Source organism: Antechinus flavipes, chromosome 2, assembly GCF_016432865.1.
Source record: "Antechinus flavipes isolate AdamAnt ecotype Samford, QLD, Australia chromosome 2, AdamAnt_v2, whole genome shotgun sequence".
In the NCBI taxonomy this organism is placed as follows: domain Eukaryota; kingdom Metazoa; phylum Chordata; class Mammalia; order Dasyuromorphia; family Dasyuridae; genus Antechinus; species Antechinus flavipes.
This window is the reverse complement of record NC_067399.1, coordinates 257,208,279-257,352,457: the sequence shown is the minus strand read 5'-3', so window position 1 is coordinate 257,352,457 and position 144,179 is coordinate 257,208,279. Positions and strand designations below refer to the sequence as shown.

The 144,179-nt window shown below is 37.9% G+C and overlaps 2 protein-coding genes and 1 pseudogene across 2 annotated transcripts; 2 read left to right on the top strand and 1 right to left on the bottom strand.

Annotated features, from left to right (window-relative positions):
- The first annotated feature begins 91,265 nt into the window (after positions 1–91,265).
- On the top strand, positions 91,266–96,507 carry LOC127546579 (60S ribosomal protein L17-like; annotated as a pseudogene).
- A 6,003-nt stretch (positions 96,508–102,510) lies between these two features.
- Positions 102,511–103,894, top strand: NPBWR2 (neuropeptides B and W receptor 2). Its single transcript, XM_051982982.1, has one exon. The coding sequence runs from the start codon at positions 102,673–102,675 to the stop codon at positions 103,741–103,743; it is 1,071 nt and encodes a 356-aa protein (XP_051838942.1). The 5' UTR covers positions 102,511–102,672; the 3' UTR covers positions 103,744–103,894.
- Positions 103,895–125,333: 21,439 nt separating this feature from the next.
- OPRL1 (opioid related nociceptin receptor 1) lies at positions 125,334–131,766 on the bottom strand. The gene is made up of 4 exons (XM_051976831.1): positions 131,315–131,766; positions 130,272–130,538; positions 127,346–127,701; positions 125,334–126,236 (listed from the first exon to the last, which is right to left on the bottom strand). The coding sequence occupies exons 2-4, from the start codon at positions 130,496–130,498 to the stop codon at positions 125,713–125,715; spliced, it is 1,107 nt and encodes a 368-aa protein (XP_051832791.1). The 5' UTR covers positions 130,499–130,538; positions 131,315–131,766; the 3' UTR covers positions 125,334–125,712.
- Positions 131,767–144,179: the final 12,413 nt, after the last annotated feature.

Below are 144,179 nucleotides of genomic sequence, written 5' to 3'. Positions count from 1 at the left end.
TAGACATGATTGGACCTGTACTTTAGGAAAATCACTTTTAGTAACTGAAAAAAGGGTGGATTAGAGTGGGGAGGGAGTTGAGGCAGGCCAACCCACGAGCAAACTATTATAAAAATCCTTCACTGTAATAATGACCATGGTATTGCCAAGGTGAACTTGACAGACATTGATAACAGATTGGATATGGGGGGAGGAGGAAAAGGATGAGAGATAGTAAGGAATCCAAGACAACTCCTAGACTGGACGTCTTAAGTCCTCTACAGTTATAGACAAGATTAGGAGGCTTAGAGAGAAAGATAATGAGTATCCTTTTGGACTTGGGGAATTTAAAATGTCTATTGGACATCCAGTTTGAGATGTCTGAAAGGCAGTTGAAAATGTGATATTGGAGACATCAGGAAGTTTAGGGCAGATAGGTACATATGAGAATCATCAATATAAAGATGGTAATTAAATCCATGGGAGTTGAGAAGATCCACAAGTGAAGTAGTATAGACAGAGAAGAAAAGAGGACCTAGACAGAACCCTGTGGGATACCTCTACATAGAGGATGCGATGAAGATTTAGCAAAAAAGACCAAGAAGGAACATCTTTTTTAATGTGCACCTACCTGTAAGAACCTTTTGGGTTGAGCATTTCTTCTTTTTTATCATTTTTCTGTCCAGATCTGCAATTATATCAGTGTTGGAAAATCTCAGTGTAAGTTGTCTCCATCCAAGTGATATGAAAAGGTTTAAAACCATACACTTAGACTAGAGAGTTACGTGGGGCACTAGTGTTAAGTGATTTACTCACAGTCGTGCATCTAGCCTGGATCAGGAACAAGACTTGAAATAGGTCAGCCTGACTTCAAGATTGTCCCCTTTGCTCCTTACTAGGTTCACTGTTTCTAATCTTATACACGATGAATATAAAACCATCATTGGGATTATCATTGGGACATATATATGTGTGTGTGTGTGTATGTGTGTGTGTTTATACATACACATGTACATATATATACCTCAAGTGTGTGTGTGTGTGTGTGTGTGTGTGTGTGTGTGTGGAGAGAGACAGAGATAGAGATAGATACAGAGACAGAAACAGAGAGTGGATAGTACCAGAGGAAGAGAGAGAAAGATGGAGGGAAGAAAAAAGCAGGGAGATACAAAGAGAATAAAACTCTATTTTACATGTGCTATAAAACATAATAATTTGGACAGAAAAATGGACAGACAAAAAGAGAAAGATTAAAAAGAAAGACATATGTAGACATTCAGAAAAACAGAAAGACAGACAGATATAGATATATATACATCTAGATATATAGAACTATATGCATTTAATGGTTGCTTAGACAATTAACAGTATAAGGAGCACTGCCAGGTGAACTATTTTCCAAATCTTTCTTGTAGCATGGCAAGAATTTTCATGAGAGAAAAAAGGCATCACATTGCAAAAGATAGAGTGCTAAACCTGAAGTCAGAAAGACTTAAGTCCCTTAGTTTCTCCAAAAAGTGAATTGGCCTTAATGGTTTCTAAGATCCCTTCCAGCTTTGTTCTATTCTATGATTCTATTTAGAAAACATCCTGGAGATACACACAAACAGACATTTCCAAGCAGAGCCCACCCTGCATCTGTATCATCAGTTGCTATGCCCATTAATATTCAATTTAACTGATAGAGAAAACTTACTCAGGCATCACCTCCCCCCCCCCACTTAGTTACCTGAGACCTATTACTGAAAGGTCTCCCCCTGACTGACTAGAATTGCCATCAGTAAGTCTATTCTTCAAGCTTGGTACATAGAAGAAGTTGTTGTTTGTCCTTCATTCTCAAAGAGGGAGATATCATGACATGCAAGTGACTTAAATTTAAGTGAGGGAGGGCTATGCAAGGTCACTTGCTTTACTTCTCCCTCCAGAGCCATTTGGGTCCAATGCCCAGATATAGATCAGGATGCCTGGAGATGGCCCTGGATGAAATGGATGAACTTGGCTTTTTTAAGCTAAGGTCAACAGGTCTCAATTTGATTGAGATTGCAGTCATTCAGTGATTAAGGCTAGCTAGCAACTGAAGCAAAGAATTTCTTCTTTCACTTAGTCCAAAAAAATATTCTAAATAAATAAGGGAAAGAAAGATCCTCAGGGTTTCTGGCCTAAGCAGAGATGATTGTTAATTACATTCAATCTGAGTGGATCAGAACCCAAACAAAGACAAAATGGGGCTTAAACTAGGACCTTTGGTGGCCAATAAGAATCAGATTGATTTTGGTTTAAGGTGTGGTCCCTAAGAAAGATATTTAGTCAGTAAATCCCAAGATATCTGGGGAAGGTTCCAAGGTGCAAGAGCAAAGCTTTTTCTTGCTTTTAAGAGCATCTATAGGTAAGGGTGTGGTACCCAATGTGGCTAGAAAGAGGAAAGGGAAAGAGAGAGAAAGGAAAGGAAGGGAAAGAAGGAAGAGAGGGGAAAAAAGGAGGGATGGAGAGAGGGAGGGAGGGAGAGAGGAAGGAAGGAAGGAAGGAAGGAAGGAAGGAAGGAAGGAAGGAAGGAAGGAAGGAAGGAAGGAAGGGAGGGAGGGAGGGAGGGAGGGAGGGAGGAAGGGAGGGGGAAAGAAGGAAGGAAGGAAGGAAGGAAGGAAGGAAGGAAGGAGAGAGGGAGGGAGGGAGGGAGGAAGGAGGGAGGAAAGAAGGAAGGAAGGAAGGAAGGAAGAAGGAAGGAAGGAAGGAAGGAAGGAAGGAAGGAAGGAAGGGAGAGAGAGAGGGAGGAGGAAGGAGGAAGGGAGGGAGGAAAGAAGGAAGGAAGGAAGGAAGGAAGGAAGGGAGGAGGAGGGAGGAGGAAGGAGGGAGGAAAGAAGGAAGGAAGGGAGAGAGGAAGGAGGGAGGGAGGGAGGGAGGAAGGAAGGAAGGAAGGAGGAAGGAAGGAAGGAAGGAAGGAAGGAGGAAGGAAGGAAGGAAGGAGGAGGGAGGGAGGGAGGGAGAGAGGGAGGGAGGAAAGAAGGAAGGAAGGAAGAAGGAAGGAAGGAGAGAGGGAGGGAGGGAGGGAGAGAGGAAGGGAGGGAGGGAGGAAGGGAGGGAGGGAGGAGGGAGAGAGGAAGGGAGGGAGGGAGGAAGGGAGGGAGGGAGGGAGGGAGGGAGGGAGGGAGGGAGGAGGAAAGACGGGTGTTTTCCAAAAGGAGGGAGGAAGGGAGGGAGGGAGGGAGGGAGGGAGAAAGAGAGGAAAGAAGGGTTTTTTCCAACTGATCAATTATATAGAGTACACAGAGAAATGGCGAAGGAAGCTGGATTTGGAGTCAGAAGATAGAGGATCAAGTATTGTCTCTGATAATTACTGCTAATTAAGAAAGGCACTCAATTTTCACGTCTGTAAAATGAGCAGACTAAAAGCACTACTTTTCATCTATATTTCTAAAACAATATAGCATGAATTATATAAATCAATAGTTTATAGTGAATCAAAAGTTCAATGTTTAAAAGACCAAGTGGTTAGAAGCACTTGTCTAATAAGTTCATCACCTACTTGGCCAGGTGTATCTTTAAGGGTTATATTCTAACTACATTCTTTTGGGCTCAGTTTATCACTGCCTTAATCAGAGCTCTAAGATCTTTCGAAGATGTTTTCATCTGTTATCATTGTATAAATTGTTTTCTTAATTTTGTTTACTTCCTCTGTATCACTTCATAAAAGTCTTTGCTGTTTCCTCCAAAATTGTCCATTTCATAATTTCATAATACAAAATAATATTCATTTACATTCTTATGCCCTAATAAAAAGACACCTCCTTAGTTTCTAATTCTTGGTTATCTTGAAAAGAACTATCAATATTTTTTCATCTCTTATAATTTAGTCATAGTATAGGAGCCTCCAAAATTATGTATAGTTTTGTAAACTCTGAGCACAGTACATAGCCTTTAATGGGCAATATTGAAAAAAATCACATCCTGCACCCTCTCTGGTCTTTAATTTTGAAAATTCATAATTGTTGATAATAACTTTAGTTTCCTTCCAGCAATATTATTTGTGCCCATGAGAATCACCAAAAGTAGACAGTCTCATTTACTTTAATAAACAAATTTTTATGGTATTACCTTTGTTTAAATAAAACCTTTTCAATTTTATGTAATAAAAATTGTCCATTTTATCTCCTGGAAGCCTCTTTATACTCTGATCAAGAATGCTTTCAGTATTTATGACACAAATATGGTACTGATATTTAAACCAGGAAGAGCCACAACAGAGAAAGAAAATTATAGCTCACTTTCCCTAATGAATAGTGATATAAGCATTTAAAATAAACTATTAGCAAAGAAATTACAGCAATTTATGATGAGAATAATATAGTATGACTAGGTGGGATTTATACCAGGAATGCAGTGCAATATTAGAAAAATGATTAACATAATTGACCATATCAATAACAAAATAAACAGAAATTATATGATTATCTCAATATATGCAGAAAAGGCTTTTGACAAAATACAGCACATTTTCTTATTAAAAGCAATAGAGAATAGAGGAATAAATGGAGCTTTCCTTTAAATTGTTATGCCACAGTTCTCTTTAACTATCCTAACTCAGTTTCCCTGCACTAGTTTCCCTTGTCTCAGTTTCCTTAACTGTTCTGTTTCAATCCCCTAAGCTGTAAAACTCCCCCTCTGGTCCATTAAGATTGAGGACTGTTTGCTCTAAGGTTATAAATTAGTAAGATAAACAAGAGAGTAGACCTCCTGACTCTTTTCTGTCCTCAAGAATTTACAATATCCCTCTAAAATATTCCAAGATACCTCACTGACATCTTTATCTCTGTGTATTCAGACATCCTGTCTCTGGGTTTTTAGGACTTATGGCATCCCCTATTCCTGACAGAAGGCACTTCTTACTCCTTCCTTTGTTTAGAGAAAAGGTATTTAAGAAGTTGGGGTTCCTCCATTCATTTTTGGAGGCTGGCGGCTGGATGCTGGATTCTGGATGCTGGATTCTTTGAGATGATAGTCTCCTCCAGCCCTGGGACCAACATGGGTATATCTTTATCTCTGTCTGACTGGATAATTTGAGACAAGAGTCTTGTCCAGTCAATTTTACTCTCCCATTAATAAAATATTAAAAACTCTCTAATCTCTTTCCTGCCTCAGTTTCTCCAGCATTACAAAATGATGAGCGGCTAAAACCATTAACAAGAATTATCTGTAATGGGAATAAACTAGAAGTATTTTAAATAAGATTAGGAGTGATGCAAATATGTCCATTATCACCACTATTATTCAATATAATACTAGAAGTGTTAGTTTTAGCAATAAGAGAAGAAAAAAATCAAAGTAATTAGAATAGACAATGAAGAAACAAAACTATCACTCTTTGCAGTTAATATAATGGTATACTTAGAAAATCCTAATGGATTTACTACTAGAAAAACTACTTGAAATAACTAATAACTTTATTAGAGTTTCAGGATATAAAATAAATCCATATAAATATTCAACATTTCTATATATTACCAACAAAGCTCAGCATAGAAGAAACATTACACTTAAAACAAATGCAGGCAGCATAAAATATTTGGGAGTCTACTTGCCAAGACAAATCCAGGAACTATATGAATATAATTATAAAACACTTTTTACTCAAAGTGATTAAACTTTAGTCAGTAAACAACTGGGAAAACATTAATTGATCATGGGTAGGCTGAACTTATGTAATAAAAATGACAATTCTATGTAAATTAGTTTAAATTGGGACTCTAGTGCATTATTGGTGGATTTGTGAACTGATTCTGGAAATAATTTGGAATTATGCACAAAGGGCAATCATACTATGTATAGCTTTTTACCAAACAATACCTCTGCTAAGCCTGTATCCCAAAGAGCTCATAGCAACAGAAAATTACCTACATTTACAAAAATATTTATAGCATTTCTTTTTTGTGGTGGCAGAGAATTGGACATTGAAGGAATATCTATCCATTAGGGAATGGCTATTATTTATTAGTAGATAAATGTAATGGAATACTATTGTGCCATAAGAAATGATGAGCAGACAGATTTTAGAAAAACCTGGAAAAATTTACATAAACCATTGAAGTAAGCAGACCTAGATGAACCTTTTACACAGTAGCAACAACATTATGTAATGATCAATTGTGAATGAATTAGCTCTTCTCAGCAATACAATGTTCCAATTCAGTTTCAAAAGACTCACAATGGAAAATGCTATCCACAACCAGAGAAAGATCTAAATGCAGATTAAAGCATCCTATTTTCATAATTTTTTTTTGGTTTTGTGGCTTTTCCCTTTTGTTCTGTTTTTTCTTTGACAATATCACATGTAAAAATAGGTTTACAAGATTATATATATATATATATAATCTGTTTCAGATTGCTTGCCATTTTGGGGAGGGGGATTGGGAAAGAGAAAGGGGAGAAAGGAGGGAGAAAGGGAGAAAAAACTGAAACTCAAAATCTTATAAAAAATGAATGTGTTGAAAACTATCTTTATATGTAATTGGAAAAATAAAATACTATTTGCCAAAATGAAAAAAAAAAGTGCTTCTACTATCCATAGCTGTAAAGGACATTTTTCCAATTTTTGTCTAATTTATGTTTATTTGATTTTTTTATATGTAGGTCATGTATCTATTTTGAGGTCATTGTGGTAAATGGTATGAGATGTTGATCTAAGTCTAATTGTTTTCCCAACCACTTTCCAATTTTCTCAGCAGTTTTTATCAAATGGTGAGTCATTACCCCTCTAGTTTATGTCCTTTGACTTTGCAAACACCATGCTACTGTTTCATTGTTTCTATCTTATGTATCTAATCTCTTCCAATGATCAGCTTAACTTTTTTTTATGAGAATCAAGCTGCTTTAAAGGTTTATATATTTCTACCAATCAACCAAAGGACACATTAATTCAAAGTCAAAAACAAAACAAAACAAAAAACAATTGAACATTAAAGCAGAAAAAGTGACAAGAAAATATTTACACACATACACATATGCTTTCCTACACATTATCACATCACAAATAAAATAGGACAGACATGCAGGAAACACACCAGAGAATACACATACATGAATATGGAATACATGTATCAATCATCACAAAACAATGTGAATGGGACACATACAGGGAGCCCACATATATGTATTTGATGACATGAAAATGAACTAGGTTATTGAAGGACCTAATGTAGAAAGAGAAACAGAGCACACAAATAGGGAAATTAATAGCTAGATATATTGGAATGGATTGCTTCCAAACTCATTCCCTTCTCCTTCAGTTGTCAGATTTAATTGGTGATTCCTGAAATTTTCCTTATACATCTCTACATTCTAAAGAGCATTGCCTGTGTACCAAATGTTGTTAATTTCTTATCCATATGCTCACTTTTTTAAAGCTATTTAAATTGCATTGTGCTGTTTACCCTTTATTTTTGAAAAGGACCAATGACACCATGAGGCTGATGACTTGCACATGAATTGGATTTAAGTGAGACAGAGCTCACTTTCTCCTTCACTTTCTCCTTCAGAGCTATTTAAATACAACAAATGTGGTTAAACATTGCATTAATGACTTATGTGTATCAAAGCATAAATATAGTGGAGAGAATATGGCACAGTGCTCAGAATGGGAGAGAAATAGAATGTATAGCTATTGTATAATTTTCCAGGAACATTTCATGGGTTGGGAGGTAATAATTGAAGAAATGGAATTATTGATTCTTTTGATAACTTTTCAAAGCAAAGAATAAAAAGACAATCTTAGACTTTCAGAAATGAGAAAATACTGAGTAAAAGAAGCTATGACTAGCCAGCTACTCTCCTTCCATTGTTTTCTGAACCCCAGTTTGGAAAGGAAACTTTCCTTAGAAGGAAAGATCTAAGGGAATGTCTAGGGAAAAAAAAATCACATCTAAGAGGTAGAGCTATAGAAGTAGTTGGAAAAGAGTAACCTGACTCCCACAAGATTGAGAATGGACAAAAAGGACTGATAACCCTGCTCAGTCAGCACTTCATAGACCACATCACCACATCACCCCACCACCAATAGACATGTATAAAATAAAGAAACCCTGAGAAGCAGAGGAGACACATACCCTACCAAATATATTTATTTGTGTGTGTATGTAATAATGTGATATTATTTATGGATAATGTGATGTATGTATGTATGCATCAATATGGGAGACCTACCATGGATGCAGGCCAGCCTCCTTTTCACTCCTTAACTAATTGTGATTTCCAAAACAAAATTTTCTTAAAGTAAACAGGGGAGAAAGCACCCCAAAAAACAGAATCCCCTTCAATTATATAGTAAGGGAATAAAAGGATTATTCATCTCCTTGCACTCCTTCCCACCAACTTTCACAGAAAGCATTCTCACTTCCCTACCATCTCCAAGTCAACTTTCCCCCTGAAATATCAGAATCCTTAGCTTCCCTTATTTGTTGTGTTTCTAAAAAGTCTAACATTATTGCAAATATTTTTGAGTAAACTCGGTTACACACATAAATTAACCAGGGAGAAATGCATTCCTTGAGGTCATCTCTAGGCAGAACATTTGTTCAAAAAACACAGAACTTATTCCTAGAATGTTCCAATCATTATTTGATTACTGTGCCCCACAAACTAAATCTTCATCAATCTACTGATTTGTACCTCCATTTTGCAAAATGGTGGTATCTTCCATTTGTCTCAAATTTGTACCACCATCAATCACTTGAAAGGCTATAAATTGATCAGTAACATTAAACTTGGACAAAGAATGAGACTATGACAAAGTTGTTTATTTATTGGGACCATAAAACTATAATCCCAATTCAATCAATAAACATATATTAAGCACCTACTACATTTCAGGCACTATGTTAGATATTGGGGATACAAAAAGAGACAAAAAGCAATCCAAAGCCTTCTGGAGCTCACCATTTTACCCTTGTATAAAAAATAAAATACTTTGGCTAAATTAGAAAGCAGAGGTATCAAACTTATGATCAACCTGGCAAAAGAGTAAGGAGGGGACCAGTTTGAAATGTAATTGGGAAATGTTAACTAAATCAATATAAGTTCAGTACAATATAGAAGATGGTGATTTGTAGTTTTCTGAGTTGAGGCAGTCCTCCAGGATCTGTTTCTGTTTTAGTTTGACATCACTGATGCAGAGTACTGAGTCTTTGACACACCCCAATCCTTATTAAACCATCATTTGACAGAAAACCATAAAGCATAGACCAGAGTTTCTGAATAAAAGTGAGGAGGCATCAGTGCCCCCCCCCCGGTATAAAAATTTGGGACAAAGCCCCAGCTGCTCTGCCCTAGCTAAAGCTCTGCTGACTAACTTCTCATCTGCCTGCCTCCTGAATCCCAAGTGTTTTGGGTCATGAAATGCCCCCCTCTACTCCTAATCCCAGACAAATCCCTTTCTACACAAATCTACCCACACACACGTTCCCCAATGAGTCAGAGTGCTTCTGTCCCTGGGTCCCTGTGGCAAGAACTCTTGCTCCAGAAGGGGTGAAGCAAATGAAATACAACAAACTTTTGCTATGTTAATGTTTATGCTATTGTAAGGAGATGTAAATTCCTGGAAATGTCTATTCTATGGGGCAGAAGAGGGAAAAGCAGTAAGGGTAAAACTTGGGACTAAAACTGAATTTTAAAATACTGAGACGCTAAAGATCTGAGTATAAGAGGAGATAATCAGTTGACATCATGAGGCATCTGGTTTTAGAGTAACTGAGAAGTGGAGAAGAGACTTAGATTCTGAAAAAGTCCTTGTTTGGACAAGTTCAGGGGACAGAATCTAGGGAGCTGAAAAATTGGCCCAACTAAGAGAGAAGTAACCCTAACTGGGGGTACCAAGGACGCAATGCAGGGATTCCACATTTCTCAAAGTCAACTTATGAGACTTGTGATGATGGTTCCAAATTTTTAACCTTTTCCATTCGGTAAACTTCCCTAATCAGTGAACTTCAACTTCAACATCAAGTCTGTTGACTTTTGTCCTGGAATCTCTGTAGCACAGTAGATGGAGCTCTGAGCCTGAAGCCAGAACGTTCCTGTTCAGTCATATCAGTCCTGGCTGATTCTTCTTGACTCTATTTGGAGTTTTCTTGACAAAGATACTTGAATGATTTGCCATTTTCATCTAATTTTCCCTCTCTAATTAATTAATTTAACTAATTTCTCTAATTAATTGGTTAATTTAAAAGTGAACCAAATAGGATTAAATGACTTGCCCAGGATCACATAGCTACTAAGTGCCTGAGGTCAGAGTTGAACTCATGAAGATGAATCTTCCTGGCTCTAGGCCCAAGCACAAACTCATAAGCTGGTACAATAGTATCTGCTTCCCAGTATTGGGAGTTGTGAGTATCAAATGAGATAATATTTGTGAAGCACTAAGTACAGTGCCTGATACATCCTAAATACTTAATAAATAAGTGCTTGTGTTCTTTCTTCCTGTTACCCTAGATTCAGAGGAACCTTCCAATCTGGACCATGATTACTATCTCCTAAATATTTTCTCTCTCATATCCTGGTTCCAACTTCATAAGAGATCTTAAAATTCAGCAAAATGAGTTTCAACTATTAAGATATAAAACCTATCTTTTCTAGTCCCCATATTCACTGCCATCTACCTCAACTTCTGTTTTTCTACCTTCTCCACACCTCCCCCTTTTCTGCTACCATGTTGCCTTCTTTACTATTACTCTCTAAGCTGCCTATGAGCTATTAACTAGAAATTTTGGCTCCCAGGGGAAACAGCATGAAATGTATTCTAAAATCAACTTTGTAATTAAGCAATTAAGATGAATTCAGTTGAGTGGAAGAAGAAATTACTACAGTGACTCACAGATGAATGTTATTACCTACTCACAACCATCTGCTAGCTTCACATTTTAAATCAATCAATCAACACACATTTTTTAAAAGTATTTACTATGTTCCAGTCACCATACTAAACAACTTGGAATATAAAAAAGTACTGCCCTTAAGAAGCTTATATTCTTCTGGGGACCTATAATGGATCCACAGGCAATTAATACAAGAGAATAACTAAGTGATTTGGGAGGGAGGAGGGGTATTAATTGTGGGAAAGAAAAAAAAAAAAAAAAAAAAAACAACTTCCTGAAGGAGTTAACACTTGGACTGAGCCTTGAGGTTTTTTATGTCCACTAGGCATTAAACTCAATTGTATCTATGCTGCTGGTACATCTGCTCTCAACCTGTAAAGGTAATAAAATTTAGAATTTCACAATCTTTTAAAAATATTATTTTCAATTTTATGCTCACTAAATTTGGGCTCCTAGGGAACAATTTCAACTCTCCCTATCCTAATTATTCATCTATAGCTACTAACTTTACTGAGGCTCCCTCTGCTACCTCTACTAGTTGTCAGCAACCAACTTCCCCATCTGCTGCCTAACTGCCTAGAAAAATGTCATTTTTCTACCCCCTCTTGAAACTAAGAAAGTGAAAAAAAATGACTAATATTCAAATAAATATTATGTTTCTACTAGGAGGGGCTTAAATTTTATTGTTCAGTCAATTCTGTCATGTCTTAATCTTTGTGACTCCATTTCAGCTTTTCTTGGAAGAATATTAAAGTGGTTTGGAGTTTCCTCTCTAGCTCAATTTACAAATGAAGAACTAAGCAGAGTTAAATGACCTGTCCAAGTTCACACAGCTAGTAAGTGTCTGAAGCCAGATTTGAACCTATAAAGATAAGTCAGTGTCTGAGACTGGACTTGAATTTAAATATTCCTGATTCCAGAGCCAACAGTTTTACACTACTCCACTCACCTGCTCCATAGGGCTTGTGTCACTTCTTGATTTGATTCATCTTTTTTTTCTAAAAAAAATCTTTACTCTTTCTTACATTTTTAGTACCTTGCACTGTCTTTTCTAATGGCTATTAAATCTTAACTTCACCTCATAAGAAATCATAAAGGACACTATTGTTCAGATATTTTTCCATAAATATCCTTTCAAAATCCTGGCTTGCTTGTTCAGAATTTTCTTTGGTAACATGATATCAGGTGAGACTTTATTGCCCCAGAGGATCTAAGCACCTAACATTAAAAGATAATGTTATCTAAAATAGTAAAGATAACAAACATAATGTAAGAATAAAGAGTAGAATTCAACTGGAAAAGCATAAAACAACTTTCTTCCAGGTCAACCAGAGGTGAATTGCCTTATCCTGAGCAGACTTAGGCAACATAGACCCAAGTTAGTAATACAAGCAGAGTGACTGAATTGAATCTGGCCATACATATGTATTGAAAAGGGCACTGGACTTGAGAGCAGAAGACTATAGTTATGGTTCCATCCTTACTTCTTGGTAACTTAAGGGGATAAATAATCTGAGGTTTGTTTTTGTTTTTTTTTTTTTTTTTAATTTAATACAGTTTAGTTCACAAGTTGAAGGTGAGTCAGCTTTATGATATGGTTGCCAACAGAGCTTTAATGCAATACTGGAAAAAACAGAAAGAGGCATCAATTCCAGGAATAAGGAGGTGACAGTTTCTGCCCTCATTAGACTACATTTAGGATCAGTGTTCAATTCTCAGAATGCAGAAAAGAAAGGAGTGAAAACGGGTGACACCTACAAGTAATGATGGTAATTATAGGAGAACAAATGCCAATGGGGAACAACATGGGCATGTGGCCCCCATTCTCCCTGCTTCCAAGGATAGACTGGTGACTCAGATATTTATGTCAAACTCATCCCCAACCACTCTGAGATCAAATTTATATGGAGTTTTAAGATAAAGAATAGATTGGCATTAATAGTCGATTCTCCTGTCACTAGTGAGGCAAGGCAGTAGAAGTAATCTGAGACATTGAAATGAAGATATTCTCTGAATAAGCTAATAAGTAATGAAGGGAAGTGAATCACAAAACAACTTTAACTGGGCCTAAAAACTAAATGAAGTTTTTTTTTAATTAATTTTGTTATTCTGAACTTGACAAACATCATCAAATTCGAGCACTTCTATTTATACAGACTAAAAAAAAGGAGTATATATACATGAAGCTCAAATCTATGATATACAGCTTGCAATTTTAAAAATTCAACAGTTTCAAATCTGTCTTATGTGTCTCCTGAATCTTTTCTTCTGTGAAATTTTTTAAAATGCACTTTTTTCTCCTTTATTTTGGCATTACATCATTAATCTCCCTATCTCTCCCAAATTCTCCTTTTCCCAATTAAGAAAAAAAAAACAAAACTTTGCAACAAGCTGTCAAGCAAAAAAAAAAAAAAAAAAGGAACACATTGGTCGTATCCAAAAATACATATCTCAATTATAAAATCTGTTCCAAATATATTATTTGAGAAGCCAAAAAGACAACCAGGTAGAGATGAACATTAGACAGTTGGTACAGAGCTTGACGTGGAGAGGATAGAGCTATATACATGGATTTGAGAGACACATGCAGATTATTGATTGGCTGCTGTGCTTTATGCTCAAAGAGGACCAAAATATCATCACTATGTTGGGGTCAAAGTGTGTCCAACTATGGCTGATCAGGCTCATATGGATCACAGTTGGATACACTGTTATCTTGACCCCAACATAGTGATATCATTTTGGTGCTCTTTGAGCATAAAGAACAACCTCTTTCTGCACCATCTGCACCTCTCTCTTAAATCTATATATCTAGCTCTATTCTCTTGAAGTCAAGCTCGAAGTCAACTGCTTAATGGTTGTCTTGTTGGTTTCTCAAATAATATATTTGGAATAGATCTCATAATTCCAATATGGAAGATATTGGCATGGGACCACCCAACATGGTGTGTCCACATATGCAAATCATCAAAAGAAACTAAAGAAAGAAGACCACACTCTCAGAAAAGAGTATTAAGGCTCACCCATGCTTAAAATACAGGAAATGGAATATGACCTAGCAAAGGAGATTGAAATGGTCTACTCTGGTCAAACAAGAAGAGAAACAGGGAAAAACAATGTTACAGAAGCCAAAAGAAGAATGAGAATTTCAGAGAAGAAGGGGCCTGCTCATGTCAAAAATCACAGAGAAATCAAATGATGGAAAATTAGGAAAAGTCATCAGATTTAGCAATTAAAAGATGTTTGTTATCCTTTAATAAATCTATTTCAGTTATTATGTGAATTCAGAAGTCAGTCTATAAGAGGCTGAGAAGTGAGAAGTGAGGAATAGAAGTAAAAATGTAAAATATTTTCTTTGAGTTTTGCTGTGAAAGAGAAGAGAAATATAGGACGATAGCTTTAGGAGACAAGAAATTCTTCTGAAGACTTACTTCACTACCTCCACATCCTCTTGTCAACTTTTTAAGGTGGGTTGTTTCACAAGACTCTGCCCTTGATCTTCTTCCCTTATCTCTATGTATCCTCTCTCTAGACATTCTCATTTCAATACCATGCTTTCAATTACCATCTCTATTCCTAAATCTACATCTCTAGTTCTAATCTTCCTTTTGATCATAAGATCTGCTTGTACAGTGGTTTCTTGGAAAGCTTGGATTGAGAATCAGAATTGGATTTGAAGTCAGAAAGTCCAGGTCTTTTTTCCAGTTGTGCAAACTTGGGCAAATTACTTAAGCTTTCTGAGACATATTCTCCTCATCTATATATAAAGCACTACCCCTTTCAGATGTGAACAATTTGCTTTGTGAAAAGATTCAAAAACACAGAGAGTTCTGAGAAGAAGAAAATCCTTAGAGAAAAGTATTTGGGAAGAAATAGATAGGTCTTAAAACCTGAAAGAAAATAGACTTCAGAGAAAAGTATTTGCTAAAGGCAAAGATGGCCACAATATTTTATTTGCTGCAGCTAATTTATGATTATAAGATTTTTGAAGTCAACAGCTGAGAAATACTGATGACTGTAACATTTTGATGACTGGGAAAATTTGTGGCTGAAATGATAAGGATGTGAATTTTGGTTTCTCATTCTAAGATAAAGGAGAGTTACTAACAAAAGGAATATCTGCTTTCAGACAAGAGAGACAGAGGAAGCCAAAGTAAAGCATATATCCCAGAGCAGATATTGACCATATCCTCTCCCATGCTTCTGAAAGAGAGTTAAGCTCAGTTGAAAAAAACTAAGTTAAGGGGTTAGGACTAAAACTGTTCCTGTTACTTGAAAATGAAGAGGGGACCCCAAAACTCCAAAAATCCTTAAAGGAGAAAATCTCCTTCAACTCTTCCTCAGTGAGGGACCCTGTCCTGAGGGACAGTTTCATACTTGTTATCTAGGTAGGGTTGGCTCAGTCCTGAAACTCACTGAATTCAATTCAAATTCCAACTAAAGCTGAAACCCAGAGATGAGCCAATTTGGGACTCCACCCACAATTCCCTTCAGCTAAGCTCCCATTATAAAACAGCCAAAGTAAAACTTCTCTTGATAGAGGTTCCAAACATGCCATGCTATGGCAAAGGGCCTCTGTCCACTGGAATACTCTTTCCAGTGCCATCCTCTCTTTAGCCTCACCTATTTCCTAACCGGACTTTATGCTTCTCTATCAGGATTTCTAATCTTACTTCTAAACCCCCTAATAAAACTCTTTTATCAATCTAGGTTTTCAGGTCTGTAAATTCTTTTACAGAGAACCTCCGTGCCACCAGAAAGGAGTCACCAAAACTCGCTATCCTTGCGCTGAATCCCAAGGGGCTGTAAGGGAGCCAACCTCTCCATTTGGTTCCCTGAACCCCAAATCTGCCACTAGACCTTATCATTTAACTCTCTGACCACCAGAAACCCTAATTTCATTTTGGTTCCCTAAATCTAAACCTTATCAAAAAGAGCCAAATCCAGATAAACTCATCTGAGTTTATAAGAAATCAACAGGAGCAGCTAGATAGGAGCAGCTAGATAGTGATGAAGTACCAGTCCAGGAAGCAGGGGAATCCGAATTCAAATTTAGCCTCAAACACTTCACATTTAGTAGCTATGTGACCCTGCACAAGTCACTTAACTCTGATTATGTAGGGGGGGGGGAAAGAAAGGAAGGAAGGAAAGAAAAAATAATCGATTGAACTGAAGGCTAAGAAAACTTAGAGCTTGCATTACTCCCATGCTGAACTTACTAGAGGAAGAAAGATTTTGCATCTATTTCATAGGAACTGAGATGATTGGAAGAAAGATTTTGTTGTAAGGTGTTGATCAGAAGAAGAATCTTCTGCAGTGTAATTGAGCTAATTAGAGAAAGAAGTTTTATCTATATTGCCTTTACTACTATCTACAACTTGAGAGAAAGTCTTCAGTGTCTAATCTGATTTAGCCTTTGCTGTCATCTACATCTTGAGAGGAAGAAACCCCATAGAATCCAGCTAAGAATCCAGGTCTGAATATCTCTGCAAATTACAAACTTAGAGGAATTTCCTTTTCTAAGAGAGCTTAATATTGCCTTAGATCCCTGACACAGAAAAGAGTAACGCAGCTGAATCCAACAGATGACTTTTGATTAATACTGTTCTCTACAGAGATCAAGGATATCAATGTCTATAGTTCACATCATGAAGTGCCCTGGTCACATAGACTTTTCTATTTATGTGCATCTCTGCTAGGCATCTATAATTCTTTCCCACATACATGATGTGCATTGATGGGAAAGAGAAACCCAAGTTTGTGGGTTGACCATTATTATTATTCTTGCTTTGCATTCTGTTTAATAAGTGGTTTATGAGTAAGAGTATTATAAATAGAACACAAAATGATCCCTAGGCACTGATGATATAATGATTGGGCTTAGAAAATCCTAAGTAATTGAGACTATTACTAACATCAGCAAAGTGGCAAATATAAAATAAACCCACAAAATCAATATTTCTACATAATAATAGCAAAATGCAGAAGGCTTACTACATGAAAGAGTTAATTACAAAATATTCCTTAAATAAAAAGCAATTTAAATACCAGTGGAGCTAACCAGAGCTAATGGCTTGGCCATGCCAATATAATAAAAAGGACAATAATACCAAATTTACTTTATAGATTTAATGCTACCAAAGAAATATTTTATAGAACTAGACAAAATGATAAAATTCATTTAAAAAAAAACAAGATATAGAGAATATTAAAGGAAATAATAAAAAGATAGCAATTAAAGAGGAATATCATTTCCAGACCTCAAATATTTTATAAAGTAATAATAATCAAATTCATTTGCTATGAATTAAAACATAGAAAAGGAGGTCAATGAGGCAGACTAGAGAAAATAAGACTCAGAAATCATTAAATTCAATAATCCAGTGTTCAATAAAACATAAATTACCTAGAAAATAACTCTCTGTTTAATAAGAATTTCTGGGGAATTGAAGAGAAATATGATATATAAATGTATGTGTGTATGTGTACATAATTAGAAGATTTTATTCCATATTCCACAATGAATTAAAAATAAGTGACCTGTATACTAAAAATTATGCCATAGAAAAATTAGAAGAAAAGGCAGATGATATATCTTTTACAGTTATGGCTGGGGATGGATTTTTAACAAATCAAAGAATAAAGGCAAGAAAGGAAGGAAGGAAGGAAGGAAGGAAGGAAGGAAGGAAGGAAGGAAGGAAGAAAGGAAAGTAGGAAGGAAGGAAGGTAGGTAGGAAAGGAGGGAGGGAGGGAGGAAAGTAGGGAAGAAAGGAGGAACAGAGGGAGGGAGAGAGAAACGGAGGGAGGGAGGAAGAAAGGTAATATGGATTTCACATACATCAAAATATTTATAATAAAACCTTTTGTTGTAGCAAAAAATTGGAAACAAAGTAAATGTCCATCAATTGAGGAAGGGCTAAATTAATTGGGGGTGCATAAGTATAATAGAATATCACTACACTATAAGAAACAATTATCAACATGAATACAGGGAAACATAGAAAGACATATGAACTGATGCAAAATTAAGTTGGCACATCTAGTCAAACAATATATCCAACAATTTAAACTGTAAAATGGAAGGAACAATTACAGAGCAATTAAGACTGAATCCTGAAAAATTATAAAAGACCAAATTAGGCTTATAAGGAGAGACATGAGATGACATTTTCCTCAATACTTTTGCAAATGTGGGTGTCCATGGGTATAAACCATCTAAATATTTCAATGTCTTAATTGGGTTTTGCTGAATGTCCTGCTCTTTTAAATTTTTATTGTTACTTTTGTTAACAAAGAATGTCTCTCTGAGAAGGGGAAGAAAAAGGGATATAAGGAAAATAATATAAAGTTATGTAAAAATGAAATATATCAATAAAAATCTATTATAAAAAGATAGTTGATGGTATCATATTGACTGATTTGTTTAAGTAGGAAGCACACTGGTGGAGGCTCAAGAACTACCGTTGTAAAAAGTAGACATATAACTTCCCTTCAGCAAAATTACAAGGTAGTAAGTGGAACAAGGAGGACTTCACTTAGACTCCTCAATCCACAGCCAGAGTTTTTTCCATTATACCATTCTATGACACTCTTTCCTCTCTGACTAGCAAAGGACTCAGCATATTTGGGAAATAGACATCAGAAAATTCTCCCAGGTCAGATGCCATAGAGAGGTGACTTCAATCCAAGCTTCCCTTTCTCCCACTCTCTGGCAGGACTCCTCTCCAACTTCTCACTTAATTAATCAGGATCAAAGGTAGATTATTAACTGTTGCCCTATTTCCATGGCAACCTGAGACTTATCATACAGAATATGGAAGAAAAGAGAGGCTGGATTAGCAGTCATTCCTTTTCCAAAGCCTACAGAAGGATAACTTGGCTTGGATGAGCTAGAGGACATAAAGTAACCTGAAGAGAGATCTATACCCAGCATGTTATTCTCTTCACAGGGGCTCCAACCCCATTCTGACCAGCAAGCTTAAAACCTGGAAACAAAAAGCAGTTCAGGAACTCAAAGTCAAACCTCCCCTTAGGAGGAATCAGACACTTGTGAAGTTCCATGATCAAAATTAGGCCCCCTGTTGGATCCACCATCCCACTGCTCTTTATTCGGCACTTTCCCCTCTGTCTGTCTACTGAATCTTTTGCTCTGACAATGGGCACCTCCCATTTCCCTATAGTCTCCACTTCTACCCACTGTTTGCCAAGGGAAGCACAGACTTCCCAAAGCTCACTATTTGAATCCTATGAAATAAAAATGACTTTGGAATGGCTACAATGAAAATGGTAAGGGGCAGGTGAGTTCCATGGAGATCACCATTTTGCTTCTCTCTAATCACCTTCACAAAAGTCCATGCTACTTTCTCATCTCTTGTTCCAACCTCTGCCTCCAACATCTACAACTTCTCTTATCATTCCTGTGTCATTCCCAGCTACATCTAACCTTTGATCAAGAAAGGAGGAGTGTTAGTCATGAATAGTGCAGGACTGAAATGGGAAATAATCCGGGTATCCTGATCAGAGGCAATAACCATAGAGGCAAGGGCTGTGGAACCAGAAAGTTCTTTCAGACAAGAAAAGAGAACCAGGATAAAATAAAAATGAGCCATCTTGGTTGTGATCACCAAATTGGCATCGTGAACCAGAGGCAGTGACAGGGCCATGACAATTCCTAGTATTATCAATGCTGTGGAGAAGAAGGGAACAGAGATTCAGAAGTATGAATACATAGCTCATAATATAAATCTGCCATACAATAGATGTCATATCAAATATATAGCTGCCAAAAATCCTACGACTATATATATAAAGTTTGACAAGGTCTCAACTCTTGTCACACTCACATCTGTCTGCCCTTTTCTCTAGACCACGCTATCACTTCCTGTATCTAAATGCCCTTGCTACTATATGGGACCTTCATTACTCCCTTCTTACTCTTCTTAAGGCTCTTTGTTATATATCCCTAGCCCTCAAATACCCTGTCACTATTCCATAATGCTCTGAGGAAACGTGTTAATTCCTTAGTAACAGTCCCAATCAATACCTAGAGCCCTTTCACAAACCCTTGGCCAGGTGGGCCCTCTATAATCCCCTCATGTTCCTTAGAACCTCTATAACTTCCGTCCTTCAAACCTCAAGGATAATTAAGATATATATCATGACCCTAAGTTTCCTTAACTCTCCTGGTTCTATTTTTTTTTTTTTTTCATTTCAGGGCCCTAAGACCACTTGTTCACTGAGAGCTAAGTATCCACAATCAGATATCTCTCTTCCTCATAATTAATGATAAAAAAAAAAAACTCTACCAAATTCCTGATCTAGGATTTTAAGAAGTAAATATACCTATCCAACATGTCTAAGCCAACCAAATCCTATTCTCCTACTCAGTCCAAATGGGGCTATGAATCTGTCTAAACAGTTTTTTAGAGAACATTTCTAGCTTTCTGAACCTCAAATTCCCCTCTATACTGGCAGACCAAGGAATTCCAAACCCCTGAAGGTATCCCCTGAGACTGAGGTTTTCCCATTCTAAGGATTCAAATCTCAAGGCCCAGTTAGCTTCTCTATTTGAAAGACTCATCAGGACTGACTCCCTGTCCTTTTAGTCCAATTAGATTCTAACTGGGAGAAAGAAGTGAATTTATTCTGGAATCAACTGGTTGAGACATTTTCTTGAAGGGCAGACTTTTTTGTTGGGGAAAGAAAGAACAATGGTTAGAGTAATCTGGGTAATCCCTCCCTCCCCCCCCCTCCCCGCCCCGAAGCTATGTCTCTAGCTTTGACTGACAACAAAAGTTTAGAGACAGTGTTCCTAGTAAGCACTATATTTCTCTCACATTTCAATACACCCTTCCAAACTCACTACATTCTTACACATTTCACTCTCCCAAATCCACCTACACATGCCTATTCTCACTCACTCATTCACACATACATTTATACTTTGTACACAGATACAGGAAGGCTTTGTGGCTACTTAACTGCCTGTCAGTTAAAAGCATGGCTTCCTGTTTACTGAAAAAAAAAAAAAAAAAAGTGCTGTACCTCCTCCCTCCCATCACCATTTTCACCTTTTTTTTTTTTTTTTTTTTTAAATATATTGTCTTCCCCTGTTAGAATGTAAGCTCCTTGAGTGGAGAGATGATCTTTCTTTTTACTTGTATTTGAATTCCCAGCATTTAGGACTATCTGATTAATAAATGCCAGTTGCCTAACTGAGAGTATTTGTCACTACCCCTCCCCTTCTAACCTCCTGTCCTTTGTGTCTGGTCAAGAGCCAGTAAATATGACCCAGCCCAAGCCAAATCCTTCCCAAATGGGATAAGTGTGGAGATAGATAGTTAAAAATGGAGAGCTAAAGAAAGGAAGGCTAAGAATGGTAATTGGGCAGGGGGGAGTGGGGAGAAACTGGGACTAAGGTTGAAGAGCTGTAGATGGAAGGATGAGAGATAAGGTTGAGAATAAAACTTGAGAATAGAGCTGAGGGCCTTAACACAGAGAGCTTAAGCTGGGGAGTTAAGGGTAGAGAGGTAAGGCTGAGAATTGCCATGGCTATGGGGCCAACAGGTAAATATAAGATGGTAGCTGCGACTGGGAGAACAGGGTATATAAAGTTAAGAGGGTTAAAAATAGAAAGCAGAAACAACAAAGGCTGAAAATAAGGGGACGAGATTGATGATAAATATGTGGAACTGAAGCAGGAAGATTGAGGATGAAAATGAAGGATGCTGAGGAGAGAGGGAATGGGAATGGGAGAATGCAAATAGGACAGGTGATTGGAATCTAAGAATGGGCTGGGAAGAATAAGGACAGGGAAAGGACTAAAGATGAAAAATTGGAGCTAAAGATAGAAGAGTTAAGAATAAGAGGAAATATAATTGAGAGGTGGTGCTTAGAGCTTAGAATGAAGGTGGTTTGAAAATGAAGGTCATTGAGAATAGGAATCTGTTCTGCTAGAAGCCCAAAAGGTCTCTTAGATTTAATTCTACTTTTCATAAAGCTTGGGGAAAGGACTTGGGAGACAAATTTGCCTTCACTTTGGAACATATAAGAGCTGCTACCAATATCCTTCTCAGTCTGATCTCCCATGCTTCTCTCCAGATATCAGCCAGAGGTCCAGATAACAGAAACTCTCCTCTTCTGGGTCTTCAGCCTTATGGACTAAAAAAACTCCTTGAGTCTTAATTCTTCTAAGAGATACCAAAGGGATCTTTACCTTTGGTCTCAGAACTTTCCATTTAATTTTTTGTTTTTTCTTAGTGAGGCAATCAGGTTAAGAGACTTGCCCAGGATCATATAGTAGATATCAAATGTCTGAGGTTAAACTTGAATCCAGGTCCTACTGACTCCAGAGACAATATTCTATCTACAATGCCTCCTAGCTACCCCTGAACTTTCCATTTTAGTCATTTTTAAATCTTCACTGATTCCCCAGACATTCATCCCTCAACTAACTTGGCTCCCTGCACTCTGTGGTCTGAACCAGGTGGTTTCTATTCACCCTTATTTCCCTCCTCCTAAATTCTCAAGTATTCTATCCACTCATCCCCTATCTTCTGCACCCCAGATCACAAAATTTAATCACATAGATGCAGAATACACATATTTAAAAATGATGCTCCCGTGGAAGGTGATTAGCTGTGTTTCAAAGTACTGTAAAAATGTGTCATTAAAAGAAAACTACCAAATTCTAGGCTGTTTTGTACCTGAGATTTCTATTATCGCTATTATCATTAGGCTAATGATTCCCTCTAGGGCAGAAGCCCCATCAATGCCCCTGCTCTTTTAATAGCAGCCCCAAAATATGCCTAGCACTCTAACTAGGGCAGGGTGATAAAGGTTTTGCTCCAAAGAATTGAAACTTAGAGCCTAGCATGTAGAATAATTTAGTTAAAATAGGAAACTACCAGATGGTTTCTGCTTCCTACCCCCCGGCTGTTATACTCCACATCATGGTCTCTGAAGAATAATTCAGATACTTTAGTCCAGTTCAGTTTCAAATCTCTGGGGACTCCAAGGGGCTATGTAGGGTATCCTTAGACTTCCTGGCCATCTGGTTATATTTACAGGTTTCTGCAAGAGATAGTCAAGTCTCCTGTGGTAACACCAAAATTCATCCCCTAGATTTTGGACAGAAATGCTTTCATTTCTCTGATCTAGATTACATTCTATTATTGTTCTAAAATTTGGTTTATCTTCCACCTTTGTGACCAACATCACACCTACACCCATTCCTGGAAGGATCTCTATCTTCCTACTTCTTGTCCCCATGCCACAACCTAGCACAAAACTTTGAATGTACCTCCCATCCCTCTGTTGCCAATACCTGGAGACTTTCAAGAGTTGAATTAAATCACATATGAATACCTTTTCCCCTACACTCTTCCCACACATAACCTCCCCCAGAACAATCACTGCTTAAAAGTTTCTTGGGAAAAAATTCTCTCTGTCTTCACAGCTAGGAATACCAGAATGTAAACCTTTCCAAAGCTAGGGCCATACACAATTAATTATGCAAGCCATTCTGATTTCCTATGAGACAGAAGCAGTCTCTGTGCTAGGCTGGAAAAGATATCTGAAAGAAAATAAGTGAACACTATGATGGAGGAGAAGATGCAGAGGGAGAACATGAAGGGGAAATGATGAAGGAAGATCAATAGGGATCTGAACAAGAAGTTTCTTTTATATGCTCCTCCTTGTATCTAGCAACACTTCCTGTCAGGTCACTTCAGAGTGTGCCCATCAGATTTATAATTGGACTTGTTCGGAACTAGGGACTGTGGGTGGATGTTACAAAGAGGCAAATTTAGGCTTTATAGAAGGAAGAACACCAACAATTTGAGCTATCCCCAAAGGAAATAGGCTCCCTTCCAAAGGTAACAGTCGCATCTGCATTGGAGGTATGTAATCAAAGGCTGGATAACAGTTAGATAGTATGTTTTTATTCAGGTTCAGGTTCCCTTCCAAAGCTGAGATCCTGTGATTCAGACCCACCCTGACAGATTCCGACCATTAGCCATGAGTCACAAATACTCAAATTTTTTCTAATTTTCAACTCCAACCCTTCAAGACCCAAGCTCTTTCCTTCATGGCTATGGGAGTCAGTAGGGAGGAGGAGCCTCCAAGTCTTTATATCTTCTGAAGTCACTAAATAAGTTTGCTGTCTTTGTCTCTATGACCCTGAAATCTACTACCTCTGTGATGTATATGGTCTCTCTGTCTCCATACTCTAACATTTCACCTGCCATCACTGTTCCTGTAGTCATTCCCTTACTGAAGTGTTCCAGATTGCCTCAGTCTTCCTGATGTAGCCAGGATAGTAACAGCATAATGGAGAAGTTTCACTGGACAGTATACTTGACTATCATTGTGTGTGTGTGTGTGTGTGTGTGTAGGGTGTGACTGCAGAGTACCGTGGAACTACAGGTAACAAAAGAGGGGTTCCTCCTTATAGGAAAATAGCCTGGAAGAAAGTTTAAGTGACATTTGGAATTTGATCAGTTCAAAGACTTTAAATTTAGAAAGGATCTGAGAAGTCACTTCATCCAATACATTTATTTCATATATGAATACACTGAAATCCAGAGAGGGGTAGAATCATATACATAGTAAGTAATTGCAAAAGAATCTGAAAACAGGCCTTTTGATTGAAAATTAAGTATAGAATTCATTTGTAAATGAAGAAACTATTCACCTCCAGTCTTGGGGATTCACCTTGGGGAGGTAGGAATCCAGGATCCTAGAAGGATCAAACCAAAATCTCAAACAAGCTTGATTCCATCACCCATCACACACATATACATTCATGTGTGCACACATGCACATGCACACACACACACTCACACACACATTTCTAGGGCCATAGAACTCTCCCAGATGTCTCAGATTTCACAACAGAAGCCAGATAGGTGGTTCAGGTGGCCAAGTATGAAGGAGAGGAGAGAAGGGGTTCACATATACTCCCCCCTCACCTGCAGCTATCATAAGCTTTCCCTGGTCTAGGGAGTTTCCCACATTCTCTCTCTGATCTGGAGGGGTAGAACTTCACTTAACCTTCCTTGCACTACAATTGGGGGCAATTCCCCATTCTCTCCCCTTGCTGTTGGTTTGTCAAGTTCCTGCCTGTAGCTTTCCTGTCACTGCATAAGTGACAGCCTTATGCACATTCTGTCCCTGACCTGCTCTCTCTGAACCTCTGCTCTAGTAGCAGCCACAGAACCTTGATACAATGCTCATCCAGGCAAAACCTGGGCTGGCAGAAGGAGTGCCCTTCAATGCCCAATGACAGAGTGACTGTAGTCTTTCATGAAAAACTTGTTCATAGATGCATCTTGCTGACAGTGCTGACATTTTGGTTAAAGTGGATGGCTTCCTACATCTCTTCTTGGCTGTATCCACTAAAGAGTTCAGGATTAGTCCTGATGAGTAGCTCAGCCAAGCCAGAAATCTCAGGTGCTGCATCCACTGCTATCGCATGTGCACCCCTCAGAGTATTCTTCTCCAGCTTCTCCAGCTGCACGCTAAACAAACACATGGGCAAGGGACCCTCAATTGTGATCCAGGCTATGTGAATGAAGGAAGTAATTCCAAACTAGAAGAATATTGGACCTCTGTGAGGTCTGGAAATAATTAAGGTAACTAATGTTAGTTGTTTAAGGAAGATTTGATCCAGGCTGATGGTACTTCAAGGGACTGAAAAACAAATGTGCTGACTGAGCAGTCAAGTCAATTAGAAAAGGACTGAGCTCCCCAGAAGGGAGTTTGTTCAGACAAACAGAGATCTGAAAACAAAAAACCAGAGAATTAGAAAGAATGAACTGCTAGGACCAAACCTTCACCAAGGGCTGAAAAAGTATTTGGGGAGATTTAAGATCTCAGGAAATCACAGAGCTTAAAGTGTCATAGGTCTACAATGGCAACAGCTCAGGGGTAGAGACAAAACCAGACCTGGGAATTTCCCCATCCCAGTCAGAAAAGCTGGGGACAGGGGAGGAAAGGAAGTGTAGAATTCACTTGTAAATCCATCTGGCCCTGGCGATTGTTTTTAGGGAGTTCATTAATAGTTTGTACAATTTCTTTTTCTAAAATGGGACTGATTGGGTAATTTATTTCTTCCTCAACCTGGGGAATCTGTATTTTGATAATTTTGATGGTTTGATAATTATCGCTTTAATTTCCTCTTCATTTGGTGGAAGTTCACCCTTTTCATTTTTGATACTGATAATGACTACTACATGCAACAAGAGTGGAACTCTGAGGAATGATTCCTTCACAGAGCAGTAAAGGAGTAGACTCTATGAAACTCTGAGGGAAAGTCAGGGACCACTCCAAAGACTTGGTCTTTGCTGAGGAGACTATAGAGACATTGTGGGGTTACCACATACAAACACACCCAAAAAGATTTCTCTCCAAGATGCTTGGTTTGGTGATATAACCAGAAAGTTTCCTGTTCCCTGGGCAGCACCAGCTCACCATGATGATTCAGGCAATCAAATGTCACTCCTACATGGCCTCTTTCCAAAGCCAGTATATATAACATAAGGAGAAAAAGAAGGGATTTCCAGAAAAGTTCCTGTTTAGAATTTTAATGGATATTTAGACCAACCATATAATTAGAGAAATTGAGCCCTTTGAACCTGAAGACAAGTCCCTGAAATTTCAACTCTGAATGGACAGATTGGAGTGTTCCTGAGATCCATCATTAATCCTTAAAATGGCCCAGAAGATTATTATGCCCAACTCCAATTCTTACTCACTTTTTTGCTCCAAGGAATGTTTCTCCTCATGAATTTTTTTCTAGTATGTTCTTATACTCTGTAAGAAGGCGAAAACCTGCTGTATATCAATCATAAAAAATGAAAAAGGACCACATAGACAAAAATATTTATAGCAGCTTTCTTTGTAGTCACAAAAAAATTGGAAACTGAGGGGACGCTTATCAATGGGGGGATGGCTAAACAAACTGTGGTATATTAATTTAATGGAATACTATTGTTCTATAAGAAATGATGAACAAGTTGACTTCAGAAAAACCTGGAAAGACATACATGAACTGATGCTAAGTGAAGTGAGCAGAATCAGGTGAACATTGTACACAGTAACAGCAACATTGTGTGGATGACAAACTTTGATAGACTTTGATCTTCTCAGAAATACAATGATCTAAGACAATTCCAAAAGACTCATGATGAAAAATGCTATTCACATCCAGAGTAAGAACTATGGAGTCTGAATGCAGATTAAAGTACACACTATTTTCACTTTTTAATTGTTTTTTTCTTTCTTGTGATTTTCTCTTTTGTTCTGATTCTTCTTTCATAGCTAAAGTGGAAATATGTTTAATATGTTTATACATGTGTATCACCTATATCAGACTGTTTGCTGTGTTGGGGAGGAAAAAAGAAAGGAGAGGGAGAAAAAATGGAAATCAAAATATTGTAAAAATTGAAAACTAATAAATATATTTTTGAAAAAAATAAAAACCTGAAACCTGAATCTTCCATCTCCTTCCTGTCCCCAAGTGGATCACCACTAATTCCTTCTTCAAGAGGCCAGAAGTGGAAAACAAAGTCAACATGCTAAGTGAGCAAAGTTCCCCTACATCATACAGTAGCTACAGCTTCTATGGCACCTCAGTGCTCTAAACATGGATGATATGGCCAATGAAAGGGCTAAAATAAACAGTTTTATGAGATATGAATTAGTTTGGAGGAAGAATAGGGGAAAACTACCCAAGAAGGACCACTAAGACAGAAACCTTAGGGAGAGAGAACCTCAAACCAAAAATAAGGGAGATCCAAAGGAGACATGGGTATTATATGGTGGGTATAGGAATAACATTTCATTTAACCTTAAGGGAAAGGAAACCAACACAATATGGAAAAAGATTGGGTAGAGGGAGCAGCCCCACATTCATGTATATAAATGTAAGAGAAAATGTATGTGACTGTCTATCTGTTAGGATTTTGTATGAGGAAGGCTTTTTGCAGGGGATGGTATCTTCAACTGTGATTTCATCAAGATGGGGAACTCTCAATGAGCAAACTCCCCATACCAATACATATTGTTAACTATCCTGCATTATCTTAGAGCTAGGAGCACTACCTGGAGCACTGAGATTAAATGACTTGCAAAGTCATACAACCAATATGTACCAAAAGCAGAGAAAGAATAGCAGCTTTTTGGGGGATCAGTTCCCCAAGATCAATAGTGGAGTCACTGATTTGACTTGTCTCAGTGTACAAGTCTGTGGTGGTTCATAGGAACTGGAAGGAACCTTATAATTTATGTCATCTATATATCTCCATTTTATAGCTGAGAAAACTAAAACCCAGAGGTCAATTGACTTATTCAAGATCACAGAGGTAGCAGACAACAGTATGAGAATTTGAACTTTAATGTGACTTTAGCCCTTTGTATTGTCTTGCCCCGGTTTCTACCTAGCTCCTTACTTATCCCCCTTGGGACAGTTCTTCCTGGATCCAGCTTGCTTTTCTTTATGCAGTGAAGAACAACTTCCCTTTATACTTTCTCTCCTCAAGTAAATGGAAAGTAAGAAAACTATTGAACTAATAAACAAAGCTAAGAGTTGGTTTTATGAAAAAAACAACAAAGTAGATAAATCTTTAATTTCATTAGAAAAAGGAAAGAAGAAAAATCAAATTACCAGTATCAAAAATGAAAACAGTGAACTTAGTACCAAATGAGGAAATTAAAGGATAAGATGCTTTATATGTGTTTATGTATCTGTAAACTGTAGACTGTGTACATAATATCTCACATTTTTATAGTGCTATACTGAAAAACATTCTCTGAGATAACGATTGAAACTATCATCTTCATTTAACAGATAAAGTAACAGATTCTCAGAGACTAATGGATTTAATGTGACTCACTAAGTAAGTGATAGAACAGGGACTTGAACTCAGGCCTTCTGAATTCTAATCCAGTGCCCTTTGGAGGGTAAATCCTTGGAATATGTTTAACTCACACCAAAAAAGTGAAACATATTCTTCTCCAAACTATTCAAGAATATGTTGCTATCTCACATCCGCTCTTACATACTTAACGTTAAACTAGCTATGTGATCTTGGGCAAGTCACTTAACCCTAATTGCCTTGCGTTCCCCTCCCAAAATATAAAAAAAATGTATGTATGTATATACATATGTACATATATATGTACACACACACAGTGCCATCTACATAGGCTCAGAGTTACTTGCTCCCAAATTTGATGGAACTAATGATCCACAATCTTGCTTGATTTTCATAGAACTGTGTATAGCTATTGGGGAACATATACCCCACCAGGCCTCAAAATTAAGGACTATCTGAGAATTGTGAGACCAGCAGAGTGGTAGAAGCTGAAAAGGGCATACCCCAATTGGCCATAGTATAAAACTTGTTATATAAAAATATTAGGAAAATCCCAACTGAATTTTTATGTAGTATGGGTAAGGCCACAAGGGAAAATCACAAATTTAAAAAATTACAATATTGACAAGTCCTTAAATTCTGCAAGAAGGATATTCCTAGAATTGAGGGAGAGGGGGGAAAGTGTCTCATTGTTAGAGACTGTCACTGTCCCTTCTCAGCTTTGATTGAGCTTTGATTTAAATGACCATTATACTTTAGCAGGACATCCAGGACAAGTTTCTCAAACCTCTAAGTCCTCCACAATGTTGGTCCTTCCCCTCTGCCTCCATCTCCACCTTATATTAAGGTCCCTTTCCTTGGACATGAAAAGGAAACTTTATACCCCTACTTCCACCATATATAATGTCAATCTTGGCTCACTCACTAGTCCATCTTCTGAGAGAACCAAATCCAGTTCTGGATTTTGCTCTTTTCCATGAGAAGGGAGATAGTTATGGCAAATAAAAAGAAAAAAAATCACATAACTATAACAGTTAATTTTCAAATAACTTGGCTTTCAAGCTCAGTGCCTGTCACTGAAAAGGGGAAGGATTTAATAATCCATAGCTCTCTTCTGCTCTGGAATCAAAAGATGAATGAATAAAAACCCAAACATACAGACCAGTGTGCCCACGTGATCCTTGCCTGGCTAGCTCAATTCCAGCAGCCTAGAATGTCTTGGTTTCTATCTCAGATAGAAGATGAGGAGCACCAGGTTCAACTCTGGTAGTGTCACAATCCCACCAATTTTCTTTTGTCAAGAAAAAGCTTCCTCTAAAACCAAATATAAGAAAGCCCAAATATATATATTAAAAAAAAAAACAAACCCTGCCTCTTCAGTTGGTAACAGAAACAGTTTCTACAAAGAAAAAAAAAAGCCCTGCGCTTCCCAGATCATGAATAAACTTGGTATTTCCATTAGTTTTTCATGAATAATTCATGAAACACATGATTAATTTAGATTCATGAATTATTTAAGAATAATTCTGGAACATTCCTGGTCAATTCATTTTCAAGCAGCCGAGTTGGTGACTCACATTCAGGAGGTCACATAGAGTGTTCTTTCCTCCTAGACACTGGAGAAGAGACATCTCATTCATACATTCTCCTATTAATACAGAGTCTCAGGAACACACAAAAATACCTACTCACGATATATCCGTACTGGCCCAGATACAGAGACACAGCATATCTTCATACAAGTGAACACTCACCGGCACAAACTCATTGATACCTACAAAGAGATACAAGTTCACACTCAGACATATATAACTCCCTCATTCATTTTTTTTTCTACATGGTACAGGCTCCAAACAAACAGACCCCAAATACATAATTTCCCATAAGCGTGGAGGTTATTTCTCTCAGATCTGGGCCCAGCTCTGTAGGCCCAAGAAAGCATGATGTTCATATTTATTCACTCATTAGAAGATTTGCCAGGGCAATATGTCTCCTGTTATTCTCTTTCCTCTAAGGTACATTCATGTTCTGACATTTATAAATACAGGACATATTCGCAAGAGACTAAGTAAAAACCGCTTTATTTCTACTTTAAAGCTCTGCTCAGTTTTAAATTCTATTCTGATTTGACTTGGATTTATAATTCCAAGCTCTTAAAGAAACAGATATACAAAAAACCGTAAAGATGGTGGTTGCTAAGTGACCATTCAATAGAAATATGGAGATAGAGAAAGAAAGAGATAGAGAGGTACATATATTATACACATAGATACATGTATTATCTTTATAATATGCTATGTATACAAAATATTTTTATAATATATACAAAATATATTTATATGCTATATATATTTATATTTTAAAGCTCTTCATACTCTAGCTTCCTCTTACCTTTACAGAATTCTTATACTTTGTTGCAACATAGTTCTGATACAGTGATATGGACTCCCTTTCTATTCTATGAAGAAGAAACTCTATCTCTAGGCTCTGGACATTTTCTCTGATTGATGCCCAAGACTAGAGTGCTCTCCCTCCTCATCTCCACCTACTAGCTTCCCTGAGTTCCTTTAAATCTCAATTAAATTTCCATATTTTACTGTTAATTATTTCCTATTTGTCCTATAAATAATTTATTATTGATTTGTTTGTTTGTTTTCTCCCCCATTACATAGTGAACTCCTTGTAAACAGGGATTTTTAAATATATGTTATATATTATATATGTACATATTTCTTGTGTTGTTTCAGTTATGTCCAACTTCTTGTGACCTCATTTAAGGTTTCTTGGCAAGGGTTCTGAAGTGGTTTGCCATTTCCTTCTCCAGCCCATTTTATAGATAAGGAACTAAAACAAACAAGGTTAAGTGACTTATCCAAAGTCACACAATTAAAGGTCACATTTGAACTCAAGAAGATGAATGAATCTGCCTGACGTCAGGGCCAGCATTCTATCTACCGTGCCCATGTAAATATATACAAATACACTAATTAGGAAACATAAGCTTTGGCATCAGTAGCTAATAACCTCATAACAAAATAACCACCTGAAAAGAAATCTCATTTTAGTTGGAGAAAAGAATTATGGAATTCATTGTGATGGTGAGGCATCATTTATGTGTCACAGACATATTACTCTTTTAACAATCTTTGAACAGAAAAGATGAAAATCAAAGTACGATGCAAAAAGTCAGGATTAGTAAGGATATTGCTTTAATTAGTTCTTTTACATAAACAAAATATATGGATCTTATGACTGCTAAAGAAGAAAGCTCATAGTAAAAAGTAAAAGTTGTGTGCAAGAACTATCAACTGATTTGTGCGATTCAATCAGGTTCGGCTTTGCCCATGCTCAGATTCCCTTAGACAGAAGGACTTGCTTTTGGGAAAAAACAAATTCTGTGTTAGGTTGCATCTTTTAAATGTACCTTAGAGAGGAGGAAGGTGTTCACATAGAGCACAGGGACCAAGAACTGAATAAAGTAAGGGAGAACTACTTCACACACATCCCCACCCATTTACGTCTTGCGACCTAACTGGACCACATTATTTGGGATATGTGGTCATTTCTGCCATAGAATCCCAATACTAAAAGGAGCTCAAAGCTTTCCAAACATCTCTTTCCTGGGTAAACTGAAGAGATAGACAAGATTTCTATTTTGTCAATGACCATTTCCCAGAAGTGGAAAATTGGAATATTAGTACTAAGTGCCAAGATGTGCAGGAACTGGTCTGATCATGTGCTTCTAGACTGATACTTGGTATAAATTATTTGGGCTTAGTCCTTTCCTTAAATCTATATGGATGGAGGTGGGAAAGGGTTGCATCTGTATAATACTTAGCTATGATTAGTCAATATACTGGGTTGGACCATCATGATTAATCAATATACTGGGTGGGACTACCATTATTTTCTATATTCAGGCAGATAAGAATTCCACCACCCCAGACTGGTATTGTCAGTTCTATACCAAACTCTCTGTTTACCCCACAAGACACACTGCATTCTATGCCATTTGGAGTTGGGTTTTTTGCTAGAATAGTGTCAATTTTCTAGGAGATTTTACCAATGGGGCCTCATTTGCCTGGGTTGACTGAACAGGTATCAGTAAGGCAAAGCAAAACACCTCTTCTTGTATGCTTTTTGTATGAGTGAATATGTTTGCATAGTTTATAGATATATAAAATGGTTACATGCATACTAGCAGTTAGGGGCAAGGGGAGAAGGTGAGGATTGGGGCTTGACAAACTCCACAGAGCACAATATATGGACAAGACACCAAGGAGATAATCTAAACATGAGCTGCTGTATCAAGTCACTTTCACCATGTATGAATGAATAGGACCTAGAGATACCCCAAGCCCTGAGCCCCTAGCTCAGTTACTCTATAAAAGTATAAATAGCCTCAAACCCTTTAACCAATCATCAAACAACATTTATTAAGCACCTACTAGGTGCTTCAATAAACATTTACTAAGCACCAACTGAGAGCCAGGTACTGTGCTAAGTGAACAATTAGACAATTATCTCCAGTGTTCAGTAAAGTCTAGATAAATGCACTAATTTCTGCATAATTCAAAATTAGCTTGGCTCATTTCACCATCATCCCATTTGGCTCCTACTCTTGTTTTCTCTTTTCTTCATTCTCCCAAGAACTACTCAATCATATACAAATTAAATGAAAGTTTTAGAAAGCAAAAACAAAGGTAACACAATTGGCTTTAAACTCTCAGCCTCTTAATTTTCAGTAAAGTTAAAACTTCAATTCCTTAAATCTTTTCTTCTGTGATTATTTTCCATCCTACACTTCATGCGTATAACCAAAAGCCTTATTGAGGAAGTGTTTCTAACATTCTGATTTCAGTAATAAAGGGGAAGAAGGGTAAGAGAGATCATTTCACTGTGTTCCAGTTCTCCTGTCCCCACAATAGCCCTTGGGAAATTATTTCCATCTCTTGATGTGCAAGCTGAGCCAATGATTTCCTCTTCCTGATCAACAGCACGAACAGTTAGATCTCTTTTCCAGTCACCTCCCCATGTGTGACTTTGAAAAGAAAAGGGCAAGGGTGAGTCACTCAGGATTTTAGAGTTGGTTGGGGGAGGTCCCCACCTTGAAGTCTCTGCCATGTTATAGTAATGCCCCAGAGTTCCCAGTCCAACTAAATGGGAAAAGACAGAAAAGAGGCCCCTATTGCAAGCTCTAATCCCTGGACATCCAGGGAAATATCAGTTCCTCAGTTGCTTGACCTCTTATTTGACCTTTTTTACGCCATTCACTTTAATCCCCTAACACTATTCAGCACCACACTTCCAATTTCTTAAGCTTCTTAAGGCAAGAACAGCAAAGGAGAAACGTGTTCCAGCTGTACCTCCTGAAGATGTCACAACAAATGTCACATATATTACTCAATAAACCCGGTTTATTGAGGCAGGTGGGGTATGACATATGGATCAGCTTAATGATGATTGTTTTTTAGACCTTCTATCCAGCAAATAACCCTTATCCCTTGTATGAATGAATTTATGCATTTAGTGAGCAAGAAGCATGAGCTTTACCAGAATACATCTAAGCTTAGAAGGTATTTAGTTGATCTTCTTTATCATTAATAACATAATAGATGCAGTGCTGGATTTATAGTCAAGTAGGTTTGAGTTTGAAATTTTGTCTCAGACACTTATTAGTTATGTAATTTTGGGATCATCTCTTTCAGCCTCAGTTTCCTCTTCTGTTAATTAAGGAATATAACAGTTACTACTTCACAGGGTTGTCATAAAGATTAAATGAGATAATATGTATAAAGTGTTTTTCAAACCTCAAAACCATATATACATTTTTGATACAATTGTATTATTATTCTTTTATTGTTGTTGCCAAGAAGGGAGGCAGAGTATGCCCTACACTGACTCCTGTTCCCTAGGTGAGATTATCATCTAACACTAATTCCTTTGATCTCAGATATTATGGTTGCCTAAAGTTAGGGAATGTGCCCATTAGAACTTTGAACTTGCCTTTTAACATACTCTATAGACAGAGTCTCAGAGTAACACAAAGTAATAGAGTCTCCCATCACTTTTAATTATGCACTTCAAGAAGCTTTGTCCTCAACAGAGCCAAAAAGTAGATTTTACATCATTGTACACTATATGCCCAGACCAAAAGTCTGGCAAGACCTCTCACGAGTTTATCATGGTGCAGGTCTTTCAGATATTTCCTCTACAACCTTCTCCCATTCCCTTATAGCCACCATCCTATCATGGTTACTTCAAACATTCCCTTTTCTGCACAAGGTTTCTGCAGGGAAGGTTGCTTAGTTGGCCGCTCTATAGACTTTCAATGGCTTGTGGTTGGGGAATCCCCTAATTAGGCTCTGTCTTCATCTGTGGGATACCTCTTTTCTTGGTCAGCATTTGACATTTGCACAGGAACAGATGCTTCCTGTCAGCCTATTTCCTCATAACAGTTCTTTCCAGATAAACATTAGTTTAGTCCATAATACAGCTTCTTTTTGTTGTTTTTATTCAATCATTTTAGTCACGTCTGACTCTTTGTGACCCCATTTCAGGTTTTCTTGGCAGAGATACTAGAATGTTTACCATTTCCTTCTCCGGATCATTTTATAGCTGAGAAAACTGAGGCAAACAGAGCTAAGTGGCTTGCTCAGGGTCACACAGCTGACAAGCAGCTGAGACCAGATTTGAATTTAGGAAGATGAGTCTTCCTGATTCCAAGTCCAATGTTCTTTCCGCTGCACTATTTATCCCAACTTTATTCTTTAGAATTATACCAAATAGAAGATAGTCTATAAAAAGTAGTCCAGACATTAAAAGTACTTAGTTACAGCCTCCAGGTTAGCAAATGCTAACTTCCATCATTTGCTTAGAGAAATCTTGGTCAATATTTTCCATGTGTGCCATGGTCCGTTTACATGATGTTCTGATTTTTTTTCCAGCAAGAGCAGATGAAGCAAGTTTAAGAGATTCCCTAGTTTCTTCATCTTTGTCAGCTGATTTTGATACAGTGGAAAGAGCACTAACTCTGGAGTTAAAGGCTCTACATTCAAATCCTGCTTCTGATGCTTATTACTGGCTGACCTTGAGCAAGTTACTTCATCTCCTTGAGTCTAAACTAAATTAAGAGTGTAAATTGGATAGCCTCTAAATCCTCTTGCAGCTCTATATCTGTAATCTCATGACCTTGATTTTTATTGCAAACCCAAGAAATTAATCACTTATTGTTGTTTAATCATTTCCAACTTTCTGTGACCCTATTTGGGATTTTCTTGGCAGAGATACTAGAATGTTTGCCATTTCCTTCTCCAGATCATTTTACAGATGAGAAAATTGAGGCAAATGACTTACTCATGATCACACAACTAGTAAGTCTCTGAGGACAGATTTGAACTCATGAGGATAAGTCTTCTAGACTCCAAATGTTCTATCTGACTTTACCACCCTAGCTGTACCCATCACCTATTAGATCTAGGTAATCCTTCTAGGATTGATAGTGAGTCAAAAAGAATTATTATAAATGGATCCAATGTACACCAAATGATATGGAACTGGAGTCAGCCAGCAGGAGCTAAATCTCCATAAGGCCTCTTAGGGATTGAAAACTTTTGCAGACAGTTCATTCCAGTTTAATCAATGGCCCCTCACATAATTGTTGAAGAAGGGGATTTAAATCAAGTGGCATGCCAAATAATATAGGACCTTCCTGACATTAAATAAGAAATTTTGTGGTTGTGACCTTGTTGCTACACCCAAAATCAGATTTTCTGCTTTTTGCAGAGAAAGATATCCCTAGGATGTCTATTAGGAGCAACCTTGATATAAGGAGCATTTTTTTTTAATTGAGGGGAGGGAGGACAAGGAAAGAGAAGGGAGGGCAAGAGGAAGGGAAGAAAGGGGAAGGGAAGGAAAGATAAGGGAAAAGAAAGGGAAGGGAGGGGAAGAGAAGGAAGGGAAGGGAAAGGAAGGGAAGGAGAGGGGAGAGAAGGGAAGGAAGGGAAGGGAAGGAGAAGGAAGGAAAGAGAAGGAAGGAAAGGGGGAGAGGGAATTATTATTTGACTGTCCTTAAGAGAGAGAGAATAGACCACACATAACTATCAATTTATGATGTTTATGTCCCCTCTCAAAGGCCTCCAGGAAAGTTCCCACCACATTCTCTATGGGAAAGAGAGAAAGGCTCATATCAGAGAATACTGCCAGTATCATGACCATAGGCAACATCAGGGTAGCTAAATCAATCAGCACTATAACTGAATTAGAATAAAATAACTATTTAATGAATAATTAATATTTTAAAGTACTTATAATCCCATATTTTCTTCCTTAAGGATACCTATTTATATTCATAATTTGGACCTGGTCTGCTTGGCCTTATATAGTCCTATATATAGATATATAGTCTCATACATACATATATATATATACACACACATATATATATATATATATATATATATATATATATGTATAGTCTCCTATATATATATATAATCTTCTAAAGTTTAGTTCTTACTTATTTTTGTCTAGAGGGCATTCTTTCTAAAGGATAGGGAGTTAAAAAAAAAAAAAGAAGAAGAAGAAAGAAAGCATCAATTGTTCTCAACACTGGCACAGAATGACCATTAACCAGAAGTTTCTTTCAAAGAGGTAAATATAGATGACATCCAGAGGATAAAAGACATTACATAGCAAAGGAATTGAGAAAGATAGGTTCTTATCTGTAACAAATAATACAGGAGTGTGTATATAGAAATGATGTCATGAAGTCATATGAAAGAAATTGAAGCACTGGGATGAGTAAAGCAGAAGAATAAAGAAAGTTAAGGTAAAAAAAAAAAAATTCCAGACAGGAGCAGATTTCTGGGTTGTCTGCAAAGGAAGACTGGTGCACTCATCTGTTTAAGCTTCAGTTGTGCTTTTATGAGTCACTGAGTCTCAACCCCTAGATACTAATTCTAGGAAGTTTTTGAGCCATAAGTTAAACGAAATTCAGGATAGAACAAAAGAACTTTTATTCAAGATTCAGACAAACCCATACAGACCCATACTTCAATACACTTCAAGAGAGATAGATGGAGATAGATGTGGAAAGCCCTAGATAAATTCTGGCTGTTGTTGTTACTAATTTGAGTCACTCTTTGTAGCACTATTTGGGGTTTTCTTGGCAAACATACTGAAGTGGTTTGTCATTTCCTTCTCCAGCTCATTTTACAGATGAGGAAACTGAGGCAAGTAGACTTGCCCAGGGTCACACGGCTACTAAGTATACAGTAAGATTTGAACTCAGAATGTGAATATTCCTACTCCAGTCCCAGAACTCTATGCATGAAGGCACTACCTAGCTTCGTGAGCCTTCCATTACATTTATTATCTCATCAAAAGTACAGGGCCTAATAGGAAGAGTTTAGAACTATTATGGCCCTAGTTCAGAGCAAATCCAATTGTGGGAGCTAAGTGCATTGGAAGCATATGCACCAAATGCTAATGGGTCATCAGAGTACACAGCAGAAAGACATCAAAAATTAGATCAAAGATTTATACTTATTATACTTTGTAGAACCTACAAAGGAGGTCTAAACACAGAAAAACAAAATTTGTCCCCAAGACAAAAGCAAGGAACAGCAAAACACAAGTCCTTACAGGCAAATTCACAAGAAAAGATTAAAATAGATCCAAGAAGAAACTGAATTCATGACAGGAAATTGAATGAGAATAGAGATCAAGAAATCAGATGTTAGGCCTGATAATTTAACTTATTTACTATCCACTCAATACCCAAATCTATTTGTACTGGGAGAAGGTTGACTCTGCTTCTTGCTTTTCTTCCTGTCTAATAAGCTGCAGCCTTGTCTATCTTTTTCCATTTGGTTAATTCTATTGTTTAAGGAGTTGTTCTTTTCAGACAATTTTTTTCTTTCCTTTTCTAAGCTGTTGACTCTCTCCTGCTTACCTCTCATTTCCTTTCTCATTTTTCTTCTCCCTCTTTTATTTTGAAGTCTTTTATGAGTATTTCCAAGAGGCCTGTTTGGGCTTGATTTATCTCACTCTTTGAGATTTCCTCTCTGGACTTTCTGTCCTCATCTGAGTTGGTGTTTTGTTCTACCCTGTCACCATAGTAGCTTTCTATGGTCCAGATTCTTTTCTGTTTCTTGCTCATTTTCTTTCCTTTCCTTTTGCTATTTCCTCTTTTTTACTTTTAAGGTGGAGCTCTGCTCCTGGGGTAAAGGGGGCACTGTCCCAAGCTTCCTCTGCAGCTCTGAGCCTTGGCTTTGAATACAAGGGCTCATTGGTTTGTAGGGGGTAGCTTTGCCTGCTCTTTTCAGGAAACAGCATGGTTTCCCAGAATTTGCTTTCTGTGTTGGGACTGAGAGCTGCCCCACTAGTTTGCTCCTCTACTGAGGGTCTTAATTACTGATTTGCTGTGATTAAGATCTCTCATTGGCTTTCCCATGATTTGTCTAAACTGGGCTGAATACCCTTTTGCATTGAGACTGATCTTTCTTGAAGTTTTTTCAGTCTATCTTGAGCTGGAGAATGGTTTCATTTCATCAGACTCTGTTCAGAAGCTTGGTTTCATGTGGTCTTGGAGGGAAATTGGGAGAGTTAGAGCAGCTTCCTGATTTATTCCACCATCTTCGCTCCACCTCTGGAAGTATGCAGCCTTGTCATTAGCTGACTTGGACACTATCCCTCTTCCTAAACTCAGAAACTTTGGTTTGACAAGAAATGTTTCAATTAAAATTGGAACATGGAGTATTCAATGAAACTCTCAGAAATTTATCTCAGGTCTACAACTCTTACAATGCTTTATGCATTATAGTTATCCCCAGGCACTCCAAGGGGAATCAAGATTAGATGAATTCTTCCTGCCCACCAATCATCATTCAAGAAGGCTATGGCAGTAGTGGAAGTCAGACTCAAGAGGGGCAGGATTCTATTGAAAATGTGGTGATTCCATATGTCAGGCTCTGTTCCTGGGGTAAAGGGAGTGCTGTCTAATATCAATTAGACCTTAAGAACAATAATTCACTACTGAGAATGGAGTGACTGCTCAGTTGACCAATTTCTTAAAAGGTATGTATAAGGATGTCAGGTGGTTAACCAAATCTCTTTTCTGATTGGTAAGCTTTCCTTAATAGAGTGATACAAAGCAATTCTTTATTTATAAACAGTCTGGACAATCTAAAGGAAAATTTGTAGCTTGACCTAAGTGCCTTTTAATTCCCACTTGTCACTATTTGCTGCTCAAGTCATAGTAGAAAAAGTGGATAAAAGAAAAAATTAGGCTGAAATCCACAGTATAATCTGTTGTATACACATAGATGCTTGCAAGCTTTCTCCTTGATTAGAAAGTGAATTCCTTGGGGGCCAGGACCTTTATACCCCAGCACTTAGCAGAGTGCCTGACATGTAGTAAGCTTTTAATCATTTTTTTATACTGACTGATTTGCTTGAAATAATATGTTGTAAATGGGCAAGGGAAATAAATTATATATAATAAATCCAGATAGTCTTTCTGGTGATATCTCAAAAAGTGCTGTAGAATATATTTTGGCTACTAGGTGACACCATGGATAGCATACTGGGCTTGGAGTCAGGAAAATCTAAATTCAAATCCAGTCCAAACACTATCACTGTGATTTTCTATCACCTCATTTTCTTCAACTGTAAAACAGGAATATTAATAGCGCTTACCTCACAAGGCTGTTTTGAGGACTAAATGAGATAATATTTGTAAAGCACTTAAATGCTTGTTTCTTTCCCTCCTTTCCCTTCTGTTATGGGCCAGAACTCTGAACTTGAAACAAAGGATTCTTACAAGGTACTAAGTCAGTGGAATCGATAGAGACAATAGTTATCTAATTTAGCATGGTTCAGTATGATTTATTTAATCCTACAAGAGATGTTATGGGCCAGAACTTAAAACAAGGAATTAAGTGGAATTGAGGAGACAATGGTTAAATCTAGTTTAGCAATGATTTAATCCTACAACAAATAATGGTGTGTACTCAGTGTGAAACATTAAGCGAGAAGCTCTCAGGGACAAAAAAGGACAAGCTCACTAGAAGTTTTCGGAGGCTGAGACAGATTCATTCCATTGTCCACCTTTGTGGTGGCTGGAGGCTGAAGCACAAACCTTTGAATTTGGGGAGATTCAGAAGCCAGAGAAGGCAGGCTGGAGCTCAAGCTCTCAGAACCAAGGAGAGAGATAGGCTTCCAGAAAAACTAACAGGGCCCCAGGAAAGGAGACAAGACTTGGAAAGAGACAATAAAGGATTTGGACTTTAATCCTTGGCTGCACTTATGGTGATTACTGAACTGAAAGGAAGGCTGCCTTCCATAGACTACAAGAAAACCTCAACAGAGAACATTACATTTTAGAGAGAATATTATACCCTTCCTATTCAATCTATTCACTCTGCCTATCAGAGCAGGAATCAGAATACATGAATCAACAAATATTGCACAACAAAAGTGTGAGATGAATTGAAGATCTTGATAGAAGATGAGCTGGGCAGGAAGGCCATGGAACTAAAATTGCTCTTTGCATGAACAGACAAGAAGTGTCAATGGTAAGAGGAAGGCCACTGCAAGGGACAAAGAAAACTGTTATCACTATGTTAATAACTGCCAATATGGTGCTCTTGTCCCAAAGTGTTGGCAGGTCTATGATGAAGTCTGGGTTAGTAATGCCCACAGTTTTAAAGATTTTGGAAAGCCCACGATAACCTCACTGGTTTTCCCACAGAGTCCAGAGCATAGGGCACATACTTTGCAGACTCTTACATAGCATCTGACATTATTTCTGATTCAGAATGCCAGAAGCCCCAGGGGCTTATGAACAGGGCTTTGAACAATTATATTCCTATAGTCCATAGTAGTTATGATATTATAAGGGAAATAGCTCTCAACCAACCTCTGAGGAAATGAGGCTGAGAAGGAATAGCTGAAAATCAATTCCTCTTGGCAAGAGGGGATAGACATTATACTGATTGGAAGGTCAGCCATCTCTCTGAAGGTTTACATGGCTCAGACTTATCACTTGGGTTTGGACAGCTTCAAAATTTGTCAGGAGTAAAGGGAAGCCACGGGGATGGCTGTGCAAAGGAAAACTATCTTCCAGCCTTCAAGAACAGTTTATTGATTTCTATATGCTGAAAGAGGATAATTATAGATGACATTTATAAAGTATATGCCTTTCTAAGCCATGTGCAATGTAGGGTCCACTGAAGTCAGCTAGGCATGTACAGATAAGATACTGCTCTTACAGGCATAGAGACCTGAGTTCTAATACTGCCTTAGGTACTTACTAGCTCTGTGGCTTTGGGCAAATTATATAATCTCTCTCATACTAAGTATCTTTGTCTGTAAAATGGAGATAATGACAACACTTAAGCCACAAGGTTGTTGTCATGTGGATGAAAGAGATTTGCAGTCATAAAGTGCCATAAATTTTAATTCTCATCACTAGCTAGCTATCACTTAATTGTATAGGTTTATAGGAGCCTGGAAGCATGGTGAGAAGGGAGATTATGGAGTTTAAACTGCTCAAATGGATAGGCAAGTGGCATCAATGGTAGAAGGCAGGCCACCACAATGGACTAAATGAGCTATCTCTGGGGTGTTTCATCTATGGTTCCATTGATGAAGATCATCCTTCCAAATGCTGTTTTCAGGTCCTAAATAAAAGTAATTAATTGTGGCATAATTGTGATCTATTGAAATATAATATTCACAAGAAGAGTATACATGATGACATTAGGTTGGTGAACTATCAATTTTGAGAGGACAACCCCAATTAGAATACTGGAGACATTATTCTTCACTGTGTATATCAACAAATCAATACTTCAACAAGCATATAAGTGCCCACTATGCTCTAGGCATTGCGCTAGGCAATGAGATATAAAAATAAAATGGCCTTTAACCTCAAGAAACATATTCTATTAGAGAAGAAAAAACTTGTCCATAAAAGTATAATAGACTGGTGTTGGCTTAGAAGGAGCTCAGAAGCCCACTACCACTGAGAATATCACATTCTTGGCCATGCATGAAGACCAAGTTTAGTACTGAAGGAATCTAGTCTTTAAAGAGAAGGATCTAGCTCATTATGTGCCTACCTCCAGAACAAAAGGTAGAATCAGTTTGCTTAAACATGCCTAGTATCTAGGGCCTCCCCAAAAGGGAATAGAAAGACATACAGCATACAATATAAATCAGATACAAGACAACTATTTATTTCTTCCATATAAAACAAGTGCTGAAAATACAGACCCATAAACACACATTGGCAAAGACATTAAACATGAAACACTGATTCTAACTCCTATTTCATTCTCCTGGGAGGCTAATACTTCAAATATTAAAGCATAAAACATTTTATAGAACTGCTAAATAGTCATTTTACCTTTATGTCAGCCCTATACTTTCTGACCAATTCTCTCAAGGTCTATGTCTTCATACAAGTGAGTCCAGGGCTTGGATTAATACTCTTCTTAATACAGATACAGAAACCTCAACCTACTTCCATTCAGTTCAAACTAAGGAACCAGGGGACTTCAAGTTCATAAAGTTGTTTCCAAGGTTGGAAACATAGGTCTTGGGATTGATGTTTGTTCATCTATGCTCAACTCAAGTCAATAAGCATCTCTTAAATATATTATGCTAAGTCTTAGGAATAAAAAAAAAATTTTTTTAAAGCAAAAACCATGATCCCTGCCTTCATGGAGCTTCTAACTTACTGAGAAAACAATATGCCACTAGTTATATACAAATAAGATACATACATATGACAATTTGGAGATAATCACAAAGGGAAGGCTCTATTATTATGAAGGATTTGGATACTCAAAAAAGAGATAGCCAACCTCTTGAGACCCCTACTAAGGCTCATCTAGACAAATACATGTTATAGCTTTTATGGGTGACCAATCATCATAACTTGGGAAGAAGAGAAGAGAGACACCCTTGTCTGCCCATTGGAAGTCCAACAGAGAAATTTAGAGTTCCCATACATTTAGTAGATGGGAAAAGAAAGAGTGAGAATAAAAGTTGCCTCTCTTTTTGTAGTCCAATGAGTGAGCAGCTCTTTCTAGTTTAATAATCAATCTTCTGTGGATTTATTCCCCTCTCCTTGTTGCCATCATAAAATTTTTAGATTTTGGAGTCATCCAAAAGCACCAAGCCTCTTATCATTGAGCCATAGGAATAGTCCCATTCATGTCCCATTGTACCTGTTCTAGCCAGAACAATTTGGATGAGGGGTTTATGGCTACTCCCATTATATAAAATACACACAAAATAGATGCAAGGAAATTGAGAATGTTGAGTTAGGAGGTATGGATCAGGAATGGCTTCATTTAGAAGGTGGGAATTAAGCTGAGTTTTGAAGTCAACTAGTTATTCTAAGAGTTAGAGATGGCAAGAAAAACAATTCTTGTAAGGGCACAGAAATGGGAGGTGGATTACAAAATGTGAGAAACAGCAAGAAAGCCAGTTTGCATGTACTGTAGAATATAGGAAGGGTATATTAGAGTATAACAAAGTTTAAAAGGTAGACTTGATACAGTTTGTAAAGGGTTTTAAAAGTCAATTGGTGTTGACTTTGAGATTCAATAAGTAGGGAAGCAGCATGATCACACATGTACTTTAGGAAATCCCCTTGGCAGCTGTGTGGAAGATGGATTACATTATAGGCAGCCCTTGAACAAGATCTGGTGTGGTGAAGAAGATGACTTGTACTAATTGATCCAAGAAATCAGATTAAGCAATAAGGAAGGACACTTGTAAATATGAATGGTGTTCAGCACAGTTGTTGAAACAAAGACTTGGGTCTCCCATTTCTTCTTCATGCAAATGATAATGGAGCACTAGCAGGGTACCACCAAGGATGGTAGCTAGGAGACTTCCTTATGTTGGCTTGTCTCACAGTAAAACTTGTTCTCAGTTCCTCTAATGAAATCTACTGTCCCTTAAATCTGATATGGAGAAGGATTCACTAATATCATTTTCCTGAAAGATCAAAAAGGTTACTCATAATACTGAATGACATAGCTCTAGAAAGTTCACATTCTACACAGTCTCTAGTCTGAGCCTTCTACTACATCTATTATTATCTTTATCCCCTTATGATAGATAAAGAAACTGGAGTTCCAAGAAACAAGTTGCCCATAATGTTATTCAGTCCAACTCTTCCTGACCCTATTTGGGATTTTCTTTAATACGATACTGGAGTAGTCTGCCATTTTCTTCTCCAATTCATTTTACAAATCAGGAAACTGAGACAAACAGTGTTAAGTGACAAAGCCCATGATACCACAATAGCAAATCCCAGAGACAAGATGTAAACTCTCTCGATTTCTTGTCTAGAGTTCTTTTCACTATGAGAACTGCCTTTCACATGGCTAGAAATTGAGAAAAACATAATATTCAATTCATTAACCATGCTCCATTATTCTATTTTGTAGGTCTTTTAGATAAAAGACATGTGATTGTCTTTCTCATCCATCATCACCATCAATATTAGCAGCAGCTGTAACACTAATATGTTTATAACACTTTAAGTTTTGCAAAGTACCTTACAAATATCACATTTTATTCTTACAACATCCTTAGTAAGAAGGTGCTATTGTTATCCCCATTTTAGAGATGAAGAAACTGAGATGAATGACTTGCCTAGCATCACATAGCTAGTAAATATTTGAGGCCAGACTGAAACTTAGGTCCTCCTAATTCCAAGTCTATAGTCCATCCAAAACAGTCATCACCCAGCTACCTCTCTCATATGTTGTTGACCTTTTGAACTGATTATCCTGGGCTAACAAGTCTTTGTTCCTTCCTCCTAAATCACAACTCCTTTATCCTCTTTTCTTTTTCTTTCTTTTTTTCTCCCTACTTCCACCAATAAGGGGTATGTGTGTATAAATTTTGTTTCTATATCATTGATATTTCCCTATGTGTGCTTTCTATTTCCCCCACCAAAATATATCACTTACAGCAATTAACAAAACAAATAAAAATAAAACAGTTCAGCAGTTAACCTATACATCTACCAAATTCAATAGAATATGTGCCATTCCACATCCATAATCCCCTACTTCTAAAGACAAAGGAGAACATTCTCATAGTTCTTTGGGGATATTTGGTCTTTGTGGTTATGATGTTTTTATTTATCTATAATAATAATAATAACAATATCTAACATTTAATAAACACCTACTGTATGGTGGAATTCAAATCTGAACTCAGGCATTAACCGTATGATCCTGGGCAAGTCATATAACCCCTGTTTGCCTCACGTTCTTCATCTGTGAAATGGAGATTGTAATAACATCTCTCTCCCAGGATTTTATGAGGATCAAATGGCATGATAATTGTAAAATATTTATCACAGTTCTTGACACATAATAAATATTTTATAAATGTTAATTTATATATAGTTAGTATATATCATGCTATTTGTCTCTACCTCTCTAGCACTGTCAACACACTCCCTTTGAATTCACCAGATTCATGGAGAACAGTCAAGTTTCTCACTGAGTTTCTCATTTCAAATTTATTTCTTCCACTCAAACAGCTACCATCTTAGTTCAGACCTATATAATTGCTGGCCTGGATTATCACAAAATCCTCCTAATAGATCTCCCTGACTAAAGCATCTAACACACTGAATTCCTGCTCACTATCTTAAACAGATGTAGCTCTATAGAGACCCAAAAAGACCTTAGCCATAGATCTACTAAGAGTAGATGTTACTAGCACTTTGTAGAGTTCTGGAGTTGGCAATGCATCGGAAATGTATCTGAAGCTGTTTATGAAAGATCTACTCATTACAAACTCAATTATTGCCAAAAAAAACTATCCCTTTGCCATAAGAGAACCACCATGAGACTCCAGATTCCCAAGGAAGGGACATACACTGATAATTTTAACTACTTTTTCATAGATCAGTGCCTTCTTAAATTTCATGACCTGCGCCTTCATTTCTAATCAGTCACATGTAGAATTAGTCACCAGGTCTTACCCACAAGGGTTCCTCTTCCATAATTAAAATATCTAATATTGCCCTATCTGATCAGAACTTCCTATCATTCCACTTCTCCCTTTGCTTCACCTTTCTAGAAATCTTTACCCACTAAGACCTTCAATACCTTCATATCCTTAGTATTTTCTCAGGTTATTCTTGCTCTCACTTTACTTTCCTCTCTCACCATTCTCAACCCAATAGTTAATCATTTCAATTTTTGACATCCTTGAATCCTTTGACAATCTGTCTTATTGTCACTTTCTTCTTACTAAACCTCATCCCTGGATTACATCTATTTCGTTCCTTGTTCATTCCTACTTACGAGCCACTGAATGAAGATGGAGGAAATCACAATATTGTGCTGGCTGGGTATAGTACACATTCATATTATTCAACCTCAACGAGGCTCTCTCCATCTCACTCTTCACAGAAATTACATTAAACTTTCTCTTTCCTTCTCAAGTTACTCATACCTCGTACTATCGCATTGCAAAGCAGGGGGCCTCACTACCACATGCATTTAGGTCATTCAACATGAGATTCTCTTCTCCCATTCTTTTTATCTCAAAACCTGTTGACAGCATCTTCCATTCTCTCTTCCATTCCTCTAGGCTTTGTGATGGACCTTCTTGTTGCCAAAGCTAACTTCTCTGCATATACACTTGATCCTATTCCCCCATCTTTTCCAACAGATTGCATCCTCACTCATCCTCCTGCCTCGCTCATCAATTTCACACTGTAACAACACTGGGCTTTACTGCACCTGCTCACAATCACAAATAGGATAATTCTGTTTAGCTGTGGCTCAGAACTGTCTTATCAGTTAAATGCTGTCCACAAATTCAGTGCTGAAGTGGGCAAGTACACTAAGCATTTTTTTAATGTTTTATTTTTTTAATTAACAGAAATCTTTTTTTTCTTCCTCCAACCCCTACCCCAGTGAAAAGATTAACTTTGGAATAATTATGCATGGTCAAGCAAAATCATGTTTACTGATCATGTTCAATAAATATGTCTCCTTCTGGATTCTGCATCCATTACTTCTCAATTAGAAAGTAGACAGAATGCTTCATTGTCAGTATTCTGAAATCATGGATGATTATTGCATTAATCATAATTCTTAAAGCTTTTTAAGTTTTTGTCTTGAATTCCCTAGAAATGAAGAGTGACATTATAAGCAAATTAGAGAAGCATGAAAGAAATTATCAGTTAAATCTATGTATAGAAGGAAAGAGTTTATAGTCAGACAAAAGATAGAAAGAGTCACAGGAGATAAAATTGACAATTCTATTATATAAAATTTAAAAGATTTTGCAAAAACAATGCAGCTAAAATTAAAAGAGAAATAGGAAATTTTACATAGGGATCTTTACAGCAAGTTTCTCTATTAAAATCTAATTTCTAAGTTAGATAAGGAACTGAGTAAAACTTATGAAAACAAAAACCAATCCCCAATTTTTAAGTTGCCAGAGGATATGAATAAGCATTTTTCAAAGCAATAAATCCTAGATTTATATTTAAAATATTTTAGCTATATTTTTAAAAATCTAAATCACTAGTACTTATGGAAATACAAATTGAAAGAAATTTGAGGTACCAAATCACAACCATCAGATTGCCTAACACAAGGGTGGGGAACATTTTTTTTTGCCAATGGCCATTTGGATATTTATAACATAATTTGTAGGCATACAGAATTATCAACTTGTGGAACTCATGAAGTGGGAGGTTGTTGTACCTAGCTTTCAGCTCATCATTGTCTGTAGTTGCCTTAGCAAATGATTTCATGGGCCTTATTCAGCCCACAGGGCAGACATTTCCCATCTCTGGTCTAATATTACAGAAAAAGAAAATGAAAAATACTAAAAGAGACATCAAAAATAGGTACATTAACACACCGTTAGTTGATATGTGGACAGAGCCAACCATTGTAGAGAATAATTTAGAATTATGCCAAAAGGGCCTATAAAATTGTACATACCACAGGTTTGTAAAAACAACTTTAAAAGACTAGGAATTCTTATCAACATAGAGACTAACCACAATTTCAGGGACTCATGACAAAAAATATCTTTGACTTCCAGATAAAGAACTGATGGACTCAGAGTGCAGATTTAAGTGTATTGTTAGGGCATGGCTACATATCTGTAACAGCTTTTGTTTTTTTCTGCTTTTTCAAGGTATAGGAGAAAATGGTGTCAGAAGGAGAGAATGAGAACAAAAGATAAAATAAAATTGAATTTAAAACAGTATTATTATTGTATAAGTTGTTTTTGGTTCTATTAATTTAATTATTTATCAGTTTATAAAAGGGTTTAACATTGTTCCTTTTTGTAACATTCATGTTATAATATAAATTATTATTCTGGCTCTTCTTACTTTACTCTGTATTTGTTTGTTATCTCTTTCTCTGTCTCTTTGAAATCATCTATTTCCTCATTTCTTAGATCACAACAGTGCTCCATCACTTCCATATACCACAATTTGCTCAGCTATTCCTCAATTCATAGATATCCTTTTAATGTACATAATTTTTTGCAAAAATAGCAAAAGAAGGGATCTTACTAAGTTCTTTTTATGATACAAATCTTATCTTGATAAAGTAAGGAAAGTAAAAACAGAAAAAGAAAACTAGAATAATATCACTAATGAAAATTGATTTTAAAATTTTAAGAAAATATTTGCAAAGGAGCTAAAATAATTTATCACAAAGATTATGCCCCAAAGAAGATGGTACTTGAACTGAGTCTTGAAAGAAACCAGGAATTCTAAGAGAGAGCATTCCAGGCATATAGAAATGGCACATCATGAGTATATAATAGCAAGTGATCTGATATGGTGAAACTACAGAATGCATAGGAGGAAAGGGGGATAGTGATATGTAAGAAGACTGAAAAATGTAGGAGAAAGAAAAAGTAAGAGTTTTAAATGCCAAACAGGAGAGTTTATATTTGGTACTAGAGGTACATTTGGTGGTCTCATCAGTTTCCATGAATTCACTTATCATTTTTATGTTGATGATTCTCAGATCTATTTATCCAGCTCTTTCCTAACCTCAAGACTAGCATGTCCAACTGTGTATTAAATATCTCAAATTAGATGTCCTTTAGCCATCCGAAAGGTAACATGCCCAAATACTCTCCTCTTCCAAATTTCACCATTATTGTCCCTATTAAAATCTACTCAGTTTTTCAGGCTCTCAAACTAGTTGTCATTCTTAACTTCGCTCTTTCACTCACCCCCTTTCATATCCAATTTATTGCTCATTTCTGTCAATTTTGTTTTTGTAACATCTCTTGTATTTATCCCCTTTTGTCTATGCACCTTTCTCTTCTCTGACACTGCCATCACCTTGCTGCAGGATCTTATCATCCCACTTCTAGATTATTGTAGTAATCTATTGTTTAGTTTCTCCCTGCCTTAGTTCTTGCTCATTCCAGTCCATTCTCCACTCCTCTATCAAATAAATCTCCCTAAAACTCATATCTAACTATGACATCTTCTTACGTTACTTATTTTGCTTACACCTCCAAGGTCAAATATAAGTTTTTGTTTGGTATTCAAAATCCTTCATTGTTTGGCCATCTCCTAATTTCTAGTATTTGTATACCTTATATCAAGTACTTTCTATACTGTAGTTTAGTGACATTAACTTCCTTTGCAATTCCTCAAACAAGATACTCCATCTTCTGTTTCCAGGAATTTTTACTGACTTTTCCCTAAACCTGTAATACTCTGCTTCCTCATTTCTTCTTCCTGGCTTCTCTGGCTCCCTTCAAATCTCAGCTAAAATCTTACCTTCTAAAAATTGTCTTTCCTGATCCCTCTTAATACCTTAATTCCTTCTGTTAATTATTTCCAGTTTATACTGTGTATACCTTCTTTGTACATGGTCATTTGTATATTGTCTTCCCCATGAGACTATGAGTTCCTTGTAAAAGGGATTGGCTCTTGCCTTTCTTTCTGTCTCTAGTTCTTAGACAAGCTTAGGAAAAACCTTAGCACATTATAGGCACTTAGTAAATACTTATTAACTGACTGATGGGGCACTGACATTTATTAAGTAGGATGACTATATGACTAGACTAGTGCTTCAGGAAAAGCACTTTGGTAGCCATATAGAGAATGAATTGGAGAAAAGAGACACTTAAGGTAGAGAGACCAATTAGGAAGCCATAGCCATAGCCTAGGTGAGTGGTGATTAGTACCTGAAGTAGGCGGATGGCTTTGTGAGGGAAGAGTAGGATATATATGTGAGAAATGTCATGAAGATAAAAAGAACATGATTTGGCTGTTTGATATATGGGATGAGTAAGAGTGATCCTGAGCCTTCAGTCCTGGATAACTGGAAAGGAAGGTGGTACACTTGATAATATTAGAGAAGTGGGAAATAGGGGTGGGCTTGGGGGAAAGGGAAGATAATGATTTCTGGTTTAGACATGTTGCATTTGAGGTACATACAAGACATTTAATTCAAAATGGTGGTGCAAGTTGGTGTTGCAAGACTTGAGTTTAGAAGAGGGGACTAATGCTGGATATATGAAGCTGGGCGTTATCTGCACAAAGATGATCATTGAATTTGTGAGAACTGATGAAATCACCAAGTAAGAGAGTATAGAGAGAAGAAGGAACAGGGCCCAGAACTGCTTCTTAGTGGTCACAGATATGTAACACAGTTGAAGATCCAGCAAAGGAGATAGATAGCTCTATAGAGAGGAAAACCAAGAAAGAGTATTCACAAAAAGCCAGAGGAAAATGGAAAGAAGCCTAAGAGGAGACCACCAATAATAATAGTTATCACTTATATAGTGCTTTAAGGCTCACAAAGCACTTTACATATGCTTTATCCTTGCAACAATCCTTTGAAGGGCTAGTATTATATTGTCCCCAGTTTATGGATGAAGAAACTGAGGCTAAGGGAAGTTAAGTGACTTAATAATATTGTCCTAAGAACTAGAATTACAAAGATAGGGGCCTTATTTGAAATCAGACTTTCCTGAGTCCATATCTAACACTGAGCCACTTTTGTTCTACTATATATTCAGAAATTAAGAAATCATTGGTAATTTTGAAGAGAGAAGTTTCTGTTGAATAATGAAGTCGAAATTGTAGAGGCGTTAGAAGAGAGTAAAAAAAGAAGATGTAGAAGCACTGTAGACAGTCTGTTCAAGGAGTTTATCTGTGGTAAGGAGGCTTTGTAGGATTTAATGAAACTATTTTAAGAATGGGGAAGAATTGAGTGTGTTTGCAGGCAGCAAAAAAAGAGACACCGGGTAAAGAGAAATCAAAGACTGGAAAGTAGAGATGATAGTTGGGGCCATACCAGAAACAATAGGAAGGGAGGAAATCAAAGACATGTATTTAGAGGAATTGGCTTTGACAAGAAGAAGGACCACCTCTGCATCAGTGTAAAGGAGAAAATTGTAGGAGACAGGGGGTGATGTTAGGAGGTTGTCACATTAGAAGAAAGAGTAAAATGGAAACTTAAATAAGTATACTTGATTATTTTCTTTGAAGTATGAAGCAAGCTCCTCAGTTGAGAGGATGGGAGTAGTGATATTATGGGAGGCTTGAGAGAAGAGAAAGTGTATAACAGTCACTGTGGTGAGTATGATAGAGACTCAATTAGGAAGGAGTGGAAGGATAGTGCTTGAAAGAAAATCCACTCCACTCCCCAGAAGGGAAAAGTCAAAGGAATCACCAAAATGAAAAACCTGTGAAAGGGAAGAAATATCTTGAACTACAGAAAAATATAGGGGGAAAGATAGAGGGAAAGAATAAAAATGTTTCAAGCCTGTCTGGCCAACAGCTCAAGACAGTAATGCTGCCATTTTTCTCAGTTTAAAGAAGCAACAGACACTAATAGTGGAAGATTTTCAAGCTAATGAAAGTTCTCATGTACCTGTAATGGGCTGAAGCTCTTGAAGCTCTCGCTGCACTGAAGTCCCTCTTAGTGCTTGAGGCTAATTAGCAATTGGACAATACTCTATTAATATATGCTTGGAGAAAGAATGACCCCTCCCTCTCTCTGTGCAAGTTTGATGTGTTGTATAGGAGATTGCGCAGATGATTTGGTGGGTGGAGTGAGAGAGGCAGAGGCACTGCTGGCCGGATTCATGTGGCGACTGCTCTCACTTCCTATTGCCATTCCCCTTCACCTCCGCAAAGAATAAAGATCAAGCATTTTCCCTTATTCTGACTCTGGCTGATTCTAATATACTCTGGGTGCTAAACGCGGTCATCACATGTACCAATGGTGCCATGGTTTACATGGTGCCAATGCATGGACTGGTGATTAGAAAATATTGCATTATTATTATTATATTTACATAGCATCTTATGTTTTACATCTTACATTACATCTAATACTAATGATAGCAGACATTTGTGCTCTGCTTAATGATTTACAAAGCACTTTATATATAATTATTTAATACCCATAACAACCCTGAAAATTAATTTCCCATTTTACAGAAAAGAAAACTGAGGCTTGCAGAGATCTAAGTAGTAGATTCCAAACAGCTATTTAATTTCATCATTTCCAATATACATATTGGAACACACTAAACATATTGAACACATACTCCCTTTCCAACTGTGTCACAACTTTCTGTAGCCAAAAGTAGCCAGGTCCAGGAACCAAGGCCACTGTATAGCTGTTAATATATTTTAAGATTCTAGATTTCTTTTGTGAATATCTTAGTAATTGTGCACATTCAAAGCACATTTTTCAGGGACCAGGTAGCAATTGTAATAAGTAACTTAAACAATTCTCCTGGGTATTGTGCTGGGATTAGAATGCTATCTCCGAGATACCCTAAGGACACAATAATGCATTTATTTTGTGTTGCTTTCAGTAACGTGATACCTCTCCTTAAGGGAGATGGGGCTCTGGAACCAGAATTCTCAAAAAAAAACCTTCCTGAGCTGTTAATGAATGAGACTGAATGTCCCACAGATATCTCACATGATGGTGTCTCTTAGTAATTTGGTATGGATGATTCCCTCTAGTCTTATAAAGCAGGAGCCATGTAACTTCCCCAGCGACTTCTGTGGGGAAGGGATGAAAAAGAACTGGAGAAGTGAGACTGAATAAGAAGCACAACTTTGGGGGGGGGTCTAGAGAACCTCAGGAGACTCAGGAGTAGGATAGGACACTTTGGTCATTTTCAAAAATTGCCTTCTTTACCATATACATCATCCTTTCTCTCTGGGCTTCTGTCTTCACCTCACACTAGAAACTCTCCTGGAACCTCAAACATGACCTGATTTTCATCTGTTGCTCACCCTATTCTTTCATAGCTCTTTTTTCTCCCAAATGCCTCACCACTTTTTTTTTTTTTTGCTTTGGTAGGTTGATAACAAAGCCACTACAACCCCCAGTGCAAACCCAGTAATTAAGGTTTCTTTCCTCAATTTCCAGCATCACGTGAATTTGTTCAGTTATTTCAGTTGTGTCTAATTTTTTGTGACTCCAATATAGGTTTTTGTGGCAGATACTGTAGTGATTTGACATTTCCTTGTACAGCTCATTTTACAGATGAGAAAATTGGGGCAAACAGGGATAAGTGACTTGCCCAGGATCACACAGATAGTAAGTGTCTAAGGTTGGATTTGAATTCAGGTCTTTCTAAGTCCATGTCTGGCATTCTATCTATCTACTGTGCCACTTGGCTATGAATACTCACCATCAGTGAAAAGTGGCTCTTTCAAGTAGGGCTCTGAATTGACCCAAAGCCTGGATTCAAACCTAATCTGAGCTCTAGATTTTGGTCCTAGCTAACCTAAAATCACATCCATAAAAAGCCCTCTCCTTTAAAACAAAGATTAAGCCCTAATGCTTGTTAGCAAATAAGATTTAACTGATTACAGACTAAATAAACTAAATGGGGCTTATGACCAAAGCTAGGACTTTTTGCATGCTACTGTATATGGGTAGAGATGTGACTCCTAATAGGTGGAGAGAATGCTGAGTATAATATGACACTGAATACTTGATTTAAGGAAGAAGTTGGTACCATAGCTTCTTAGAAAGAGAGGCATGAAGAAATAGTTGACTTGTCAGTTCTATGGAGAAGGGAAGAATTTACAATTAAACAAGAGATAGAGAGCATTACAAAATACAAAGTGAATTTTGATTTTGCACAAACAAAACCAATGAAATCAAAATTAGAAGAAAAAGCTGGGAAATAATTTTATAGCATAGACCTCTGATGAAGTCCTCATTATCAAATATATGGAGAACTGAGTCAAATTTATAAGGATACAAATCATTTCCCAGTTGATAAATGGTCAAAGGACATAAACGGTTTCCAGAGGAAGAAAACATAGTTGTCTGTAGCCATATGAAAAAAAAAATTCTAAATCACTCTTGACTAGAGAAATGCAAATTAAAACTCACCTCACATCTAACACACCTATGACAGAAAAGGGAAATGATGATAAATGTTATAGAAAATGTGAGAAAATTGGGACACTAATGCATTATTGGTGAAGATGTGAACCAAACTGATCATCTAGAAAGCAATTTGGAACTATGCACAAAAGGCAATCAAATTGTGCATACCCTTTGACACAACAATACCACTACTGGGTCAGTATCCTAAAGAGATCACAAAAAAGGAGAAGGACGTACTTGTACAAAAATATTTATAACAGCTCTTATTCTGGTGACAAATAATTGGAAATTTAAGGGATTTCCCTGAATTGGAGGATTCCATGAGGAAGGGACTATTATTATTCTCATTTTACAAAAAAGATAACTGAGTATCAAAGACATTAAATGACTTGATCAGTATCACATAGCTAATAAGTGCTCAAGACAGGATGCAAGCTCAGGTCTTCCTGTTTCTAAACCTGATGCTCCATACATTCCCAATCCATGGTGCTTCAACATTGACTTTAGATATGGGAAAAGGCCCTAGTCGCTGGGTGTCAGATTTAGTATATGGTGTGCTGATAGGAAAGTTAGGGTTAGGATTCTGTCCAGGAGCAATCTGGAATTATGCCCAAAAAATTATCAAATTGTGCATACCTTTGATCCAGCAGTGTTTCTATTGGGCTTATATCCCAAAGAAATACTAAAGAAGGGAAAGGGACCTGTATGTGCCAAAATGTTTGTGGCAGCCCTATTTGTAGTGGCTAGAAACTGGAAAATGAATGGATGCCCATCAATTGGAGAATGGTTGGGTAAATTGTGGTATATGAATGTTATGGAATATTATTGTTCTGTAGGAAATGACCAGCAGGATGAATACAGAGAGGACTGGCGAGACTTACATGAACTGATGCTAAGTGAAATGAGCAGAACCAGGAGATCATTATACACTTCGACAACGATATTGTATGAGGACATATTTTGATGGAAGTGGATTTCTTTGACAAAGAGACCTAACTGAGTTTCAATTGATAAATGATGGACAAAAGCAGCTGCACCCAAAGAAAGAACACTGGGAAACGAATGTGATCTATCTGCATTTTTGTTTTTCTTCCCGGGTTATTTTTACCTTCTGAATCCAATTCTCCCTATGCAACAAGAGAACTGTTCGGTTCTGCAAACATATATTGTATCTAGGATATACTGCAACATATCCAACATATAAAGGACTGCTTGCCATCTAGGGGAGGGGGTGGAGGGAGGGAGGGGAAAAAAATTGGAACAGAAACGAGTACAAAGGATAATGTTGTAAAAAAAAATTACCCTGGCATGGATTCTGTCAATATAAAGTAATTATTAAATAAAAATTAAAAAAATAAAATAAAAAAAGGATTCTGTCCAGAAAATCTACTTAGCCATCCAGGGAAACCAAGTGTCACAGTGGTTAGAGCACTAAGCACAGAGTCAAAAAGATTCATCTGGCCTCAGACATTTCCTAGCTATGTGACACTGAGCAAGACACTTAATCCAGTTTGCTTCAGTTCTGTTATCTGCAAAATGAATTAGAGAAGGAAATGACAAATCATTCCAGAATCTTTGCCCCCAAAAAAACTTCAACTTAGCTCACCAAGAGCCAGGTACAACTAAAAATAAGTGGTATCTGTCTAAAATCAAGCACAATAGAATCATATATTCTCCACATAGTCTAGTTGTGAAATGGAAAGGATGCAATTTATTATAGAGTATCATGAGCAAAAGCCTCCTTGTTCTTCACTAATATCATCATTAAGGTGTGTTTTTGATTCATGAATATATGATTCACATAAATATTTTGTATAACTAATGCATTGTTGGTGGAATTGTGAACTAATCCAACCATTCTGGAGAGCAATTTATAACTCTGACCAAAGGGCTATCAAATAGTGCATATTCCTTGATCCAGCAGTATCATTACTGGGTCTTTATCCCAAAGAGATCATAAAAGAGAGGAAATGACCCATATGAGCAAAAATGTTTGTTAGAAGCTCTTTTTGTGATGATAAGAAATTGGAAATTGAGTGGATGGGGGAATGGCAAAATAAGTTATGGTATATGAATGCAATGGAACATTATTGTTCTATAAGAAATGATGAACAGGCTGATTTCAGAAAAGCCTGAAATACTTACATGAATGATGCTAAGTGAAATGAGCAGAATCTGGAGAGCATAGTAAACAATAACATGATTATGTGATAATCAAGTATAGTAGTCTTAGCTCCTCTCAGTAATTCAGTGATCCAAGACAATTAATTGCAAGACTTGGAATGGAAAATGTATCCAGAAAAAGGACTGTGGGGACTAAATATGGATCACAACACATCGTCTTGGAAAGGGATGAGGTAAGGGAAGGAGGGAGAAAATGATTTGAAACTCAAATTATTTTTTAAATGGATGTTAAAAACTATTTTTACATGTAATTGGAAAAATAAATACTATTGAATTTTTAAAAGATTTTGTATAAGTAAGAAAATAGGCATACAAAATAAGAGTCTTTTTTTTCTTTTTTTGCTGAGGCAATTGGGGTTAAGTGACTTGCCCAGGTCACACACTAGGACTGAGATCAGGTGCTCCTGATTTCAGGGCGGGTGCTCTATCCACTGTGCCATCTAGTTGCCCCTTGGTTGTCTTTTTTGCTATTAATAAGGACAAAATGTTTTCCCACATCTTTTGAGAGCTTCCTCTTATTCAGACATACAAGATGTCAGTTCCTTAATGACTCCACAAATATTCAAAGGGACTCATAATAAATATTTTTTAAAAACCTATTATATGGCAGGCATTGTGTTAAGGTCTGGGGATACAAAAAGATATAATGACAATCTCTGCCCTAAAGGAACATAAACCCTAATATGCTTGGTCCAATACAACTACTTTTTCTGTCTTTGTTCTCTTTAGTGCAATTTTTGCTTCCTCTATGTGGTACAGTGATATTAAGATTCAAGTGTAGTCTTTGACAGAGAACACAATTTGTCATAGTGATTTTTTTTACAAATCTTTTCCATTTTTTCTATTTGTAATCCTATTTTCATTCTTGAATGTCCTTGGAATGCTTATTTGAATACATTACCAAACTCTCTTTAAATTTTTTTCTCTACTATTGCCTCTCTCTGTTTGATGAGACAATGCTACTCATAATCATCTATCATCCTTTTTTGTGAGATTTTATAAATGAGTTGATATTCTAACCTGGTTTTGCTTTGGAGGATGGTCTCTCTCCATTTGACAAATAAATGTTTGCTGACAGAGGCACTTTCTGGGCTCTTGTTCTCCTTATTATGACAATTAATTAACATTGACAAAATATCTAGGTAAAATTATTTTAATTTGTGTAAATGTCATTTTGTTGTTCATTTCTCGTTATTTTATTTTCAATTGTTTAACTATAGTTCAGAGCTAAGTTGTTTCAATTGTATCTTTTTCTTTTTTTCTTGATTTTTACTGGCTCTAATCTTAACTCTGAAAAGTTGATAGTCAACTCTATACAGGCAACTAACTCAGGAATAATTCCCACATCAATAACAAATCTTTTTCCCAACTGTTAAAAAAAATAATCTATTTTGTTCTTTGTGATGTACTTTGGGCATATCTAGCACCTACCTATTCTGTTCTCATGATTGAAGAAATGAGATTTCTGTGTATTCTCTTTGTTCTCTCATTCTTTCTTCCTGAACCATGCTTTTCCATACATTTCTTCCATCTTCACCTTTTTCCACTTTTGCATTGAAATCAGCAGATATCAACATGTTTGTTTTTATTTGGAAGGTTTCAACTCTTCTTCTAAATGAGTTATCTGAAAGGTCATAGAAAAACCCTAGTCAAATATATTAGCTGATATCTTGAAACTGGAAAGTACAGCCAAGCTGCCTTTGGAGACTATTTGTTCAGCAGAAAGTGGCATTAAGAAGAGATTACAAAAAGAATGGGGGAGTCATCCCATCCAGCAGAGACTAAGGACAGAAGGAATATTGTAACATCACTAGACAACATCATCAGCTCTGCAGCCATGGAGGTACATGAGTGTCTTGATCACAATGTTCTCCCACCTTAAGCAATAGGTTAAGACCTAACCTAGCCACAGACTGATTAATAATCCCAATTACATTCTGAGCATTACAATAGCCTCACAGTGATTCTTTATCATAGCTATACACTGAGCCCCTAACTCTCACAAAAGGCTGAGCCCTAAACCTGGCCACAGACTGAAACTTTACCATGTTCAAAGAGTGAAATCTAACAATGGCCATACACAGACTTCTAATTATAACAAAAGAATGATCCTCCTGTAGGACTTATCTCAACTGTTACTGATGATTTAAAGGTTTTCATTAAAGAGTCAGACAAGTCAATGATGCAAAAAGTAGTATGCCTTTATTATGTTCTATTCTGGGCAGGTAGATGGCCCATTGGATAGAGTATTGTGCCTGGAATCAAGAAGACTCATCTTTCTGAGTTCAAATGCAGCCTCAGGCACTTAGCTATGTGATCCTGGGCTAATCACTTAATCTGCTTGCCTCAGTTTCCTCATCTGTAAAATGAGCTAGAAGAGAAAATGGCAAATACCAAGAAAACCCCAGATGGAGTCACAAAAAGTCAGGTATGACTGAAATGATTGAACAGCAATAATATGATGTATTCTAAGTTACAAAAAGGAGAGTCCAAGTCCTCATATATTGATATAGAAGTTAGCCCATTAATATTTGCAATTTGAAATGCAAGTGTTTAATTTTTAAAAATTTTTATTGATGTTTTACTTTTGCATAACCTTCATTTGTGAATATATCCCTCCTCCCACCCAGAGAACCATTTCTTGCACAAAGGATTGTTTAAAAAAAAAAAAAAAGTCTGACAATGTACTACTACTTCTTCAGAGATATTGTCTGAGATCACGTTTCCCCCTGAAAAAATGTTAAAGCAACCCTCTAAAAGAATTCTGGAACAATAGAATCCACAAAAAAGCAGAGTAAAATAATTTTTACTTTAATTTTAATGTAAGAATTACAAGAACTTCAGGAAAGGTCTGTTTCATTTGGACAAGAAGAGAGCCAAGCTCATCACAGGTGATAAGATCAGGATAGCAATTTTTAGTTTGAAATAATCGTGTGACAAATAAGCAAGGGCTTTCTTTTAGCCAAAAGGAACATTTATGTAGGAGAAGAGGTTACAGAAAAAAAAATGAAGAGGTAAAATAGGCACAAGGAATGGTAAATATGTAATAGATTCGAGAGAGTAATGGAGTTACCAAGGAAAGAAGTTTGGAAGAATCCATTAAAGGAATAAGACATTAGGTATGCCATTAACTGGCAGGTTAAATCAATAGGGAAATGTAATAGACTAGCCAGAGTTAGCCAAATTCAAGAATTATCAGGTCAAGGAGAAAATACTGCAAGCAACCAGAAGGAAACAAGAAGTGAATAGAAGAGTGGATTAAAAACCAAAATCCTACAATATATTCTTTATAAAAACACACTTTTATAAAAACACAGAAACAGAGAGATATATACAGAGTAAAGGTAAAAGACTAGAACAGAATATATTATGCTTCAACTGAAGTAAAAAAAAAAGCAAAAAACAAACAAACAAACAAGGGTAGTAATCCTGATCTCAGACAAAACTAAAACCAAAAATAGAGCTAATTAAAAGAGATATAAAAAGAAACTACATCTTGCTAAAAGGTACCATAAGCCAAGATGGCAGAGTAAAGGCAGGAACATGTCCAACCTCTCCCCCAAACCACTCCAAATTCCTTTAAATAACGGCTCTCAATAAATTTTAAGTGTCAGAACACTCCAAAAGATGGAGTAGAACATTTTCTAGATGAATAGCAACTTAGAAGGTCAGTAGAAAGAGTCTGTGACACGAGGGTGGGAGTCCAGCATGCAGTCCTGGTGCAGGCTGCTCCAGCAAAGACCCAGAACCATACCCAGCTCAACTGCTGAATCAGCAGCAGCATTAATGATTTACAGACCTCTCAGACCAGAAACACCAAGAAATTAGTCCTTTCAGATTGATTTATTCCTTTCTGATTCCCAACCCCTCCTAGCTGATGCATTATCAATTCTAGAAGCTAGGACCTTTGATTCACAAATCCTGGTCAAAAGCACCCTTTTGAATTCCAATAGGAGATCTGGGCCTATCCCAGCCCCCACTGGATCTGAGCCAACTTGGGACTCCACTCGCGGGGCCTTTTTAGCTAAATCTCTCGTTATAAAAGAGACAAGCTAGAGTCCTCTCTTTGCAGAGGTTCCAAATATTCCAGACTTATGCCTGGCATGCCAAGGATCTCTGCCCACTGGAACACTGTTTCTGGTGCCCTCTTCTCTTTACCTTCACCTATTTCCTTAGCTAGACTTTAACCTTACTTCCAATGCCCATAATAAACCTCTTTTATCAATCTAGGTTTTCGGGTCTGTAAATTCCTTTACAGGGGACTCCTGTGTGGCCACTAGACCTCATTTTCATTTGGGTACCCCAAATCTAAACCTCATCACTAGCATCAGCAAGGTGAGACCTCTGATTCATCAGCAGCAGTACTGGAGGCTTCTGGAACTCTTGGCCTGGGGATACCAGGGAGGACTTGGAAGATCAGTGGAAAAGATCTGTGGCACCAGAGTGGGAATCTGGTATGTAGTCCAAGAGCAGACTGCAAGTACAATCCGGGACCCAGCCCTAGAAAAGCAGGACTCTGTTGCTTTAGTATAATAGATCTTATGCTACAGTGGGGCAGGGAACACTTCTAACAGCTCCACGGGAAAAGAGTGCTTGTGGTCAGATCCCTAGAAGAATCTCTGAAAATAACTATACAACATCCCTGAAGCTTAGGACAATGCACCTTCCACCCTGGAAATAGAACCCTGCTTCAACAAAGGGTTAAAAGCTGAGTGATAGGCTCTGAAAATGAGCAGACAATTAAAAAACTTTCTGATTGTTGAAAGTTATTGTGATGCCAAGGAAAATCAAAATACACACTTAGAAGATGATAAAATCAAAACTCCTACATCCAAAGCTTTCAAGAAGAATAAGAATTGGACTCAGGCCATGGAATTGCTCAAAAGAGATTTTGAAAATCAAGTAAGAGAGATAGAGGAAAAATTAGAAAAAGAATTGAGAGTGGTGCAAAAGAAAATACAAAAAGCTGATGAGGAGAAGAATGCCTTATAAAGTAAAATTGGTCAATTGGGAAAGGAGGTACAAAAGCTCACTAAGGAAAATAATTATTTAAAAAACAGAATTGAACAAATGGCAGCTAATGACTTTATGACAAATCAAGATACAATAAAGCAAATATATATATATATATATATATATAGAAAAAATGTGAAATATCTCATTGGAAAAACTGACCTGGAAAATAGATCCAGAAGAGATCATTTAAAAATTATTGGTCTACCTGAAATTCATGATAGAAAAAAGAACCTGGACATCATCTTTCAAGAAATTTTCAAGGAAAACTGTTCTAATAGTCTAGAACCAGAGGGTAAAATAGAAATAGAATCTATCAATCACATCCTAAAAGAGACTCCAAAATGAAAACTTCTAGGAATTTTATTGCTAAATTCCAGAACTTCCAGGTCAAGGAGAAAATATTGCAAGCATTCAAAAAGAAATAATTCAAGTTTAGTGGAGCCACAGGCAGGATAATACAAGATTTAGCAGCTTCTACATTAAAGGAGCAAAGGGCTTGGAATATTATATTCTGGAGAGCAGTGGAGCTAGGATTACAGCCAAACAATACAAACCTGTCCAGCAAAACTGAGTATAATCCATCAGAGGAAGAGGTCATTCAATAAAATAGAAGATTTTCAAGCATTCATGATAAAAAGAATAGAGCTGAATGGAAAATTTGATTTTCAAATTTGCAGAAGCATAAAAAAGTAATCAGGAAAGTGATATCATAAGGGACTTAATAAGGTTTATCTATTTACATTCCTATATGGGAGGATGATACTTGTAACTCATTAGAACTTTCTCATTATTATGGCAATTAGAAGGATTATATATGGACAAAGGGCATAGATGTGAGTTGAATATAAAGGGATGATATCTTTTTTAAAAAAAAATGATGAAATTAAGGGATGAGAAAGGAATGTACTGGGAGAAAGGAAAAAGGAGTAATGGAATAGTACAAATTATCTGCCATAAAAAAGAGGAAAGAAAAAGCTTTTACAGTGAAGGGGAAGAGGGAGGAGAAGAGGAGATATGCTTATCAGAAATGGCTCAAAGAGGAAATAACATATCTACTCAATATGGGTACAGAAATCTATCTTACCCTGCAGGAAAATAGGAAGGGAATGATATATGGGAAGGGGGGAGGGTGATAAAAGAGAGGGTATATTGAGGGATGTAGGTCATGGTCACTACCCAAATACTTTTGAGAAGGAACAGGATAAAAGGAGATGAGAATAAATGGGGGGGGGGGGATAAAGCTGACATTAATAATTGTAAAATTGGAAAAAAAGAATTTTGAAGCAAGTTTCTCCAATAAGAATGATTTGTCTAACATGGAGGGAATGAGATAAAATTATTTTTAAAAAGAGCCATATCTATATGAATGTTATATCTATATGAATATTACTGTTCTGTAAGAAATGATCAGCAGGATGATTTCAGAAAGGCCTAGGGAGACTTACATGAACTGATGTTGAATGAAATGAGCAGGACCAGGAGATCATTATATATTTCAACAACAGCACTATATGATAATCAATTTTGATGGACATGGCCTTCTTCAACAATGAGATGAAATAAATCAATTCCAATAGAACAGTAATGAATTGAACCAGATACACCCAGCTAGAGAACTCAGGGAAATGAGTGTGAATCACTACATAGAATCCCCAATCCCTCTATTTTTGTCCGCCTGCATTTTTTATTTCCTTCACTGATTAATTGTACACTATTTCAAAGTCCAAATCTTTTTTGTGCAGCAAAATAACTGTATGGACATGTATACATATATTGTATTTAACATATACTTTAACATATTTAACATGTATTGGTCTACCTGTCATCTGGAGGAGGGAGTGGGGGGAAGGAGGGGAAAAATTGGAACAAAAGGTTTTGCAATTGTCAATGCTGAAAAATTACCCATGTATATATCTTATAAATAAAAAGCTATAATAAAAAAAAGAGCCATGTTGCAATGATAAGTAATCAAAAGATATTATTTGTGCCCAAAAGGCTATAAATTCATGCATATCCTTTGTTCTAACAACACCACTATTAGTCATGAATACCAAGAGATCCCCCCCAAAAAGGAAAATGACCTATATGTACAAAAATATTCATGACAGCTCTCTTCTCTTTATTTTTTTTTTAAACTTTTTGTTGACAGAACCCATGCCAGGGTAATTTTTTACAGCATTATCCCTTGCACTCACTTCTGTTCCGATTTTTCCCCTCCCTCCCTCTACCTTCTGAATCCAATTCTCCCTGTGCAACAAGAGAACTGTTTGGTTCTGCACACATGTATTGTATCTAGGATATACTGTAACCTATTTAACATGTAAAGGACTGCTTGCCATCTGGGGGGGGGGGAGGGAGGGAGGGGAAAAATTGGGGCTAATTGTTCTTTGAGTGTTTGGTAGAATTCACATGTAAATCCATCTGATCCCGGGGATTTTTTTTTAGGGAGTTGATTAATAGCTTCTTCTATTTCTTTTTCTGAAATGGGACTATTTAAGCAACTTACTTCCTCCTCTGATAATCTGGGAAGCCTATATTTTTGGAGGTAGTCATCCATTTCACTTAGGTTATCAAATTTATTGGCATAAAGTTGGGCAAAGTAACCCCTTATTATTTCTTTAATTTCCTCTTCATAGGTGGAAAGTTCTCCCTTTTCATTTTTAAGACTACTAATTTGATTTCCCGCTCTCCTTTTTCTAATCAGATTTACCAAAGGTTTATCAATTTTATTGGTTTTTTCATAAAACCAACCCTTAGTTTTATTTATTAGTTCAATAGTTTTTTTTTTACTTTCTATATTATTAATTTCTCATTTTAATTTTAGAGTTTCAAGTTTAGTAATTGATTGGGGGTTTTTAATTTGGTCTTTTTCTAATTTTTTAAGTTGCAGGCCCAATTCATTGATCTTCTCTTTCTCTATTTTACTCAAGTAAACCTTTAAGGATATAAAATTTCCCCTTATTACTGTTTTGGCTTCATCCCATAAATTTTGGTATGATGTCTCACTGTTGTCATTATTTTGAGTGAAATTATTAATTGTGTCTATAATTTGCTGTTTCACCCAATCATTCTTTAAGGTGAGATTACTTAGTTTCCAATTACTTTTTGGTCTATTTACACCTAACATTTTGTTGAATGTAGTTTTTATTGCATTGTGATCTGAAAAGAAAGCATTTACTATTTCTGCCTTCCTGCATTTAATTTTGAGGTCTTTATGTCCTAATACATGGTCAATTTTTGTGTAGGTTTCATGAACTGGACAGCTCTCTTCTCAAGGCAAAAAAAAAAAAAAATGGAAATTGAGGGGATGTCTATCAATTAGGGAATGGTCAATAAACTGATATGATTTTGTGATGGAATTATTGTTCTATCTTATCTATTGATGAGCAAGATGTTCTCAGAAAAAAAAAAAACCTGGAAAGTATTCCACAAACCAAGCAAAATGAAATTTACTATATACAAAATAATAGCAATGTTCTGGGATGACTGGCTATAAATGACTTTGTAGTCATTTGTAGTACTACTTAGAATCATTCACAATCAGCTGTAAATGACTTTGCTATTCTTAGTAGTACAATCACTTACAACACAGGACTTATGATGAAAAATTCTATCCATAACCAAAGAAGGTATTGAATGTGTCTTAATACAGATTGAAGCATTCCCTCTTTATCTCTCAATCTCTCTTTTTAAATTTAATTTTTCTTGAGGGTTTTTATTTTTATTAGAGTGGGAGAAAATAATATGTTTTTTTTCACAACTTGGCATTTATGCAAATGTTTTGCCTAGCTTCACATGTGACTTCTTAATTGTGGATGGGAATAAAGAAAAAAAGCTAGAACTCAATTTTAAAAACAAATGTAAAAAATTTATTTTGAATGCAACTGGGGAAAAATATTAAATAAATAAATTCAAAATGAGGGAAAGAGATTTACTGGGAAAATAAAAGTAAAAGGTACAATAAACCAACACTTCTTAAACTGTGGGTCACAACCCCATATAGGGTCATATAACCAAATGTGAGGGGTCGCAAAATTATGTTTTATTATCAGCAACCTATTTTTATACCTCTTGTATATACTATATACCCAGAGATGCTTAAAAATTTTCCTAGAAAAAAGGGGTCAGGAGTGAGAAAAGTTTAAGAATCTCTGCTATAGATAATAAAGTAATATCAATACTAAACATATATACACAAAGTGATATTGTGTCCAAATTTTTAGAGGAGAAATCAAGTAACTTACAGGAAGACATAGACAGCAAAACTATACTAGTGGGGAAGCTTAATCTACCCCTCTCAGAATTAGATAAATTTAACCACAAAATAGAAAAGAAAGAAGTTTAAGGAGGTGAAAAGAACTTTAGAAAAGTTTGAGATGACGGACATCTGGAGAAAACTGAATGGGGATAGAAAGGAATATACCTTTTTCTTAGTGGCACTTACCCAAAAAATCAATTATGTGTTACAACATAAATCCTTACAATCAAATGCAAAAAGGCAGAAATCTTTATTTATTTATTTAATACATAATATAATAATAATATTTATGTATTTAAATATATCCTTTTCAGATCATGATGCAATAAAAATTGTGTGTAACAAATGGAAAGAAAAATTAAAAATTAATTGGAAATTAAATAATCTAATTCTAAAGAATGAGTGGGTCAAACAACAAATCATAGAAACAACAAATAACTTCATCAAAGAGAATGACAATAATGAGGTAACATAACAAAATTTGTGGGATTCAGTCAAATCAGTATTTAGGGGAAATTTTATATCTCTAAATGTTTACATGAATAAAATAGAGAAAGAACAGATCCATGCAGCTACAGCTACAGAATTACCACCAACCCCAATAAAAGGGTGAACTTTAATCTTGGTTGCAGATTGAAACTTAACCCAAATCATAAATTTGCTCCTAATTCTGGAAATAGACTAACCCTTAACCACAATCACTTATTGTCTCTATACCCTTGTCAGGAACTGGCCAATATCTCTAGAATCTAGACTTATATTGAGACATATCCTTAGTCACAGAATATACCCTTATTGGGACTAAGTACTAATCCCTGAAAATAGGCTGAACCCTTGCCCTTACCCATATACCATTAATACCAAGGAGAACTAAGGACATAACTCAAAATTTCTTGGCATAGCTCATCCCCACTGCTCTAGTCACAGCTAAGAACCTCTATCATACTCACAAAGTCTGGAGGGTCATCTTCATTCAGAAGGGACAATTCATTTTGGTGATTAAGATAATTATAGCTCTAATTATTTATCCCAGGAGAGTTATCTGCTTCATGGCAACAAGAGAACAAATGTAACTATCCCTTCTGTTGGAAAAATTAATCTGAACCACTTACCACTTTTCCTCAGTGAAAATTAGAACTCCAATTTTTCTTGCCTCCATCTCTCTCTCTTTCTCTCTCTCTTTCTCTCGCTCTCTCTTCTTTTTTCCCTCCCTTCTTCCCTCTCTCCCTCCTTTTCTCTCCCCCTTTCTTCTTTCATTCCCTCTATATAGAGTATATCATACATATATTTGCAGGTGTTCTGCCTAAAGGAATGTAATTTATTTTTTGATCACTGAAACCTTATAAGATAACTTGGGGTTTGCTGCCTGGATTTCTTTCTTAAGGACCATGATTTAAACCCAAATCACTCTGGCTCTCCTTATGATCTCTGATCCTTACCATAATTTTACTCTTGACCTAAATCTAGACCAAACCATAAAATTTGTCTTTGGAATAACATATCAGTCATAGACTGAATGCTAACCCCAACTACTGATTGATTCTGAATTCTAGTCATAGGCTAAACCTTAATTTCAAGCATATACCAACCCCTAATAAATGAACATAGTTTAAACCTTAAACTCAGTATCCTCTAGACTTATTTCTAATCCCAAACTCAGACTTATCCAAATTTCTATCCATAGACTAAACCATATTTCTTGACAAAAACTGAATACTAACAAGAAATAGAGACAGACCCTTTAGACCAGCCACAGATCAAATAGTACTTCCAGGTCCTGTCACAATCCGATTCCAGACACATAATAAAAGCTTTATAATAGGAATTGGAGGCTGACTTTATTCCTACTCTCCCTCACCTCCAGAGACTCTGTGACTTTCAGGAAAATTCATCTCTTTGACACCAACAAATTATACAAGCACCAGTAGGATCCTTGTCTGGCCCAGAAATAAACTAATACAGTAATCCAGGACTTCAGTGTCTGTTCAAATCATTTTTTAAAATAACTTTTTATTGATAGAACTCATGCCAGGGTAATTTTTTACAGCATTATCCCTTGCATTCACTTCTGTTCCGATTTTTCCCCTCCCTCCCTCCACCCCCTCCCCTAGATGGCAAGCAGTCCTTTACATGTTCAATAGTTTACAGTATATCCTGAATACAATATATGTGTGCAGAACCGATCTGTTCAAATCATGTAGTAGTAGTAGTAGCAATCACCTGGGGTCTAAAAACAGTTCAAAACACAAAAACAGAGGCAGCAACCCCAGCCCAACTTCCTTCTCTAATATGGACAGAGATCATTCAAGTCATTGAGCTCTCCAGCACCCTTTCTCACCCAATAATCTCATAGTGGCTCCCCCAGAACATAAAATTTGGGTATAAACATCCCCATAAAAGCCAAACTTTCAGACTGTGATTTCAATCATGGGAAGGAAAGAGCATGAACCAAGACCTAATTCTGGTCCTAACAAAATCAGGATTAATTCGATACATGACTTGGGGCAAGTGAATTAATTTCTCCAAGACCTCACCTTCCTCATTTGTCAAGTGTGTATAAAGGATCTTAGAAATTTATACAAATCCCTTCATTTTGCATATAAGAAAGCCAATGTCCAAAGAGGTGAAACCACATACACAGCTGGTAACTCTGCTAAAGAATGTAACAATCAAATGCAGTACTATGTAATAGTACTTTGAGAAATCTAAAATACATGACAAAGTTATGTTCATTCACCAAGAAAATAGTAGCACTTTACAACATTTTTTGTATCCCTTCTTTGGATAGAGGAGGGGACTTGTGTGGGCTATTTTCTTCAACCACCCTTCTCCCTGTAAGCAGTAAGGTTATATCTTTCCCTTCCGAGAGGATAGGCAAATACAAACAAAGTCTTGGGCATCTGCATCTCACCATGCCCAAAGAGTTGTAAAAGGGGGGAATTGATGTATCTTAAAAGGGTAATAGCTGATTTAAGGGTGATGAAATATTTATAAAATTTATAATTAAAAATTATAAAAGGTCCATTTCTGGACCTTAAACCTCAGTGCTACTGGTCATCTTCCTGGAATCGTTAGTATTGTTGTTGTTGTTTGTGATTCATTCTCCAAGATGACCGTTATACCAGAGATGTGATGCCATGGCATGCAAGCAAATTGGAGTTGAGGGATGGAGGTCTATTCAAGGTCACCATGATGTGGGTCTAGTGATAAAGAATTGATGTGAGAATCCCCTCTGGTCAGCGACGCATAGATCTGACATAGAAGAATTCACGAACCCAAAAAGTCAGAATGGCAAAAGGGAACTTTATTGGCACTGAATGGCTAGAAGTCCTGGAAGAGAAATAACAAAGAGAAAAGGGTCTCTTCACAGCAGACCCACAGCAAGAAGGAAGAGGTCCTTTGGCAAAGTGTAATCCTTCTTCGGACTTCTACAAAGATTTGGAGTTTAGAATTGTCCTTTATAGCAGTCTGAGGCTAAGGTTTTGAATGAAGGAGATTCCTTCAGTGTTGTCAATGCTGGATAGGTCTAGATACTTATCTTGGAGTTTCAAGCCACTCAACAGGCCCAGATCTCCAACGGAATAAAATCATTTTGAAAGCTTTTTCCCCCCCAGGGCCTGGAATTTCCTGAAGAGGATCCGGCTACCCCCAAAAGATCAATGGAGGGTGATTTTGACCAAGATCTCCAATTGAATGAAGCCACTTAACTTGTGTGGGAACATATGCTTTCCCAGACTTTTCAGAAACTCTGAATCTCCCTTCTTTTACAGATCAGAGGACACAGTTTCAGAATTCACCCCTGTCAACCAGTCTCACTTTATGATCCAGAGCCATCTGAGTCCAGTGGCCAGATATAGATGAGGATAACTGGAGATGGCCCCAGATACAGTGGAAGATCTTGACCTTTTTAAGCTAAGGTCTTTAACAGGTCTCAGTTTGACTGAGGACACACCCACTCTATGATTAAGATTATATAAGAAAGAACTGGGGCAAAGAATGTCCTTTTTTACTTAGTTAAAAAAAATCCATCCGGGAAGATCTGACTAAAACAGAAACAATTGCTATTTATAACCAGTGCTTTTGTTCTAAGATATTTCATCTTTCTGTTACTTATCCAAGTATTCCAGATCATTGAACCCTAATACAAGGCACTGTGTCTTGACTTTTTTGATAATTGAGTCTACTTAGCACTTTGGTTTCATAGTTCTTCTGAACTAGGTCCTAAAAATTACTTTTCTTCCTTCTTCTGGTGCTATAATCATAACTATGTGCCCAAGTCTGATATTTACTCCCTGTCCCTTTCTTTCTCCACCCCCACATATTCTAGAGCAGAAGAGTATGTTTTCTAGGATGTAATTATAAGAGTAAATAGAAAATAAAAGTTCAGAAAGAATATGTAAAAAAAAAAAAGAAAGAAATAACTAGAACAGGACCATGTTGACTTTGTCCCAGGTCACTGAAGTTCAGAGGGTACTTATGCCTTCAGCAGCAGATGCCACCCTCCCTCTTGGCCAACTAAGTTTCTCTTAATTACTTCTTCTATTCTTTTCACATTCAAAATGAAAAAGTTGATTCAAGGATCTATTAAGTGCTGTCTGCTCCAGAGGTTAAAATTGCTAGTACAGCTTTGTACAAAGTAGGATTGTAAATCTTAAAATACAAGTGCCAAGTCCAAACTATACTGATGCTTCAAATTCCCTCTCATCTGTTTACATAACACATAACTTGTCTGTTGCTCTGTCCATCAGACCATTGGATCTCTCCTACCTCTGAATTCTCCTGGAGGATTTGACTCTCTAAAATCTGGAACCCCCTCTCTAGGACTTAAGGTGTCCTGATTGGTGAGTATGTCAACATACTCCCATAGCCCAGTATACCAAGCTGGTCTTAGCCAAGATTCACATTACACCTGAACATTTTCTTGACATCTGCTCTGCCTGCTTTTAGACCTTCCAGATCATTGAATCTTACCATCTGCACTGCCACTATACACTTACCTTCCCCCACCTTTCCAGCTCTAGAACTATAACCAAGTTGACATTACTATTGCTACAGGAAAGAATATATCAGTCATTATCTCTATGGCTTCTCTTATCATCTTGTGACTTCTCAAACCAAAAGAAGCATCTCTGACCACCATTCCTCTACACATGTAATCTTTCCCCATTAGTCAGTCCATTAGTCAATAATTACTTACAAAGTATCTACTATGTTTCAGGTAATATGCTAGAGAAAGAAATACCAAAAAAAAGTTTCTGCCCTCAAGGAAGGAGGGACTCAAAGGTGTCATAATGGAGAAATCCAATGGAATGAAGTCTGGTAGGAAATGAAGAGATGGTTGACCTGGACCTCCTCATTAATTGAAGATTTTGGAACTCATAGTTCTGCCCTTTAATCAGAATGTGAGAATATGGTATTTACACATTTGCATTTAGATAGCTTAGCACAATATTTGACACATAGTAAGCATTTAATACTTTTTCATTCATTCATTCTACATAACCAGAGTTCACTAAGCCTAGCCAGCTTCAGGATTTCCTGTAGCCAGGGACCATTCAATTCTGTCTTAGTATCAGTAAAGAAATGCATCTCTCATCTTGGAATACTACTGTTGCAATTTGGAATTTGTTTACACAGTTACTTTGAATTAAGCTCATTTGTCCATTCTGCAATCCCAGGCTTACCCTCGGCTAATGAAAAAGTTATAATCACATCATATAATTACTTCAATTAACAAGTATTTTTAAGCATTTACTATAAGTACCAGATCCAAAGAAAAGGTGAAATCTACCCCAACCTTTATATTCAGATAAACACATATATCTGATAGATATCTACATAATATCATAACATATCTACATAAATAAGCATTTACAAAATATAAACAGAATAGATACCAGGTAACTTTAGAGAAGTCACTAACATAGAAAGGCCTCCCATTGAAGGTGACATTCAAACTGAGTTTTAAAGGAAGTCCCAGAAGCACCAGTAGGGAAAGGAGAACATTCCAGATATGAAAGACATCCACAAAAACATTGAGATTAAAAATGGTATATCATGAATGAAAAATAAGTTGGATTATATGGCTAGACCATAATGCATTTTGTGGAGAGCACTGTGTAAAAATACTGGAAAGGAAGAAAAGGTCCAGATTGTGAAGAATTTTAATGACAAATAAAGGAGTTTTATAATTTATCCTTGAAGTAAAGAGCCCCTAGAGTATACTGAGAAGGACAATGGCATAATCAGATCTGCACTTCAGGAAAATCATTTTGGTGAATATGTGGAGAATGGATTGGAGTGGGAATAGACAAAAGAAAAGGAAATCCATTAGGAGTCAGCTGCAATAGACCAGGGATGATACTATGGCATTGACTATGCAGAAAAGATATATGTGGGAGATTTTGTGTAAATCAACACAAGAAGATTGAACAATGGTTTGGATATGTAGAATGAGCAAGAAAGACTGAGGATAACATTGAGGTTGGATACCTGAATGAGTTCTGTTTTGGACATGTTGAGTAAGGTCAAAATGACTAATGGATAGTTGATGATGTAGGACTGGAACTCCAAAGACAGACAAGAGTTGGATATAAAGAGTAGGAATCGTCTGCATGGAGATGAAAATTGTTTCCATGGCAGCTGATGAGGTCACCAAATGAGAGAGTAAGGAGAAAAAAGAAGAGGGTCCAGGATAGAATCTTGGAGCATACCTAGAATAAGTGAAGGTTATATGGAAAAATACCCAGCATAGGAGAGTGAGAAGGAGCAAGCTGAAAGTTAGGAGGGGAACCAAGAGAGTCAGAATTAAGAAAAAATGGTGATTTTATAATATAGGTATTCTACCCATACTACTATTAAATCATTCAGCTTATATATCTCCTCTACCTCTGCCCAAAAGGAGAAGGAATAAAAATAAAGAGGGCTAGTAATAATAACTCACATTCTTACTTCTATAATCAAAAAATGTACGTAGTATAAGTAATAAAGTAAGCAAAAGATCTTAATGTAAAGCAAGTAAACTTCACAGGCATCACTGAGAATTAATGGAATGTGAGTTGTGAGAGTGTAGCAATAGAAAGATATGTTACTATCTAACATATATAGGACTGCTTGCCATCTAGGGGAGGGGGGGGAGGAAGGGAGGGGAAAAATCAGAACAGAAGTGAGTGCAAGGGATAATGTTGTAAAAAATTACCCTGGCATGGGTTCTGTCAATATAAAGTTATTATAAAATAAAATAAACTATTAAAAAAAAAAAGAAAGATATGTTACATATCTTTGTCAAAAGAAATCCATTATACAAATATCTAATAGAGTCCCATTATTTTTCAAAAAGATATGATCCTATGTTAATATTCAGGTCTCTGAAGGTTTTTTTCAGGTCTCTGAAGGAAAAAAGACTGGGAAAAAGCTGACATATAGAAGAGCCTGGACTTCTATCATGTCCCCATTCCCAGTTCACTATTGGATGGGATTTGAGACTGTCTCTCTTGGATAAACTGAGTAATCTTCTCCCAGTAAGAAGGTTCTGTCTTTTGTCACATACACACATACACACACACACACACACACACACACAAATTGCATATATGTGTATATATATTCATATATATGTGTGTGTACATATATAGTGTATATGTAGTATATATGTGTGTGTCTAGTATACTATATGAACATATATCCATTTATATACATATATATGTCTAGTTTATATGTGTGTCTAGTGTACATATATTGTATACCATATATACATATACTTAGATAGATATATGTGTATATATACATGTGTGTATTTTATAAATATATATACATATATATATTTCCTCAGTTTCTGTTTTTCTATAAACTTGAATAAATAGATGTATATGCTATTTGCTAAGTGTGTTTTTGTAGAACTGGTGATTGATGAGCAGGGAGTTAAGCCTTAGATATATTGATGGATCTTTTCCATCCAGGGTCTATTTCCTCCTAAAGATACAGAACAATATTCATTATCTCTGCAGAAGAGGCAATTGATACTAATTGCTACAGGTAAGAAACCTCCTATGAGAAGGAACCCACTACCTAATAAGACAACTTATTCAACTTTTGGATAGCTCTATTAGAAAGTTGTTTGTTTTTTTTTCCCTGACATCAAAGCTAAATTTGACTATTTGCAATTTCCACACATTGATTCTTTACCTGGCTATCCTCCATGCCTGAAATGCTTTGCTACTTCCCCACATTTTTTTCATTTTTCTGGCTTCCTTTAAGACTCAGATAAATTCTCACCTTCCAAAGGAACCCCTTTCCAGTGTCTCCCCCCCCACCCCTTAATGCTAGGCTCTAGTATCTTCTTCTTTCAGACTACCTTCAACTATTCCATATATGTATACTGTACATTCCTCATTATTTATGTATTGCATCCTCCAATAGAATAATAGCTCATTGAGAGCAGGAACAATTGGTGGTTTATTTGTTTGTTTTTATTAGTGGCAGGTTTTGCCCCTAATATTCCACTGCTTAATACAATATCTGGCATATAATAAACTTTTAATAAATGCTTAATGACTGATGTAAATTGATGACATATCTGACACAGAGAGATGATATATTAACATTTGCAAGGTATCATGGCGTAAAGGAACTGCCTTCACTTGGAATCAGAAAAACCTGAATTCAGATTCTGTCTCAGGCAAATTATGAACTAGCTAGGAGGATGATAAAGGGAATCCCACCTATTCCCTCTCCCTCCTCCCTAATATGGACTACAAATGTGATTGGAGAAAACTCAACCTCTCAGAATTTCATTTTCCTCACCTGTAAAATGAAGATAATGAAGATGATTTTACCTACTCACTTTACCTTGTTGTATCTTAAATCACTATATTAATGTAAGTAATGATTATTATGCTTCAGGACTATCTGAACAACTTCTGAGATGCTTTATCTGCTAACTGCAAAGCAGCTGAGAAAATCTGGAGTTATGCTGGAGAAGAAATAGCAAGCAGATATGTATCTTAACAATTATATATGGGGGCAGCTAGATGGCACAATGGATTGAGCACTAATCCTGAAGTCAGGAGGACCTCAGTTCAAATGTGATCTCAGACACTTAACACTTCCTGGCTGTGTGACCTTGGGCAAGTCACTTAATTCCAATCACCTCAGGGGGGGGGAAACAATTATATGTGTTCCTAAAATTAAAAGGAATAAATAATGCAATTATCTCTTTTTTTTTAAAATTTAATTTTATTTTATTTAATAATAACTTTGTATTGACAGAATCCATGCCAGGATAATTTTTACACGGCATTATCCCTTGCAATCACTTATGTTTCGTTTTTTCCCCTCCCTCCCTCCTCCCCCCCCCCCAGGATGGCAAGCAGTCCTAGATATGTTAAATATGTTGCAGTATATCTAGATACAATACATATTTGCAGAACCGAACAGTTCTCTTGTTGCACAGGGAGAATTGGATTCAGAAGGTAAAAATAACTCGGGAAGAAAATCAAAAATGCAAATAGTTCACATTCATTTCCCAGTATTCCTTCTTTGGGTGTAGCTGTTTCTGTCCATCATTTCTCCAATGAAACTCAGTTAAGTCTCTTTATCAGAGAAATCCACTTCCATCAGAATACATCCTCACACAATATCATTGTCGAAGTGTATAATGATCTCCTGGTTCTGCTCATCTCACTCAGCATCAGTCCATGTAGGTCTCTCCAAGCCTCTCTGTATTCATCCTGCTGGTCATTCCTTACAGAGCAATAATATTCCATAACATTCATATATCACAATTTACCCAGCCATTCTCCAATTGATGGGCATCCATTCATTTTCCAGTTTCTAGCCACTACAAACAGGGCTGCTACAAACATTTTGGCACATACAGGTCCCCTTCCCTTTTTTAGTATCTCTTTGGGGTATAAGCCCAATAGAAACACTGCTGGATCAAAGGGTATGCACAGTTTGATAACTTTTTGGGCATAATTCCAGATCGCTCTCCAGAATGGCTGGATTCGTTCACAACTCCACCAACAATGCATCAGTGTCCCCGTTTTCCCGCATCCCCTCCAACATTCATCATTATTTTTTCCTGTCATCTTAGCCAATCTGACAGGTGTGTAGTGATATCTCAGAGTTGTCTTAATTTGCATTTCTCTGATCAATAGTGATTTGGAACACTCTTTCATGTGAGTGGTAATAGTTTCAATTTCTTCATCTGAAAATTGTCTGTTCATATCCTTTGACCATAATGCAATTATCTCAACAGGCTAGAATAATCAACCAAGCCGACCAAAATTAAATTAAATAATTATTTAATAATAATAAATGTAAAGTCCTATTCAAATACTCCAAAGGGGCTATAGTCCCACTGATGTAAAGGGTCAATCTACATTACATCCATGAATATAGATCAACGAAGCTACTTCCTCTAGCAGATCATCAACTTTAGGAATACCTTTATCCTCCACTCACAAGAGATCAGCAACCCTCCATCTGAAGATACACCATCCTTCAGAGCAAGCCCATAAATTGCGGATGAACCTTAATTCCTCTGACTGGCTACTGGTTGCTACTTCAGGCCCATTCGTTCCTATTTCAGCTCAACCATGCTTTTTGTTGAGGCATTTGTGATGGTATCGGTGCGGTTTGGCCTCATAATCGCGGCACAAGGCATCCTTGTCTGCCCATCCTGTATGAAGCTATTTTCATGTATTCCAATAAAGCTACCATGGGGGAGAAAGGGTATACCCTACATTCAGGCTTCTATAAAAAGCAGCTGTTCAAGGATTGGTTGGAGAAGCCAAGGTTAGGAAAAAACCCATAGGTGGAAAATACCTGAGAGTTTTCATGGACTACAAGCTCCATCTGAGACATCAGAATAGCCAAAGAAGCTAATGCAATATGAAGCATTAAAAAAAATTGATTATGCTTTAATAAGAACATGATATACAAAAGGGAATTGCCCCACTATGCCAAGCCTTGGTCAGGTCCTCTCTGGATTGCTGTATTAAATTCAAGACAACACTATTAGGAAGGACAATGGGAAGCATATAGTAGTCCAGATGATAATAATATTATTATTAATAACAACAGTTAGCATTTATATAGAACTTCAAGATTTGCAAAATGTTCTACATATGTTACTTCATCTGAACTTCATAGCAATGCTACAAGATGATTTTATTATCTACATTTTATAGCTGAGAAAACTGAGGCATGGAGAGATTAAATGACTTGCTAAAGTCACAAATAAGTAGATATCTGAAGCAAAATTTGGACTTGGGTTTTCTTAAGTGCATATTTATCTCTTCATCTATTTAACCACCTTTGTCCTTCTTGTTGTTCTGTAGTTTCAATCATAACCAACTCTTTGTGTTCTTATTTAGGATTTTCTTGCAAAGACACTAGAGGAAACTGAGGCAAACAGGATTAAGTGACTTGCCCAGGATTACATAGCTAGTAAGTTTTTGAGGATAGATTTGAACTCAAGAAGATATATCTTCCTGACTCCAAGCCTGTCAGTCTATCTACTTACTACCTACCTGGCATATTCAACAGCCAAGTTGCCAAAATGTTTGAAATTGTATCACAGGAACAACTGAAGGAACTAAGACCATTGTGTTTCTTACAGAACATTTCATTTGATTCTAAAAACAACCTTGTGAAATAAGTACTACAGATACTGTAATCCTGATTATAACAATGAGAAAACTGTCAGAGAAGTTAAATGACTCATTAGACTGAGAGCTAGTAGACAACAATGTAACCCAGATTTCTCTGACCCCAAATCCATCATCCTTTGCAGTCTAACATTTGAATTTAGATTCCAGGTAGACAGAACAAACAGAGCTGGTGTCCAAAAGACCTCACCAGGTAGCAAACAGAGGCTGAGGCAGAGGTTGCATCTAAGTGTGTGTGGAGTGGGAAGAGTAGGAAAAAACATTTCCCATGGAACTTCACTCTGGGTCCTTTCTGTGGGAAATGTGCCCTTTGATGGATTCTACACTAAATTAAAACAAGTATGTCTCTCAGATAGCTCCATAGAAAGTCCTAGAATAGTGTCTAAAAAGCTCCAATCTAGTCCTTTCTCATAGCAGATTGAAAGGCCCATGGTTTATGGAGCTGAATCTTCCTCAAAGAATATACAGCACCAAGTGAAATTTCTGGGGAAGTTTATGGGAGAAGCAGAGCACTTAGACCCACAACAGGAAAAAACCCACAACCTAGACCCCAGCAATCCAACTATAGAAACCATAACTTCAGAGTTACATTCCTGTGCCTTAATACCTGAGGACAGAAAGTAGCCTGGTACACCAGATTGAGTCCAAGACTAGGAGTCAAGAAACCTAGTTTTAAATCTCGGCTCTGGCACTACTGGGCAACTTTTAAGTAAGTCAATTCTTCTCTCAAGGCTTCAGTTTCCTCAGCTACAAAATAAGGGAATTATACTAGGTAATATTAGATTATAATAGATAATACCAAAATATGCTGGATAATATCTAAGGAGTCTTGAAATTCAAAGATATCAAACATTTCAAAAGTATACACAGGTTTGACAGATTGGAAACATCTTCATAGAGAGATACAAAGTCATTTGGAAGCACATACATAGATTTAGAGATATAAATGAACCCAGGAATGCATGCAGATAAACAGTGATAGCCTATTCTCTCACATATCCAAAAACCCAGACACAAAGCTTCCCTCAAACCACACAGAATCATATTTAAACCTTAAATCCAAGCGAACAACTTATTTCAACATTCATCACGCTGCCTTCCCCAGTGTTATTTTTGTCTTTGTATACCCAATTCTTAGCACAGTGTCTGGCCTATAGCAAATCCTTAATACATGTTTATTGATCAATTGGTTGATAGCCCACCACTAACATTTAGTACCTGTGTAATGAATAGTTAATTGATTAAACCATGCCTCCAGTATAATAACAAAACATATGATGGGTGAAAGTCTCCAGGTTTGGGGTGCCATGGTTCAAATATATAAATAGGTCACATTTATATCACACTTCAAAGTTTACAAAATCATTTCCTCATAAATCTGTGAGGTAGATCATACAAGAACTAATATTCTCATTTTGCAGATGAGAAAACCCAGACTCAAAAAAGTCAGTCAAAAAACTGGGCCAGAGTCCTAAAGCTAATATGTAGCGTAAACAGTAGGCCCCAGAATTTCTGACTGTGATTCCAATTTCCCTTCCCTCCAGCACACTGCATATCTATTTCCCTTCCTCCCTGACTGGACAAAGGATCAGATAAAGGGCACTTTCCCCTCTCTGCCCACCTGGTCTTTTGGGATGCCCCAGGAGAGGTTGGGAAAGTAAGTTTCTCAAGAGGGTCTCAGTTCACATAACACAATGAGTTTTATATGACAGTATGCAAATTGTTTAGAAAACAAGTATGAGAGCAGAGTGAACAAAACAATACAGCACCAGGGACAGAAGAATAGAGGTGCTTTTTTCTGAACCAAGATAGATTAGACCTCAGACAAAGGGGAAAGAGATGGGGAGCAGTGGAAAGGGAAGGTATGGGGGGAGTAAAAAGAGGGAGGGTTTCCTTTATCATTTAGGATTACAATGGACTTCTCTGGCTTATATAGAAAAGTGGTCTGGAGGTGACATTTTCTCAGATGCTCCTGAGCATACAATTGCTCATGATTATTCTCACATTGTGTGGATCTGGGAACACAGAAATGAGGGGCATTGTGTGAATCCTGAGTATACAATTGTTCATGATTACAGCTCACGTTATATTTGCCACTTCAGAAGAGTGCTCAGCTACTGAGTAGAGGTCTGTCTGTGACCCTGCCCAGTTATGGCCCTGTGAACCTCTGACCCAGGGCCTGCTCAGCTCTAGCTCTGTGTCCCAAGTTTGAATCGCTGCTCCCTGACTGAGGTCCTATATCCCAGGAACCTGATCTTAAACCAGCTGACAATGAAAGAAATTGAAAGGAATTTTTGAAAGAAATAAGGAAATTGACAATCTATGAAATAGAACTAGTTGATTTTGACACATCCAAGAAGAATGGGAAATTCTATTTGATTTTCCAAAAAGAATATCTATACACAGAGAGAGAGGAGGAAGAGAAAAAGGAGGAGGAGGGAGAGGAAAAGTGGAGAGGGGAAGGGAAAAGAAGGAAGGAGAGGGAAAAATGAGAGTCAGGGAGGGGAGGGGGAAAGAGAAGAGAATAAAGGAAAGGAGAGGAGAAGAGATAGAAAGGAAGTGGAAGGAAAAGAGAATAAAAGCATGTTCACTAAGTAATAGCAAAGGTCATCTATCAGAGATGGTTGTGGATAGTGGTCATGAAGAGGGGAGCCCCGAAACTCTCTCTCTCTCTCCTGGGCTTTGGGGAGGGGACTCTTGGGAAACTCCCTCAGAGAAGCTCTCCCCTGAGAGACCCACCCCAGGGAATCAAGATAAAGTGGTTTCATTCTGTTATCTAGATGGGACTAGAGAGTCCAGGATAACTCCTACTTGGCCCGAGCTGGAGATCTAGATTTCTATTGACCTCTACTGAGTCGGAGATTAGTCCAGGGACACTCATTCAATTCTAAGATTCTCTATTCTGATTCCAACTCAAACTGCTCTCAGCCCCACCAAGAGCTGCCATAAACCAAGCTTCCTCTAGCCCAATCTCTTGCAGAGGGCCTAAAAACCGGAATCATGCCAAGGAACCTCTCTCAGCCCTTGGCATAGCTATAACCTTCTGTCTGCTGAAAAGACATTCTCTTTTCAGCGTTACTCCCTCTTTATCTCTCACACCTATCCTAACAGGACCCTATTCACCTCTCTGTCAGAATTTCTCTGCTAGAAACTTTCTCTGCTAGAGGATTTCTCTGCTAGATCTTTACTTCTCTGTTGGGACCTGCCACTAAGGAAGCCTGCAAAAGCTGACTTCTCAGTTCTAATAATAAACTGCTTTTGCCAGTTTAACTTTTTGGGTTCATAAATTCACTTATGAAGGACCTGCACCGAACAAAAAGGGGTTCCCAAAACTCCCTGCCCTGTGCCCAACCTCGTCAGTCAGAATACTGGCTTTGCTGTCAGAGGACCCAGCTTCAAATATTTATTCTGCTACTTACTACCACAATGACTTCTTTGAAGTAGTTTCACCTCAGTTTTCTCATATATAAAATGAAGCACTTGTATTTACTGATCTTTAAGATTCCTTTTGATTCTACATCTATGACCCAGACTACTCAGAAGCTGGCTATGAGAACAGTTCCTCTTTTCCCTTTCTCCCAAGAAAAAGGGGATTGTTTTCTAAGGCACAAAATAAAATGAGACATTTTCCTCCATTTCACCCTCCCCAGCTAAAGACCTGGGCAAGGCAGAAAGCCACTCAAACCTGTGGAAATTCTTAGCTTCAATCAAATGGAGACGACATCTCCATCTTCCCAGAAAAAAGATTATTTGAAGGTGATGATGTGTGTGAATGAGATCCTTTCTGCTCAGAGGCACAGGTTCAGAAGTGAAAGAATTCCCGAACCCCAAAGTCTGTGGCAAGAAAAGGTTTTATTTTTCACCAAGAGGTTTTCCCTTAGCAGGCATTTTCTTAATGAAAAAAATTGCAAAGAATGAGCTGGCAAAAACCTATTTTATGAGCAAATCTGGGGTCAGTTTGAACTGATTATCAGACCAGGATCTCCCAATTGAATGAAAATCACTTTGAAGATTTTGGAGTTTCCTGAATGAGGATGCAGACTCTCCAAAATCAATGGGGGTTGATTTCCCCTTAAATGACACTGCTTATCTCAATCTGGGAGGATGTGCCTTCTTTCTAGACTCTCTGGAGTCTGGGATACCCTGATCTCTCTTCTTTTGCAGATCAAAGGGAGATAGTTTCAGTGATTATTTTACACAATTTTTTATAGAGTTCACCCTTGTCAAAGGCAATAGCTCAAAATGAGCCAACTTGTCTGTAATCCAATGTTAATGTGGATTTTTTCTTTTGTACAGACCTATGATTTCATTGCTGCAGAGTAAAGCTTCTTAAACTGTGAGTCATCACCCCATCTGGGGTCATATAATTGAATATGGGGATCACAAAAACTTTAGCAACAGTGAAAGGTCTCAAACATTAATTTAATTCTTTATGTAAAAATGAGGAGATCCATCTCATTAGTATTTAAATTTCCTTTCATTTTTAATAAATGGTAAAAAAAATCATATATATATTTTATATATATACATATATATGAAAGAACGTTTAAAAAATCAATTTTAGATTTATTATCAATAAATTTTATATTTGTATGACTGCTTTATATGCCTATATACCTAAGTTCACATAAACATTTCTCCAGCAAAAAAGATGCACCAGTGGAAAAAGTTTAAGAAGCCCTGCTATAGAGAACTTCAAGTGAGAATATTCCCTCTATCAATACAAGTCAGTACTATTCTGCAATTGACAATTCAGCAGAGTTTCTTGGGTGCTTACAGACTGAGGTAGATGGGTGCTTAAGTTCCAATGTTTTCTTAGAGGTCAATTAGCAAATGTGAGTGGAGGCAGGAGGAGAAGGTAGAATAGACACCAAGGATTTTGGTGACTGGAGATGTATATCTTGAGACTGAAAGGGAGACACTGTGGCAGTGAATGAATCTGGAACCAAGATCAGTAGCCAGGATCAGCAATTCCTAAATGACCCCAAGACAGTAGTGATGTCTGGAAAGGACATGGGGATAAAAACAAAAGCCTGATAGAATGTAGGAGGGATGGGGAAGAGGAGGGGAAGAGATGTAACTAATTTACAGAAAACCTTGAACATCAGGAACTGAAGTTTTTATAATAAGTGTGAGAAACAAAACACTGAACCAGAAAAGGAAAATTACAATTTTCTGCAGGTAACTTCAAACTCTGTTTCTGCCCTTTACCTTCTCCTGAATTCCATGCAGTTAAAGAACTCGTACTTTGTAGCTGCATTCATTAATTTCCATAACAACCATTGACTATGGAGCAGTAGACACATTTAACTCTGAGAAGTCCCTTGTGACCAAGTGATCAAGGATCAGCCATGTTATCTAATGAAATTGGTGCAAAAATCTCAACCAAGCATTTTGTAATGTGTGCATTCATTTTCTCTCAAGACATGGGAAAAGTGGATAGGTCGAGTAAATATAATAAAGATGACAATACTACCTAAACTAATCTATTTATTTACTGCTACACCATCAAACTCCCAAGAAACTATTTTAAGGACCTAGAAAAAATAACAATAAAATTTATCTGAAAGAACAAAAAGTCAAGAATTTCAAGGGAACTAATGAAAAAATAAATGAAATGAAGGTGGCCTAGTTGTACCTGATCTAAAACTATATTACAAAGCAGCGGTCACCAAAATCATTTGGTATTGGCTAAGAAACAGACTAGTTGATCAGTGGAATAGGTTAGGTTAACAGGACAAAATATTCAATAACTATAACAATCTAGTGTTTGATAAACCCAAAGACTCCAGCTTTTTGGATAAGAATTCATTAGTTAACAAAAACTGCTGGGAAAATTGGAAATTAGTAGGGCAGAAACTAGGCATTGACCCACACTTAACACCATACACCAAGATAAGATCAAAATGGGTACATGATCTAGGCATAAAGATTGAGATTATAAATAAATTAGAGGAACATAGGATAGTTTACCTCTCAGACCTGTGGAGGAGGAAGGAATTTGTGACCAAAGAAGAACTAGAGATCATTATTGATCACAAAATAGAAAATTTAGATTATATTAAGTTGAAAAGCTTTTGTACAAACAAAACTAATGTGGACAGGATTAGAAGGGAAGCAGTAAACTGGGAAAACATTTTTACAGCTAAAGGTTCTGATAAAGGCTTCATCTTTAAAATATAGAGAGAATTGACTGTAATTTATAAGAAATCAAGCCATTCTCCATTTGTTAAATGGTCAAAGAATATGAACAGACAATTTTCAGATGATGAAATTGAAACTATTTCTAATCATATGAAAAGGTGTTCCAAATCATTATTGATCAGAGAAATGCAAATTAAGACAACTCTGAGATACCACTACACACCTCTCAGATTGGCTAAGATGACAGGAAAAGATAATACTGAATGTTGGAGGGGGAAAACTGGGACACTGATGCATTGTTGGTGCAGTTATGAATGGATCCAACCATTCTGGAGAGCAATTTAGAACTATACTAAAAAAGTTATCAAACTGTGCATACTCTTTGATCTAGCAGTGTTACTATTGGGCTTATATCCCAACGAGATATTAAAAAAGAGAAAGTATGTGCAAAAATGTTTGTGTCAGCCTTTTTCATGGTAGCTAGAAACTGGAAATTGAATGGATACCCATAAGTTGGAGAATGGCTGAATAAATTGTGGTATATGAATGTTATGGAGTATTATTGTTCTATAAGAAATGACCAGCAGGATGAATACAGAGAGGCTTGTAAAAACTTGCATAAAATGATGCTGAGTGAAATGAGCAGAACCAGGAGATCATTATACACTTCAACAATAATACTATATGATGATAAATTCTGATGGACATGGCCCTCTTCAACAATGAGAGGATCCAAATCAGTTCCAATTTTTGTGTAATGAACAGAAACAGCTACACCCAGAGAAAGAACACAGGGAAATGAGTATGAACCACAACATAGTATTTCCACTCTTTCTGTTATTGTTTGCTTACATTTTTGTTTTTTCTTCTCAGGTTATTTTTAACCTTCTTTCTAAATCCAATCTTTCTTGTATAGCAAGATAACTATATAAATATGTATACATATATTGTATTTAACATATTTAACACGTATGGGACTACCTGCCATCTAGGGGAGGAGGTGAAGGGAAGGAGGGGAAAAATTGAAACAGAAGTTGTTACAAGAGTCAATGTTGAAAAATTATCCATGCATATGTTTTGTATATAAAAAGCTATAACAACAACAACAAAAAAAAAAAGATGTGGGAAAAGGTGAATACTGGGTATAACCCTACCTCTCAGGATTCTGGATCAGCTGACAGGGGTAGATCTATGTTAGGGACTCAGCTGTCCTTACTAGTGAGTAGGTGAATACAAACTTGACTAACACATTATTATCTAATTATTTAATTAACCCATATTATTTGGACCCAGAACATGAATCATATACATCCAACCTGGATATTGTGCAATCTACCCTGACAATTATATTCGTCTTATTTCTGTTTCTTTCTTTGGGATTAGTAACCAAATTAATACTACTATTGCTTCTGAAGAGGACATGACAATTGACTGCCCTTTAGTGCTATTCACAATTCCCAGAGCTTCTTTGACCAAAATTCCCTTCTCTGGTCACTACTCCTCTATATGTCTTGTCTTCTCTATCATTCCCCATTATTAAAAGTAAGTTTCTTGAAGATAGGAACAACCACACATTTGTATGTGTATTCCTACTTCCTATTAAGTGCCCACTAAATGCTTTTGTCAATCATTTATTCAAAGGCTCAAGAAGTTTCATAGAGCCTTTTGAGTCTTCATGGAATTTGGGTGCTTCTTTTAAAGGAATCTGATCCAAACAAAGTAGCCTAGGAGTTCCTGATGCAGTGCATTCCTTAGGGAAAGAAAAGAATCATCCATATAACTATACAACTTCCTATTTGGAGATCAAAGTCAGTGCATTACACAAATAATATAAATTCAATGTAGAAAACACTTTACATGTCTTAAAGTGCTATGTAAAAGCCAGTTGTCATTTTCTTTTGTTTCTAGATTAATAAAATTCTTTAAAGACTACAAAAGTTTTAAAAAATTAAATTTAGAGTACAAAATGGCTTTCCTTTCTTTCTTTTTCAAAAAAAATTAATATAGAATGGTCTCTTGTTCCCAAGATCCCCATTTTTGTCACCAACACAACAAATTTCTTCTTGTTGAAAATTAGATACACAGTAGAATGTCCCCTTTTTGTTTTCTCCACTTTTTGAAGAATAAAAGTATCATTAAAATAAATCAACAACTCATTAACTGCTCTGCTATGGTTCCTATACTTACATATGTTTATTTTTTCCAATTATATGTAAAAATAGTTTTCAACATTCATTTTTGTAATATTTTGACTTTCAGATTTTTCTCCCTCTCTCTTTTTTCTCCCCTCTTACTAAGACAGCAAGCAACCCAATATAGGCTATATATGTACATATACATATATGTTAAACATATTTCTATATTAGTCATATTGTGAAAGAAGAATCAGAACAAAAGAGGAAAACCACAAGAAAGAAAAAACAAAAACAATTTTTTAAAAATGGAAATAGTATGTTTTGATTTACATTGAGACTCTTTCTCTGAATGTGGATGGCATTTTCAGTCACAAGTCTTTTGGAATAATCTTGATCACTATGTTGCTGAGAAGAGCTAAATCTATCATAGTTGATCATGACACCATGTTGCTGTTATTGTGCAATCTGGTCAATTCACTTAACATCAGTTCATGTAAATTTTTCCAGATTTTTCTGAAATCCACCTGCTCATCATTTCTTATAGCACCAAAGTATTCCATTACATTCATATGTTCAGTCATTCCCAATTGATGGGAACTTAAATGTCCAATTCTTTGCCAGGTGCTTCATATAGTTAGAACTACAATAGGTTTCAGAGGCCACTTAGTCCAAGCTCTTCATTCCACAGATCAAGAAACTGAGTTCAATGGAAGGAAAGTAACTAATCTAAACTAAAGTCACATCTCTACCTATTGCAGGGATGTATAGTGAAAGGAATACTTAACTCCACTTCTCTAGTAAGGTTTTGAGGGCATTAGAAAGAAGGTCAAATACATGGATAAACTATTTCAGATTGCTTACTATCTCAGAGAGAGGAGAGGGAAGGGAAGGAGAGAGGGACAGAATTTGAAACTCAAAACTGTTTATCATTTAAAATCCTTCACAACTTGGCCTCTTCCTGCTTTTCCAATCTTCTCAACTCTTTATTCTATCCATGAACTCTGTGATCAGCTACACTGAGCTACTAACTGTTCTGTTGTTTGTTGGGGTTTTTTGTTGTTGTTTTTTTTATTCCATCTCCCATCTCCATGTCTTTGTATTGGCTTTTCTCCCTTCCTGGAATGCTCTTCCTTTTCATATTTACATCTTACTTTCCCTGACTTCTTCCTTCAAGACTCAAATCAAATTCTTCCTTTTATAGGAAGTGTTACCAGTCTCTCCAACTTTTAGCTAGAAGATCTTTCCCCTCTGAGATTACCTTCCATCACCTCTATTTATATCTTGAACATACCTAATTATTTACATGCTACTTCCTCTATTAGAACATGAACTCCTTGAGGATAAAGGTTGTTTTTGTCTTGTATTCTCCATACTCAGCACAGTGTCCAACATAAAATAAACCCTTTATAAAGTCATGATGACTAATTGAATGAATAAAGTAGTAGTAGTATGATTTGCATCATTATCACTCATGCATTCACACTGTTCTCACTTTCTCAGTTCACATAATCTACGTATTGCTACCTTAAACTACTTACAAATGAGATTTAAGTGTGCCATCACTTATAATCTATGAAAGTGTATGATTTCAACTCAGGTACTCTGATTTCTCAACAACCTATTATACCACTGTACAATAACCAGCTATCAACAAACACCTCTTCTACAGCTTTTTTATAGTAGGGTGTTTAATGATGGTGAATAGATGATTGTGTCCTATTCTTTTCATACTTGGTCTTCCCTTTGGCTTCCCTGCTTTAATTGAACAGTGACAAAAGTTCTGAAATCTAACTATTTCTCCTATGGATTATCCAAATCATGGCAAAACTGAGTTTATCTTCAGATCCTACTTTTAAATAAGTGTTCTATGGAAACTGAGTGGGCAGAGGGTAATAGGTGACTTAGCTATGTGTGTGTATGACCAGAATTAGGGGAACAAGATATTGAGTAAGCTATATGGGAAAGAGACTTGAGAAGGCAGAAATGATTAAATGGAGAAAATTTAGGAAGACTATATAACCCAAAGTTCTATTTAGAAAATACACCATTGTGTCAGAAACTCTTATGTTATAAAAGACTTTTGAACCATTACATAAAAGATACTTGTAGAATAATCTTATTGTCTTGGTTCATGATTCCCACCAAGATCCTGGGGGAAAATGTGTGCATGGCATATCCACCCTACTGTAATAGATTCATATAGATCATAATATTATAGAAGAAATTTTAATTAAATTCTGAGTGTTTCTCCAGAAGGAGCTTGAATCCCTCCTGAATCCTACTTGTGTGTCCTTAATAAACTGTGAAATTCTTCTGACATACTTTGATAAGTTACAAATTTGCCTTGTCTTTTTATTTCTTGGTCCTTTGAAACAACATTGAAACTAAGTGATTGATTCATAGCTACTTCATGTACCTGAGCCATTTACTAGCATTTGATTTTTAAAAGGAGGGTCACATGGTATGCAAAAGGGTACACAGAAGAGTATATAGAAGCTTACAGAGTTAAAAGGCATTATAAAGAGACTGAAATTTGGATTGAATTTTACACACACACATGCATTTAGGGTTGTAAAACAAACAGCCTCTTCCTGCTGGAAATCCCCTCCTTCTCCAGGGACCTATATAGTCATCTAGAAGTTATAGAACTACAATGCAAATAAGATCTTCCATGATGTGAAAGCATTAGGAATTACTAGAGAATCAATCTCCTTTAAATCTGTACAATCCACATCACTCATAGTTCAAGTAGATGTCAAAGTCCAGGCTTTCTCTTCTATGTCAGAACCCTATCCATTGCTGTTCTTTGGCTCAAAAAATAAACAAACAAACAAACAAATAAATAAGCAAATGAATGAGTGAATAAATAAATAAAATATGAAGTATTCAATAATAGCCAATTTCCCTAAAAATGTCCCAAGTAAAAGTGTTCCTCTTATAAAAACCACCTCTCCCTCAAGTCCTGGCTTAGTCCAATGCTTCTTGATTATTAAAGAAAGGGAGTTTGAGGTTAGTTTTCATTCTTCTCACACTGCTATTTCTCATAATCACCCATTTATTAGTTTAACAGACAAGATGTGAATAAGTCTCTAAAATTTTGTGATCATAGAAGTATAATCATTAAACCATAAAGGACCTTAGAGATAATCTAGTCCAATTCCTTCATTTTGAATAGGAGGAAACTATTGAACCAGGGATTCAATAACAGTGATAATAGTTAGCATTTACATAAGTACTCTAAGGTTAACAGTAATAATAGTGTTATACAAATACCCTAAGGTTAACAGTAACAATATTTAGCATTTATATGAAAACTCTAAGGTTTGCAAAACTTTTACATATGTTAGTTCATCGGTTTCTCACAGCAACCCTCGAGACTATGTGATAAAAACTAAATGACTTCCCCAATTCATAGCCAGTAAATATCTTAGATAAGATTTGAACTCAGATCTTCTTGACTCCAAGTCTAGTACTCTGTTCAAAGAATAACTGGTTGATTCATAGACACAAGATTTGAATCATCAGTCTCAAAATCCAAAGTTATTTTTACTCCATTGCCATTTTTAATGCCATCTCTTCCATGCAAGATGAAATCAAAATCTCTACAATTCCTCTACTTAGGGCTCACCATATATTCTCTCTCTTCCTTTCTGTCTCTCTTTCCCCTCCTCTCTTCCCCTCTCTCTTCTTTCTCTTCTCTTCTCTTCTCTTTTCTTCTCTTCTCTTCTCTTTTTCCTGGTTCCATAAGTTACCAGGCAATTTCATTTTACAAAAAAAAGAAACTAAGGCTGATAATGATAACCTCACTTAATAGAATAACATACCCATAGTCACACAACTCAAAAATGTTTGTTTATAGTAAGTGTCCAAGCTTGGACTTGTACCTAGATCATATTGCCTTCAAATCCAATACTCTTTGTACCATCCTAAACTGATTCTCCAAGACTGGTTTCCTTTGTGAACTCACTGCAGTGGTCCATTGGGGGAGATGAATGAAAATTTCCCATAGTTTGAACTTCTCATTCTCAATGGTCTGGGATTTTTTCTAGGCCCAGCAAGAAGCTAAATTAATGTCATGAAAATAGGATCTATGGGAGAATATTCAGGTCTGTAGTTTGGATAACTGGAATCAAAAGATCACACATATTTATACAGACACAAGTCCCCAAAACACTTCTTATCTCCTGTCTACCAGGGCCTCACTAATCCCTATTTCTCTTAACAGCCAATCCCATATCTGGGACATGTGATATCATCTCTTGACTTTGGGCATAAATTCAGACTCTCAGAGGTAGAAAGCACTTCTGAAGCCTCTTAGTTTAACTTATATTGGATCAAGAATTCATTCTTGATTATTTGTTCAGCAAACAATTGATTCAATCAGAAAACATTTAATAAGTGATTAATATGTGGAAGACACTGTGCTAAGCATAGGAAATACAAAGACCAAAATAAATAATTCAAGCACTAAAGGAACTTAGATTATTTGGGGGAAGGGAGGATACATATATACAAAGAAGTATATACAAATTACATTCAAAATATTTTCAAGAAAAACAGTAATAATAACTAGAAGGATGGGGGGAGTTAGGAACCTTGTTTAAGTGATAACATCTCAGCTATACTTTCAAAGATACTAAGTTGCTACAAGACAGAGATGAGAAAGAAGAAAATTTCCAAAATGGAGAAATCACTTATACAAAGGCATGGAGGTTGGAGATGGGACATCTTGTTCAGGAAAATAGCAAGCAGGTAGGTTTGACTAGGCTGGAGAGGTGGAGAGGATGAGGAGATATATGAATGAGAATAATATGAAATGATTGTGAAGATGTAGATCAGATTTTGGAAGGCCTTAAATGCTAAGGAGAGGATTTTCTGTTTCATCCTGTAATTAATAGGAAACCATTAAAAACTTGTGCATAGAAAACAAACATCGTCAGATCTATGTTTTTAAAATATTGATTTGACAATATTATGGATGATGGCTTAGGCAAGAGAAATTTGGAGGGAAAGACATCAATTGCTATGGAGTGGCAGAGTCTAAGCTAAGGTAGAAACTATGGGAGTAGAGAGAAAAGGAAAGATAAATTGAGGTGAGCCCAGAAAGACTTGGCAAGCAATTGATATTGAGTGAAAGGGAAAGATAAATATGAGTTTACAAATCTATGTGACTATGTGCCCCCCCCCCAAAAAAAAAAACCCAGGAAGCTTGAAGAAGAAATTAATTTCAGGGTAATTATAAAGAGTTCCATTTTAGATATGTTATGTTTGCAATGCTTCTAGGGCACCCAGAGATGTCCAGCAGGCATTTTCTCCTGTCCCCAAATAGTGAGAGTAACAAACCCCTAGAAGGATGCCAGAGGTTCCCAGTATCATCTGGGCCATCCAATATTTCATAGAGAATTAATTACTTGAGGAGTACCTTTGGAAGCTCTAGTCTCAGTTATGGACTGTCTGCAAAACTGGACAGACCCTGGAGGACAACAGGAACAACTACCATTTCCTTCTTCCAAAGATACCCTGGAGCCCACATAGATACAATAGCAGCTCACAGCTTGATCACTGGGAGTGTGCTGCAAATTCAGTCACAGAAAAGAGAAAAACAGATACCCTGGGAAATAGAACTAGTGGAGAAATTGCATTTCAAGACTGTTCTTCCAAAAGCAAATGTAAACAGCCAATTAGGGAATGTCCATAAGGAATAACATCATTAATGGATCTTTATGGACCATGAAAAATATATTTCTCATAATGCTAGAATTGAAGAGAAAGTTACTTCTGATACTAAAGAGTCATTCTGAGCCATTTTTTTGAAGCACAGCAGCCTTTTAGTCTTCCTTCGCTGCCAGGGAAGCTGATTTTGGAAAAAGAATGAATCCTGGCTAAAGCTTTTATTTCCCATTTTATTCTCACATTTGCATTATCTCTATAAGCAGTAGTTTAGACTGTGTGGTATTTTGTTATTACGAAGAATATTATCTGATGCACCATGAACCAGGGACTATTTGTTTCATTTTTCTTGTTTTTAATAATACATTTTATTTTAACACCCATGGACAAATAAAGCAACATATAAACAAAATAAAACAATATAAAAACAAAAACAAAATAGAGAAAATGCCCCTTCAAAAGCACAAGTGAACAAACACATACAAAAAAAAAAAAAGAATTTTAAAGTATTGCCATGTAACCAAACCTTTCTGTTATTTGTTGATTACGCTTGAATCAACAGAAAATCAAGAAACTCAATCCTCTAAGGATTCCCACCCTCCTCAGAACCTATCCAGTTTTGGGACAATTTACTTTTATAAAAGACCAAATTTTAGAAATTGAAGACATCAGAGATTTCTGTTCCCTCATACTATGAACAAAGCAAATAGATTCTAAAGCATTTGAGGTAGAGAGAAATGACCCAAAGGACATATCTGCTCCTTACCAATTTAATTCAATAAAAACTTGTGGAGAACTTATTATATACAAAGCATTATGCTAAATTTGGGAAATAAAAAGAGGAAAATTAAATAGCCCCTCCTTCAAAAAATTTACATTCTAATAGGTAACATAGATATGTAATTTGAGGAAGGACCACCAAACACTGGAGCAAGGACCAGGAAAAGCTTTAGGTAGATGGTGGCCTTTGACCTGAGCCTTGAAATAAGTTCAGGAGGAAGACTATTCCAAAGGCACAAAGGCATGAGATAAAATATCACAGATAAGGAGCAACAAGAAGACTAGTTTGGTCACATTTGGTGTGCAAGGGATGGAACAATCTGAAATAAATCTAAAAAGGTAGATTAAAATCAGATTATGAAGAGTTCTAAATGCCAAAAAGGAGTTTTAATTTTCTCTGAGTAAAAGAGAGATGGTAAAGTTTCTTGAGCAGAGAAGTGCCATAGTAAAAGATGAAGGTGGATCCTAAACCTGGACCATGAATAAATTTCAAGAAATTTCTGAATTTGGATAGAGAAAAAAAATTACATCTTTATTTTCATTAATCTCCAATTGGTATTTAGCATTTCCTTCACTTGTAAATGAAGACAATAAATATTCTTATGAGGAGTTCATAAGTTTCACCAGGTTTCTAAAAGGGTCTATGATGCAATAAAAGGTTAGGAATCTTGCTTTAAAAGATTATTTTGATAATGGTAAAAAGAATGGATTGGAGAGGAGAAAAAATGGAAGCAGAAAAAAACAGGCTATTACAGAGGTCTAGGACAGAGATAGAAGACTTAAACAAAGGTGATGACTGTGGGAGTATAGATAAGGGGAAAGATGTGAGATATTGTGAAAAGAAAATGAACAAGAGCTGGGAAATGATTAGGTGTGGTTTAAGGTGGGGGAAGATGATGAAGGTGAGAGAAAAGTCAAGGATGACCACAAAGTTTCAATCCATAGTAAATGGAAGGATGGCAGCAACATCAACAAAATATAAAAATGTTAGGAAGAAGGGTGCACTGAGTAGAAAAAATATCATGTTCCACTTTGAGTGGAAAAAATATTGCATTCCACTTGGGTTATATTGACTTTGAAATACCTATTGGACATCTACATGATAATGGACATCAACATATAATATGGGACTAGAGCTCAAGAAAGAGACCAGGACTATAAATGAAAGTTTAGGAGTTATCTCATAAGACATAATTCTTGAATTGATGAGTCACTAAGCAAGAGAAAATGGAGAAAGAAAAGAAGTCTGAGAACCAATTTTTGTATGTAGCACAATGAAATGGACAAAGAAACAGAAAGAATGATAGCAGGTAAGAGGAAAACTAAGAAAGCATCAAGGATAGAGAGGAAATGTCTAGGAGTTGGTCAAAAGCTGCAGCGAAGCCAAGGGAAAGGAAAAGTGAGGAAGCAATAAAAGTTCATTTGGTGACTTTGGAGAGATAAGCTTCACTTGAGACATTGATGAGCCAGCTTCTGCGCATGCATAATGGAAGGCTCTTTGTAAAATGCTAAGTGGATGATGAAGGAATGAGTGAAACATTTATTAAGCGCTTGTTGTTCAGAAATTTCTGCTTTGTCCAACTCTTCATGAGCCCTTTTGGGTTTTTCTTGTTAAAGATACTGGGGTAGTTTTCCATTTCCTTCCTCAGTTTATTTTACAGAAGAAGAAACAAGCAAACAAGGTCAAGTGATTTGCCCAGTTGCAGTTAGTGAGGATCTGAAGCCAGTTTTGATCTCAAATCTTCCTGATTCTAAGCCCAGTGCTCTATCCATTATCCTGGATTTTTAGTAGCCATGTCTAAATTTCCACTGGATGATGACTAAGGACCCTAGGCTGGGAGAGTTATTATTCCACAAGTTCCTGGGTTTCTGGGATGTCTTTATTAGTATCTCAGGGGAGATGATTATCAAGGTGATAGTGGTGGTTTGACTTGTCTGGCTTGTCTCTTGCTTCCCTCAGGGTGCCTTGCTACTTCATCTAAGCTGGCTTTCCCAGTCTGTCAGTCACAGTTTGTGGAGATTGTTGGCCCCCTTCTCCACAGAAGTCACCTCCCCTGCTAATGGCCTAGCAGCAGGTTCACTGGTTGGGAGGCAGGGGTGGTGGTGGAGGGAATTTCTGCCACTCCCAGGGTTTCTCTGCCTATTAGTAGTAATTGCAACAGTTGTACTAGTGGCGATAAGTAAAATGAGTCCTTTCTCTACAAAGATTTCTCCCCTCAATGATAACTTTAGGGATTTTTAGGGGCTGAAAGCAGGTCTGTTGGTACACAATTATTTCCAAGATTCTTGTGTGCAGAATCCTGAACTATGTCCATCAGGATCTGAAGGGAGACAGTGGTCAAGATGGTGAACATTATGGTTTTAGTTTCTCAACACAGCTGCCTTCTAGTTTCCCCTTTAGAGTACCTACTGCTTTTGCTGAGCTTTCTTGCCTACTGTGTAAGTGGCAGGGAGAGATGACTAACTCTTTCCCCAGGAGTCATTTCCCTACATGATAGCTATAAGGACCAGACAGGAAGCAGAACTTGTGGTGAGGATGCTGTCATTTTCAGGGTTTTCTTGCCAACTGATGTAAGTTGTGTTATGTTACATTAATTGCATTAATTAATTAAATTGATAATGGGACACTAATCAAAAATTAATCAGTGGTACAGGAGAGACACTAACTGTAACTGGCAACAGAAACTAGAAAGAATACACTAGAATGGGAGCTCCAGAATCACCACTAGTCCCTTAAGCAGACCTCTAGAACATTGAGGGGGGAATGTAGCTTAGTCTATAGACCCTTCTGGGAATTCAGTTAATCCAGGCAAATAAAATTTGGAATAAGAACCCCCAGAGTATGCCATACTCAATGGGCTTCACAGCCTCTAAGACCTAAAGTCAATCCCTTCTCCTTTTCCATGGTCTTTGGTGACTTAGATCAATTACTATTGTTAATGCTTTTACCTTGAATTGGTCCTAGGTGAAATACTCTCTTAACCTACAGGATCTCACAAAGTCATACAAGTCAAGGGGTTCAAATCTCCTGATACACTTCAAGAACACCCATGAAACAGTCCAAACTATCAAGACCTTGTATACCTGAACAGCTCCCAGGTATTTGAAAACCGTCATATTGAAGAAACAATGTGTTCCTTTCTGTTGACAGAGCTGGCAGGTCTGCCAGGCTAAGCAATAGGGTTGGACATAGGGTTATTGGCCCAGAAAGAGTGCTGAGTTCTTGCTGCACATGCTTAAAAATGCAGAGTAACAAAGAACTCACGAATTGTTCTTAGATTCTCTTGTCATTGAGCATATCCAAGTTAACAAGGCTCCCAAAATAAATACAAAGGCATACTTACTGAGCTCAGGGTCCAATCAACTCATACATGAGTTTCCTCTTGCCATATTGAAATGATACTTACATAAAAGGAACAAATTGTTCCTACACCAGAAGAAAAAGTTGCTCAAAAGAAAAAAAAGATTCCAAAATAAATTGAAAAAACAAAAACTTATGGCATGGGAGTAAATGCAAATGAAAGCAATATTGCTAATTTTTTGTCAGAAAATAGTTTTTCTTTAAATATGTAATTCTTTAAAATATAAAAAGTGTAACCAATAGTAGCCTGATTTATTTAATGAAGTTAAAAGATGAAGCCTTTGTTCTGGCCTTGAATATATCTTCCTTTAAAACATGTGGAAACCAGAGCAGCTGGGTGGAACAGTGGATAGAGCACCAGCCCTGAAGTCAGGAGGACCTAAGTTCAAATCTGACCTCAGACACTTAACACTTGCTAACTGTGTGATCGTGGGCAAGTCACTTAACCCCAATTGCCTCAGCTAAAAAATAAAAAAATCATGTGGACATCTCCATTGACAACAGATTGAGATGAGTAATGATGCTTTAATGATGTCAGATTAAGATACAACACTTGGGAATGATTGAATTGTGATCTATGGCTCTGCAACACATCCTAGACTTGGTCCATAAAAGGGAGGCTGGGGATAGAAATCAAAGACAAAAGAATTAAACACAGATTGTATTAAACACAAATTTATATCACTGAAAGCAGGTAACTTGCTCACTTTCTGAAGATACAGAAGTCTTAGAGAGGCAGGAGCTAGATAGTAAAAGAATTCCTAGAGAAAGAATGTTATGTTATGTTGTCTGTCAACTGCATCAAACTGGCTTCTAACCTGTGTATAACAGGAGCCAAACAAAGCAGGCTAGAGACAAGAGAGACAGAAATCAAATAGAAGTTTAATTTCAAAGCGTTTGCAAACAAGGAGACAAACTAGATACATGTGCAGGAGGGACACCACCTCCTAAGGGGGATCACTTCATTGTGATTAAACCTCAATACTTATACTCAGTGAGCTGTAGCCCAGATAATAAAGGAAAACAGCAACAATGTAACAAATTTGATTCAGAACAAGCAGGGCTTCATCACCAGAACTTATCTAAGATTATCTAATACTTGCCTCAGCTCAGAGAATACCTTGTGCTGATCAAAGCAATACAAAAATTACGTGGAATAATTCTACGATTTTGCTGTGGTTGAGGTCATCCAGACGGTGAGTGCAAAGGATTGTTGTTATGTCAAGCTGTGGGGCACGTTTGCTTGCTGGGCCTTAGCTCTGGAAAACAGGATCTCGTAATAGTATCTTGATAAGTCTTGGAAGAAGAGGGAATCACCTGGCCCAAGAGATGGTTGTGAACAGTGGTGGAGTGATCAGAGTTCCTGGACTCATGAAAATGAGTCTTCCTGACTTCACTCTATCCACTAAGCCACCTAGCTGGCCACTAGAACATAGTATGTATTTCATAAATGTTTGTTATTATTTTGTTTAAATGTTTATCATTATTTATTGGCTGATCTCAAGATTAAAACAAGTCATATTATAATGACCTGAGTTGGTATTATGGCTACTATTATTGCTACTATCTTTTTTTTAATTTAAAATTTAAATACAAATAGAAAAAAAGTACATTGCCATATGCATAAAACATAAGAGAGGATTCAAAATATAAAGCAATAAACTTCCATTTCAAGAAAGCCTATCTCAGGGCTTCTTAAACTTTTTCTACTCATGACTCCTTTTCAACAGAGAAATTTTTACTTAACCCCAGCTACGTAGATATATAAAATAGATATACAATTCAAACATTTACTGATAATACATCATAAAGAAATTTATTTTAAAATAATTCTTTGATATACATATAATTTTACCATTTATAAAAGATGGAAAATGCATACTTAATGAGATGAATATGCTTGTTTGATTAATAAAGAATTAAATCTTGGCAGAATATTTGATACCTTTTACTGTTGTCAAATTTTTCACAACTCCTACATTCATTTACATGACTTCATATGGGATCAGGACTCATAATTTAAGAAGTTTGGACCTATAAAATAAACACTATATGTTGTGTTTTATTTGCTTCCTTTATAGGTTTTCTTTTGTTCCCTGCTGTGTACTTTTATTTTATTCTTTTTTCCCCTTCCTCTTCACCTTCCCCCAAGAAGGCTACAATTAAGCATATATGTATTGATATATGCTTAACTGTAATAATAAAAAAATTATTATTAATTATTAATATAATAATGGACATTTATCAAATGCATACTACATTTTAGTGGCCAGCTAGATGGCTTAGTGGATAGAGTAAAGTCAGGAAGACTCATTTTCATGAGTTCAGGAACTCTAATCACTCCATCATTGTCCATAGCTTTTACCATCTCTTGGGCCAGGTGATTTCCTTTTCTTCCAAGACTTGTCAAGATACAATTAAGAGACACCCTTTTTTCCAGAGCTAAGGCCCAGAAAGCCATATAAAAATATATATATACAGAGAGAGAGAGAGAGAAAGAGAGAGAGAGAGAGAGAGAGAGAGAGAGAGAGAGAGAGAGAGAGAGAGAGAGAGAGAGACAGAGGGGGGAGGGAGAGGGGGATTTTATATATATACATACATACATATACATATGTATGTATGTATATATACACACACATAGATTTCTGCAATCATACACATATATACACATATACATTCATCCATATTGCTATCATCTTAAGGTGTGATCACATTCTAGCTTTGGTCCATTTCTCCACAAATGAATGTATCTTTGAGCTTATAATAAATGTCCCTAGAGAAATGATCTTTGATAAATAAATAAGAAATATACTCTAAATCAGTAATATTCTGTAAAGGGAGCTTTTCTCACAGAGCTATTCTAGAAAAAAAATCTTTTCTGACTTTCATCTGCTTTCCAAAAGCTGACTTCTTTATTCCTAAACCAGTTTTGGTTTGAAACTATCAAAGGTGGGAAGAAACTCCAAATCAACTCCTAGAAGAGTAAAATGAGGCTATAGGTCTCTGAAAGAGACAAACAAGATCAGTGGTTCTCATTGGAAGACTCATCAATTCCTACAGTGAGTAGAGCACTTTCATTAAAAAAATTAAAATAGGAAATAGAAAAAAATGCATTCTAATAATAATAACAGCTTACATTTCTATAAGGGCTTTATGTTTTATAAAATGCTTTCTTCATATCCCTATGAAAGTGGTGGTGCAAATGTTATTCCCATTTTACAGATAAGAAAACTCAATATCAGAGAAAAAAAGAGACACAGCAGGAGTCAAGAATTCAAATCAGGATCTTGTGATGTAAAAACTAGTGCTTTTTTCATACATGACCCCCATTTTAAGGTAAAGCTATAGAGTTAGGGATTAAGTCCAGGATTTAGTTGAAACAGGAAACTTTCAGATGAGAAAAGTACAATTACCAATGCTTTTCTGCTATTTATATTTATGTCAAATAGAAAAAGGATCACTAAACCTTATATAAGGATTCTTGATGTTTACTTAGAAAACTACATATTAATATTTTCTATTATATCTTTACTTATTTTGTCAAATATTTTCCTAATACTTTTTAATCTGGATCTCTCTCAGGAGTATTGCCACCTGTTTGATACCTCTGGCCTAGAGTACTGGAAGAAATTAAGTGACTTTCCCATGATCACACAGACATTCCATTTCAGAGGCTGGGGTCAAAATCCAAGTCTTCTTGGCTCTGAAATCAACTCTATGAATTTAAAATGCAGATTTTTGCCTACGTGAAGCAAGAGAGAGAAAATTTGGAAGGAAAGGTCTAATTCTCACTATGTAATTCCTTTGGGCTTCAGTTAGCTCATTTATAAGATTGCATCAAGATGGCACTGTGGTGAGAATGTTGGGCTTAGAATCAGGAGGATTCATCTTCATGCATTCAAATTCAGTTTTAAACACTTACTAGCTGTATTATCCTGAGCAAGTCACTTAACTCTGTTTGCCTTGGCTGTCTCATCTGTAAAATGAGCAGGAGAAGGAAATAGCAAACCACTCCTGCATCTTTGCCAAGAAAATCCCAAATGAGGTCACAAAGAGTCAGACATGATTGAAATGAATGAACAACAATGACTTTGATTTGGAGGATTTGAAACAATAATGTGGAACTTGAAGAGCAAGAGAGCATTGGAAGACTTTTCTACTTGGCTTCAGGAGCAACTAAAATGAAGGAAATGGTAAAAGAAGGTTCAGATTGGTATTCACATGGTTTGGAAGACTTTCCAAATTATTCCTGTCCTCTGGCCTGTCAACTTAATGAAGGAGGGCATTATCTATCTTTGATTCATGGATCTGATTTGGAAGTGAGTTATCAGAAAGGTTTCTTCAAACTTGGAAAAGATAGGAGTGCCTGGGAAAGATTTTAATTGTCCCAAACCACTTGGACATATGGCATCTAGGAATACTAGTTTGTTGTGAAGATTGGAGCTGATGAGATGACCTGCGCTATGAGAATGAAGCTCCTTTTGCATAAACCCAGCATTACTAGAGCCAGATAGCTAAAGTAACCCAGGGGAAAAGGATGATGAGCAGGTAAAGAACTTGGGTGCTCAAGCTGTCTCTTCTCCCCTGCAGGAGCAGTGCTCTAGTAGGGGAATTTTAAGTAAGTAAATAAGTGAGTCAATAAAAAAGATAAGAAAATCTCTTCCCTTCTGGGATTGAACAATACTATCAGTAAACAGGTAGAGCAAATTGTCCTGGAGTCTTTCTGCCCCCTGGAACACACATGGCTTGACTGATAAACTTTAATAAGATGATAGCTTGGGGTAAGAGCATAGATATAAACAAATACACAAACAGACACAGATACACACAAAATACACAAACAAGTTCATAAAGAGAAATCTGACATATCCAGGTACAGGTACACAAAGACACAAAGGGACACACCCACAGAAACACAAACACACTCTCACAAATACACTCTTCCATTCACAGACACAGGTATACACACACACACACACACACACACACACACACACACACACACTCAGTTGTTGTTACATTTGAAGAGAAGTCAGCCTCAGGTCCCAGTCTGAGCAGCACGAACTTCTCAGTTCATTTGCTTGTGGATGCTCTGATGACAAGTGTAATCCCCTGGGCTGCCAGCGTCATCAGGGCTTAGAGACCCTCCACCTCCGCCTGCGTCTGCAGAGAACAGAAGACTGGGCTCAGATTCGGAGATACCGGGGCTGTGGCAGTGACCAGGAAAAGCTTCAGGTATGGAGAAGGAGCACTCACTACTCAGTTTTTAGCACCAGAGGCTGAGGTAAGAGGACACGGGAACTGGACTCCTCAGGCACAGACTTGCAGGGAGTCTTTGAGGACTACAGGAGCCAGCTCTGAAGCAGGTAGGCTGTGCAGGGACCATGTCTCTACTACGGGAGTTGGGTTCCCACCAGTCTCTTTTTGGGGTGAGGAAGCAGGGCAGTGAGTAGGAACTAGCATTCACTGTGACAGCTTGACTTCCCCACCACCACAAGTGTACAGTGGGCAGCATGCTTACTGTGCCCTTTATCCTGAGTTTGGCCATCCTTAATCCCTCAGAGCCACAAACTTTTCTCTCAGGTCTCTCAAGTCTGTGTTGTTTTGTCTGTAGCAAAGGGACAGGATAGAGCCAGTTTAGCAAGGGAGGAAGGCACCCCCTATCCATGGTTGCCTAGACAGTCTGCATGCCTGACACCCACATTGTCAGCTTCTGTTTTGCTGGACAGCGCACTTCTGCTAACACAAAGTCTCTGTTGCTCGGATTCCCTGTGGAATGTAATGATGACCCAAAAGGAGAAATCGTTTCCACAGGGGAATTTAAGGTCTCTAACTTTAGCAGAAGCGATGGTGAATATCAGGCTATCTTTGGGGAGCTATAGAAAGTGAATTATTCAGAAGGGAATGTGTCTTCACAGGGGCTGGAAGGCAGGAGGCTTGCTCTACGTAGCCAAGAAGGACTTAGAGAAGATTCTTCACCTGTTTGTGGATTTCTCTGGACAGAAAAGAACAGAGTAAAACAGGAAAGTGACAGCGATAGAGGGAGCCATGCAAAATCCTATAATTCAATAGGGAATGGGATTTGAGGATCCTTGGTGAGTTCAGGTCCTTTCTGGAATTTCTGAAGCTTTATTATGGAATTTTTACCCTGGGAAAGGGACTGATACTTTTACCTGGGGAGGAGGGAAGGAGCATTTGCTGTGATGTCTGAGTAAGATTCTTAAACCTCAAATATTTCTGGTTGTTTTTTTCCTGATTTCAAGTCCTGAGCCCAAGCCTCAATAACAAGCCAATCTGTTCATCCCTCCAGCCACTATGTGGAATATGGGACAGGAGCCCATAGCCCCATCAGAGGTCATGATACAGGATGACCAGCACCACCAGGCTGGAGACACGGGGATGTGGCAAGAGGACAATTGCTCTTTCTTCAACATGACAGGCAGTGACTTTTACCCAGATAATAGCAGTCAATCCAATTGCACATTCCCAGAACAGTCTCTAGATTTCTATATCCTCCTCCCAGTGATGTACTCTGTTATTTGTGCTGTGGGATTAACTGGCAACACTGCGGTCATCTATGTGATCCTCAAGGCACCAAAAATGAAGACAGTAACTAACATGTTCATCCTGAATCTGGCCATTGCTGATGACCTCTTCACACTAGTGCTGCCCATCAATATTGCGGAACATCTCTTACGTTACTGGCCCTTTGGTGAGCTCCTCTGTAAGGTCATCCTAGCCATTGACCACTACAACATTTTCTCCAGCATCTACTTCCTGACTGTGATGAGTGTAGACAGGTACCTGGTCGTATTGGCCACTGTCCAATCCCGACGTCTGTCCTATCGAACCTACCGTGCTGCAAGAACCACCAGCATCTGCATCTGGCTCTGGGTAACCCTCATTGTCCTGCCCTTCTTCATCTTTGCCAGTGTCTATACCAATGAACTGCAGATCAAGAGCTGTGGACTAAGCTTCCCTCAGCCAGAGAGGTTCTGGTTCAAGGCCAGTCGCATCTATACCCTGGTCCTGGGCTTTGCTATTCCTGTTTCCACCATCTGTATCCTTTACATTGGGATGCTTCACAAGCTGAGGGCCATGAGCTTAAACTCCAATGCCAGGGTCTTGAACAAGGCCAAAAGGAAAGTGACCATCATGGTCATCATTGTCCTAGCTGTGTGCCTCCTGTGCTGGATGCCTTTCCATCTGGCAACCATTGTGGCACTAACTACAGACCTACCCCAGACCTCCTTGGTCATTGGTATTTCCTATTTCATTACCAGCCTGAGCTACACCAATTCCTGTCTGAACCCCTTCCTCTATGCCTTCCTGGATGACAACTTCCGAAAGAGTTTCCGAAAGATGCTGGAATGCAGAACAACCTGAGCAAGTGGACCCAGCTCCCCCACCATCCCCAGTCTCACTCTCTGTGAGCCTTCTCAAGGGTCTAGACACAGCCAGGTTTGGGGCAGTCCCCCACTCTCTATCTCTTGTCTTTTTTGGTATCCCCAGTACTTAGCACAATGCCTGGCATATATTAAGCACCAATAAATGTTTGTTGATGTGACTTGCCTTCAATGTTTCCACCATTTTTGTGACTCTGGGCCCTCCTAAGGAAAGGTTTCATGGAATCACAAAGATACAGTGAGTGTTCTCATTTCATTTGCAAACAGTCCTGGGTTTTTATGTCACATTCCTATGTTGCCACCTGCTGAACATATCTAGGACAACAGCCCAGATTTGAGGGTACAAATTGAGTTTGGGACAAACTCAAAAATGTCCTGTTCTCAAAAAATTCCAAGTCCATCCCAAAAGGATTGACCTGGACAAACCAACAGAAACAAACTCTCCCCCACCAATCAGCTCAGAGAGAAAAACTCAAACCAACCCAGAGAGTTACCCAGAGAAACTAGTTCAGATAGGCGTTCACCTTAGATAGATCAGAGTAGGCTGAAAATCTCTCCAGACTGCATAGATTAACACAGGAAAAACGACTAACCAAACTGATCATCCTGGAACAGACCAGATAAACAGACCTGGACAGACTGATCCAAGGTGAAAAGAATAGCATGGAAAAATTAGGTCAGACACTTTCCCCATTGTTTTTAGAGAAAAGTCTTGTGAAACAAAAGGACCAGGAAGGGAAGAGTAGTAATGCTGTTTTCTGAAGCCCATTGAATTCTTTCTTAATATGCCTTGATTTAGGGTCTGGCTGCAGACAATTGTTAACTGTGTGAACCTGGGCAAACCATTTAATCTCTGTTTACCTCAGTATCTTTGATTGCAAAATGAGGATAATAACAGCATCTACCTTGCAGAATTGTTGGTAGGAACAAATGAGATAATATTAACAAAGTGTTCACCACAGGCAGAGCACTGTGTAAATGCCCATTCCCTGCCCATGACTAAAATTTGAACACAATACATTTATCTTATCCCCAAAGGATTAAAAACAAGAAAATGGGGGCGCAGAACACAACCAAAGAATGTGTTATCAAGAACTGTATATGTGAGTGAACATTCATAGAAGTATTATGTGTGTGTTGTCTAAATTAAGTCCAAGAAGCTGTACCATTTCCACAAAGAAGTAGCATGAAGCTGTTTTTATGAGACCTTTACCCCACCCTTTCTATCCTTAACATGACCTGTGCTCCAAACATGGCAGGGAAGATTTGAGAATGCAGAGGCTACTGAAGGAATCTTTTCTTCTTACATATTGCCTCCCACCCAAGAAAACTAAAGGTTGATCCTGGTATAAATAGTTACCACATTGTCCAGCCCCGGACTTCAGGAGCTCCCCCTCCCCCCACACACACTTCTTGTCATATTATCGCCATGAATTTGCTCCCGTGACCCATTCAGCTGTGATGCCCACATGGTGCCTCTTCACCTGCTCTCTTACCACCACGTCCCATGACTCTAACTTCGTTGCCTGGCCCCCAAACGCAGCGCATCCTGGTTCCACCGCCGCTGCCCCCGCTGCTGCGTCCCGCGGCACGTCGCCCAGGAGGATGGATACCCGGAGCAGACGGCCCCACGGGCGCGCCAGGGCAGTAAACTGCCCCCTCCCCCTCCCCCATACGGAGATTGTGGCCACTCGTAGTCATAGTCACAGGTCCCGGGGACTGAACTAAGAACTAAGGGAAAGTGTGAAAGAAACCAGAGTCCCCCTGGCTCGAGTGACTCTCCAAGTAAAGGAGAGCAAGTAGCTAGTAGGTCATTGATGGGATCTAGAACATCCAAGAAGTAACAGTGGCCGTGGCTGGATCAAGAGGTAAAAAGTTTGGGGAGTTTGGTGCCATCTCTCTACTGCGAACACTGCTGCCCGGGAGGTGAGACCACAGGCAAAGCTCCCGAACGGGAACTCTCCCTCTCCCCGGGAACGAGTTTGCGAACTTCATTTAGTTCCTCTCATTAATCCACTCTGCCCACTAATCCTTTATTAACACCACAAATCACTCCCGCCCAGGGCTCCCTGACTCCCTAAGCTTTTTACTACCCCCAAAACCTCGTAATCCCCAGGCGTCACTGACTACCCTGAATGATGATTTTTTTGGCTCCCAACCAGGACCCTTTCTGCTATCAACAGCAGCCAAGACCCTAGCAGAGTGGTCCCGGCTTGTGTGTGGGGCCCCAGCGCCCCCTGGTGGAAAGGGTCCCCCATAACTGATCGAGATCAATGGCTAGACTCGTAACTATGTAGACCTGGCACACCTCCCGGGGTGAACTTTCTTCTGATGGAAGAACAGAAGCTGGGCAGAAGGAAAAGAAGAAAGGCGGCACGAGAGCAGGAAAGGGGCCTCGCTCAGAGACAGGAAACTCTCCGCAGAAGGGCTAAGTTCTGAAGGCCGTAGTGAGGGGGAAGTGCAGAGAGCGGGAGGCTTATCACACACACGGGGGATCCGGGTATTGGAACCTCCAGGGGTTCCCGGCACAAGGAACTGGCCATCCACCCGCCAAGCCCCTGCTGCACCGAAGACGCAGGCACCTTCTAGGGCTCCAGGCGAAGGCTTGGGGGCTCGTCCTCCTTGAGAAAGGAGAGAAAGTCTCCTCCACATCGGTCTTGTCCTAACCCAACTACAGCACGCCCCAAATTCTAAACGTGGGCGCGCGCACACACACAGACACACACACGCACACACAGAGCCCAGCACCACCTCACCACATACATATTGCACCAGTTCATCACATATACAATGTCCGGTTGCCTCAGAAACTCTCCCCCACACAAAGCCCCGCCCACTCATATAGACCCCCTTTACACACCCAGATCTAGAACCCTCCCTCAGTGAACATGAGCAGCCCTCCCTCATCATCCCTATGTATATGGTATCCAATCCCACACAGCCCCCACCCTCAGATCAGCGCACGCCCCTCCCCCCCACACACACACAGAGTGATACATACTGCAATGACCCCATAGCAGCATTTCTAACATCCAACCCCATACACACACCTTCTTTTGTAGCCCCTTTCTCAAATACACAAACAATAGCCACAGAGACAGCTCACAGCCCTTTCTATATATACAACTCTTAAATACATCTTGCTCTCCAGTACACAACTTTGTTCCCACACACAAAAGTATACATAGCCTCCCCCCACTTCCAAACACACTCAAAGAGCCTCTATACCCACCCACAGACACACATTCTCAGTCCTACCTTGTATCTGCATACTCACCACTCACACAGTCTCCTTCCGGCTTATGCCCCCAGTCTATAGGTACAATTCAACAACTTGAACTCAGCCCATATATATACATATACTGCCCCTAACTCTTTTTCAGCACCCAACAATATGTGCAGACCTTGTTGACCAGCCTCAGCTCAGAGCCACATAATCTGAATTGCATGTGTAGACATACTCAGACAGCTGCTGGTCCTTGCTCATCCACCCTGCATGTCACCCAGAGCCATCTCTAATCATCCTGGTCAATATCTGGTCACTGGACCCAGGTGTCTCTGGAGGAGAAAGTGAGGTGGGTGACCTCCCTCACTTAAATCCATTTCACTTCATGTCATGGCATCATCTCTCTGATATCATGGTCCACGTCAAGAAAGAAGGACAAACAAAAAAAACCTATATATGCACACAGCTCTCCAAAAACAATGCAAAACAAAAAAACAGCCAATAGCCTGAGCCCAATGCAGATATACATTAAGTATATTTTCTTAGGACAAATTCCATGTAAGCCCCTTAGCCTTACCTCAGCTTTCTAAAGTACAAATTTGATCATATCACTACCACCCTTATTGGATCAACTCCACGGACTTCTTATTGCCTGCCTTTAAAATCCAATATAACATCTTCTGCCAAGCTTTTAAAGCTCTCCGTGATCCAGTCCCTTCCTCCTTTTTTAATCTTTTTACTTCTTATATATCCCATCTACTCTAAAGTTCAGTGCCACCGGACACTTTGCTGTCCCTCACACAGCATCTCCCAATTCCAGGAATTTCCACTCACAGTTCCCCATGCCTGGAATTCCTTCCTTCCTTATTTGTACTTTCTAAATTCCCTGGTTTCCTCCAAGCTTCAGCTAAAATTTCATCTTCTGCAAGGAACTTTTTGAGGTATTTTCATGTTAATGTCCTCTCTCCGATGATTATCTTCAGCTTATCCTGTATATATGTGTTTGTATATAATAATTAACACATTGCCTCCCAATTAGACTGTGAGCTCCTTAAAAGCAGGAACTGATTGTTTTTCCTTTGTATCTCCAATCTTAGCATAGTGCCTGACACATAGAAGTATTTGTTCCTTGAAAGACTAGAATAAAATAATAAAAAAGAAAAAGAAAAGAGAGAAGTAGAGGGACATCCTCCACATCAAAAGGAAAATTTGTTTGTCCTTCATTCTGGAAGAGTATCAGGACATCTGAGAAGTGATGCCATGACATGCAGGTGAATTGGATATAAGTGAGACAGAGCTGTGTAAAAGGAGGGTTACTATTATACAGAGAAGAAAAAGGGAAAAATCACTGAATGTTTGGGTTCGAGTAATAGATATGGGATTCTTTGTAGAGAACAGGACATTTGACAGTCTCTGGAAGATACAGGTGCTTGTCCTCCAAGGACTAATGATGACAGTCACATGGATGCTATCAATGAGTGATCATCCAGGAAGAATAAAAGAAAATTCAGAAAACAAGTTGTGGCTAGTGACAACTTGCTATATAATAGGGTAGCTATTTATTGATCAGTATAAATAATAAAGAGATCTGTTATCTTCCTGGACAGATGTCTGGCATATGACAAACTTTTCTAAGTCTTGGAGAACCTAACGATCATTATTCATTCTCAGTGATTCATATGGAGGCAAATTATATTTCCAGAAAGGACCTAGAAAGCATTGCTAGAAGTTAAAAAGTGCTGAGCAAGAAACTGAATGTAGTTTTAAAAGATAGCAGACTATTAAATAATAAAAAAACATACATTTCCACACCATGCTGCCTGAACTTTAACCATATTTTTCATCTTTTTCATATCTAGCCCAATACAACCTTCAACTCTGCTTTGTTAGTGTGAAGTTTGGGTAGATGAGTTTTGCCTTGTCTCACCTAAAACCAGGTCTCCCCAGCATTTTCACACCATACTGTGTCTTTTCTGGTTCTGCTTTATGTTATCTTCCTCCATTAGAATGTAAGCTATTTGAGGGTAGGTATTGTCTGGCTTTCTTGTTTTTGTACTCCTAGAACTTAGCACAGTGCCTGAGAATAATTGCTTTACAAATATTCTATCAACTATCTACTTATCTATCTATGAAAAGAATCAGAAAAATGAAGCATAATAGCGACCATTGAGGTGAAAATCAATAAATAAAAGAAATATTCTGATAGAAATATCCAACAGAAAACATGCACAGAAGTAAAACTATAAATGTAGTGGGGGGAAAAAAAAGAAAGAAAGAAAATGACAACTGCAATGGATTGGTATACACTGATCCAGCTGTTCTGGAAAGCAATTTGGAACTGCCCAAAAAGTTATTAATCTGTGCATACCCTCTGACATAGCATTAAAACTAGTAGATTTATACCCCCAAAGAGAAGTAAGAAAAGGGAACTCATATGAACAAAAATATTTATAACAGCTCCTTCTGTGGTAGCAGGAATTGGAAACTGGGGAAGAATCATCAAATAAGAGATGACTGAACAAGTTGTAATATCTGAATATGATGAATGCTACTGCGCTATAAGAAATGATAAAGGGAATAGTTTGAGAAAAAGCTAAGAAGAATTGGATGAATTCATGCAGAGTAAAACAAGTAGAATAGGAAAAAAAAGCTACACAGTAAACAGCAATATTATAAAGAAAAGCTTTTCTGAAAGACTTGGGAACTGATTGGTGCATTGACCAACCATGATTTCAGAGGTTTCATGATAAAAAATGCTAACCTGCTCTTGACAGAAAGGTGATGGGGTCAAATTAAGGACTTAGAAATATTTTTAATTTGTCCAATTAAGGAATTTGTTTTGTTAGTCCACACATATTATTAACAGGAATTTTGTTTTTCTTTCTCAATTAGGCAACCAAGTAGAAGAGTGGATAGAGTGCTGGATTTTAAATCAGAAAAACTGAGTTTAAATCTGGCCACAGACACGTAAGATAAGTCAATAGACCTCTGTCTGCCTATTTCCTCATCTGTTTAAAAAAAAAAAGATAATAACAATGCTTACCTTTTATAAATGCTTTGCAAACTCTTAAGCACTGTAGAAATGCTAGCTATTATCATGAGAGGCAACAAGATGAGGAAAAAATGCTAATTTTCATTTATTTTAAAAATAAAGATAATAAACAAATTATTCCAAACAGAGAGAAAATGAGAATTTATATCAAAAGACTTTATATGTATAAATAGGGAGTGCAGTGACTATCTTAGATTTTTGAAAGACATATACAAACTGACAGCAAAGGCAGGTACTAAAGATAAATTAAAATTAGCATCCTCTAAGAATAAGGTCAAATGACCTTATTCTCAAATGAACTAAGGCTGTCAAAGAATGCCAAATAAATAAATAACAAATGACTTTTTAAAGATATATTTGGACAAAGAGGCCTCATTAAAGTAAATTTAGGATTAATGTTCAGAATGGGGCAATTTAAACAGAAGATGGCAAGAAGATAAAACTCCTAAACTTTTTCTCCTGTTCTCTCCACCAAAAAAGCCATTTTTGCACTGGGAAAGATAGAATGACGAAAGGACATTGAAAGGTACTGTCAAGATATTACAGATAAAAATTAGCTAAGCAAGTTTTAACACAGTGCTTTGGTTTGATGTATAAACACCTATTAGTAGTTTCAAAAAAAAGACCAAAAATCTCAGTAAGAAAAGTAGGGGAAATTGTGTTGTGTCTTGTTATCATAAATGATGTTTACATGTTTGCCACAATGATTGACTGTTATCTGTATTCCAAGTATACATTCATCTCTTTTCTAGATTAGAGGTGAAAGGAATCAAAGAATGACTCTCTATACTCTGGGTTGTCAGGGATGAAGCAGGGGAAACTTCTATGAGGGTGAGGGGAGAGAAGACAGAGAGAGAGAGGGAAAGGGGGAGAGAGAAAGGGTAGGTGAGAGACAAAGGGAGGGGAAGAGGAGGTAGAAAAGGAGGGGGGAATCGAGATTGGAGGGAGGGAGGAAAAGAGAAAAATCTGAGGTGAAAGAAGGGAAAATTGATCCTTGTCAGGATCAAGTGGAGGAGGAATGTTACAAAGAGAAGAAATGGAATACTTAAGACCAGTTGCAAATAAGAATTTAAGAGATTTGAGGCTTTTTCTTAAGAGGAAGGAGTTAAATGCTCCAAGAAATGATGCAATAGAACCACAAAAGCCATCAGATAAATATTATCCAGTAAGGGTTAGAAGAATTTTTTTTTAAAGAGTGACATGAATTGGTGATTGATTCCTTGATTGGGAACATTGAGGCAGCTATTTATCACCATAAGAACTAGAGAAAGGTCTCTTGTCTTTCCAGGGCATGTATCCAAGAGAATTTCCCAAGACTATTGAATGATAACTATGCACTTTTGGTGATTCATATGGACATAAATGATCCTGCCAGAAGAAATCTAAAAAGGATAGCCAATGATTATGAAGTCTTGAGGAAATAACTGAAGGACATAAGTGCATACATTGTTTTTCTCACTGTTGTCCTATGCAAGCAAGGAGTATTGGTGAAAAAAAATTTAATTTGGGAGTGAACATAAGTCATATCTTAGTACAATTTGGACTTCTGGACCAATGCTTAAAATATAAGGATGTAGGGATGTCAGATCCCTGACCAGAGATGTAGTATAAAAAAAAAAAAACGGTTGGTCAGAATGTGTCTTACAAAACTAACCAAAAGAGATTTCAGGGGGGGAAAGGGATTAAGGAGGGAGAAGACTGCTTATATCTGTCCCCAAACTAGAATATAATACAAAGTAACCACAATGAAGGAAAAAATATTGACAAGTGTTCACAGAAAATAAAAGCCAAGAAATGAGTGAACAGCAAAATCCAAAAGATCTATATACAAAAGCTAGGAAATGAGTAAAAGAAATTAGAGGTTCCTAAACCAAGAAAACATATTTGTTCTAATAATTGTCACTGACATTTGATGAAATAAAATTCATGACTGAATCATGACTCTAGATGAGAGTGCTTTATTTAAAAAGTCAAATGGGATGGGGATATTGTAGATTCAGAAGACATATAAGAACTAAAGCAAAAGAAACATAATAAAAACTATTTAGTTGAAAGCAAATAGAAGGAGAAACAGAAGTCACTAGTGTACCACAGATCAACAATGCAGAAAGAGGAACTAAATTAAGAATTTTGCAAATATCATAAACCTGGTGTAGAGGTAAGATATGGGAGACTTTGACAATAAAAGTCACTGACATTAATATAGTACTTTAAAGTTTTCTTTCTATCAATTATCTGTTTTGTCAATCCTCATAACAAACCAGAGAAGTATTACTATTACTATTATCCTCATTTTATTGATGAGGAAACCAAGACTGAGCAAATTACTTGCCCAGGATCATATAATCAGTAAGTATTGAAGGGAAGGTTTGAATTACATTTCCCTCATTCCAAGTGTAACTCTTTAATCCACCACCATCTCTTTTGAGAACTCAGTCACTACCAAAGACTAATAACTTTATTTACCTTTTTAAAATTCCTTTTGATAATTGGTTTGGTATTTCTTTGATTGGGGGGTTTCATTTATTACTAACATTAGCTCAGCTTAACAAAGGGAAATTCTATTCTAGTATGAATTTTCATTGACAGGATAGAATCAGGTGGAAATGATGGAAATCCCTTCATTTGAGGTTTTTTTCATTAATTCCCTTGAAATTCTTGACCTTTCGTTTTTCCATATGAACTTTGTTGTTATTTTTTCTAGGTCATCAAAATAGTTTTTTGGGAGTCTGATTGGTATAGCGCTAAATAAATAGATCAGTTTAGGTAGTATGGTCATCTTTATTATATTTGCTCGCCCAATCCAAGAGCATTTAATATTTTTCCAGTTGGTTAGATCAGACTTAATTTGTGTGGAAAGTGTTTTGTAGTTTTGCTCATAAAGTTTCTGATTTTCCCTTGGCAGATAGATTCCCAAATATTTTATACAATCAATAGTTACTTTAAATGGAATTTCTCTTTGTAACGCTGTTGGGTTTTGGTGGTAATGTATAAGAATGCTGATGACTTATTTTGTATCCTGCAACTTTGTTAAAAGTGTGGATTGTTTCTAATAATTTTTTAGTAGAGTCTCTGGGGTTCTCTAAGTATACCATCATATCATCAGCAAAGAGTGGTAATTTGGTTTCCTCATTGCCTATTCTTATTCCTTTAATCAATGATGGAAATCCCAAAGAAAGATCATCACTCCCTCTCAGAGTTTGGTAAAAGAGGAAGAAAATCTGGACATAGTCTAACATGCATCCTGGATTTTGAGAAAGTAAGCTTCAAAGTGTTCAAAGAATTCAACAGGTTAAAATGCTATAGGAACAGTCAGTCCAGGAAGGATAGGAGATGCTCAAAAATGAAATTCTGAAGATACATAGGAAAATAATTCCATTGACAAAGAAAAATAAAATTTGTCTGAAAAGACTGAGGTGGATGCACAGGAAATTCACCAACCCATTTAGATTTTAAGAGAAATATACAGAATATGGAATCAAGACCAGATCACAGAGAATTAAAAGAAGAACATGACATGGCCCTTTACAAATAGTAGCAGGAATATAGATTAGTAATAAGGTTTCCCCTATGTTTCTTTCTAATGTTGTGAAAATTAATTAAAGTCTAAAGTGGTATTATCCCTGACTACCTTGTCCTTTTGATGGAGGCCAAATGTTAGCCAGCTAAGGTAAGTAGAAGATTTTCTAGTTTTCCAGAAACTTCCAGAATTTAGATTTTGATGGTATTATTTCAAAAAAATGCAGGTTCACTTCCATTCCACAATGATACCTCAGAGGACAATATTTGGTAAAGAAAACAAAAGCTAACCAAGAGTTGAAAACTTCTACTTCCTTTCTATCATGTTTTCACTGACTCATCCATTCTGAATAGATCATCATCATCATCATTTTGTCTTCATTTTATTAGTCTTCATTGGGTATAATACATCCTTAAACTAGAGCCCAGCATTTTAAACCATAACCCAGAAATCTAAACCCCATTTTCATTTGTCATCTTCTGAAATAGCTGTTCACTTGAAAAGTCACCATTCTCTTCTGAAGTCTTTACTATCAGTCAGTAGCACTGAGAGAAACTCAGTTCCTAAGTGATTAAAGTTATCAATTTCTTTCCTAGAACTGAATAACCCCTAGCATTGATTTCCAGGTTCCTTAATGGTAACATCATTTCTTCCTAAGTGAATCATCTCATGGGGATTGTGTTCATCAGATTTCATAGCACTGTCTCAGATATATGCCCCCAAAAGATAGCAGAATGCTCTAATATTTATCAGGTTGACAAATAGCTGCTTTCATAATTCTCAGAAGGGAGTTATGACACACCACTACATATCTCTTCTGCTGATGACTATCTCTGTATATCTCTTTTTAAGAATAAATTTTATTTGATTTTCAAATAAAGATCTGCTCTCTCTCTCTATCACTTCCTTTTTCCATCATTAAGAATTCAAGAAAAACAAAATCCTCTAAATAGTATGTATATAGTCAAGTAAAACAAATTCCCAATGTCAAAAAAAAAAAAAAAGATAAAGTCTGGACCTGTCACCTCTCTTTCAGGAAATGGTTAGCATCTTCATTATCAATCTTTAAGAATCATAGGTGGTTATCATGTTGATCAAAGTTCCTAAGTCTTTCAAAGTTGTTTATCTTTGCAATACTGTTGTTATTGTATAAATTGTTCTAGTCTGCTCAGCTCAGGTTGCATCAATTTATATAAATTTTCCCAAGTTTCTCTGAAACTATTCTTTTTCATCATTTCTTGTAGCACAATATAATTTCATCACATTTATATCCTGTCACTTGTTTGGTCAATCTTCAGTTGAGGGAGTCCTTTTCAGTTTCTACCACAAAAAGAGTTGCTTATAAATATTTTCAAACATATTGGTCCTTTTCCTCTTTCTTTGACCTCTTTGAGGTATAAACTTCATAGTTGCCAAAGGATAACTTAATATTCTTCAAACCTTTTTCCTCCTAGGAATATGGTAGTACATTATATTCTTTAAAAGAGTCTTGTTCCTATTACATTTCTCCAAACGTTCAGCTGTCTTTCTTCTTGTCCTTCATTTTGTCATAATCTTCCACTTCACATCTTCTAACCACAGGTTAAGATTCTGCTTTTTAGAGTAGAGAGCCCTTTTTACCTTCTCTCATGGGAAGACCAAACTGCTTAGTTTTCTTAGTACTTTCAGAAATACAAACTATGCATTCTCTGTTGATTACTTCAAAATGCAAAAGCTTCAATCCTCTATTCTTCCTTTCAATAGCTCCTGTGATTAAGCCTCACAAATTCTCATTAATGACTCCAAAGGACATAGGAAGAAGACTTTGAACCACATGATGAAAAAAAAAAAGACACAGTTTCAGAGGCAGCCAGATAAGAAGAACAATTTCAGACATCATTATTTCTTCTGTATCTGCATTGAGATACAGTTATCCCTTCCCTATGCAATTTAAATATATCATGGGTCAACCTAAGAAATTGAAAAAATATATAGAAGTGTTTTTCAGAAGCCACAGATGACACATGAAGGCCAGCAGACAATACAGAGCCTATGATCAAATACTTAACCCAACTTTTATAATACAGTAAACACCTCACAAAAGAAAAAGGAAAAAAATCAGACTTCTTTTCTGGTACAAAGGGAGAACCAAAACATTTTACACAGATTTTCCAGATCTCCAGGAGAGTGGGGAAAGTACCACACAACTAAGGGACAACTGTACTGATGAGAAAATATCTGTCTACATCTGTGTTTGTATACACACAAAGATGGTTGCCAACTAGAGACATCCACCTGAGTCTGCACTGAGAAAATTATCAAAGCAAATACCTGGCTGAGACATTGACCAGAGCAAACATCGGTTCGTATCTATGTCTACTTTAGAATGCTGAACAGATCAAACATTAAGGAGGCAGTAGGAAAAGTATCATCTCTGATATCAGAAGGCCTGGGTCCAAATTCTCACTCTGCCACAGTCTCTCTGTGTAATTTTGGACAAATGACTTAATTTCCCTGGGATTCAATTTCCTCATCTGTAAAATGAGGATGTGGGTCTAAATGATTTCTGGAGCCCCTTCCAGTTCTAGACCTATGTTCCTCTGACCTTTAATTATTTCTGTCTGCACTGAGACACGACCAGAACAAATCTCTCTCTATAAACATCTCTGTGTCTGGACTAATATTCTGTCCACAACAATTATCTGTCTGTGTCAGAACTGAGATCCTGACCACAGAGAATCCAAGTTCATGCCTGAATCTTCCTGGAGACACTTATCAGAGTAAATATCTGATTCTGTCTAGACTGAGGTCATGGACCATCTCTCTGTGACTGCATCTGAACTGAAATATTGACCAGATCAAGCATTTTTTCCTACCTGTACTGTGAAATTGACTGTGCAAATATCTAATTCTGTCTGCATTGAGACCCTGCCCAGAGCAAATGACCCTACCCAGAACAAGAAAAGTATCAAGCTCCCCACCCAAAAAAAAGTATTTTTCATTCAAATCAATAAGAATTATCTGGCTCAAAGTTAGTTTCTGATCTGTGAAAATTATTGAAATTCGACGAAACTAAGTTCCACAAACATATTAAGTGCATACTGTGTGCATACCATTGTTCTAGGTCTGAAGAAGTCAATACAAGACATGATTCCTGTCTTTGGCAAACTTACAATCTATATTGGAGGAGTATAAGACTTTAAATAGTTTATTGTAATATGTAATAATATATAGCATGTTAGAAAAACACTAAGTAAAGCATTTCATAAGGTGCAAGAGGGAAGAGGACATTACTAACTGGGGAAATTAAGGAATGCTTTACAGAAGAGATGGTTTCAGTTGAGCTATAAAAGATGAATAGAAAATCAACTAGTAAAAAAGATAATGGAAAATTTCCTATAAATGGTGAACAGCAGTAGCACTGGGAGTTAGACCAGAGCAGAGATGTCAAACTTACCACTGCAGGTTGCACACAACCCCACAACACTTCACAGTTTTTCCTGAACCAGACTGAACTGTAACTAGGAAATATTTACAAAATAAATTAAAATACAATAAAATAGAAGTAGAGATTACATTTTAAAACTAAATCAAGATGGGGCAGCTGGATGGCACAGTGGCTACAGCATTAGCCCTGTAGTCAGGAAGACCTGAGTTCAAATATGGTCTTAGATGCTCATTAACTATGTAACCCTGGGCAAGTCACTTAACCTCAATTGCTAAAAAATAATAATAAATAATAATTTTTTAAAATTAAGTCAACATGTGACCCATGGAAATCATTAGGTATAGTTCAGTAGATCCCCTTTCTATTTGAGTTTGATGCAACTGTCCTAGATGACCTGGAAAGTCTATTCCAGCCCTCCAAGTGTGACTATGCCAGTGTGTCGCCGAAATGGAATCTGAGGGTGAAGGAATGATTTTCAGATCCTCAGAAATTATCAACAAAAATATTCTAGTCTCCCAGAAAAATGTTAGGGGATAGATAAAGAGGAAGAATGTGAGCTTATAACTGTCATTAATTAGGTTGAAACTGGGAGATGGAGTCCTGATGGTGGAGTAAAAGTAGGAACTCACCCAACCTCTTCCCCTAAACTCTTAAAATGACTCTAAACAAATTTAAGAGCAGCAGAACACCCAAAAAGATGAGGCAGAACATTTTCCAGCCAAAGGCAACTTAGCAGGTCATCAGAAAAGGTCTAGGGTAGGAGTCCATCATGTAGTCCTGGTGCAAGCCATGCAGGACTCAGTAGCTTTAGCACACTACAGTGCTACAGTGGGGTGGGAACTATCTTAACAGTTCCAAGGGAGAAAAGAGGACTTGTGGTCATATCCCTAGGAGGATGTGTGAAAACAGCTGCACAAACTGCCTGAAGCTTGGGACAGTGCACTCTTCACTCTGGAAACAGAACCCTACTTTAACAAAGAGTTAAAAGCCAAATAATAGGCTTGGAAAATGAGCAGACAACAGAAAAGGTTTGATCATAGAAAATTATTGTGGTGACAAGATAAATCAAAACCCATACTTAGAAAATGATAACAAAGTCAAAGCTCCTATATACAAAGCCTCCAAGAAGAATAAGAATTGGGTTCAGGCCATGGAAGAGCTCAAAAGGGATTTTAAAAATCAAGCAAGAAAGATAGAGGAAAAATTAGAGGAAAAATTGAGAGTAAAAGGAACTACAAAAAGTTAATGAGGAGTATACCTTGAAAAGCAAAATTGGCCAATTGGGAAATGATAACCAAAAGCTCACTGAGGAAAATAATTCCTTAAAAATTAGAATTGAACAATTAGAGGCTAATGACTTCATGAGAAATCAAATATAATAAAGCAAAACCGGAAAATGAAAAAATAGAAAAAAATGTGAAATATCTCATTGGAAATATCTGGAAGACAGATCCAGGAGAGATAATTTTAAAATTATTGGTCTACCTAAAAGTCATGATAAAAAAAAAAGTTTGGACATCATTTCTCGAGAAATTATGAGGAAAAATTGTCCTTATATTGTAGAACCAGAGGGTAAAATAGATACTGAAAGGATCCACCGATCACCTCTTTAAAAAGATCCCAAAATAAAAACTCCCAGGAATATTCTAGCCAAATTCTGGGACTCCCAAGTCAAGGAGAAAATATTGCAAGCATCAAGAATATTGAAACAGATAGAGGTTGGTAAGTAAAAGCAATAAGCTAGAATAAATGGATTGCGTGAATTTTAAAGGCTGATTATGGAGGAATAGAGGAAGTAAAATCATCTGGAAATGAGTATGCTTATACTTTCTTTTTCTTTTTTTTTTTTGGAGGAGGGGGTGAAGGCAATGGGGTTCCAAGTGATTTGCCCAGAGTCACACAGTTAGTGTTACCTACATGTCTAAGATTGGATATGAACTCAGGTCCTCCTGACTCCAAGACCAGTGCTCTATCCACTGCATCATCTCGCTATCCCTTACGCCTATACTTCCTCCAAATTCTGTGAGTTGGGGAGGTGGATGAAAGTCTTCTAATAAAGATGATTCTAAAGAATGTGGTAACTGCTGAGGAAAAGTCAGTCTAGTTAAGATGAAGAGATGGAAGGAGGAATATTGGTTGAAAAGTTCAAAGATGTAGGGGAGATTATTAAAGATAGAATAGACATTAGATAATCATAAATTTAGAGCTGGAGAAGACCTCAGAAACCATCTAGTCCAACACTCTTTTAAATGATAAGGAAAAACTTAAAGATGAGGAGCCCAAGATAGTTATAAGTGATTTATCTCAGGTCACACAGATAATAAGCGGCAGAGACTGGATTCAAACCTAGATGCTTTAATTATAAATCTCACATCCTTTCTACCATACCATGCTGTTTCCCACAGGGAGATCATGGGGTTGAATGGATATGATCACCTTACTTTAGAGTAAAATTTCTTTAAAAATGTTCATGGTGTAGACATAACTGTCTGGTGAAGCCTCTGGATGTCTTCTCTGAATAATGTTTTTACACAGGATTATAAAGGATGATTTTTTTAATTCACCACATGACTAATATGGAAATTTATTTTTAAAGATTGTACATATAAAGCCTATATCAAATTTCTTGCTCTCTTGGGAGTGGGGGAGGTAAGGAAGAAAGGGAGTAAAAAAAGTTGGAACTCAAAATCTTTTTTTTTTAATTAAAGCTTTTTATTTACAAAGCACATGCATGGGCAATTTTTCCAACATTGACTCTTGCATAACCTTTTGGTCCAAATTTTCCCCTTCTTCCCCCCACTCCCTCACTGCACAAACAGAACTGGTTTGAATCTTCTCGCTGTAGAAGAGAGCCACGTCTATCAGAACTGATTGTTATATAGTCTTGTTGTTGCCATGTATAATGGTTCTGCTCATTTCATATAGCATCAGAAACTCAAAATCTTATAAAAATGAATGTTGAAAACTATCTTTACATGTGATAGAAAAAATAAAATACTATTGAATGCATAAAAAGTTCTTAAATAATTTTTTTTAAAAAAAGAATGGACCTTCCTTGAGGGAGAGACTGTCTGACCTTTCGATTTGTGTTCTCAGTGCATATAGCATAGTACTTTGCCATAGCAAATCCTTAATAAATGCTTGTCTTCCCACTGATTCATTCAATTTGTAGAGTTTTAAGTATGTAAAGTTAAGGATGTAGAATGCTGACATTTTAGGAATATCCCTGCAGAAAATCTTTGCTCAGGCAGACTTATGCCCCCCTTCAATGACTAAAATTCCATTGTTCTAGAGCAGGAAAAGATCTCAGAGGCCAGTCAGTTCAAGCTCCTCGTTTTTTTAACAGATGTGGAAATGATTAAATCATCTATTTAGTATTCAGAGCCTTCCATAACCTTCTCCTGCACACATACCTTTCCAGTCTTTTCACACCTTATAAATATCCATCCACCCACGGACTCTTTGATCCAGGATGGCTGGCCTGTTCCGGACTGTTTCTAGAATGAGATACTTCATCTCCTTACTCCTGGCATTTTCATTTACTGCTCCTCATGCCAGAAATGCTCAACCTCCTCATCACTAATTCTTAACTCTCCTGGCTTCTTTCAAGTCTCATTTATAAGTCTCACTTTCTATAGGAAATTTTCCCTTTAATGTCAATGTCTTCCCTCTGATGATTATTTTCAATTTTCCCTACATATGCTTGTTTATACGTAGTTGTTTATTTTGTTTCCCCACACACATTAGATTTGTTCTTTTAGATCAGGGACTATGTTTTGCCTTTTCTTTTATCCCCAGTACTTAGCATATGGCACATAGTAGACACTTAATGCTTGTTGACTGAATGCCTGACCTAAACTCTTGAGATAGAACAGTAAGACCTGGAGTTGGGAACAAAAAACATCAATCTAGAGTCTTGTTACTAACACATCTGAAGTCTTTACCTCCTTCCTATTGCAACCTCAAAAGGGAAAACTATGATCACTGGTTTGCTCTGAGGAAATGGGGAAACCAACCAAACACTGGCAAGCAATCTATTTTCCAGTTAACCAAAGGATGGAAATATAGTAATCCCCAGGGCTAGAACAAGAGCTCAGGACAGCTCCTCTTCAAAGCCAGCCTTAATGGGAAGGCTATAAAAAACATGTTCTAAAGCAACTTTAGTGACAGCAGATTCACATTTAGGATTATGGAAAACCAAGACTGAATTTTGTTGGAGCACCATGTCAGTTGATGTGGATGCTGTTGGTAACATAGTGATCTTATATAGGTCCTAGGACTACTTCTGTAGCACTGGGTCCAATCAACCTTCACTTTTTCTAATAATAAGAATACTGATCAAAAGGCAGCACACAAGAAGGTACACATTGCTTATTACATGTTTATTACATGCATAATATTATTAGTTACACAGATAATCATGTTTATCACATGCAGGATTCTTTCTTACAACTCCAGGGTTTTTCATTCTGTTCCCACCATGAGGATAAATACAGCAAAAGCTTACTGCTGTGTTGAGGCATTATAGAGTACTGGAAAGAGCATTGTCTGGTAGTACCCTTTGGCCCAGAGATACAACAACTAGGCATATACCCCAGGGAGGTGAAGAACAAAAACAAAGGTCCTGTATACATATCAAAATATTCATAGTAATGCTTTTGTTGTAGCAAAGAACTACAAAGTGCCCTGGAGAATGAATAAATAGACTATGGTACATGAACATAAAGGAATACCATTAGGCCATAAGAAACAACAAATTTGAGGAATTCAGAGACACGTGCAAAGATTTATATGAGCTGGTGCAGAATAAAGTAATCAGAACTAGGGGAAAATGTATACAATGATAACATAAAAGGAAATAATAATATAACTGGAATGCTGTGTAATTATAGGGACCAAGACTGGCTCCAGAGAAAAATAATGAGGCAGTTTACCTCCTTCCTTTCATTAGAGAAGTGAGGGAATAGTGTTATGGAATGTCACAGACACTGTCAGATACCTATGATATGGCATCCGAGATTTAGAGCTGGAAGGACCTTAGAGGCCATCTAGTTCAAGCTCTACCACTTTGCAGATGAGTAAACTGAGGCACAGAGAAGTTTTGTCTTGAGATGGAATTTGAACTTAGGTCTTCTAGAGCCATTACACTTCAAATTCCTTGAGGGCAAGGGCTATCTTTTTGCCTCTTTTTGTATCCCCAGCACTTAGCATAGCGCCTGGCATATAGTAGGCACTTAAACATTTATTGACTTAGTGACTTCAAGACTAATGTCTAATACCCTATGCTATGCTTGAAAAAAGAAAGGCAGGAAGAGAGGGAGGGAGGGAGAGAGGGAGGAAAGAAGGGACAAAGGAAAGAAGATAGAAAGGAAGAAAGAGAGGGAAAGACAAAACTGGGAAAGGAAGGTAGAGATGAAGGAAGGGAGGGAGGGAGGAAGGGAGAGAAGAGGGAAGGAAGAAAGGGAAGGAGGAGGGAAGAAAGGAAGGTAGGGAGTAGGGAAGGAAGGAAAAAGAAGAGAAGAAAGGAAGGAGGGAAGGAGGAAATAAAAGAGGGAGGAAGAAAGAAAAAAGACAAGAAGGAAAAACAGAAAGAGGGAGGAAAAGAGAAGGAAGGAACAGAAGGAGAGAAGAAGGAAGGAAGAGAGAGAAGGAGAGAGGGAGAGGGGGAAAGGAACATAGGGAGGGGAGAGAGATAGAAGGAGAAAGGAAGGAAAGAAGGAAGGAAGGAAGGAAGGAAGGAAGGAAGGAAGGAAGGAAGGAAGGAAGGAAGGAAGGAAGAAAGGAAGGAAGGAAGGAGGGACAAAGGAAAGGAGGGAGGAGGGAAAGAGAGAGGGAGGCATTCATCTCTAGAGTTAGAAGTCCTGGGTTCAAATTCTAATTTTACCACTAAGTAGTGTCACAACATGTAAATCATTTCACCTCCCTGAGTTTTGGTTTCCTCATCTGTAAAATGGGGATACTACTACTATATAAGCTCACAAGCATTGCTGTGAGGAAAGTGCTTTGTAAACCTTAAAGCTCAATAGAAATGGGAGCTCTTATTCTTATTACCCAGAACTACTGCCACATTAGGAGGTGGCAAATCACTCCCTAAGTTATCATTCTTTTTATTAAATCCCCAATGGGACACGTGCTATCTCCTCACAAAGAAGGACTGGGGCTATCACTGTTATTTTAATTGATTATCTGGAGGTTTTTCTGTTTTAAAAATATACATTTTGGAACAGAGGCTTGCAGCTTTTATAAACTGGAAGGGATGGTGAGAATGGAATAAGCTGTCATTAATCCAATAGTTCAGCTACAGGAAAGAAATGTTGGCAGCTTCACCAACTGTGGATTCACAATGAGGGCTATGGAAAGCCTAGACTGAATTTTATTGGAGCACCATGCCAACTGACGAGGATGCTGTTGGCACCATAGTAGTCTTATGGAGCTCCTAGGACCATCTCTGTAGCTCTGGCTCCAAGCAGCCCTCACTACACCCACCCCTTTCCCAATGGCACAGCATCATAAACTTATTTTCTTATTTTACTCCATTTCAAACACATTCTAGTCATCAGTAACCCCAGAAATTGGCCCCCAGAGACACTACAGAGAATCGTAAAGCTGAAGAGACAGACATTAATCAGCAGAGAAAGAGAAAAACATCATTACATAGCACAAGCAGTTCTGTTCCTTCCTAGTCCTTGTCCCTCCTATCACAGAAATATAAAAAAGCCATGGTTCTTGATGGTCTGGATCAATCTGATATATTTCAAAGTCCAACTCAGACCTAAAAGAGGTCTATTCTTTACCCACTGCACACATTTAGAGACAAATGCTCGAAGGCAGTCTGAATCAGAGAACAGGGAGAACACTAAAGGCACTGGCTGCCTTTCTGGTTATAGATTCAAGAGCAAGAAAAACACTGAAGCCACGCAAGCATTTCAGGGTGTATAAAGAGTTGCAGCTAACAAATATTAAAGCATTTAGTCTCTCTCTTCCTGGAGGTAGCCAGGTCATAGCAGAAAGAACAGAATTCTTCATTCTTTACAAGAATTTAGCAGCTACAGGGATACCTCTAGAGGTCCCTTCACCTCAGCTTCAGGAGGGTTGTACTAGATAGTTTCTAAGGTTTCTATCTAGCTCAAATCAGTCAATCATCTGGTATGCGCCAAGCACCTTGGTGTGAGATCTTCCATTCACTGGACAAATTTTTCTTCTTTAGAATTAAATCACCACTGAGACATCACCATTCCCCCCCTGCATTGCTGAGGAAAGAGAACTAAATAAATATGACCCAAGCTTTAAAATAGTGTAAGAGCCCTTCTGTGGCTTGCCAGTAAGGATGGACAACATTACTGGTGGGCCTGGACACCATGGCAAGCCACGGGTCAGTCACAGAGTCTTTAGTGTGTAATGAGTGAGGGGCACATCCTACGGAGGAAAATAACCCCAGAAATCAGAAGCATGGGCTCTTTCCCCATGCATAAAGGGGGTTGCAAAGGGTAGTATAACAAAGCATCAGCAAACACAAAGGAACATGATCAGCTCTCCGGCTGAGGAGTCAGAAGAAATGTTTGGGCACCTAGAGAGCACATCCAGGGCTCCTAGGTCCATGGAGACTCTCGGTTTGTCCTGCCCTGCTGGCTGCTGTTCACTCCAAGAAAATCTTATACCGTGGAATCAGGGCAATGGCAAGGCACTCCTTCCTCTCACGGGTGACCTAACCCAGGCAAATGGAGAATTGAAAGTCTGGGCCAAAGGGAGCAAGTGCCAGCAGCTCCCAAGGGCCAACCCAAAGGCCGGCTAGAACTCTCCCAGAGCTCGCCCAGCTCTGGCACACTCGTGCCATCTTATTCACTTATGCCCTAGCCCTTCCATCAAAGTTCCCTCTTCCATCCCAAAGGAGACAGAATTGTGGAACATGGTAATAGGATGTCAGAGTTGGAAAGAACCTTCAAAATCCTCAAATTCATCTGCTCTCATTTTCTACAAGAAGCAGGATTAGCGAAGCTGAGCAATGGGCCCAGTCTATGGATGCGTAATTAGGCATCCTGTGGCAACTAGGTCCAGGGAATAGCATCAAAGAGAGCACATGGGATGACAGAAGCACCATCCGGAGGCATCAGGTCTTTCTCTCCCCTCCCCGAAAGTAAAAAGTAAATCACAAATTCTCCAGCCAATCTTCCTCCTTCTGTAAGACCTCGGCCATCCACGTGTCTTCATATCTCTGCATCCCAGCAGTGTGCTTACATGGGTGTCTGTGTGTGTCCACACTCTCTGTGCTCGAGATTGTGCATCTCTGTGACTAGATGATTTTTTCAGAGGGTCTTTATATCTACATGTGTGTGTGTGTGTGTGTGTGTGTGTGTTTGTGTGTGTGTGTGTGTGAAAGTCTGAGGGCCAGACGCCCTTCAGAGATAGTCTCCTCCCCATTGCTCTTTGTCTCACCGTATCAGGAAGGCGCGTTTTGGTTCAGCTGTGACCACTCACAGAAACAGCCCTTATTTTAGGTCTGTTTCCACAGGAACTTCCTCCCCACATTTGGTGGCTCAGAGGACACAGCCTCTCCGGGTCACAGTCACAAAGCCGTCCTGACGGTCTCCAGCCCCACAGTGATCCTTGTGCCCATCACGGAGTCTGAAAAGAGCCCTACTACAGAGCAGTGACTTGTGTGAGCTCCGTGTTGGGTGTGGATGGCGTTTGGGGGCTGGTGGGCATTATGGGGAGTTCCACGCCTAGTCATGCGGGCCTGGGAGCAGTTTCTGAAGTCTTACAGGCAAATGCCACATCCTTGGCAATGCTCCGCACACGGTCAGACACCTGCAGTTCCCGGCGCAGGGAGGACGCGCAGCAGAATTTACGGAAACAGGCCTTGAAATTTTCATCCAGGAAAGCATAGAGAATGGGATTCAGGCCGCTGTTGGCGTAGCCCAGGACGATGCAGAAGTGCAGGGCAGCCACCGCAGCTCCGCTGGCCAGCTGAACCCCTAGGTCCTGAGCCAGCACAAACACCTGGACAGGGGTCCAGCACCCCACAAACACGGCCACTACCACCAGGACCAGTCGAGTGATGCGCCGCAGGTTGCGATCCTTCTCTCTGGAGCCGGAGAGGACTCGGACACTGCGAAGCCTCCGAATCATGAGGCTGTAGCAGGCTGAGATAATGAGGACGGGGATCACGAAAGAGAAGAGGAAGACGCAGACCCCAAACACAGGGCGCCAATAATTCTCAGGAGTGGGGTACTCCAGCAGGCACTCGATCTCTGTCAAGAGAAATAAAACAAGCATGGAGACCAGGATGGCTGCAGCTTTCCCCCTGACCCCAGGCACTGGGCCCCCCACATGGGGAAGGGTCCCAGTTGGAACTGGGTCACCAGACCTGCCCCAGCCCTCCAACTCTCATTCTAGATCCTATCTATAGCCCCAGTCTCCCCCCACCTCTACAAGGGAATGTAAGGTCCGGGTCTGCTCTCTCCCAAAGGGATATTGGGTCGGGTCACTGGCTCACAGAAGAATGAATGATCAAGATGGTCTGGCTTCCCTCATGTCATAGGATCATATAGAAGTGGAAGTAATCTTAGAAATCATCTAGTCCAATTCCTTCATTTAACAGATGAAAAAAATGAGACCCAGAAAGGTAAAATGACGTAAGGTCACAGATTTCAAGCTGGGAATGGATCCTAGAAAGTCACTAAGTATAATTCCCATTCTTTTTCAGACTGAGGCATAGAAATGCTCATTGATTTGCCCAGGATCATACAAATGTTGAGTGTCTGAGGCAGGATTTGACTCCCTCCTGAAGACAAGTCCAATTCCCTCTTCATTACAGCATGATGGCTGTAAGAAGTAGAGGTAAGTCTCAAACCCAGGTCTTATGACTACAAATTGAGCACTATTTTCATGTTATCACACTCCCTCCTACAGTTGGACAATGCATCTGGATGGGTGTAGTCAACTTTCTCTAAAGCAGAGATTCTAAACCTGAAATCTGCTACCAAGGGGCTTGGGGGAAAATTTCAAGGGGTCCATTGTAATTTGATGAGAAAAAAATTACATCTCTATTTTTACTAAGCTCTAACTGAAATCTAGCAATTTCTTTGATTATGATTTTTAGAAAACATTACTCTAAGAAAGGGTTTGTAGGTTTTGCCAGATTGTCAATGTATTCCCTGATACAAAAGAATGTTAAGAATCCCTACTCTAGAAGTATGATGGTCTAGTCTCTTTTCCCCAAAGGGATACCAACTCTGCAGGTCTGTCTTCCCCAGAGAAATTACAGATCCGGGCACCCTTCCCCACAGGAAGAATGAGTTTGCCCTCAAAAGGGTGATGGTGTCTGTCCACTATACCCAGAACCAGTACATGCACTGACCATCATCATCCATCTGGGCTGAGCCCATGACTGTGACAGGAACCCCAATGAGTGAAGCCAGGGCCCAGATGCCAACATTGACAGCCTTGGCCTTGTTGGGGGTGCGGATGTCCAGAGCCCGGACTGGGTGGCAGATGGCAATGTAGCGGTCCACACTCATGGCAGTCAGAGTGAAGGTGCTGGTGAACATGTTGTAGTAGTCGATGACGATGACCGTCTTGCACAGCACATTTCCAAATGGCCAGTAGCCCAGGAGAACATCGGTGCCCTGGAAGGGCAGAGTCAACAGAACCAGGGCATCTGCCAGTGCCAAGTTAAAGATGTAAATATTTGTGGCTGTCTTCATCTTTGTGTGTCTGTGAGAAGGGCAAAGGAGATATAGAGAGATGGGGGGAAATTAAATTCATGATAATGATCATCATTCTTTTCAGATTCTTGTAGAGACAACAGGGGATGCAGGGGGTGGAGGAGGGAGTAAAGAACAGTAGCCTCAAGGTCTAACCGCTCAACCTGCCCCCAGAAAAGGGACCCAACCTAAGCTTTCCCATCATAGCCTGCATTCTGAAGTGAAGAATCCTGCACGTGGATGTGATTCAGATGGATATCTGAATAGATGACCAATTATCCCCATCCCTCCACACTCCTTCTAGACCCTAACACTAATTCTGTGGCTTCCAGAGACCTAAGCTCTCAAGGTCAGTTGGATGATTGGTATACACTCTCCCTCTTGGTCATCACTGCTTGGTGATGGCAGCACTGGTGAGGTTGACAAGCAGAGATGATGAGAATGATGATGATGGCGATACAGATGACGATTCGGATGATGAAAGCAAAAGAGACAACAACTGTGATAGATGGAGGAGCACGTTAGAGATGACAATCGTTACAGATGTCAATACAGGGCAGCAATGGCAGTGGTAGTAATGGCAGCTATGGTGATGATGGTAACCATGGTGATGGCAGCAGGGATGGTGGTGATAGTATTGGTAGAGAGGTAGATGGCAGTGAAGATTGTAGCCATGGTGATGGTAATGGCAGAGATAATTATGGTAGTAAAACTAATGGGATGGGAGGGCAGGCAGTGAGGAATATCGGCTATGTTCCTTTGCTATTTCAGATTGATTGTCCTGGACAGGTTGTCAGTATACTTTCCTGGACTTCTCAATTCTTGTGCATTAATGTTTCTGAAGAGTTTTTCACCTTTCCTGTCTATTTAAATCCAGGATGTAGGTTCATTTTTTCCATCCCAACACTGAGGGAGGATGAAAAAGATAAAAATAGCATCCTTAGTCTCTAAAATGCTTCATTCTGGATCCCTTTCCCAGTAGAGTTCCAGGCTGGCCTGTCCAGATCAAGGAAGGACATCGAGGACAAGTTAGAATCAGAAGACATGGATTCAAATTCCAGTTCTACCACTTAGTGCCTCTGTGACATTAGGCAGGTCACTTTGCCTCTTGGACTTGAGTTTCCTTTCCTGTAAAATGATGAACTATGACTCTTTTATCTCTAAAACTGTCCATGCTCTGATAATCAACCTAGACTAAAACAGCATGGATAAAGATTTCAAAGATCATATGGTTGGTCTAAGCACAAATTAGAGATTAGAATGAATATTAGGCACCCAATCTACTATACCATACTGCTCAATCATCATAAGTCATCACAACTCCCATTTCTGTAGTATTTTTACAGTTAAGATACTTTCATCACTAACTATTGTTATCCTCATTTTATATATTACTTTCAGGTTACATATTTCTTATTCACTTATGGCTAAGTAAGGGCAAGTGCCCTGCCCAAGATAATATAACTAGTGTTGGGAGTAGGATTCTATAGATCTAACACTCTTCGATACATCCCTTTTGTTTGCACCTATGATGATGCACCAAAAGTTCAAAGATGCTTTCTGGAGGAAAACAAGACAATATAATACCACCTCCCAGACTGTTTCTGCCCTCTCTCCCTCCAATAATCTGATCTCCTCACTGTTAGATTAATATCAAGAGCAGTCTTGCCTGCACCCTTTTGCTCATGTTATTCTCCTCACAAATATCTTTTAAATGACTTCTTCTTTATCCTATCCATTCTTCAAGGCCTAAATCAAGCCATAGCTCTCTAAGCTATACATACTATGGCCCTGTTTCCTTGACAGCCAGATTGACTGCCATGAGGATATATATTATTTATCTCATATACAATGGCAAGCATAGGGCTGGACACATAGGTACATTCAATAAATCTGTGTTGAAGTAAATTGTCTTAGTGAAAAATTACAGATTGGGCAGAGGGAAAATGGACAACTGAGAGTTTTTCAAGGATGGGGGAAGAGAGGAGAAACATCCACGATCCAAGCCCTAAAGCTCCCCAAGACTGGACTTCAGGGCCTGGTTTAGGAGAAGGCAACATCTATTTCCACTGAGGATTGAGCATGGCCCTAAATTCCTAATCCTAGGGATAGATAATACCCTCTCTTCTCACCAGGGTTTTCCTCCTTCTACCTAGGCAGGCCTCAAGTGGCCCAAGATTTTCTAAAGTTTAAACCCCACAGGCTTTCCTTCCATCCAGGCCCACAGACAGCGACCTAGCCCCTCAGGAGTCACAGTAGCCATTTTCTCAGAGGATCTCATAGCCAGACCTCCTTTCTCAGTCTGTTCCTGAACACAAGTTCCAGAGACCTGGGCCACAGCTTTTTCTCCTCCCCCCAAGGGGTCAACAGGGCAGATTATACGAAAGATATGTATTCCTCCATAGAGAGCCCTATCACTCATCCCCCGAAATTGCCATAAAGAGTAGCAAGAAACTGGCAATCCCAGCTCCAATGTCATAACCTCTCTATCTCTACAACTACAGGATGCTGGGAGGTTCAAAGAAGGGGCAGAAGCCCATCTGATTACGACATGTTTCGGAGGACCAAGAACCCACCTACCTGATGATGACATACATGACGAGACAGTTTCCCAGCAGACCCCCTATAAACACAGCCAGGTAGACAACGACTATCGTGACCTTGAGGCCAATGGGCAGAAAGGTGTCCTGGGTCACATTGATCAGCAGGTGAGGAGGCACTTGGCTCCCATTTGGGAGAGAGAAGTTGTTGAACAGGCGGTTTCCATAGAAATTCTCCCAGAATGGGTCCAGGAAGAGGGGTTCCATGGTGCTCTCTCTACCCAAGCTGGCTTGCCCCAAACTGGCCCTGAAAAACCAAGGAAAGAGAGGAATGTGACTAGCACCAGAGCTTATCCTGCAAACCACCTCTCCTAGTCCATTCCCTCCACCCCCAAACATACACACCCTCCTTCCTCACTTCTCCATCAGGCTGTCTAACAACAGTGGGACAGGTGCCGTGCTTATACACATGCTGACAGACCTGTGTGGACACAGAAACATACAGGAGGTGCGGAGGGGAAGGAGGGGAAGAGATACTTGGCTATAACCCTAGCAGAAACGCAGACATTAGACAGACACAAGCACACACATCACACACACACAAAAAAAACTGCTAATTAGGGGGATTCTAACCTACTGCAGCCCCTCCGAGGCTCCCATTCCTGCATTCCCAGCATCCTGAAGTGCCCCCCCTTCCCAGCCCAAATACACACAGAGAAGAAATCTCTATCCTGCTCGTCCCTAGTGTCTCAGGACACACTACAAACATCTCCCAGCTTCCCCCACCCGGAGCCAAGCCCCGATCCTGCGACACTCAGAGCCACCCGACAGCCCAGCTGCCCCCAACTTCTCACCCTAGGAGCAAACCCCCAAAGGTTTCAGATCCAGAAACGCCCTTCCCACAGAACAGACAAACGTAAGTCAAGAGCCAAAGCCAAAGCCAAAAGAAAAAAAAAAAAAGGGAGGGGGTGGGGAGGGGAAGGCAGATTTCGGAAAGGAGGGGGAACGAATGGACAGGCAGATTAGAGGAATAGGGAGCAGGACGGGACGGGGGTCCAGAGAGCTGAGAAAAGATTGTCCCACCTGGGGAGCCCCCCCACCTCCGCAGCCAGCGCTTTCCCCCACCCGGCTGGGCCAATTCCTGGCGTTGCCGCTCTGCAGACGTCTCAGAAAGCTGCTAGCCAACTGCACCCGTGGAGAAGAAGAGAGGAAAGGAGGGGAGAGGAAGAGAGGAGTGGAGAAGAGGGGAGGGGAGAGAAGGGAGGAGAGGAAAGGAGCAGAAGGGGAAGGGAGGGGGCAGGCGCAGAAGGTTTACCGGAGAACAGGACTAGGAGGGGGAGGGGCGATTCGGTCAGGTTCTGGGGAAAGGGAAGAAGGGAAGGGCTGGACTGGGGGTGCCTGAGCCTAGGTTTATACTAACTCTGGAGTGCACCTACAAACGCACACGCGCGCGCACACACACATACACACACAGTCACACACTCACAGGGATGTAAGTTGAACACCCAGCCAGCTATCCTTGGCCAGGTCCCTACGGGGGTCCTACATGGAAGCCCATTTTTCCAGGATTACGCAGTCAGACACTAATTAGAAAGGAAAACGTGACCCAAAAGGTGATGGGGAGAGTGTCACTGTAACCTTCTTACAATCTACGTGAATGTGTTTTATGTGTGTGAACATGCACCTCTGCCAGAGAGCGAGCCTGATTATGTCTACAGGTCTTTTGTGCCTTTGGCATTAAAGAAGAAGCAGAAGAGGAGAGAGGGAAAAGCTCTGGATTAAGAGTTAAATCCTGGCTCTGCCATTGACTAGCCACAATGCGACTGAGTGAATCCCACCCCCCTTCCTGACCCGCTTCCTTTTTGTAAAATGAGGGAGTAGGATTAGATATCTCTAAAGTCTACAAGCACTAAATCCCATTCGATACTTTTCCCTCTGAGAAGACAAGTGGTTGTCTAGCCTCGGCTTGAAACACTCAAGTGAAGGGGCCCCATTATCTACCATGGTAAGCCATTCTACACTGGGACAGCTCTAATTATTAAGAAATTGTTCCATATGTGAAACTGAAATCTGCTTCTCTGAAGCTCCTATTTCTGCCCATGGTGCCAGATAGAACACATCTAATCCCTCTTCCCTGTGACAGCCCTTCAAATACCTGGAAATAGCAATCCTGTCTCCTTTAAGTTTGGACTATATATATTGTTTTATGAATATATAAATTTAACATTCCAGGTTCTTTCAATTGACCTTTGAATAACATACCCTCCAGGTCCCTAACTGTATTGGTCTGGAAGTGAGCATGATGCTCTAGATATGATCTAATCAAAGCAAAGCAAAGTGAAACTCACTTCCCTCATTCTAGACACAATGCCTCTCCTACAATTTCATTGTTTTAGAGCTGCTACAAGTAGCCATTTGACTACTATTGAGCTTTCACAAAACTCCTGGCTCTTTTTCATATGAACTGTCCAGTAAGTTGCAATTGCTTAGCTAGGCTTTCTGGGTTTTCTCCTCTTGGCAGTTTGATATTGATGACAGTACTTGTCTCTTGAATCCATAGCCACCTTTCTTCTCTGTTTCCAGAATTCAGACTCTGAAGCTGCTTCCTCCCTAGAATGCTATTCTTCTCTGTGACTGTCTCTACAGTGAGAATCCCTATTCAAAAGGTAACTGATGGTGCAGTGAATAGAGCATGGTATCTAAAATCATGAAGATGTAAATTCAGAACCATTCTTTAGATATTTACTAGCTGTGTGACGCTGGGCAAGCCACTTAACCTCTGCCTGTTTCCTCCAACTGTAAAATGGGGATAATATAGCAATAGGGTTGTTAGTGGACTCTGCAAATTCAGTATCACAATTTAGGAGGGATTCATAAGGATAAACTCATCACCTCTAATTCATCATCAAACTGCTAACTCAAGCCTTGATTGATACCTCCTCTGTTTGAAGGACTGGAGAGTAAAGTATCAAACTCTTCCCTATGCCTTCCTTTATAAAGGAAGAGACTGAACTTTCAACTCACTCCACTTTGCATCTATTGCTCTGCCTGGTTTCAACTTCATAGAACAAGATGCCCCCAAACTAGGTACACTTAGGTGTTCTATGTCTGTCTGTCTGTCTCTCTCTCTCTCTCTCTTTCTCTCTCTCTCTCTCTCTCTCTCTCTCTCTCTCTCTCTCTCTCTCTCTTTCTCTCTCTCTCTCTCTCTCACACACACACACACACACACACACACACACACACACACCAGCTTTCCTGCCTACTTTTGTGTATTGTCTCCCTCCAAACTACGGTAAAATGGTAAGCTTCTTGATGGTGGGGCCTATTTTTCTTTTATTAATTGCATCCCCAACACTCAGTATAGTGAGTAACACATAGTAGTTGCTTAATAAATGTTTATTAGATTGGATCAGATAAGATAAAGAGGAAAGGAGTTCTTCTGAATAGGGAAGGGAAGGGAAGAAAGTAGATGACTGCAGAATCATCTTAGATGCAAAGAAGATGGAAGGTAGGAAGGTCACATTGAATAGTTTCCATCATCTCCTATAACAGAAGAGTCAAAGTTATTTAAAAAGAAGGGAACAATTTTCCAGGGAAGCTTCCTTAGAACTTTCAGAAAGATGCCATCATCTTTAGGAAACCTGTTCAAGAAGACCATCATACTGAAACTAGACATAGCTAAAGAAACTTCAGGGGAATAAGATAGAATATTCATTTAGAAGCCACCCCTGACTTCTATCCTAATTAGTCTGAGTAGAAATCTTTTATAACCACTCTTAATCCTTTTCTTAAAACACATTACTTCTAAAATAACATTTTACTTTTCCTTGCCTAAGCCCAGTGTGCCTTGAATATGGTAAAGAAAGAGGAATAAATGTCTCACTTGGGCTTCTAGTGATGGCATGGGGAGATGAGGAATCAAGTATTAAGAATGACCATTTCCTAATTCAGGAATCACTTCAAAGTCAATAGTATAAAAACAAGGATGGGGAACCTTTTTTCTGCCAAAGACTCTTGCATATTTATAATACCATTTTCAGGCCATTCAAAATTATCATCTTAGAGAAATTAGTGTTTCCAATGCAGACAAGATTAGAAGGGAAGTAATAAACTAGAGAAAAAATGTTACATTCAAGGGATTCTGATAAAGGCCTCATTTCTAAAATATATAAAGAATTGACTCAAATTTATAAGAATTAAAGCCATTTTCCAATTGATAAATGGTCAAAAGATATGCACAGACAATTTTCAGATAAAGAAATCAAAACCATTTCTAGCCATAAGAAAAAAAAATGCTCTAAATCACTATGATCAGAGAAATGCAAATTAAGACAACTCTGAGGAATCATTATATAACTTTCAGATCAGGTATGACAGGGAAAGATAATAATGAATGTTGGAGGGGATGTGGGAAAACTGGGACACTAATACATAGTTGACAGAACTGTGATTTTTAGCGTGGAAATATGTTTAGAATTGCACATGTTTAACTTATATTGAATTACTTGCTGTCTTGGGGAGGGTGTGAGGAGAAGGAAGGGAAAAAATTTGGAACACAAGATATTCCAAAGGTGCAAGATACAAGAGTGAATGTTGAAAACTATCTATGCATATGTTTTGAAAATAAAAAGCTTTCATTAAAAAAAAGGGGGGGTGAAGAAAATAGTGCTTTTAGCCAAGTTTAAAAGATAGAGATCAGGCTAAGTGAAATGAGCAGAACCAGGAGATCATTATACATGGCAATAGCAATATTATATGTTGATCAATTTTGATAAACATGATTCTTTCCAACAGTGAGATGATTGAGGCCAGTTCCAATGATCTTGTGATGAAGAGAGCCATCTACACCCAGAGAGAGGACTGTGGGAACTGAGTATGGATCACAACATTGCATTTTGTTGTTGTTGTTCACTTACATTTTGTTTTCTTACTAATTTTTTCCCTTTATGATCGAATTTTTCTTGTGCAGTAAGATAATTATATAAATATGTTTACATATATTGGATTTAACATATATTTTAATATGTATAACTTATATTGAATACTTGCCATCTGGAGGAGAGGTTGGAGGTAAGGAGAGGAAAATTTGGAACACAGGGTTTTACAAGGTTCAATGTTGAAAAATTATCCATCCATATGTTTTGAAAATAAAAAGCTTTAATAAAAAATAAAAGAGATCAGTGCATTGTTTTTAAATAAGGAAAGGAGAAAACTTGAGGTCAGTAGGCTTAAGGCCCAGAGTATAAATATCATCTACTTACCCCAGATCCAGAAAAGAAGTCAAATTTGAGTATGCAAGAGAGCTACTCTCAGTCCCTTCTTCTATTACTAAAGCCAATCCGAAAAAAACTTCTGTTCTCTCTTTACTGAATTAATCTCTTAAATGCTCTTGTGCTTCTTAAACCAATCTAAAGATTCACATGGGCTCTCTGATGTTCCCTAACCTTTCACTGTCACTGGTAAATAATGTAAACCCCAGTATCTACCATCAGACTTCTTTCCCTTTTTCTCCTTCCAAAATATGAGTCCAAATACCTCTCCCACTAAGCCTGATTTCTATCACAATATAATCTTTCCTTCCTCAGATTGTCAAAGCACTTTGTCAGGATATTTCATTTGTATCCCTCAGACTCCCCACCTTACAGTGGAGAGGTTACATAGTCACAGTTTATGTAGGTATCTGACACCGGTTCCCACTCCCCAGGGAATAGCAAATATAAACTCATTCATGGTAGGGATCATGCTTTCTTAATTGTTGTATTCTCAGATTTTATCACTAAGCTTTACACATAGGAAGTGCTTAATAAATGTGTGTTTAATAAATAAATGAAAATGCATTTTAAGACATTTAAAGGAAAAAGAAATTCCCAAATAATACAGTAACATTCTACAAAATGAATGTATAAAAAGTAACAAAGGGTCTCTCTTACTATTTACATTGTTCTATAAATGCTAGAGCTATAGCAACAAGAGAAAGAAAGTACATAGAATTATATTAGCATTGGCAAAGAAAAGAACACATTATTCCTCTGCACAGACTTTCTTACTTAGTAAACTTACTAACTTAGAAAACTGCAGAGAATTAGTGAAGCAGCAATTAAGATGATTAATTCAATTTTAGTTTTTGTTATTGTTTTTCTATCATGTCCAACTCTCTGTGATCTCTTTTTTGGGAGTCTGGCAAAGATACTAAAGTGGTTTGCCATTTCCTTCTCCAACGGATTTTATGGGTGAGGAAACTGACAAAATGACCTCAGTCACTTGTCCAGAGTCACAACAAGTAGGTGTCTGAGGCCAGATTTGAACTTATGAAATCAAAATAGTATATATAGTATCAAGATACAAAATAAGTCAATAAATTATCAGCATTATTAGTAAAAATCAACAGTTATCAATTATTATAAATCAACAAATTACCAGCAGTATTCTATATAATACTACCAAAATCTAGGAGATAATAGAGAAATTTCATTCAAAATACTTACAAAATGCATAAAATCTGATAGTTAACCTACCAATATATACTCAGAATTTTTCTGAATACAATTATAAGACTCTAGAGAAAGAATGAAATACTTGGAGAATAATCATTATTTACAATTAGATCTCAAACATAAAATCATCATGCTATCTAAATCAATTTACAGATATAGTGTTATGCCAATCGGATTACCAAGGGATTCCTTTATTGAATAAGACAAATTAATAACAAAATTCATTCGGCATAGGTCAAAAAGTATAGAATCTCAAAAAAGAAAGAAAGAAAGAAAGAAAAGCAGTAATGAAGGAAGCAAAATATTACTATATCGGTAGTTTGTTCTTCATTTTTTTTTTGTTCTTCATTTTTGAAGAGGACCAATGATATCTTGACTCTTATGTCAATTATATTTAAGTAAAGCAGAGTCACCCAAAGTCATCAGCCTCACTCTCTCTTCCAAAGTCGTTGAAGTCCAGTGGCAAAACAAGTCAAGATGACTGCCAATGGCCCAGGATACAGTGTATGACCTAGGCATTTTTGATGGCTGATCAAGCTCTAAGCACTCCACCATACCTACTTCAGTTGCCTTCATAGTCACTGGAATAAATTGCTCTCATTCATCCATTCCACTAGGGAAAGTCTTCATGTGCTTGGGGTAGACATCCCCCTAACTCACCACAAGGTCTGAGGCCCATTGGTTGCCATCAACCTGGTTTAGTCCATCTGCCAAAATAGTTTACCAATGTGTAACTGCTGTGAAAGCTCCAGCTTTTTGGAGCCACAGGTGAGAGTTCAATACCAGGTAGACACCAGAGGTGGATGAGCAGTCCTGAAAAGGACTCAGCAAGCCCTCACACCAGAGTGCTAGTCCTCCTTGAATTAGTATTATTACATTTCAAACAAAACTATAAGGCATCAAAACTATTTAGAACTATGCTAGTATGACAGCATTTCCAATCACACAAGCCTATAATCCTTGGTACCAGAGGAGGATGAAATGGTACAGGAGTTCTGAGCTATAGCAGGGAGGGTTAAAGCCAATCGATTATTCACACTAAGGCCAGTACCAATATAAAAGACTTGATGAACTGTGGCAGAAGAAAGAAAATAGAACTAAAATAACAGTATACAAAACAACTATAATAACACAAATAAAAACTAATTCAAAGGCATCTGAATTCAGGTTAATTGCATTGATCATTCTTATTCCCAGAAAATATGAAATGAAGCACACTCCTTTTAGTAGGCATATGGGATATCTGAGTGATATTTGAGGGATGTTACCTCGATCATTAGATGTCATCACTTTGTTGATCAATTTTTCTGAACTATTTTCTTTTTGTTTCAAAGAGAGGATTCAATGGAGTGGAGGGTTTATCATGAAACAATCATGATGGAAAAAACGAAACATGAGAGGACCTCTTAAAAAAATTAATCAGAACAGAAGTAAGTTGTCTTAATTAAACTTACTGGTATAGTCTATTCGCTTCCCATCACTGGTCATCATCTTAGGCCATGAGCAGTCAGATATATTTCCTTTCCTTCAAATTTTCTGCCCATAAATGGTAAATCTTCTCTAGACACATCCCTACAGATATACATTATATTAGTTGCACCCAACTTCCAGTTCTCTGGGCTATAAAACTCTGGGGCTATTTATATACAAAGCCACACCTCACCCACAACCAATCTGGAAGCCTCCAGCTTTAGGGTTCTTCCCACCCTATCACTAACTCTCTATTGGGGCCAGATAAGTTTTCTGCATCCAAAGAGGCTTCACTATAAAGGGTTTTAAAAAGTCCACATGAAGACCCTTGGGATATCTTATATGATGGACACAGATAAAGACAAACAATAACACATACAGCTTCCCCCAAAGATTAATTCAAATATATATTTACAATGGTAAGATGCTAGATTTATCACAGAGCATATTGCTGGGAACCTCTCTAGTTCTCCAAACTGGTGATCTCCCTGCCATGCTATCCCCAAGCCAGGTTTCCTCTGATTAGTCTACTCAAGGGTTCTTAACTTGGGAACCATTAATTTATTTTTTTAATGTTTTGATTCCTGTATTTCAATATAATTAATTTCCTTTGTAAATTCTATGTATTTTCTTTTATACATTTAAAAACATTAGTCTAAGAAAGGATCCATGTACTTCACTATACTACCAAAAAAAGTATACATGACCAAAAAAATTGTTGAGTATCTGATTCAGGAGTTCAGACCACAGCCTTTTTCTTCCTCCAACAGAAAGCTAAAAGATCTATAGATCATATCTAGCCTTCACTGAACTCTCACTATTTCACTGCTCCTCCATCCTATACATGTCATTACATCTATTCCAGCATATGAATTTGAGAATGGATTGGAGGGTGGGGTAGAAAGTAATGGTGACAAACTAGTAGGCCTGACAGTCCTTGCTTATTAGGTGAATATGTAGCAATGATTACTCTGCTTAAAAGCCAATTTCATTACATTTCACCTAGCAGTCTCCATTACCTTTAAGTCATTTAGGGATATCTCATCTCTGTCATTATCTGAAGTCTTCATTTATTGTGTTACCCAAATTATAGAGTCCCAGAATTCCAGTTTCATGTAACAGCTAAATTAGCTTTTTGTAAAAGAATATTTGCTTTAAATATAATAGCAAGAACAAACATACAAATATTTCTCCCATCACCTAGAGCATAATCACACACACACACACACACACACACACACACACACACACACTTTTTATTCTTTGAGCAAATGATGAGAATTAAATTCTCAGCTTAACTCACTTCATTAGTCCCACTATGTTCTAAGTCTAAATCTCCCAACCCCACCAGAAGCTTTTAGGCTGGGACTCTGACTTCTCAGGGTTTCCCTACTGGGCTAGTTGCAACATCCCCCTCAGTTCTAGGAGATTCTGTTTTGCCCACCAAAGGCCCTGAGTAGATCTTGACAAAACCATCTGCCAGCCTTAAATACCCCATGTGTTTTGTAACTGTACTTTCAATCCCCACTTACCTCACATGACTTAGACATTATTTTCCAAAAACAAAAGAATTTTCCTTTATTATCAGGAATAATTGGAGCCATTCATCCGACTCCCCTGGGGATAAATAATCTCACCAAAAATAAGTCATGTCATTTCCAGAGTGTTATAAGCAATCACAGAGCTTGAACAATGGCTCAGCCAATCTTCCTTCCTGAGAATCTTCCTGGAAAGTCCTTGTAAAATCTAGTTCCATCTCTTTACCCTTGTACCCATCCTGAGTTCAAAAGATCCTCAAGAGCTTCTGAACCAATGTAGACCTTAGTAGGAATCCTCTTTTCAATATCTATAACAAGTTGCAGACTTCCAATGTTGAGGAATCAAACACTGCCAGAGAGAGACCATTTCACTTTAGGGCAATTATAATTATTAATAATCAATAATAATAATAATTTGTTTTTCAGTTGTGGCTGACTCTATATAACCCCATTTGGAGTTTTTGGCAAATATAATAGAATGGTTTACCATTTCCTTCTCCAGCTCATCTTACAGATGTGGAAACTGTGGCAAGCAGGCTTAAATGTTTTGCCCAGAGTCACACAGCTAGTAAGTGAAGTCAGATTTGAACTTAGGAAGATGAGACTTCCTGATTCTGGACCCAGTACTCTATCTACTATGTCACTTAGCTGCCTAATAAAAATAATAAGCATGTATAGAATGTTTTACAATTTGCAAAGAACTTTGCAAACATTTTTTTTCATTTGATCCTTTCAACTACCCTTGGAGAAAAGTATAGTGTTGGTATTATTCACAGTTTACAGATGAGGAAATTGAGGCAGACAGAGATTAAATGATTTTGTGATACAGGAGCCACCTGCCACTGGCTGCTGGAGGTCTAACTCAGATCTGTAGAATGGATCTCTTCATGTGAGAGGATGATGATGATACAAGGAGACTGAGAGGCAGTTGCTGTTCTCTGACCTCTCTGACTGAGAGGCAGTTGCGTGGTCTGACTTCTCTCCTCTTCCCTCTGCCTCCAATTTGTCCCAGTCTGCAACACCTGTGTCAGCAAAGGCTGCCTTGCAAACCCTTCAGATGCAATGATCCATAGTTGTGGAGACTCTCAGAGAATTGACCTTCCCCTTAACAAAATGACATGCCCAGGGTCACATTGCCGAAGTATCTGTGGCAGCATTTGAACTCAGGTCTTTGTAATTCCAGGTCCAGTACTCTATCTACTATATCACCCAACTAGAAAGTTTCTCACTCCACTGATCTCTGCAGTCTCCATCCCCTTGTTCCTTCTTCTAATGAAAAGCAAACCAAGCACAATTTATTTTCCATATGATTACCCTTTAGTTACTTAACATCACCATCATGTTGCCTTTAATTCATCTTCTCCAGGCTAAACATCTCCAGTCCTTTCAAAATCATAAAACTGTAGAATCTGAGTTAGAAGGGACCTCACTGGGCTGCTAGTCTAACCTGTATTTGTCAATCTTTTCCCCACATGTCTCGAACCAGTGGGTACCTATCTTTTCCTCAAAGATCTCAGTCCTCTGATGTCATGACTTCAGCTAGTTTCGGTAAAATGAATAGAATGCTGCAACTGGAGTCAGGAAGAACTGAGTTCCAATTTGGCCTCAGATGTCTCCTAGTTGTGTGACTCTGGAAAAGTCACTTAACTTCTGTCTGCCTCAGCTTCCTTATCCATAAAATAGGGATGATAATAGCATCTACCTCCTCTGGTTGTTGTGAGGATCAAAATAATATAAAATTTGTAAAGTACTTAGCATAGTTCCTGATGGTGAGTAGGTACTCAACAAATATTTGTTTGTTTGTTTTTCTTCCTTTTAATTCCCCCACCATCCTAATCATCCTGCTTTGGACAAGCTCCAACTTGGCAATGTCCTTTCTAATGTAATAAGAGTTGATCAGGGGAGAGTCTGAACAATGTGATGAGTCACCACAATCAATTTGATATTGAAATCACACACTATTGTTCCTGGGTTCCCAAAGCTGGGGTACTTTCTGTCTCTGGCTGTCTGGCTGTCCCCCACCATATCTCTCTCTCTCTCTCTCTCTCTCTCTCTCTCTCTCTCTCTCTCTTTCTCTCTCTCTCTCCCCTCTCTTTCCAAATTTCTCTCTTCTCCTCCTACTCCTTTTTTTTCTCCTTCCCCTGTCTCCTTTCCCTTTACATCCCCCTTTTTTTCTCTCTTCCTCCTTTTTCTCTCTCTAGCTACCCTTCCTCACTCCCTTCCCCCCCTCCAAAGAAATTCTCAACTCTAGAATCTAGGCTACAGAAAGGGTTCATGCTTCTTAAGAAAGGAGAACTCTCAGGCTCTTTACCCTCCCATCCCCAAATCCAGGATAAAAATCACTTAAGATGATATTTGATTCCTGTGTAGGATTTCCTCAAAAATGAGGACTAGAAAGTACTCAATGTACAATGTACATTATATAGAACAGCTATTTATTTCCTCAACATAAAAGAAATGCTATTAGCACAAAGACTCATAAGTACACACTGACAAAGATCTAAATATGCAGGAGTAATTTATAACTACTATAATATTCTCCTGGGAGGTTGTTAAAACATGAAGTATTTAGAAGCATTGTTGAATAGGTATTTCACTTCATTTCAGCTCTGTATTCTTTCTCAAGGTCATATCTTCTGGCAAACCATTCCAAGAACTGCGTTCCTCCTGCTGTATGTAATCTTCTCCAAGAAGCAGTGTAGTAGCTCCAGGGGTCTCTCCCCAAAGTGCAGCCTGAGAAATATAGACATTTCAATTTCTCAAACTCACAAGGCTACCTCCAAGGGTGGAAATACTTCAAGATTGTTGTTTGATCCCCTACACTCAGGCAAAGAAACACAAAGCAGAAGAGGTATTCAGGGTCTTAGATCTCAAGTCAGGTTCACCAGGAAGATCATATGCTCTGGTAGACATGTAAAAGTAGTTGCCATCCTTGGCAGAAAGAGTCACAAAGAAAGAGAGCTATATGGCATACACTGCAGAGTGAAAAAGGAAGATTGAAAACCAGAGGAAGGAATTAATGTAGCCTCTTCCTTCTACTGCCATTATGGATGTGAAAGCATTTGCTATGTCATCCCAACTGTTCCACACTGAGATAATAAATATGGCTCACCAAAAGAGGGCCAGGATAAATGTCACTCAAAAGGACTAGCTCCAGGACTCTACATGTGAAAATATAAATGGCCCAGCTCTAGACATACTTTATGAGGTGACCTCGAGCCAAAGTAGATCCTGGTGGAGTTCCCCTGATTATACCCATTACAATGAAATCACAGTTTATACATCTTTGTCAGAAGCAGTACCTCTCATGGAACTAAAAATGTAGCCTAGTCCTTCACAAGGATGGCTTAGGGCACTTCTGTGATTATTCTACAAGAACCAGAACTACCTCTTAGAAGTTGGTTGAATGAGGTCCAGAAGAACAAATTCTTTTTGGAAAAATTATCACTCCCCCTTTTAATATAAATGTGACTTGTAAAAACTAGTTTCATCTCTCTTACTTTCAGTTTTCTTACTGAGCTTTCTCCCCTTGCCCCCAACCCCTAAATTTCCAGAACTGAGTCTAAAACACAACATTTCATCCCAAATCCAGGCATTTTTACTGTCTATCCCCATAACTGGAATGCACTCTCTCCTCATCTCTGGCTTCTGGCTTCCTTCAAGTTCCAAATAAAATCCTACATTGCTAACCTTTCCCAATTGCTTTTAATTCCAGTGCCTTCCCTCTGTTGATTATTTCTAATTTATCCTGCAAATAGCTTGTTTGTACATTATTATTTGCATTTTGTCTCCCCCTTTAAATTGTAAGCTCTTTGAGGACAGGGGTTGTATTTTGCCTTTTTTTGTATCCTAGTGCTAACACAGTACTCAATACATAATAGATACTTATTAAGTATTTATTGATATTGACTAAGACAAGAAGGGCAAGGGATTTCTCACTTTCTTCCCATCAGTAGAAGAAAAATGGATACTTGCATAAAGCCAAGTACATGGCAAGCCCAGCCTATGGTGAACCTGAGGCTGGAGTTGCTGGATCTGGGGTTTCTGTCTTCCCTTTTCTACCTGTTTCCTTTTCTGGGTACTGTCCAGAAACTAGCAAACTTGAGAATAGATAATTTGGAGTTTTGCCTTGGGTAATCCTGACTCTGAGGGTTCCTGAGGAGTGTACTAGCATCCTGAAATGAGATTTTTCTAATAGCATGTTTCTTGGAGGAAAAAAGAATTTCATAATTCAAGAACCAAATTCATTATATGATAAGCCAGGAAATCTAAAGCTTGCCAATATTACATGACATTGCTATATACATTACATGGACAACACAGGTCTGGGGTGGATGGGAAATATTTGTTCAACAGTCCCACTTGGGGGCAGGGGACAGAGACTCTAAGGAGTGGGTTATTTGTTTTGGGTTTTTTTATTCATATAATAACATGAATTATTATATG

What these genes read in the sequence shown, in the direction of transcription:
- NPBWR2 (XM_051982982.1), top strand. Translation starts at nt 102,673, where the DNA reads ATGTGGAATATGGGACAGGAGCCCATAGCCCCATCAGAGGTCATGATA.
- OPRL1 (XM_051976831.1), bottom strand. Translation starts at nt 130,498, where the DNA reads ATGGAACCCCTCTTCCTGGACCCATTCTGGGAGAATTTCTATGGAAAC. An exon ending in GTCATGTATGTCATCATCAG is followed by an intron (nt 127,702 to 130,271) that starts GTAGGTGGGTTC and finishes CCCTTCTCACAG; the next exon opens with ACACACAAAGATGAAGACAG. An exon ending in AGCCCAGATGGATGATGATG is followed by an intron (nt 126,237 to 127,345) that starts GTCAGTGCATGT and finishes TTCTCTTGACAG; the next exon opens with AGATCGAGTGCCTGCTGGAG.